The sequence below is a fragment of the Acanthochromis polyacanthus genome, chromosome 19 (assembly GCF_021347895.1).
Source record: "Acanthochromis polyacanthus isolate Apoly-LR-REF ecotype Palm Island chromosome 19, KAUST_Apoly_ChrSc, whole genome shotgun sequence".
Taxonomy (NCBI): Eukaryota; Metazoa; Chordata; class Actinopteri; family Pomacentridae; genus Acanthochromis; species Acanthochromis polyacanthus.
The window spans coordinates 14,575,310-14,719,488 of record NC_067131.1 but is presented as its reverse complement, the minus strand read 5'-3'; the positions used below and the strand labels follow the sequence as shown (position 1 = coordinate 14,719,488).

Below are 144,179 nucleotides of genomic sequence, written 5' to 3'. Positions count from 1 at the left end.
TTCATTTTACAGCTTATAACCTGGCAAAGGAACAGAGGCTGAATTTCGGAGATGACATCCCCAGCGCTTTGCGCATTGCCAAGAAAAAACGTTGGAACAGCATTGAGGAGAAGCGCATCAACCAGGAGAACGAGTTACATGCCTATCTGACCAAACTCATACTGGCTGAGAAGGAAAGGTGAGGCTGGGAAGCAGAATGCTTATTTATATGGTAATGATGGATTTCTGAAATTGTAAATCACTGAAATGAGAGTGGGTCCAATTTTTTTTATTTTGAATGAGGGAATGATTTATGATAACTTTGTGTTTTTTGCAGAGAACTTGAAGAATACAAAGAAAAACAGGATGACAATCAAAATGGAGGCGATGCTGCCAAGATTGCATCAAAACATGTAGGTTTTTACATTAATTTCTGATTTGCTACATTGAGCAAATGTGGAAATTATGTGTTTCTTAAATGCAATCTTAAATGCGTCTTTCAAAGGACAAGTATCTAATGGACATGGACGAGCTCTTCTCTCAAGTGGACGAGAAGAGAAAAGTGAGTATGAAAATTATTTGTTACTACTTGCTGATTGTGTAACGCTGTGAGCAGAATTATCCACGCACGCATTCGGAAACATCCTCAATAGGTCACAAGTCCATTATGGGCAGACGCACAGACAGACACACACATCTCACATTCACCTACGCTAATGCATCTTTGCTAACCGCGCACACCAACCTCACACTGTCTCCTTTAATCGTTGACATAGCAACAACAGAAATAGACTCGCACACAGACTTTCAAATTTGAGTTCAGACGTGGCATATAGATTTCTTTACCGTGAGTACATTCTGTCTGTTACTCAGCCTACATGCTGCCACTGATGCTTGTCTGTCCATCTGATAAAATTGCATTAAAGTCAAACAGCGACTTTTTTTTTTTTTTTTTGGTCCAAGCTGTTCCTATGGTAACTGTGGCTGTTTGTTGTTGCCATAGATAGTTGTTGACACGTCCATGGAGGTAATTGGCATGTAATTGTCTGTTAAAATGACACGACACTCTACCAGCAGGGTGTTTCTCTTCTGTGTGCATCAGTGGGTGTTCAGTTTAGAGCTGCGCGATCCTGATAAGAGTTCATACAAAAATTGTTTCGACAGTGTGTTGATTATATTCACTTTATGACATATTTATTATTAGCATTGGCGCTTTTATGCTTTATTTAAAACTAGGGAGGTTAATGGGATATCTGTGGGAAAAATCTGGATGTGGATTTTAATGCTAAGCTGCAGGTTGCCATTAAGCTGAATTAAGCCCGGTAAGAACTAGAAAGCAAGATTGTTTTGATGCAGCTAGAGCTTATCTATGTATTTCGCATTAGTACAGCAGACTGACTCTTGCTGGGGCTGCTTTTTTGTCCTGCCAGAAACGGGAAATCCCAGATTACCTTTGTGGGAAGATCAGTTTTGAGCTGATGAGGGAGCCCTGCATTACACCCAGCGGAATCACTTATGACCGCAAGGACATTGAAGAACACCTACAGGTAAATGCTGCATGCTGACTGTCTCAAAATTATCATTCATTTTGATTATGACTGCTGATTTAGCAGTTATTTAGCATGTAGCTGATGATTCCTGGCCACATGAACACACCAACCTCAGCACTTGATTACACCAATCAAATTAAGAAGCGTTGTCATGTTAAATAAATTAGCAGTAAGCCAAATATTCACAGCAAGGAACGATAACTGCTGCAATTTAGGCAGAAAATGCTGTTTTGAATGTTATTACTTTTAGCTTGCTTTGCATCTGATGAGCTAGTTTGAGTTTCTACCAATATTTAATGTTTTATTTTTGTTTTTTGTTGTGTTTTTCCGTCATCGAGCACATTTTAAGTGCTGCGTTTTGACTGTGTCTTAATATAGGTTCAACCATTAAACAAACATGACCACAAAGATTTGACTTTACATGCAACAACTGAACTGAAAACTAAATGTTAAAATTTAAATACCACTTCTTTTATGTGGCCAAGTTGGACAGTTTCAACAAATATTTTTGCTGCACATAATTTAGTAACTGTAATATAGTTTATTAAATGACCAAATTTCACAAATACAAGGTCGACTTCATAAGAAATGGTGCTGCAGCCACGTACAGTATGAGGAAAATCATGTTTTTTGAACAGTAAAATATGTAAACATCTTCTAGTAGACTCCAAAAATACAATGATGCACCTGTAAATGCATCTAGTATGGGCTCTTTAGTACAGTACAGATGTGGTTGTACCTAAATATGTCATTTTTTCTTGAACGTATTGTCTGTAAAATTCAAACACAGATGCTAACTCTATCATTGACTCTGCTCCCTGTGCAGCGAGTAGGTCATTTCGACCCGGTCACCAGGAGTCCCCTGACCCAGGACCAGCTGATCCCGAACCTGGCTATGAAGGAAGTGATCGATGCCTTTATCCAGGAGAACGGCTGGGTGGAGGACTACTGAAGAGACGCCTCCCATTTCTCCTTCATACCCTCAACACGAAGGACAATACGAGACTATCGAGAACAGATCACCCCTTGCCTGGATATGTACTTTACACAAGCGGGAAAAGCCACACTATGGACTGCCGAACGGGAGCCACGCATCTCGGTCTGCCTCCTCCCCACGTCTTATCTTCGCTGTAAAACCTCCCGCTCCAACTTTTACCGAGGCTCGGTGTTCATGGCCTGCTGCTCCCTTTAAAACTTTTCCCTCTGCCCTTTCTGGACCTCCTCTCTTTCTTCCTCTCTATCATGCTGTTTTCCGCTCTTTCAAACCTCGACTCCTTTCTGTACTCAAACAGGGGCCACGTTCTCAGGTCTCTCTTGCTCCCTCTCGCTTTATCCCTGTCTCTCTCTCTTTCTCTGAGTGCCACAGTTCTTGGAAAGCATCAGCATTGCACTCCAGTGTTTCACATTCACCACCAATATACAAAAAAAAAAAAAAAAAAAATCCACATTTTGGTGGCAGAGTCGATTAAGACATTGGCCTTTTGGTTGGCGTTTACTCCAGTATTTTGTAGTCACTTTTTCATTGAACGATAGAGCATTTGCCCACTTCTTAATGTACTTTTGTTGAAGTGGTAATTAAAATGCCAAAAACCTGTTCTGAACAAGGGTTGTTTGTATGCAAGTTTTACATGACGATAGCTGAAAAGGGAACCGACTCCCTTCTCTACCCTCTGGTGGCGCTTCATACATACCCACATGCGTCACCGTAAGATTTTAAGTAGATTGCTAGTTTTTCTCTTCATATCAATCACAACCCATTACAGACAATTGAGATAAGCTGAATGTATGCATTCTTTATAGGTGTAAAATCAACCTGCAGTAATTCAAGATGTTGTCTCACAGGACATTGTGAGGTGAAAAGCCTTGAACTGGAGACAGAAAATGAACGGCAATGGATGTTGCGTACGAAATAAGGTTTTCACATAGCTGGATGTGAATTCGAAATGTGTTGGATTTGAGATCTGAGAGACTGTTTTGGTTGTTGCTGCCCAGAAGAGCAATCGGTGTGGAAGCAACGATGCGCTCAGACGTTTTCTTTGGTTCGTGTTGTTGGAGTGAAACGGCCGTGGACTCTCGCATCAAAGCATGCCGTGAACTTTCTTCTCCTTAGCAAAAAAAAAAAAGCAAAAAGATGGTTGTAATTTTTTTTCTCTCACCGTTTTGCTGTTCATTTTTATGCACCTTCTCCTCACATTGTCGCCGTTATGAAGAAAAATGGTTGCAACAATCATCAGAGGAACTTTAGGTTGTTTCCCGTTACGAGGATTTTGAGGTTCGCTCACATCACTGCCCCGACCTCCTTCATAGAAATGCTGGAAGAGCTTACGACCATCTTATCTCATCCGTACCTCAGTCCCGAGTTTATTGCGTGCTGGTTCTCTGGCATTCTCTGTAAAACCCGTTCATTTCAGTGCTATTAGTTTACAGGTTTTTTCAGCTGAATGTGTCTGTGGTGAATTAGGCCTGTCGGTGGTTCGTGTTGCCGTGCAGGCAGTGTACATAATTTGCTGGTGTATGTCAGATTTTATTTCTTGACAAAATAGGGTTCTTTTTTCTTGAGAAATCCTAGTGCTTGAGAAACTGTATTAAATGTAGATATGTTGATAAAAATAAATGCCTGATTCAGTTTTCATTTGTCCCCATTAAACCATGAACTTTGAGGTTGTTTGTTGTGGTGTTTCTGACACTAGATGATCATTAAAGAGATACCAAGTGTGAACGCAACTCTGCTGCTTATTAGCAATGCTTTGATGGGAGTTAAATGGTTCCTCGCATGTATATAGTACTACTGATACCACAAATACGTGACATGAACTCGGCAATACATCCTAAGTTGGGAAAGAAAATTATTTGGTTCATTATAGTTTACATGCAAAATGTCCTGACGACTGTTTTGGTTCCACTGTGGTGCAGGTCTTCTTATGTCCACTCTTCCTTAATGTAAGGATCTTTTTTTTTTTAAATCTAGATTGCATGTTTTAGTCATATTTGCAGATCAGATAGCAACTGTCAAGCCTCTCAGTACGTCTTGAAATGCATATTCAGGAAAACATAACTGTCATATCTGCATTGCAGCAAATGCAATGTGTGTTTGCTGATATTAATTAGCGCAGATGTAGTGTTGCATATTTAGAGGATTTTCTCTCATACAGAGCTTTTCTAACACTTAAGTAAGTAGCACACGAACCGCTTCACTCATTCACACACACTCATACACTAGTGACAGTGGGGCTGCCACTTCAGGTTCATTGTCTTTCCCGAGGTACACTTGAGCATGTGGGAAGGTTTGGAGATCAAACTGTCACCTCTGCGATTAGAGGAAGAGCTGCTAAACCCCATGTGTCAAACTCAAGGCCCGCGGGCCATATCCGGGCCGCGACATCATTTTACATTGATTTATTGTTATTGTTATTAATGGCCCGACGATATTCTGATAACACACAAACTACAGATCCCATAATGCAGCGCAACAGCTGCCTTGCCGAATGATAGGTTAGCTGGGAACATTTCCGAGTCATTTAAGTCAAGCGTCTGTTATTGTCTGCAACCCTACTGTAATGTCAAAGCTAGCCCTTTAACAATGGCGAAAAGAAAAGTTGATTCTGAAAACGGAGCCTTTTAAAGCGATGGGAGGCTGAGTTTATGTATGTTGACATTGCCGGTAAAGCCGTGTGTCTTATTTGTGGAGCTAATGTGGCTGAAATTAAGGAATATCATATCATTGTTTAATTTTAAAGGAATATCAGCAATATTGATATTATTAAGTACAATATGTGATTGCACAGTCTAAAGCCTGTGTATCCTTTAAGGTAACATCAATTTTTTTCCTTTCAGTAGAATGGGTCTTTGAGGGGGCGACTATACACAACAATTCACCACTTTCTGCTTACATACAGTAAAGGCTGTGAGCCTGTGTCACCTTATTTGGTAGGAGACATTTTTCTCTTATTTCTGACCTTTCAGTGAACAAAAAGTGTAATATGTTTGAGTAAATTGAACCTCGGTCGACAAAACCAGTTTGAAAAAGATCTATTTATTCTTCATTCTTATCATTTAGCATTGATGATTTTCCTTTGGTACTGGCTAAATTCTCTTTCCCCCAGGCAGGAAAAAAACAGTTTTTTGTTTTTTTTTGCAGGCGTCTGTTACTTTATCCATTCTGTCATGTCACTGCTAGAAACTTATTGCCTGGAGAAATGAGGTTTGGTTAAAGCCTAATACGCTCACATAATTACAGGTACTTAGTCTTAACATGTCAGCAGGAGCTGTGTGTCTCTGCTGACCTTTAAAATAGGTTGGGCCTGAGTCTTATTTGGACCATTACTTCAGTAGAAAAATAATTTCAGAAAACTGTTCCCAGTGACTTTAGTCCTCAGTAACCAGGGTCATTATTTCTGGCGAGACCTTAGCTTTTTCAGAAGTTTTTTTTTTTGAGTAGCATTAAGTAATTAAATCTGAAATGGCACCCGTGTCAGCAACAAATAACCCTATACCCTAACATAAAACCCAAAAATATCTGCTTTGTTGCTTCCTATTACAGTTAAATGAGGGAATCTTTCACTTTTTTAATGTGGGTGAACTGACTCTTTAAGACTGAATTAACTTCTGTAGTCACTACAAGCAAATCCAAAGTAATATAATGGTTCAGGCAGTTATTGAGTATGATGTAAACACTGTATTTTACTCTGTAGTGATATTGTGGACACACAGGTGAAATGATGTGTGCTTCAGTCACATGGTGTCACGCAGCCCTCACACACCGAGCCCATTGTCGGAGCATCCATTACAGAGCTGACGTCATGGCCTGTGCTAGGAGGGAAGAGCACTGGGCACGGGTCAGCGGAGAGTGGAACTGAGTTAGCAACACAGAGGAATAACGAAACAACATCAACATGGTAAGAAAACCTGTTTCGCCCTTATTGTCGTATAATTCATCCTGTCATGCGTTGTAATTGTTATGGCTTTGGCATTGCTGTCAGATGATACCTGATCATGAATGTGTGGCGTGTTTGCAGAGAGTCAGCATGGAGAGGTTTGTTGTGGCTCTTCTTGGTGTCATCGGGTTGACTGTGGCTTTCTCCGCAGCCACACAAGGTATGGATTTCAATTTAAAATAAAAAAAAAGATCATATAGTGTGAGTTTGAGCAGAACCTTCTCCAAAAAGGTCTATTTAAACCTAGACATCAGTGTTTATTAACAATGACATCCCTTAGCCTTTGTGACCCCTAATAAATAATGAGCTTGTGGCGTCTTGTTTTTGTAGTTCAGCATGTTTCTCGTGTGAAAAAACTTCCAGATTACTAATACTGTTTGGTTTCGATAAGATAACAAAGAACTCATTAGTCCTGAAGGAAAGTCTTTGTCCAGATTGCTCGGGGGGAAAAAAATGGCATAACATGAGAATAAATACAGTGTTGAACAGAAAAACATTAAGATACAGGTATGAAGCATTACTAAATATAAAAATAAGTAAGCTTAAATAAAACCAGAATTTAAAAGTAAGAAGTCCTATTAACGATGATACTGACTTCGTAAAGTAATGCTGAAAGTTTCAGTAGGATTACAATCTGTGGAAGGAGATGGACACTTAGGGGCTTCCCAGGAATGATTCCTAAACCAAACTTTTATTAACTTGGATGTACATTTGGAACCAACTGGAAAGTCCAGTAATTTAATGCAATTCTTTAAAGGCCTAGTGTTTTAAAAAGATGCCAACAATACAGACTGTCCTCCAGCCTGGCTGTTGGGATGATGTTTCTCTGACCATACAGGCCTTGTCTGTCCTTGTGAGTGATTGGACCGCTGCCCATTCCTGCACTCCAATCAAGCTGCAGCGATCATCACATCTACTGATAAAAATGCAGCTAGCCTCTTATTCTTGGTGGTCGTGATTCTATGTCAGCAGCTCGCCTCTGTGTCTCTTGTTGTCCTTTTGCGTTCTTTGTAATTCTGTCGTCTCCCTGCGTCTGCTAGCTGATGGTTAGTAGCAACTCAAAGCTTTGATTTGTGTAATGAGGCACTTGTGTAACTGCTAGGAGACTGAGCCAGGCTTCACGTAGGTTTGAAGTGTTAGGAGTGTTTGCTGCATGAGGAGCAAGAGTGCTGCTTGTACTTCAGTTTGGGTAGGAAGTTTTTTCACAGTTTGGCTAGCAAGTTGGAACGCTGCTGTTCCCTTTGTGATTTCAGTTCTTTGTTCGACTTAACAACACCCACAGTTATGTATTTTTAGGATGCTGCAGTGATGATGATCTCTTGGCTTTTTGTCTAATACTTTAAGGATTTGTTTGTAGAGTGAGCACACCGGTTTGAGTGTAGTCGCACCTGCCTGTAACCAGGTTGTAATGCAGTAAGACAGATGGGGAAAAAAACCAAATGTGTACAAAGAGCTTTGCAGCAGATGGGGACAACTGTCGTCTGATGCTTTTAAAATTATTCACATCAAGTTTAACATTGCTGATGACCATGCTGACTTGTCTTTTGTTAGACAGGTTTGTGTCAGTTAAAATGTGTAACTTCGACCTTACATAAAATAGCATTTTTCTAACCAACTTACACCAATTCATATACATTTTAAAAAAAAAATCCACCACCAAACAAGTGAAACGGAGGACAATTGGAGAAACCACTGCAGTAACTGAACAGTGACTGCTGCTTTAACACGGAGTAGTGCAGATGACTTAAATATTCATAAATAACATTGCAGGCATCCAAGAGGAAAGGTGTTTCTCCTGGAGGATGTGCACTTAATTAATTCATCATCCAGATCTGGAGAGGTTTTTATGACAGTTGAAGTATGTTTTCAGACACTGACTTTGAAACTGATCTCTCTGACGTGAAAGATGTCACAGGGACAGTCAGTGCTGGTGTTTTTCAGTAGCTTAGTTACTGTCAGTATCACTTCTCTGATTAGACTGACTTCACTGGTCCAAAGTTTATTCTTTCTCCTTTGTTAATTATATTACACTCAACAAAAATATAAACGCAACACTTTTGTTTTTGCTCCCATTTTTTTATGAGATGAACTCAAAGATCTCAAACTTTTTCCACATACACAATATCACCATTTCTCTCAAATATTGTTGACAAATCTGTCTAAATCTGTGATAGTGAGCACTTCTCCTTTGCTGAGATAATCCATCCCACCTCACAGGTGTGCCATATCAAGATGCTGATTAGACACCGTGATTAGTGCACAGGTGTGCCTTAGACTGACCACAATAAAAGGCCACTCTGAAATGTGCAGTTTTATCACAGCACAATGCCACAGATGTGGCAAGATTTGAGGGAGCGTGCAACTGGCATGCTGACAGCAGGAATGTCAACCAGAGCTGTTGCTGGTGTATTGAATGTTCATTTCTCTACCATAAGCCATCTCCAAAGGCGTTTCAGGGAATTTGGCAGTACATCCAACCAGCCTCACAACCGCAGACCACGTGTAACCACACCAGCCCAGGACCTCCACATCCAGCATGTTCACCTCCAAGATGGTCTGAGACCAGCCACTCGAACAGCTGCTGAAACAATGGGTTAGCATAACCAAAGAATTTCTGCACAAACTGTCAGAAACCGTCTCAAGGAAGTTCATCTGCATGCTCGTCGTCCTCATCGGGGTCTCCACCTGACTCCAGTTCGTGGTCGTAACCGACTTGATTCGGCAAATGCTCACATTGGATGGCGTCTGGCATGTTGGAGAGATGTTCTCTTCACGGATGAATCCTGGTTTACACTGTTCAGGGCAGATCGCAGACAGCGTGTGTGGCGTCATGTGTGTGAGCGGTTTTCTGATGTCAATGTTGTGGATGGAGTGGCCCATGGTGGCGGTGGAGTTATGGTATGGGCAGGCATCTGTTATGGACGAAGAACACAGGTGCATTTTATTGACGGCATTTTGAATGCACAGAGATACCGTGACGAGATCCTGAGGGCCATTGTTGTGCCAAACATCCAAGAACATCACCTCATGTAGCAGCAGGATAATGCACGGCCCCATGTTGCAAGGATCTGTACATAATTCTTGGAAGCTGAAAACTTCCCAGTTCTTGCATGGCCAGCATACTCCCCGGACATGTCACCCATTGAGCATGTTTGGGATGCTCTGGATCGGCGTATACGACAGCGTGTACCAGTTCCCACCATTATCCAGCAACTTCGCACAGCCATTGAAGAGGAGTGGACCCACCCCTCAATAAAACAAAACTGCTCCTTTCAAAGTGGCCTTTTATTGTGGGCAGTCTAAGGCACACCTGTGCACTAATCATGGTGTCTAATCAGCATCTTGATGTGGCACACCTGTGAGGTGGGATGGATTATCTCAGCAAAGGAGAAGAGCTCACTATCACAGATTTAGACAGATTTGTCAACAATATTTGAGAGAAATGGTGATATTGTGTATGTGGAAAAAGTTTTAGATCTCATAAAAAATGGGAGCAAAAACAAAAATGTTGGGTTTATATTTTTGTTGAGTGTGTCTGTAGGCCAACCACAATTGAAATTCACTGTTGTTTTGAAGCTTAATTGTGTTTCATAGCCTTCAATACTAATAGGTGATTAAATACAGCAGTATTAGATAGGGGTTTGAATACTCTGACATGCGTAAACCATGACAAACTGAATTTTTGTAATTTTTCCTGACAATTTTTATGCTGTGGGCTGCACAGTGCCTCGGTGGTTAGTACTGTCGCCTTGCAGCAAGAAGATTCCCGGTTCCCTGTCTTCACTCTAAGTCAGCTGGGTGTATAGGTAATGGATGGATGGACTGTATGCTCTTCACACTGATTTGTTGTTGTTGTTTTTTTTTTTAATTCCAGTAGGTCTGGCTGACAAAGTCCTGGTGTTCCCTTATGAGACGGATTTCAGCTTCGTGGCCTTGACCCCACAGAAGGAGATGTCTCTGAAGGCCTTCACCCTCTGCATGCGTGTTGCCACTGAGCTGCCGGAGGAGCGACAGATCATCCTGTTCGCCTACCGCACGGCCGACTACGACGAGCTCAACGTGTGGCGTGAAAGGGATGGACGCGTCTCCTTCTACATGAGCGGTGACGGCGCCTTCTTCCACCTGCCTCCCATCACCACCTTCCGCACGAGCCTCTGCCTCACCTGGGAGTCTCGCACCGGCCTCGCTGCCTTCTGGGTGGAAGGGAAACGCAGCACCTACCAGGTCTACAAACCTGGTCACACCATCCGTCCAAAAGGCACCATCATCCTGGGGCAAGACCCGGACAAACACCTGGAGGGTTGGAGGCCGTGCAGAGCTTCGTAGGGGAGGTGACTGATCTGAATATGTGGACTTTGTGCTCTCCAGGAGCATGATTCAGGCCTGGCACTACGGACACAAGGTCCCCAAGGGAAATATCTTCGACTGGGGCACTATTGAGTATGCGCTGAACGGGAACGTGATGGTGGTGGATGATGACTGACTGGTTGAGACGTCCAGTGCAGAGAGGGATCAGGCTTTAGAGGTCCGTGTTGGACTGATATGTGTTTTTGTCTTTCTTAGATTCAGTGTTGTTTTTGTTATGACCCTCAACTCTTTTCTGTAAAGTTCACAAGTTTGTGTTTGTTATGCTGCATGAAGAAACTCTGGATTTGCCAGTATTAGTGGTAAAGAAGTATTGAAATTCTTTACTCAAGCGAAATTACCAGTACCAATTACTAATGCACGTAAAAGTGCAGCATAAAAAAATCCTACTTGAGTAAAAGTGTTTAGGTATTTGCACCAAAATGTAGTTGAAGTAGAGTACTGGATTGGTCCCTCTGTGACTTCAGATCATGCTATTAATAGTGAAGCATCAGTTTCTCAGCAAAATGTTACTGCTGAACTACTTTATATACTGTTTTACATACACCAAGAGCAGATAAATCTATAGGTGTTGTCACATAACTAACTATTCAGATACAAATTGTTTTCAACTTCTGGACTGTATCAGTTCAGTTGAGCATCTACTGAAATTAAACTAGTGAAATTTAGAGGGAAAAAAAATCACCATTTGGTGGAGCTGTCATCAATTAACAGATGTCTGAAACGTAAGCTGGACTGCACGATGCTTTCTGTAAGATGTCGGAAGCCAAAGTTTTGGAAGCCACTGGTTTAATCTTCAAAAATATGTTGTGTCTTAAAAGTTTTATTCATCACTTTGAAAAATCTGCATCTTGGAAGTAACGAAAGCTGTCAGATAAATATAGAAGAGTGGAAAGTACAATATTTCCTTCTGAAATGTAGTGGAATGGAATTAAAAATAGCATAAAAACACTGAAGTAAAGTGCAATTCTCTCGAATTTCCACTCAAGTAAATACCAGAGTAAATGTTATCTTCAATTCAGTGGCAACAAAAGCCAATGCATCACTTAAGCCTTTTGTTAAGTGATATCTCAGTGTTGTGTTTCATACTAATCCTCTTAGTATTTTCCTTTACTTGGTGTGAGAACTCACAGGTGAAAATCAAGCACAGAAGCTGTTGTGCCAGATGTATCCATGGGGTGGCGCTCTGCACTCGTCCATATCACACAGTCACTTACCTCAAACTATTACCATACATGTAGCCACTAATGTGATTTGGCACTAATTCAAATTTGAAGAAAATAATTAATTGCGGCAATTCAAACTAATTTAAATTTGTTCACCCTAAATGTATTTGCATATGGTGAGAATTAAGTAGATAAAAAAGCCAGATTACTTGGACATCAGCTTACAATACTGTGATGTCAGAATGCATTTAAGAGCACATTTCAACAGCCGTTAGTAATATAAAGCTTAAATTGAAAACTGCAAATGGGAAAGTTATTTACAAGTAAAAACTGATTTCAGTTTCTACATTTATTTGTCAAAATTAAACATACTGCAACAAAAACTTGCTATTATGCATGCAGTGAGTACACATTCTTTACAGAATTTTACTGATGGTTAAATTGTGAAGGAGATATAAACAGCATAAAATGAGCTTTTACAGACTTTATCTGCACTGAGAGACAAACAGCAATTATCATGTTTAAAATCCAGCGCCTTAATGTTGCCTTTGGTTAGTGAACTCACTCATGAATTTTCCATGTTGCAGCTGATGTAAGAGCGCTTTTGGGTCTGAAATAATATCTTGCCATGTGCATAACTAATAATGTTTGTAATTAAAGAGAGTATTTCGTCTTTGAACTCTTTTCATAATTGTATTCTTTTTCACAATTGTATATATGACTCCAAAAGGGGAGCTATGGCATTTACTTTGTTGCTTTTGTTCAGGAATTCACATTGTTTCACCTGTTTAGAAATACATTACAGTTCTATACAGGAAAGAAATATAGAGAAATGCTCTTCTTCTATGCAGGAATCAACACCAAGTTCTTCATTTCTCTGTGTTTCCCTGAAAAAGGATCTTTTCATTGTCGTTTCCTGTGCTCAAGTTGTAAAACAAGAATTTTAGACTCAAGAGACGCTTTAATTTAAAAGAAGCCCCCTGAGTAGAGTTTAAAAATGGACATTTTACCACCAGAGCAGAGGTTAACGGCGCTGACACTGTGCTTTGTCTTCATATTTAATCATGTTCTTAACAAACCAAGGCAAACAAACACATGTGATACGCATGACTTGCAGAAATCAAGTCATATGGAGAGGCTTCACTAACAAAGGCCCCTCAGAATAAGCTCAGGGTCAGATCTTCTCCATCCAAGTGTAACACAGTAACCCTGAGTTCCAGATCGTCTCTCTGTTCGTCTCATGGCTCCCTGCACTCGGCCTCCCCTCCTGCACCACCGTGACCTCCTTGCAGAACGAGGGAGAAGTTTCCGGCGAGCAGGCCCGGGCAGGCTTCCTTCAGGTGGGAAAGTGCTGCGTTCCGAGTGTGTGTTATTCTGACCAAATCACCCGTCGGCTCTCTCGCAGCAGCTAAATAAGGCGAAGGCTGGGCCAATGAGTTCTGACTGCGGGTCAGCAGCCAAATGTTCCACCTTCTTGGATGTTGCAATGCATCAATCGCGGTGCCCACTCACTGTGTGGTAACACCTTTGTGGACCATCTGCCCAAGCCTGGCTTCTCAGCCCTCTGGTACGCACACACACACACACACACACACACACACACACACACACACACACACACACACACACACACACACACACACACACACACACACACTCTCTGTCTCACATACACACACATATAGAGCCTGTTATTTCCTTCTTTTTGCATCTCTGCCCAAGAGGGGTACTAATCAACCCGCTGCTCCAAGGAACAGTACAGGAGGTCATTCCTCCCACTGCAATAAGACTTTTCAATGCGTCTGGCAGCTCACGCAAGGATGCAATCACTCTGCTTCCTGATTAAACCGCTTTACATACCGAACATTTCACATTCTAGACATCATTCATTATATCTGTAAACTTATCTGCACCTTCTTATGTCATTTGCACATCCAAGCACACTCTCATTTGCACATTTCTGTATCACTCTCGTATATTCTGTTGATTTTTTCTGTTATATTTTCTATATTTTTCGCTTCTTTTACGTCAATGTATTTTATTTTACCTTCACTTCCCATGTGTTGTCTCATTGCTTTTATTGAATATCCATGCTGCTGTAACAACTTAATTTCCCTCCACAGATGAATCAAATTATCTAAATCTATAATCTAAAGATGCAAAAAAAATAAATCCACCTTAGTTAGTCCTTATAGCTTTCAGATTTCAGTTAAAAAGACTAAAAACCTGCTTTATCTTCATTATAGTATATGACCCTACAACATTTTTGTCTCTGTGAATCGTGGAAAATATGTTTGTCTTTTAAAACAATCATGATATTTGACTTTTTTGGGCAGATGACAGAATTAGTACACATGGGGACATCTATTTTGGGCCCACACACTCCCATTTCTGCACCATAGAAGGCCTTTTAAATGCTTAACATAAGGACAAAATCAGTGGCCTCCTCTCAGAATGGATAATTATTCCCTGTGTCCCTGTGTTGCATGTATTATCCAACTGAGCAAACAGTTGCAGGGCTCCTTGTCCTGCTTGCGGACAAGACTGCCGGCGCCGGCCCATGAGATCTGCATATTGGCCCATGGTGGTGTAAGCTGTCTGAGGCGAGGCGCTTGCGCTGACTGTATGTCCATGCGTGTGGAGCTGGTGAAAATGTTTTCCACGCGAGAGGAGATAGACGGCAAGAGGAGCCCCGCGTGAGGCGGCGAGGGGAGACAGAAGGAGGGCCATTCTGGATTCCTTCGAGCAACTCCAAATAGATTTCCAGGCAAAACATATTTGCATACGCAAGACAGTGCTACGAGCTATCCGAGTGAGCTGTGGCATGTGTGCATTGAACAGATGGATAATTTTTTTTTAGAGCTTTCTTGCAGAAATTTCAGCCATTAAATTGAGATCCTGGGCATTATTCAGCCTGCTTTTATTCATAAGGCTCACAAAGGACGCATCAGGATCAAGTTGCTCTTGTTTATCAGATTTAGTTCATGATGGATGATTGAGGATGGATCAAAACGTTGGAGAAAATCTGCATATTTTGAGCATTCATTTGGAAATTTATGCATTAACAAAGCCACTGATTGTGTCAACAAAACAAAATCACTTTTGCAAATACTTACTGAGTGCAAAAAAGCAGAAATTCATTTTAAAAGTTGACCTGCCAAAAGACTGCAATATAACTTAACTTACTGAACAGCTCCAGCAGTCTTGATATTAGTTTTTGACTTTTAAAACGCCTTGTGGCACTAAAATAAACGCAGTTCCGTTAATCTTATTTTAGCAAATGATCACCAAGAGTCCTATGTGGTTGGTGAAGATATGACCTGAATGTCAGTCCCTCTTTCCCTCTTTCTCTCAGAGGTTGGTTTCTGCCAGTGAGGTTGCTCGTCCTCCCCCTCTGGGCTGTATGAAAAATTCACCAGGCCTCCCCATTAGAGTCAGTCTGAATCAGGGAGCAGGCGTTACAGTGGCCACTTGCATGACACTTTTATCACTCGACATTTAGCAACGCAAATGTTATGTTTACAAACACCAAAATCTCAGCAGAGGCCACCGTTTAAGTCGCTGGCTGAGTCGAGCGCGCTGTGTGCAGTGTGTAATCCGAGCAAACTGGATTGTTGCAAACAGATGTGCTCTTCAGTGCAGGATTTTCACACTGATGGTGTGAGACCTGACCTTTTCCGGTGCGAGTGTGAGAGCAGTTGGCTCTGTCCGGTGTGATACCTTCAGGCGGACGGCTAACAACGTGCTGTCTACCTCAGAGCGAGCTGCATGTCCTGTGTCAGAACATTAATGCTGAGGGGGAACAGGGACGGACGGAATAAGAAGAACACCCAAACAACAGCCCTGTGATAAATAAAACCATTAGAAAGGATGAAACGTTCAGGAGGGTTGATTTTACTCCTTTAATGTCATAACTTGTGGTTTTATTGCATCAAACAGTAAAAATTAAGGTTGCATGACACATAATGTACACATAAGTCAGTTTCTTCTAAGTTGGAGAGAATTCAGAATTCTGGAGGACCTTTGTCAAGTGTGGAAAGGAAAGTTAAAACATTCTGATTAATGTTTGCGCAAATCAGGCTCTTATGGCATTTAACTAAATTTAAAAGGTTAATCAACAGCTTTTCCAGATTCATCACAGCGTTTAACCCTCCATTTTTTTTCCTTTTGCCATCACTCAGACATTTAAAAAGCATTTTTCCACAGTTTTTTGTGAGTTGACTTTAAAGTTTGTGTTTACCAGGGAGTGAGAGCCTAATTTGAAAAAAAAAAAAAGTTTAATTGGATTATGGTAAATACAGAATCCAAGTGTTTGGAGGTTACTCAAGCAAGAGACTAAATATCTGAATATCTCAACATTTGCCACTTTATCTAAACCTTAAGGAAATGCAACATAAATTCACTGAAGTGTGTTTTTTGTTTTTGAGAACTAATGATTGTTTAATTTATTAATATGCAAGTCTTTTTTCTGATTTCGGTTGTAGAAATTGGGAATTTGCTTATTAATTTCATATTTCTGATATTTCTGTAATCATAAAACTTTTAAAATCTTGAGGATTTTGGGGCAGATTGGAAGAAAAAAAACAAGCAAATTAATGACTGCCATTCTAATTACAGTAAAAAAACAACAACAAAGCAACATATAAACTCTAATCATTAATGCAATTACAATTGGTCATGTTATTTGACCACTTCATCCATCTGGTTAAAGAAACATGAATAAAAAGTGATTTCAGCTTACTATTTTAAGAAGACAGCAGCGCTCAGAAGTGCACAATAACAGTGTAGGAGATGAATGCGTGATAAAACAAGTAAGCACTTTATTGAAAATGTAACATTTTTTTCCACTGTAGCAGTATAATAAACTGGCTATATTCCTAACTGTCCGCTACATCCCTCCAACACCAGCACATCCTCCTGCTTCCCGGCCTCCTCCAGTCCAAATGAACGCAGCAATCAGAGGCCAGAGGAGAGCGAGCGGCTCTGCGGTTGACTGCATTGTGGCTTTTAGCAGTGAATTCCCTCCGTCGCCTCTGGGCTGGCCTCTCTGTGAACATATGAGCCGTGCCACAGCGTGTGGTGCTGGGAGATGGTCCAGGGCCTCCTGATTAAATTATTACAGCCCTCTAAATGGATGGAGATTAGCCTCTGTGGAATGTTAGGGCTTAATTTACCCCCCGGCCAGATGTGTGTATGTGTGTGTCTGAGCGTGTGTGTGTGTGTGTGTGGATATGAAGGGAGGGGTCGGGGCTGATATACATGTGCGGCTGTGTAAATGGATTTCAGTAGTAGGTTGGTTTCATTCTGTCGAGGTTGAGAGGTGTGAGCAGGTCAGAGGATACATCCTCCCCCTTATACAAATAGAGTTTATCAGATGGAAGCTTTTCATTTTTATGTTCAATTTTGGTCTTTTACATTTTCCCATACACAGGATTTATGACTCTCTTGCGCAGTCGCAGGAATCAAATCAAGAGGCAAAGTTTAGATGCAAAGAGTAAAGAAGATTGGCATCCTTCCTCTCAAAAATCATGGACGGATTTTCACCAAATTTTTACAGGATGTTCGGAAGAGCAAGAGTAACAATCGATTAGATTTTGGAGGTGATCTCTCAATTGTCCTTCGACCTTCAAAAAAAAATCCTGGATCCAGACGGTGATCCGGATCACCTCAAAATCTAATCGATTGTTACTCTTGCTCTTCTGGACATCCTGTAAAAATTTGGTGAAAATTCGTCCATGACTTTTTGAGTTATGCTGTTAACAGACAGACAGACACACACACACACAGACACACACAGACACACACACACACACACACACACAGACGGACAGACAGACAAACAAACAGACACACGGCATGGCGGAGGTATGCGCTCTCCGAGTGCTTTTCTAGTTTTATTATCTGTTTGGTATTCTATTGCCTTATTTTATGTGGCTGAAACAAAAACACAGAAAGAAAAAACGCATTTAAAAAAAAAATCATTCTTCTATTTCACCTCATGATAAAGACTTTAGTTCCTCACACTGAAAAGCCTATTTTTGTATATTTCTGCAGTTAGTTTCAAAGACGTAATTCAAAGAAGCTTACTTGTTTGTGCTGATAACTTTAAAAATGTGGAGAAACTACAATGGCAACAAACTCCTGTAAAATATTTCATAAAGATATTTCCAGAAAAATGGATTGAAGATGAGAAACAGGACTGTACAACATACACTACAATGTTGAGCCATGCACTATTTATTGTGCAGACTTTTTCTGGTTTGCATAATAAATACAGTTGTTATTAAATATGCCATCCATGCACAAAATATACACACTAACACTTAATATACATACACAAGTAACAGTAATCAAAAAAAAAGAGAGATTTTTACCTTCATCTGACCAATCCTTGAATGAATCATGTGTGATTCAAGGTTCACTATCAGGAAAAATAAGCTTAAAAGTGGGTTAATTCAGCAAAATCACTTCATTCTACATGGAAAACAAACAAAACTGTGCTCCTCATAAACTAGAAATTTCGCACTGACTCAGTGTGACAAACAGTCTTCAGACTTTTTAGACGAACTGCAGGAGGAGATGAATGTAGAGATTGAGAAGAAAAATAAAGCATCCACCATTATCTGCACTCCGCTTTATCCTCTGTAGGTTTGTGGGGGGGGCTGGAGTCCATCTTAGGAGTGAAAAATGAGCCCACGGTGAGTAAAATGTCACAAGAGCTAAAAGCACCAAGACTTTACTTGACTTTAAAGGGTACTAAGAGGCGAAGCAAAAATCCACAGGTAAGTCTGTGCAGAATGGATGCTTACGTATACGAATAAAATTATGCCAATCACTTTCCTCATTTCTGGTAATTGCAACATAAATTGCAAACCTGAAGGGGAATCTCGCTGTAGATTTATTCTATTTAAAATCCTTTAGTGCATCTAATCCAGAGCTAAGGGGTCTGTCCAATGAAAAAAAAAAGGTCTCTTTTTTTAAAATATTTTTGTTTCTTTGCTCTGTATTGAGTGCATTGTTGGTCTGTGGGTTGATGACAAGATAAGCAGTCTGAAGTCATTTGAAACTCACTGAGTTAACTGTTTCTGATTCATTGTCTGCTCTATAATGATGCTTAATACACTACCAGTCAAAGTTTGGACACACCTTCTCATTTCAATGCTTTTTATTTACTTGTATTATTTTCTTCATTGTTGATTAATACTGAATATTAAAACTTTTCTGTTTACATTATAATTCCATATGTATTCTTTTATAGTTTTAATGTCTTTGGTATAAATCTACAATGTATAAAATAAATAAAGCCATTGTGTGCCCAAACGTTTGACTGGTAGTGTACATTACACTCATGGATGCAAAGGTAAGATCCACTCAGTTGTTGTTCCTGCCACCACAGAACCAGACTCACTCTGACAGTAATTATTGTTGCTCTACATTCATTGGTGTTGACTGTAGATGTTAGTCACACTTTAAGTATTTAATTCACACATACGGAATAAAAAACAGACTGTTTGCTGTGTTCTGTTATGCCATCTTGACGTTCCCTTTGAATTATTGATTGAGTTGGTTTTGTTAGATTCACCGCGTTTCAATGCTTTTAAGGACGTGAGCGCGTTGTTTTGAGGTCTTTGCATGAAAACCTTAAACTTTTATTATTTATAAACGCACGTAAGCTTTCAGGAAAACGCTGATCTATTTCACCATCCGCTCTGCCTTTTCACCTTTACTGAGCGTGCTCGCATGGGACAGAACCAGTGGCAGGCTGACTAATACATGTTTTTCTCCGTCTGCAGAAGTGTGCGTCAGATGTTAGCACTGCGAGGCCTTAATTCTCGTTAATTTCCCCTCATAATGGACAAACACATTCATCAGCACACACCACATATGTATACAGCATCCACAGACAATAACTATTCAACGGGAACGCACCACATGTACACACACACACACACGGAAACACCATGTCACACAGACACACACCACACACACTCACACACAAGCACTCTGCGCCACTGGGCAGGGACTAGCCTGAAAGATTGAAAGCAATTAAAACTATCATCTGCAGTGCTCTGGGCAGCCCGTGGCTGCGAGGGGGGAGCTGCCACTGTGCATCAGCCTCTCAGTCTCAGCAACGCACAGCGACATGAGAGGAAGAGTCGCAGCCCTCTCAGAAACACACCGCCACAGGCTCCTGCCGTCGCACATGTATGCTCGCGCAGGGCTTTGTCATACAACTGCCACAAACACTCGATCCAGCTGCTGATCTTTCACTGCTCCCGAGTCTCAGTTTTCCGGCGGTCTGAGGGCTACACACACGAATGGAGCTCACAGCTGAAGTTTTGTAGCTGTTTTGTAACACTCTTGGAAATATTAGTGCATTTAGGTACACTGGCTTCATAATGGCCTGGCCTGAAGCACGAGCAGCCAATGTGTCTCCAGAGGAGGACTTAAAAGTTTAAGTTACAGTTCAGTGATATAAAAAGACTTGTGCAAGATGCCTTCGGTGCACGGATAAATGCTTGTTTTTTCATGTGCTCGCTTGGAAACTCAGCAGGAGCCTTAGGTACAAGCGCTGGCCAACACAGGAAGTAATTATGGTTCCAGTAAATACTTTTGTGTTTTGGGATATTCATCGTTGCATACATACAAAACTTGCACACAGGCCTCATCAGTCTGATCTCATTAAGTGGAAGTGCTGTAACTCGGAGCTGTTTGGGCCTAAACTTGGAGGCAGTTACCTGCCGTTCAAATTGTGGGGAACGTTGTCTGTCTGGTTCTGTCTGGACGGCCCTAACAAGTCTCCTCAGGACAACCACACCACCATTATCAACTACTGCTACTGTTCCTCTCCCTCTCTCTCTGTCCTCTCCCTCCGATCAGCTCGCAACCTGTCACTCTCACTTAGCGTCGACATTAGCACCGGTGGTTTCCTCATCCTGGTTCTCTTCACCCCTCCCCGCCACCATCTCCCCTTGGTGCGTTTGAATACATCTCCGATATTCAGCCCCTACTTAATTTGAACAGGCCCCTGTTTTGTCAGTCTGACAGGCCCATAGGCAAGACACTAATAGGCCACAGAGACCACCAGCAAAGGCACCAGCCAGGGAGGCCCCTGCGGTGCCAGTCCCCATCACCCTCTACGTCTCTCGGGGCGATGCAGGCAGGAGGTGGGGGGGGGTCAGGGTGGTGGTGGTCAGGCAGGCAGTGCTGTCACACCAGGCCACAGCAGACTGGACCAGGCTTCAGTACTGACAACCCGTCACCGCTCCTCTGTAACCCCCCACCACTGCACCACTATCACTCATAACCCACACCACAAAAGAGGGTAAAAAGAGCAGCCAGTGGGGGTATCTGGTGAATCTAATGATTGCGCCTGCCACTCACAGCCATGGCTGCAGTCGTCATAGCGAAGGCTGCTGAGGGAGGGAATCAGCTCTGTTTGTTTGGTGATGGACCCACCGTGGAGCAGCTGCGACAGAGATGTTGTGCAGGGATATGCATGTGTGTGTTCCCCTTTAGGCCACCTGTCTGACTGATTCGTGACCTGCTAAACTCTGATCACAGTTAATTGGTGGCGGTGGTGGTGGTGAGAGGAGGCACCCAAAAATTGAGATGATGGCCATTGTTCTTCTTTTGTTTAACTTCCCAGACAGGTGAGGGAGAAGTTGGAGACATGATGCTGAAGTTCTGACATGACCCCATTTTTATTTTGCAAATATTCCTTCTACTTTCAGGCTCATACTAGGAACAGGATCACATTTATGTTTGAAATATACACACGTGGACAAAATTGTTGGTACCCCTCAGTTAAAGAAGGAAAAACCCACAATTCTCACTGAAATCACTTGAAACTCACAAAAGTAACAATAAATAAAAATTTATTGAAAATTAAATAATCAAAAACAGCCATTACTTTTGAATTGTTGATTAACATAATTATTTAAAAAAACAAACTAATGAAACAGGCCTGGACAAAAATGATGGTACCTCTATAAAAGATTGAAAACTATTTGACCAGAGTGACATGATTAACTCAGGTGTGTCAATTAATTGACATCACAGGTGTTTCCCAAACTCATAATCAGTCAGTCTGCCTATTTAAAGGGAGACAAGTAGTCACCCTGCTGTTGGTGAAAAGGTGTGTACCACACTGAACATGGACAAACAGAAAGCGAAGGAGAGAATTGTCCCAGGACATCCAAAAAAAATGATAGACAAACATCTTAAAGGTAAAGGCTATAAGACCATCTCTAAACAGCTTGAAGTTCCTGTGACAACAGTGGCTCATATTATTCAAAAGTTCAAGACCCACGGGACAGTAGCCAACCTCCCTGGACGTGGCCGCAAGAGGGAAAATTGATGACAAATTGAAGAGACGGATCGTTGGAATTGTATCCAAAGAGCCCAGAGCAACCTCCAAAGAAATTTAAAGGTGAACTCCAAGGCCAAGGTACATCAGTGTCAGATCGCACCATTCGTCGTTGTTTGAGCCAAAGTGGACTTCATGGGAGACGACCAAGGAGGACACCACTGCTGAAAAAAACTCATAAAAAGCCAGACTGGAATTTGCAAAAATGCATGTTGACAAGCCACAAAGCTTCTGGAGAATGTCCTTTGGACAGATGAGACCAAACTGGAGCTTTTTGGTAAGGCACATCAACTCTATGTTCATAGACTCAAAAAGCAAGCATACGAAGAAAAGAACACTGTCCCTACGGGTTGAAACATGGAGGAGGCTCAGTAATGTTTTGGGGCTGCTTTGCTGCATCTGGCACAGGGTGTCTTGAAAGTGTGCAAGGTACGATGAAATCTGAAGACTATCAAGGCATTCTGGAGAGAAATGTGCTGCCCTAGTGTCAGAAAGCTTGGTCTCAGTCGCAGGTCATGGGTCTTCCAACAGGACAACGATCCAAAACACACAGCCAAAAACACCCAAGAATGGCTGAGAGAAAAGCGTTGGACTATTCTAAAGTGGCCTTCTATGAGCCCAGATCTGAATCCCATTGAACATATGTGGAAGGAGCTGAAACATGCCATTTGGAGAAGACACCCATCAAACCTGAGACAGCTGGAGCTGTTTGCTCATGGAGGAGTGGGCCAAAATACCTGTTGACAGCTGCAGAACGCTCATTGACAAATACAGAAATCGTTTAATTGCAGTGATTGCCTCAAAAGGTTGTGCCAACAAAATATTAAGTTATGGGTACCATCATTTTTATCCAGCCCTATTTCATTAGTTTGTTTTTTTAAATAATTATGTTAATCAACAATTCAAAAGTGATGGCTGATTTTGATTATTTAATTTTCAATAAATTTTTGTTTATTGTTACTTTTGTGAGTTTCAAGTGATTTCAGTGAGAATTGTGGGTTTTTCCTTCTTTAACTGAGGGGTACCAACAATTTTGTCCACGTGTGTAGAAAAAGTTTCACTCTTACCATTTAAAGATCTCTGGACCCAAACGTAAACTGCTATGTAATGTGCACATGCATTTATGTTTCCTCATGGATGAAAAAAACTGAATTGTTGACCTTCTGACTTTTCTCCAGAGCCCTAAAAGGTTGTAGTGAAATTATTTTTAAAACTACTAGGTGGACTTAAATCTAATGGATACTAATGATCACTCATCGTTTCAAGTCTTAATACCTCAGAAATTAATAACATTTCCATCAGCTATTGCTGTAATTTCTGTGAAATCCCAGTTAGTAAACGTTTGCACTCTCAATCAATCAATTGTTCAGACTTCATTTGTATAACACTTTCATTTTTCTTTTACAGGAGACAAAAATTCACACTAGCACATTTGGAAAGTAATAGAAAAGTGACGTGTTATAAAACAGACTAAAATGTCTAAAATATCAAGGAAAGTGAAATCCATTAAAAGCCAGACTATGCTGACATAGTAAACTAAGGTGATCATAAGAAACACTACACTTGCTTAGCATTGCCATGTGAATGCCCTCATTGTCGGCATGTTAAGGCAATTAGCACATTTGGATCTGTCCCACATAGCAGCTAGAGTGGCTGTAATTAGGTGCCTAGTGTTTAGTCTTGTTTAATCTACAGATATGAAATAGAGGGCATGGTCCTTAAAGACTCAAGTTAAAGACTTAGCTGTGTTATTATTATGTCTGAAGGCTGCACAATGGGTCAGTGGCTACCATCATTGCCTTACAGCTAGAAGATCCCTGGTTAATGTCCCCACCTTCCTGGTATCTTTCTGCATGGAGTCTGCATGTTCTCCCTGTGCATGTGTGGTTTTTCCCCCCCAGGTACTCTGGCTTTTTCCCACAGTCCAAAAACATGCTGAGGTTAATTGATAATTCTTAACTGTCCATAGGTGTGAAAGTGAGTGTGATTGTTTGTCTCTATATGTAGCCCTGTGATGGATTGGTGACCTGTCCTTAATGAGGATTAAGCGGTTTATCAACAACGGATGGGTGGATGTCTGAAGACAGATTGAATTTTGACTGTTTGTTGAGCATATGACAATATTTAGACACAAATCTGTGGTGACGATTCTGCAGAAACACAAAACATTTCAAAATCCATACAAATCTTGGTCAAACCCAGATCATGTGATGTATCAAAAATTACAGATACTTATATGATTTATACCTCATCAAGACTACTTTAGGATTGCATTGATCCTTCTCATTTAAATATATAAAAATACCAGCAGGCCTGCACAATGTATCATATCAGCATCAACACCGATGATGTTTACATGTGGCAAACTAACACATCAGACTACAACTGCTTTTGCTACTTGTTGAAATAAGAAAACTCACAGGATTCTTATTGTCTATGACATCTACAAGAGAACTCTGTCTGAACATAATTACTCTGAAACACAGAGGCTTGTTGCTATGCAGCCTTCCACACGTGCACAGCAAAATCAGAGATGAAACGGAGAGAAACACTGACAAATTACAGTTTGGTTTTAAAAAAAACCTACAACATCCATTTACAGGTGTAACCCGCCTAAGGAAGGGTTAAATAACCATTTTTATTCATTTCTGATCATTAGTTATTTCCACCTTACATTTATAAGTGTTGTAGGTTTTAATTTTGAAAACCGGAACTTATTTTTGGATGATACAGGAAGTAAAGCGCTAAAACATTCGACGTAGCATAACATCGCTAACACTGCAGCTGTCAAGGTTGAAAACGAGAGAAAACGGTATGAAACCTGCTAGTCTTGTACAAAAAAAAAACAAGAAAATTACTAGTCGGTTATATGAACTGATTGAAATTCTATTTTTAGGTAGGAGGAATCGTCGAGACGCACTTTTAATTGTCCTGCCTTCTCCTAATGACAACCGCCTTCTTGGTAAGCTAGTTTCTGCTTGTTTTCTAATGAGTGTGTATGTGGAAATACCACGCGGTGACCAAGGTAGCTACGGTGCTACAGTGCATTGCACATTTTGTGTTGTTTTTGAAGAATGCCAATACTAAAAAGCATTTTATTTAATAAGTTTAACTTGAAAATTCATCAAATCCATTCTATATCACTAAAATAGGCACATTGTGAGACTTTTACATTATGAAGTGCCTCGTTACTGTCCCTGTGACTGAAGGTTAAACCATGCTCAGCAGAAAGGCAAAATGTCATTTTCAGTCCATTAAGATGGATAAAAGCAGCAAAGCTGCAATTTATGTGAAAATTGCTAATTCAAAACAATGTAGATGCTTTTATTTCATTAAAAATCACAATCATATGCTCATAAGGGTTAAAAGAGAGATAAATGCATGGAAGAATACAATTTATACACTTTACCTTAAAGGGTAATGTGTCCTTTGTAAATAAGTGAATTCATTGGTAAAATGTGATCATACCATTGCACTTTATTGTAGTTACAGTTGGTTAAAATGACATGTTTTGACACCATGAAACACTTCATTTTGGAAAATATGAATACGACACTTTGAGTAACTGTCATTGAATGATATTGCATTAGAACCTGGGCGATAGACCTGCTTTGTAAAGGACAGGTCAGAGTCTTATTTGATGTCTGAAAACATGTGAAGCCTCCAGCCCTTGCTGTCCAACGAGCCTGAACCAGAGGATACCAGTTTGATGGCGAGCCTCCCAGTCGGAACTGTGAGCCACTACCCACACCATTTCAGCGGAATCTGCCGGTAGAATTGTGTCATTCCCCACTGACCGAACACCAACGATGAATCCACTTGGATACTTTTTCCTTGACCTGACTTATTGACTTTGACTTTGATTGGATCCACAACGCAGCCAGTTCCACTGAACACTTTAAATGGACATTTTATGTTTTATTTTCTTATTATTGTTTTTGGACCCATAGGTATTGTATTAGTTATGATGTTGCTGTACTGTTAAATAATTTCTATAAACTCAAAGTTCAAGAAATAACAACATATAACCTGTTCCAGTGGGTATGCTGTTCCTCCCAGCTCCTACGAAACGTAGGTAGCCACGTGTACATACTCAAAGCGGTTTACATAGACATATTTCTGCACCAGAAAGGAATGATGTTAACCAAAAGCAGTGTGCAATTTGTTGACACATGAGGCACACAAAAGCCTCCAACATATACAGTAGTTAATTTTATATTGCAGTATAACAGTCAAGGCAAAAGCTTTACATACCACTTGTAAATACCAATAAGTAAGGCTCTCTTGAGGGTTCTAGTTTATTTGCTACCAACTCTGATTTTTCTCCGATAGAGTGATTGGAACAGATACTTCTTTGTCACAAAAAAACATTCATGAAGTTTGGTTCTTTTATGACTTTATTATGGGTTAACAGGAAAAAGTGACCAAATCTGCTGGGTCAAAAATATACATACAGCAATATGAATTAGCAATTTTGGTGACTTAGAAAGTTGTGTCAATGAAATGAGCTTCATAGCATTGCCTCTTAACTTCTTGTGAGTGATTATGAGTGACTACAGCTGGTTACTTCTCTGAGGGCATTTAAATAGGGCTCAGTGGATACAAATGCCCACAAACGCTACAACGGGAAAGTCAAAGGAGCTCAGCACGGATCTGAAAAAGCAAATCATTGACTTGAACAAGTCAAGAAAGTCACTTGGATTCATTTCAAAGCAGCTGCAGGTCCCAAGAGCAACAGTGCAAACAGTTGTTTCTAAGTATAAAGTGCATGGCACTGTTTTGTCACTGCCACGATCAGGAAGAAAATGCAAGCTATCACCTGCTGCTGAGAGAAAATTGGTGAGGAGGGTTAAGAGTAAATCGAGAACAGCCAAAAAGCAGATCTGCCAAGAATTAGAAGCTGCTGGAACACAGGTGTCAGTGTCCATGGTCAAGCATGTTTTGCATTGCCATGGACTGAGAGGCTGCCGTGCAAGAAGGAAGTCCTTGCTCCAAAAGCGACACCTTAAGGCTTAACTGAAGTTTGCTGCTGATCACATGGACAAAGAAAAGACTTTCTGGAGGAAAGTTCTGTGGTCAGACGAAACAAAAATCAAGCTGTTTGGAGGAGAAAAGGTGAGGCCTTTGACCCCAAGAACACCATGCCTACCGTCAAGCACGGTGGTGGTAGTATTATGCTGTGGAGATGTTTTGCTGCCCATGGAACTAGTGCTTTACAGAGAGTAAATGGGATAATGAAGAAGGAGGATTACCTTCAAATTCTTTAAGATAACCTAAAATGATCAGCCCAAAGGTTGGGTCTTGGCCACAGTTGGGTGTTCCAACAGGACAATGACCCGAAACACACATCAAAAGTGGTAATGGAATGGCTAAATCAGGCTAGAATTAAGGTTTTAGAATGGCCTTACCAAAGTCCTGACTTAAACCCCATTGAAAACATGTGGACAATGCCGGAGAAACGAGTCCATGTCAGAAAGCCAACAAATTTAACTGAACTGCACCGATTCTGTCAAGAGGAGCAGTCAAAGATTCAACCAGAAGCTTGCGGATGGCTACCAAAAGCGTCTAATTAAAGTGAAAATGGCCAAGGGACGTGTAACCAAATATTAGCATTGCTGTATGTATATTTTTGACCCAGCAGATTTGGTCACTTTTTCTGTTAACCCATAATAAAGTCATCAAAGAACCAAACTTCATGAATGTTTTTTGTGACAAAGAAGTATCTGTTCCAATCACTCTATCAGAGAAAAATCAGAGTTGTAGAAATAACTGGAAACTCAAGAGAGCCATGACATTATGTTCTTTACAAGTGTATGTAAACTTTTGACCTCGACTGTATATTGCAGCAAGCATAGTGCAGCCTTGCATACAAGAATAATGTGATCAATGTCAAGGTAATATTTTAGAGGTATTTTATCAATTGCAGCATGATTTGCTCATCTGGATTCCTCTGGTCCTTTATTTCATCTGTGAACAGTCGCTGAGACACAGAGAGAGAAAGATCCAGAAGACGTCAGGGCTGGGATGAGAGCCAGAGATAGGGGGTCGGTTGGGGACTCCCGGGGTCTTTCGTTTAGTGAATTATTAAGGTTTACTAATACTTCATAAATCCCCTCTTTGTCCTGTCCATTACCGGCCTGTCACATCCTCTCGCCGCCTCTAGACTGACTCACTTGCTTCATCTAAATGACAGAAGTTAAACTGTGTTCCAGAGGAGATGGGGAGTGGAGGGGGTGGGTGAGGGTGGTGGGGGAGGCGGGAAGACGGGAAGGGGGGGCAAGAGCACTCTGTGAGGAGGCCCTAGGGCTGGATGGCTTGGTGAGGGTGTGCGTCAGTTCAGATTGTGCTTTGTGTGACTCTCTGCTTCAGAATTGGGGTATAGATGTGCACTTGAACACTGGATCAATAGCGGAAGTCCGTGTATCATTCCTTCATGCTCCCAGCTCGCTCCCTGTCCTCCCCCTCCTCCATCGCTCCTCTTCCTCCTCCTCTTCCTCCCAAAACAGCAAAAGTGCCTGGCGGACTCTCTCCGCGGTCTCGACAGCCGAGCTGGTCGTTGCCCCAAGCGCTGAGGAGCTGTCGCCTCTTGTTAGTGTCGCTGTGGCGACCCAGAGTCCTGCCTGCCTGCTCCTTGATTAGAGAGTGAGGTGGATGGAGTGTGTGTGTTAGTGCGCGTCTGTGTTTAGTGCTACTCAACCCCCTTCCTACCCGCAGAGCTGCTTTTAAAGATCAGTGATTTGGTCAATTGGCCTGGCAACTCCTATCTCATGGAAGGTGACTCAATCAGTCAGTGAGGCAGGCTGTCATGTCACCATGCGTGTGTCCATGTTTGTGCGTCCATGTATGTATGTGTGTTTTCGGTGTTGCCAGATCCCCCCTGACAAAATCAACAATGACAAAATCTGCGAAGATGGGATCACAATGTCAAAAATTCCTCAGGCTTGGTCTAAGTCAAAATCACACTTTTTTTTTTTTTGTTGCAATGGATCATGAACTCATGGATAAACTTCAGCTGGAGGTATGACAGTGTAAAAGTATATGCACAGAGGAGGACCTACTGTGATGGATATCATAGTGTTTTCTACAGTTTTTGATTGCTTTGCTGGTTGTGGGGGTTGTGCTTTGTCACATTTTCTTTTTTCTGCTAGACAGTTTTGTTACCTTGTAAACTCCATTTGAATGACACGTAGCACAATACAGCGATGTTCAATTTGGAACTAACAACCTCTTTATAGATGCCTTCCCTCATTTTTCCCCTTATCTCTAACTATATTCAAGAAAATGCCCCAAAAAAGACCAATCATACTCAGTAAAAGAACTTGAACTCCAACAATCTGCATCATTCAGTTACTGAATTCTCAACATGGGAAGTGACAAATGAATAGTGCAGTTCTATCAAACAAAACATAAGTGACTTGTCTTGTAACCTACAACTGTGCAGCATGGTGGCTGACCTTGTGAAAAACTTTGGACAGCCGACTGTCTGCCTGTCTGCTGCTGGATGGCCAGGTCAGTGAGTCCCCAAACCCTGAGGGAGCCATAAATACTGTGTGTGATTTCACTTCCTATATGCCCTGCCCTGGGCACAGCTGATCTCTGGACGATTTTTCTGCCCAAAGGGAGGACCGACTGGCTCCATGGACCTTGTACACACGAGGCCCATCTGTTTGGGGCTGCCTTTCATTCAGCCCCTGGAAAACAGAATCAGACAACTTGGTTCATTTTGAATTATAAATGCGGACTGAGGCTGTGTTCACAGGCATGGCTATTATTTAGAACATTGTTTTTTTTTTTTTATGTGCCTAGGTCTTTCGTCTGCATGCAAAAGCAATTTTAGGTCACGGGAGACTGAACTTTTGGAAAAGTTCTTCAAGAGTGAAGATATTCTAAAATTCATTTTGCAGTGTTGCGACAGCTGAGTTTTTGACTTGCGTACATTACGTATGTAATAATTTTTTTCAATACTTAGACAAAACAAACAAAAAACAGTTTGTATAAAATTGTGAAAAAAAATTTGAATAAAATTTTGTCAAACAATGCAGTTAAGGGATTTTCATTCCACTCAAAAGTTCTTTTAATTGCTATGAACGCAAGTTTTAAAGTTGATTACTCATAAAAAAATTAGGTTCTTCCAACAATATTTCTTCATTATTTGAAAGGATATTTTTCTAGTGCTTTTTACTAAATTACCAGAATTGTGTGTGAATTGTGTTCGAAGTTGGAGTTATGTGACAGTTGGTGGACATTTGTCTGACAAACAGGTTTGGATAAAATTTCAAGAACCCAGTGGTTAGATTTTGGCAGTTATGTGGCTTATAGTCTGGATCTATAGATTTGTTAAGATTTCTGTATCATTACGAGATAGCGGTACGCGCGTATAACAATGAACACTACGTCAGCCTGCTGCAAATGATGATCCTACTACAAATTAACCACTGCAGACTTATCAGTACTTATCTGTCGGAAATCATACAAGGAACAATTGATTAAATTGTGGGGTGTTTCTGAGTCCCATCAATTCTGCTACATATTTAGGTCATGTGATTCAGTATCCGTACATAACGTAACGCTGTGCTTAACATAAGATAATTTTTCATTAAAGATTTCATCTGTGAAATGATACAACAACTGAGCAGCCTTTGTGGAGTACTGCACTCTCTGAGTGCTTTTCTTGTTTGAAAATGTGGTCACTCCAATGTTTAGTAGGTTAAGAGGGATCTCGAAATCCTGATTTCAATTTTCTTCTCAAGGTGAAAAAAACTGAGTTATCAACCAAGTTAATTATGTTACCTCACAATGAATTTAGTATTAAAAGACAGAGAAATTACTTTAAATTACATGTCATACTAAGTTCATCTAACTGCCAACGAGAGCCGGGCGATATATCGAATTAATTCGATTAATTTGATTTTATTTTTTTCAATCGATGTGTAAAAAATTAAATCTCAACATCGAGATTAATGTTAATGTCCCTCCGCTATTTTTACCCGATGCATGTAATACACACAGTCGCCATATCAGGAGGACTGGCTCTGTAGCACAGTCATTGAGCAATAGACGAAGACAACACGACAGGATACAGATGGGAGAAAGAGAAGAAAATGAGGACGATATTGTGCAAAAAAAGGGTACCGTGACTTCAGTAGTATGGACTTGGTTTGGATATGCGAGGTTGGACACGGAACAGAACTTGTGCAGAGTTTGTAAAAAGACGGTGAAAATGAAGGGAAGTAGCACAACAAATCTCTTTCAGCACCTCTGGCAGAGGCACCCTAAAGAATGGGAAGAGTGCTCACAGCTACGGAACTGGGGCATGGCCAGCACTAGCCATAGCAAACAGACCACAAAGAAACGACAAAAATCGATAAAAATCATAATCGTCCAAGATAACTAAAAAATCGAGATTTTATTTTTTGGCCTTATCGCCCAGCCCTACTGCCAACATCATCATGTCACTGATTATTATCTTGGCAAATATAAATTTAATGAAGTGGTGGGAAGTCGTCCAGTGTAGGTGGTGTCGAAAAAATGCCAGTACTAATCTTATTTTAAGACTGCTTACATTTTTGCACATAAATACAGTTACTCTTAATGAGGAACAGAAGTGTCAGAATCCAGTCCTGCAAATGATTCCTGTATTCTCTATTCACTATAGTGATGGAACCTAATGGTGAAATTCATTTTGACATGTTTACAGTTGTTACAAGGAATAAAAGTGCAAGCTCTTAAGATATGAAATTGTTTACTTTTGCCATTCCTCAAGGCCCTGTGTTTTATTTTCTGTCAATCCCAGGTGGCAGAGAGAGTCTTCTTCCTGAAAAGGGTTTGCATTTCTTCATTTGAAGCTAGAGACACGGTAGCAGCCCATTCAGAAGAGAGCTAAAGTCAGGGGTTAGATAATCACGGAAACGTGGACAGTTTTTGCAATATTTTGAGCTAAAGTTTTTTCTTCAAAATTCGTAAAATTGTTGCTCGAGGTGTTGTCTTTATGTTTTCGAAACGAGCAAATGCATTTAATGGAGAGACCATTTGTGAGTAACAGTGACAAAAGAATATTTAACCACCATGAATGATCAGCTATTTCTCTTTCTGTTATTGACTTCGCCTCAAGACAGCATGAGAAATGACCAATTCAAGCTGAGATGAAAGAATAATTACAAACTTGCCCAATTCAACAGAATTCCTAAGGACCTCGCTCCACTTTTCTGTTGTATACGGCAAAGGCGACTGGTCTTGTTGCTTCTTCTTCTTCTTCTTCTTCTTCTTCAAGGTCTTTTGGCAGTCGACAAACTACTGGATTCCAATTCAATGTCCGTACTTCTATAGTATACCACAAAAATAATTAGTGCATCCAGACACATAGTAAGGTAAATGTAATCCAAAAATACCCAGATGTCCTACATTTACTTGAATTTTACATAATGCAGGCCAGCATGCTTTTCTGACCACTCAGACCCACAATTCTTTGCACAGACATACGTTGTGGTGCCTTCCATGAGTAAATAAGCTTGAGCTGATGATAGTGCACAGAGAGATGACAGCTTATTATTTGCACTACAGAGTGTGACAGTCAAAGCTTAATATTGTGATGAAATAGATGCAGGACATAAAGTTTGTGCAGTAGCTGCTGTGTGAACTTAAAGTACAAAGGAAATGTAAGTGAATCTTGGTTTTGTTGCTTAGTTCGACATCTGTACTTCTACTCTGGTTATCTCAGCCATGCATAAACAGCATTATAGCGACACCTTCTGACAACGCCACACAGCCTAGTTTATTTGTTGTAGAGAAGTCAGTGAAACAAGGCAAATTCTCATGATCCTTTAAATTTATTGCAACATTTCAAGAGTTTGCTTCAATTTCGCTTGATATTTATAAGAAAACACAGCTACTGGTATGCACACCATTAGTTTTTGCCCCTCAAATATAAGGTACACTACTTCCTTTATTGGGATTTAAACTGTAAGGAACAGAATGTCCAGTGTGAAAATGATTCATTGTCCTAACTGTATTTATGCATAGATTTTCAAATCAAACTGTACAAGTCACTTGTGTTGGTTTCCAAGAATTTGGAGCCTTCTTAATCTTTTTAATCAAGCGTACAAAAATGCGTAGAGAAGGAGAGACTTGATACAAAAGGCTCTCACAAAAACTCAAAAAGACATCACACATTATCTATCACCAGTGTATCGCAGCTCCAAACTATGGGATGCGAGAGGAGAGAGTCTGCAAGCAGCAGAGAGAATACGCAAGAATGAAAGCCAGTGAGAGGGAAACAAGACTCCCCTCTAGCTATGGCTTCCTGACTTGTTTATTTGCTAACTGGGTGGGTGAGGGGGGGTGGGGGTGTTGGGGGGGGAGTAAGAGGGTGAACATATGGTTTGCTAAAACATGGACTTGTAGTTGGGGAGGCCAAGGCACCCTAAGGGATGGAGCTGACGGGCTTTGGTCCCTGTCTCCCTCGATTCCTCCGCTTGGACAGCCAGAGCTGAACAGCCGTCCTCCAGGAGTCGGAGGCACGGCACTGCCTCTCACTCTCACTCTTCCTGCTGCTGCTGCTGCCGCCCTCACCCCTACACCCATCCTAGAGATGGGAGGAGGTGAGGGGGGACACTGGCTTTGGGGCGTACATGGGAGGAAGAGGGGGAGAAATAAGGGGGCCTGGGCTGCAGCTGGGAAACTGCCTGACACCATCCTCTTGTCCCTGGTCCCCAGAGTGCGTTGCTGCTCTGAGCCCTGTTGCTGAGGGACTACGAGCACCGGTCCGGGCGAGAGGACATACTGGTACTAAGGTCCCAACACATATGGACATTTGCTGTGCATTAGTGTTCCGATTTTGGACACATTTGTCAAGTAACAGATCCTCCACGCTCTGGGAATTCAAAGGAAGGGAGCATATCGAGTGAGGTCAGGAGCTTTAGTTTTAGGAGGTTGTCAATGACCTACCAGCTACTGCAGCGATCTTCCACAGATCACTGCACTGATACAGACAGTTACACACACACTCATACGCACACCCTCAAGGTCTGTGTGTTTACGGACACACTCACTCGCCGGGATCAAGGCGTTAACACACACACATGGTCTCACACATCCCTGCATTGATGAACAAACATATGCACACATACACTCCCCGTGGGTCAGTGACTTAATATGCACATACTTGCACACACTCACTGATAGACTTGCACATGCACACGCGTGCACGCTTACACACCCTGAAGGTCAACGGCGTGATGGACAGCGGTCCTGATGTGCTCTGACAGAATCAGCTGCTTGCTTTCATTTCCACTTGCTTTTCCCCCATCAGGTGACACCCACAGGTGCCTTGGCGAGAGAGACCCAGCCTCCTGCGGGTGTGTTCGGAGCAGGGAGGGGTTCAGCTGGTGAAAACGGGATGATAGAGATGATGGGTGGAAAAAGCGAGAAGGAAAAGCACCAGCTGCTTCCTGTCAGTGACCCCCTCCTCCATCACATCATCAGTGTGAACTCCACCTCTCATCACGCTCACAGATATCTGAAAGATAAGCAGCGACTATCAGGCATCAGCTGCATCCCATTCCAAATGGATGCCTCTGATGCTGACAAGCCTCTCTCACCTACTGGTGCTGCAGCACCCATGAAGGGCATAGATATCTGCAGAGAAAAATCCAAGGAGTCATGGCTGACCCCTGACATCTGCACTTTTCAGATATCAGCCCAGCTCACATCGAAGGCTGCGTTTTTACTTTGGAACATTTCCAGTGTTCGTCCAGCCTTCATCTCTATAATTGTGTGTGCTCACTTAAGTGTGAAGCTGAAAATGTCTCATTGTGCGCTCCCAGCACTGTCCGCTGACATATTGTGGGGGCAGTTCACCCCTGAAAAGGACACTTGTCTGTCATCTTGTCAAGATTTTTGGATCTGGAATGTGCTTCTGAGAGATAAAAAGATATCCACAAACGGTAATGAACAGTTTAGGATTTAGGGAGGGTTGCAAATTTCCCAGGTTGCAGAAAATTAAAGTCCCACTCCTGTCTTTGATTAATCCTCTAAAAGCACATCTTTGTCTATCAAAGTCACATATTTCGATTTTTTTTCCATGTAATGCCTAAAAAACAGTTTACACGTAACTGCACTTTTGTTTCCTCTAGAATCTGTAGATCTGTGGAGTCCCAGCCTTTCTCCACTCAACCCTCTGCCATTCACTGCAGCTTGAGCACACCAGCTCACCTTCAACTCTACTCAAAAACTATAAAGCCTTAAAGCCTGAGACAGATTCTGAAGAATGATAACTGTGCAGGTTTATTATGTATAAAACTTGAATCTAGAAATCTAAATACACTCAACAAAAATATAAACGCAACACTTTTGTTTTTGCTCCCATTTTTTATGAGATGAACTCAAAGATCTAAAACTTTTTCCACATACACAATATCACCATTTCTCTCAAATATTGTTGACAAATCTGTCTAAATCTGTGACAGTGAGCACTTCTCCTTTGCTGAGATAATCCATCCCACCTCACAGGTGTGCCACATCAAGATGCTGATTAGACACCATGATTAGTGCACTGGTGTGCCTTAGACTGCCCACAATAAAAGGCCACTCTGAAAGGTGCAGTTTTATCACACAGCACAATGCCACAGATGTGGCAAGATTTGAGGGAGCGTGCAATTGGCATGCTGACAGCAGGAATGCCAACCAGAGCTGTTGCTCCTGTATTGAATGTTCATTTCTCTACCATAAGCCGTCTCCAAAGGTGTTTCAGAGAATTCATCCAACCAGCCTCACAACCGCAGACCACGTGAAACCACACCAGCCCAGGACCTCCACATCCAGCATGTTCACCTCCAAGATGGTCTGAGACCAGCCACTCAGACAGCTGCTGAAACAATGGGTTTGCATAACCAAAGAATTTCTGCACAAACTCTCAGAAACCCTCTCAGGGAAGCTCATCTGCATGCTCATCATCCTCATCGGGGTCTCGACCTGACTCTAGTTCGTTTTCGTAACTGACTTGAGTGGGCAAATGCTCACATTCGATGGAGTCTGGCACGTTGGAGAGATGTTCTCTTCACGGATGAATCCCGGTTTACACTGTTCAGGGCAGATGGCAGACAGAGTGTGTGACGTCATGTGGGTGAGCGGTTTTCTGATGTCAATGTTGTGGATGGAGTGGCCCATGGTGGCGGTGGGGTTATGGTATGAGCAGGCGTCTGTTATGGACGAAGGTGCATTTTATTGATGGCATTTTGAATGCACAGAGATACCGAGACGAGATCCTGAGGCCCATTGTTGTGCCATACATCCAAGAACATCACCTCATGTTGCAGCAGGATAATGCACGGCCCCATGTTGGAAGGATCTGTACACAATTTTTGGAAGCTGAAAACGTCCCAGTTGTTGCATGGCCAGCATACTCAGCGGACATGTCACCCCGGTCGCCGGAAATTTACAAGAAGAAGAAGAATGGTGTGCCACAAGGTGAGTCATTTGCGATCAGGAAAAGCAAGAAAGAGGTGGTTTTTGTTGCGTTTATGCTACAGTTGTGAGGTATGGTACATAATGAGGGTTGAAGAATTGGAAATAAGAGGAAAAAAAGGTAAATTGGACATGAAATTAATTTTTTTATGGGTCAAAAAGTTTTGATCATGAACATGTTTCAGGTACAGGTTTTTAAATGGCCAAATGCATATATACATGGGAATGTGTCTTCACCCCTGACTGTCTGTTTTTACAAAAAGAACATTAAATTTGGATCTGAAAGTTTAGCAAAATGATACAGACTCACACTTTGTGATGATATTTATATTCAGGACTTAGACTTAAACATTTCACGTTGTGTGTGTGTGTGTGTGTGTGTGTGTGTGTGTGTGTGTGTGTGTGTGTGTGTGTGTGTGTGTGTGTGTGTGTGTGTGTGTGTGTGTGTGAATGTCCCCCCCACCCCGTCCCGGACATTCACATATATGTTTTTAAATACTTTAATTGCAGCATGAAGCAAACCAGCCTGCAAGACTTCTTCAGGTCGTCTCCATGCAAGCGGGCTAGAAGTCCAGACAAGGAGGAGCCGTCCACCTCGACAGGCACGGGTACTGAGCTGTCAACTTCGACAACTGCAGAGCCGCCCATCGAGAGTGTCAATCCAACCAGTGAGACTGTCAAACCACCCTCGAAGAAGATCAAGCTATCAGAGCCAGAAGAAGACAAAGAAGCAAGCCCTGACTCAGAAAAAGCGTGAAAGCAAACGGCAGATAAAAGCAGACTGGTTCGATTCTCACTATTGGCTTTTGTATGATAAAGAAAAGGTAAATAGATATACATTCAAACTTTTTTCATTGTTAAATTTTAAAAAAATAATGAATAAATAAATAAATATATTCCTTTTTTACAGGTGAAAATGTCTAGCATTTATGATTAAGTAAAAATTACATCAAGATATTTTCATAACATAAAAATTGCACTGAAACAAAAAATGACGTTAGCAGCTGATGTAGGACTTCGCAAAAAATAAATAAGATTTAAATGTTATTTTTTCAGAATTTGTTCTTCTGTGCGGATTGTCTGGCTGCCAAAAAGGACAACATCTTTACCAAGGGGAAGAATGCGAGTGTGCCCAAGAAAAATGACTTGAGAAGACGTCAGAAGACAGAGGACCACCAGCTAGCAGCTAGTGCTAAGCAAGCCAGCCTTAGGATGCTAAAGGCCAGGACCTCCGCAGACAACAAAGCGAAAGAGAGCATGGTGGCTGCCATGAAAACCACCCTCTGGATGGCCCAAGAAGACGTCCCAAATGTCAAGTTTGGCAGCCTGGTGGACCTCCAGTTAGAAAATGTAGGTTTTTGTCACTGTTGAATATTATGTAAAGTATGACTCAACCAGGTACCGATATATTTCAGGGCGCCTACTTATATGACTATAATTTTACTCAGTACAATATTAAGTCCAGTATTGTTATTTTGATATATTTCAGGGTGCCAAGAGCCTTCGCATCCTGGAGAAAGAAGATGGGTCGTTCCATTACACCCATCACACTACTGTTGAGGACCTGAGAGCATGTATGGTAGCAGTTGTAGAGGAGGAGATGCTGATGGAGGTGCAAGAGGCAGAGCTGTATTCCCTTGAAGCAGACGAGGCTACTGACTGTGCAAACAAATCAGTCTTGATAGTTTACATAAGGTTTGTATATCAAATGGGTAAAATATGAATAAAAGTTTATTTTTGAAATATGTTTTGACCAGTGAATTTTAAAGTACATTTACAGCATTATTGAACCTTTCTTTACGTTTTTCGTTCCAGGTACCTGGGTCGTGATGGAACCCCCAAAGTACGCTTCCTGGGAGTGAGAGAGCTGGAGATGACAACATCTGATGCCATTGCCAAGACGCTCCACCAACTATTGGAGGCCAAAGGTCTAAACACATTGAAAATGGTTGGTTTGGCCACAAATGGTGCTTCAGTCATGACTGGGGTAAAGAAAGGCATCACCACACAGTTAGTATTTATAAATACATGTTAAAATACTTACAATTTAAGAGAATCTCTTTGAAATGTCCATCCATCCATTTTCCTCCGCTTATCCGGGGCCGGGTCGCGGGGGCAGCAGGCGAAGCAGGTCGTTCCAGACGTCCCTCCCTCCGGCGACGCTTTCCAGCTCTTCCTGGGGGATCCCGAGGTGTTCCCAGGCCAGACGAGATATATAATCTCTCCAGCGAGTTCTGAGTCTGCCCCGGGGTCTCCTCCCAGACGGACGTGCTCGGAAAACCTCCAGAGGAAGTCTCCCTGGAGGCATCCGAATCAGGTGGCCAAACCACCTCAACTGGCTCCTTTCGATGCGAAGGAGCAGCGGCTCTACTCCGAGCTCCCTCCGGATGTCTGAGCTCCTCACCCTATCTCTAAGGCTGAGCCCAGCCACCCTACGGAGGAAGCTCATTTCGGCCGCTTGTGTCCGCGATCTTGTTCTTTCGGTCACTACCCAAAGCTCATGACCATAGGTGAGGGTTGGAACGTAGATGGACTGGTAAATCGGTACAACGCCCGCATTACTGCTGACGCTGCACCAATCCGCCTGTCCATCTCTCGCTCCATTTTCCCATCACTCGTGAACAAGATCCCGAGATACTTAAACTCCTTCGCTTGGGGAAGCAACTCCCCCCCAACCCGGAGGAAGCACTCCACCGGTTTCCGGCAGAGAACCATGGCCTCGGACTTGGAGGTGCTGATCCGCATCCCTGCCGCTTCACACTCGGCTGCAAACCGCTCCAGTGCGTGCCGGAGGTCACGGTCTGAGGATGCCAACAAAACCACATCATCCGCAAAAAGCAGAGAAGCGATCCTGAGGCTCCCAAACCGAAAACCCTCCCCACCACGACTGCGCCTTGAAATCCTGTCCATGAAAACCACAAACAGGATTGGAGACAAGGGGCAGCCCTGGCGGAGTCCAACACCCACCGGAAACGTGTCTGACTTAATGCCGAGTATGCGGACACAGCTCTCACTTTGGTTGTACAGGGACCGAACGGCCCGTAACAACAAGCCTCGGACCCCATACTCCCGCAGTGCCCCCCACAAAGCCCCTCGGGGGACACGGTCGTACGCCTTCTCCAGATCTACAAAACACATGTAGACTGGCAGGTCATACTCCCATGACCCCCTCAGCAGCTCCGCAAGGGTAAAGAGCTGGTCCGCTGTTCCACGACCGGGACGGAATCCGCATTGCTCCTCCTGAATCCGAGGTTCGACTATCGGCCGAATCCTCCCTTCCAGCACCCTAGAGTAAACTTTCCCGGGGAGGCTGAGAAGTGTGATACCACGGTAGTTGGCACACACTCTCCGATCCCCCTTTTTAAAAATAGGGACCACCACCCCGGTCTGCCACTCCCCAGGTACTGTACCCGATGCCCACGTGACATTGTATAGACGTGTCAACCAAGACAGTCCAACAATGTCCAGAGCCTTCAGCATCTCAGGGCGAATCTCGTCCACACCTGGCGCCTTGCCACCGAGGAGCTTTTTAACTACCTCGGCGACCTCTGCCACGGATATGGACGCAGATACCCCCGAGTCTTCAGGCTCTGCCTCCTCCATAGAGGACGTGTTTACCGGGTTCAGGAGTTCCTCGAAGTGCTCTTTCCACCGCCCGACGATATCCCCAGTACGGGTCAGCAGTTCTCCACCCCGACCATACACAGCCTGAGCGAAGCCCTGCCTCCCCTTCCTGAGGCGTCGAATGGTTTGCCAGAACTTCCCCGAGGTCGACCGAAAGTCCTTCTCCATGGCCTCCCCGAACTCCTCCCACACCCGAGTTTTAGCTTCCACAACTGCCACAGCTGCCGCCCTTTTGGCCAGCCGGTACCTGTCAGCTGCTTCAGGAGACCCCCGAGCCAACCAGGCTCGAAAAGTCTCCTTTTTCAGCCTGACGGCCTCCCTCACCGCTGGTGTCCACCAGCGGGTCCTTGGATTGCCGCCGCGACAGGCACCAGTGACCTTCAGACCACAGCTCCTAACAGCTGCTTCTGCAATGGAGGCTTTGAACATGGACCACTCAGAATCCATGTCCCCAACCTCCCCCGGGATGCAGGAGAAACTCTTCCGGAGGTGGGAGTTGAAAACTCTACGGACAGGATCCTCCGCCAGACGTTCCCAGTTCACCCGCACTACACGTTTGGGTTTACCAGGTCTGTCCGGCAGTCTTCCCCGCCATCGGATCCAACTCACCACCAGGTGGTGATCAGTTGACAGCTCTGCACCTCTCTTCACCCGAGTGTCCAAGACATACGGCCGCAGGTCTGACGATACGACTATAAAGTCGATCATCGACCTTTGGCCTAAGGTGCTCTGGTACCAAGTACACTTATGAGCAACCTTATGCTCGAACATGGTGTTTGTTATGGCCAAACCATGACAAAAAATGTGTAAAATTAAATTGCACATTTGATTCCTCCTTGCGGCTGTTGGTATAAACTTCAGGCATTCATGACCAAGCCTACTTAATTGTATTATTTATGATGATCACAATTTTCATATTTTCATGCAGGTTCAAGAGGGAAGTGCCATTTCTCGTCACCAATCATTGTATGGCACATAGGCTGCAGCTGGCTGCCGAGAAGGCAGCAAACCAAGTGCCGCTCATTAGCAAGTACATCGGAATCCTGAACTGTTTCGCTAGAGCTGTCAAATTCTCTACCAAACTCACCAGGACCATTGAGCAAAGCCAGAAACTGCACACCGGACAGACAAAGAAAATCAAAGAGGCATTTTTTCACAAGGTAAGTATTCTTATTCAAAAACTAAAAACTATTAACCATATTAACAGTAGTAAAGATGTGCAAGATTTAGCACTTGAAACAAAAAACTTTTGTGTGAACCTGTAAGAAATAGCAACAGGAAGGCATTCTAAATACGGTGAAAATATTAAGGTGATGACTTTTCTAAGAACTTTGGTTGAAGGCTGCCACAACTGTTGCTATTTCTTGATGGGTGTTTCATATGTGGAAACCTGGCGGTGGAACATATCAAAATCAGAATCAGAATCACTTTATTCATCCCCGAAGGGAAATTCAGTATATAGAGTATATAGAGGTTACTTGGGAACCTGTATGTAACAGCATGTGACACACCAAAGTTTGTAGGTACATTATGGAAAATAAGAAAATATGTCCAGAATAATTAGGTCAAAAATTTGGGTAGATATATTTTAGACTACTAAAATAAATAACCTTAAAAACTATCTAACAATAGCAACACCTTTTGCATGAAAAATTCAGACAATTGAAATGACATTTGTTTCAGATGGCTCAGCCTGTGTGATGGCACCCAGGCAATGGCAGGCTGCATTCCTGCGGTGCTTAGTGCCCTCGAGGTGGCAGATGCCGAGAAGGCAACAACAGAGGGCAAGGCGCAGCTCAGGCGCCTGGCCAATGACATGAGATCCTACAAGTTCATCTACTTGACCCACTTCTTGGCAGATGCAGTTGGTCTTTTGGGGATCCTGTCAAAGCTGATACAAGTTGCCACACCGACTTACCAGGTTTGCCAAAATTTTACCCTTGGACATTGATTCTAAAATGAAAGTGTTGATAATTTATGTCTTTTCTGAAATGAAAAAGCAAAGTCATGTATAAATGGCTTTCAAATTATATTGCAACATTCTTACAACAAAAGAACATCACCAAATAATTATTCAACTAACTGCTATAAATGTCACTAGGCCGCATATTGATTTTTTTTCCCCCTACTTTTAATGATTTATTTTTCACACAATAGCACCTCAAAGATGGAGTGGACAATGTTGTCGTGTCGCTACTGGCCCTGAAGGAGGTTAAGGGAACCTGTGGCTTCCTGGAGAAGCTGGATGGGACGTTCCCAGCCACAGCCCCAAGCTCAGGCAAATCGGAGTGGGAGGACCATTTCGTAAAGGACACGGCCAAGCAACGTGAACAAGTTAAGGTAAAATAGTAAAGTAAAAAATTTGGCAAAAAGAAATGAAATTTTTTTTAAACCATGTAAAGGTATTGTTTGTTGCTGAATGTAAAGTTTCACAACACATGAAATGACAACATTGAATCCAGAACTATTTGAATGATCAATAAGTGTCATTTGTACTTTCAGGAAGCAGTGGATCTGTTTTTGGAGATGCTTGTGACCCATCTCCAAAGCACCTTCCCAGACCATGATGTGATGTCCAGTTTTCAGCCATCACTCAACCTGCCAAAGAAGGATGTCAAGGATAAGCTGGATACGCTGCTCTGGATGTATGGTCGGCAGAAGAAGAAGGGGCGTGTGACACATGAAAGACTTGTGGATCCTGGTAAGTCTCCACATTTGTCATTGTGATTTTTGATACCTGTTGATTAGTGTTGCTATTTCTTTCATTTTTTTTAGTAGCTGAATAAAAATTGATAGTCAATTTGAAGAAAGGAATTGTTGGATTTATGATGAAAGTTTTTGAGAATTAATTTAAACCTATCAATATTATTGAAAGCACTGTCTTATTTATTTGCAGATGCAGCTAAAACAGAGTGGAAGCTTCTGTCCCCTGTCATCCCAAAGTACAGCACCATGGAAGAGCTGTATACCAGCTATGTCCGTATGAACTCTGAGGCTTACCCAAACCTGTCCAAGTTACTGCAGATAGTCTTCACAGTGACAGTGACATCTGTCAACTGTGAAAGAGGAGTGAGTAGGTACACAGCCATAAAAACTTCTGCTAGGAACTGCCTCAAGGTGGAGTCCGTGGACGAGCTGTTTACCCTGTCCCTGGAAGCGCCACCTTACAAGGAGTTTCCTTATGACCTGTCATTCAGGATGTGGCGCCTCAACAGGAACAGGAGGGCCTACCACCAGATCCTCAGAGCAGCCGGAGAGGAGTGTAAAAACAATGAAAATAACAACATGCATACATATAAGTCCAAATAACTTGTAACTTGTGTCTGCTTTGTTTTATTGATTTTACTGTGTTTTTTATCCTCTGTAAAGTGACCTTGGGTGTTCTGAAAGGCACTGCCAAATAAAATGTATTATTATTATTATTATTATTATTAATAAATAAAATAGTTAAAATAGAACTGTTTGAACATTTTTTTTACCTCAAAATTCACCAGAATGCAGGAAAATGACTATTTTTTCCGCTATCACTGACACAGAAATTTGTGGCTTATTGTGGCTCATTGTTATTCTTATGAGTGAGCCACAGTGGCTCTTCATTTCAAATTCCTAGTACAAGCATAGCATTGTAAGTAGAAAACAGAAAGCATCAAATCATCTGTAGCCAATATTGCGGCTTTGTTTGCACAGGATACGTGACGGCTTAATAATTTATCACAGACCATAAGAAATGACATTAGAGCTTAGAAAACTGTATTGGCTGCTAAATGATTTTAATTTCTACCATAAGATAGATTGATCTTCATTTTACCAAAGTCTGTACTGGCTTGGGGAACAGGATTTTTAAGAGTGCTTACCCCTTTGCTTGGAATCACTGGCAAATTTGCTGAAATCCTAAAGAGCTGATCTTGTTCAGTACATTAAAAGCAACTTAATGCAACTTAGAGGCAGACACATTCAGATAAGTGTTATGACTGGCTAAATCTACATCAGTGACTTGTGACAAATATTTTTATGGTTTTACAATAGGTAGTGCACGTTTTATTCTTACACAAACCTTATTTAAAGTCAGTCTGTGTCTGCAACAGGACTGCACAGTGGAACAGTGGTTCACTGTTGCCTCGCACGTCCCGGCCTGGGCCTGGGATCTTTCTGCATGGAGTTTGCATGTTCTCCCTGTGCATGCATGGATTTTCTCCGGGTACTCCAGCTTCCTCCCGTGGTTCAAAAACATGTTCAGTTTAATCGATCATTCTAAATTGTCCGTAGGTGTGAATGCGAGTGTGATTGTTTGTCTCTATGTGTAGCCCTGTGATAGACTGGTGACCTGTCCAGGGTGTCCCTTGCCTTCACCCCTTGTCAGCTCCGATAGACTCCAGCCCACCGCAACCCTAATGAGGATTAAGCGGTGTTTAGATAATGGATGGATGGATGGATGGATAGTCTTCTTTTGATGTTTTTTTTTTGCTGCTACTACTGCACAGTGGTAGAAGTTGTACGCTCATTTCACTTTGGTTAGCTGTGTTTGCTGGTTTTGGTAGTTGCTCATAAATCTTCCCATGTTGGAGTGAAATTCAAATCTGGCTTTATTTGTAAGCTTACAAACTCTTATTACATGGCAGTGTGGTTGCACATAAACACTTATATGCTGTGAAAAAGTGTTTCATACCCAATTACACACAGAGCAGCTGCAGTGTATATAAAGTATATTGCTGTAACAGTGATGTAAGAGCATTATTATCATTTTAACGTCTACTGTTGAGATTATCACGATGATTTGAAGTGAGAACATTCAGGGTGGTAAAGAAAACCAAAGGAAGTCACCAAAGGCATGAGGTTGTTTTGTCACTGAGTGTTAGAGGAGCTGAGACTGGCTGCCAGAGTGTTTCTCCCTTGGAAACGAGGGGAAAGTGGGGAGGGGGCGGTGAATAATTGATAGTGGCTGAGAGCGATATGAGTTTAGTTAATGTGCCCAGCAGCGCAGGCTAAGAGAGGAGCTGTTAGCTATTCCACCTCAGGCCTAAAACTCAGGCAGTGGGGGAAAAACGCCAAAGCCTCATCCTGGGTTAGTGCTGGCCATTCAGTCATTCATCTCTGCTTCTGTATTTATTTCTTTTCACAGCATATAGTCCATCTTGTGGAGTTGTGGGTGCACGTGTGTTCTGAGGAGTTCTCTTAATTTGCATGGGTTTGGTTGTGTGTGTGTGTGTTTGGAGGCGTCTGCACAGCTGGATCTGGCTGCTAGCGGTGTTGTTGCGACCCTCAGGTTCCTTTCTCTGAGCGGTAATAGAGTGCTCCTGTCAGCCTCCCCAGATGCCGCTCCATAAGGACCCTCGACTCGCCAGGAGAGTTTTGTGTTCACACTGCAAGTCTCGGCTTCTGCACATTTCTGTTTCTCTCTCTGGAGCTAAACGCTGCAGTTTACAGTCAGACGAAGAGAAACTTTCTGGGGGACTGAATGCCAAATTTTCTATCGGTTTAAGAGCAATGTGCAGAAATTGGTGAAGCAAAAGAAACAAAGACAAAAAGCTTGGACAAGGCAAAAATTTGATTTGAAAGACTGCAGTTCAGTAGCCTACTTGTTTTGATCCCGAAATAGATTTTTAAAAAATGTAATAGATTGCTATATGGACGTTTCTGAGCTAATTTGCAGAGAGCAGCTGGAAGCTACTGCCGATAGATTTTAAAACGGACTCAATCTGTAGCTCAATATGCTCCAAACATAACACAATAATTTCTCACTGGAAATCACATACACGGAAATAACAGCAGAATGCGCCAGTGATATTCACATGTTCCAGTCGATCGTTGTTTGATATCTATTTTTCTAAAGTGAGCACATTTTGCTGAATGATACATTACATCACAATATGTGGGGCCTCGTCGGGCTTATTTGCAGCATCCTCTTTCAAACTAACTGCTGTCCCTGTGTCTAAGGGAGGCGAGAGTGATTAGCAATAAAAGAAAGCTGAACAAAATGTGCAATGTGATGAATGTATAAGTGTAAAATTTCAAAAACTGGCATCTGAGTGATTAAACTGGTAACAAACCTATAGTGCTTCACTACTAACAGATTGTTGTTTTTGTTCTGGATCATGCAAACTGATGATTTCACCAAATGCAGAGCATATATATGAATGACAAAAATCTATCTGGGGACCCTTTGATGGATAGGTCTTCTGACTTAACCACCTATGTCTCAGGAAGCCTGTTGAGTCATCCAGTTGATGGCTCTGTAGCTTTATTGTAAGCAATTCAATACTATTATTTACAGGAATTTTTTGATTGAGAAGGGAAAAAAAAAACATTTTACTTAGTTATTCTTATATAACTCCAAAACCCCCAATGACTACTCCAGAAAGATATTTTCCCCACTGTACTTGTCTGTTTCACAAAGTATATCACATTACAGCAAACAATATTTAAAGCTCATCCTAATGATTACAAATCCCAGAGCTGTATGTTTTGTCATATCACAGGTTTTCATGACTTTGTCGATCGTATTCTTCCTGTTCATGTCATTGTTTTCAGTTGCTATCGAGTGTAATAGATGGAAGAATTTATTGAGTTCATGTTTGCAATGGGTCTGAATTTAAAGTGTCACACACTATCAGTGTAGGGCACAGAGAGACAGAGATGCTCTGGTGCTGGCTGTTTAAAGGCGAGAAATCCACGATATAATTTCATGATAAAATGTTTTATGACTGTCCAGCGCAAAGGTTTCTGTTCTGTTAGACAAGATACGACTAAAATAGTGTGTCAGGGCAGATCGGGATGTGGTGTCTGTGTGGGAAAAAGCACCAAGGAGAAGGAGGAGTTTGCTCCATTTCTCTGAGCTCCAAGATGTTTTTTTAATAAATCTCGAATATTTCTCTGTAATATAGTTTTGAATCATCAGCTGAAAGTCAGTGTTAAACAAAACAATGACAAGCAGATTAAAAATGGTCAGATTTGATGTTGCTGAAACAAGGAATTATACAAAACTCAGAAATCAAAACAACGCAAAATCTCCAATAAATAAACCATATAATTTTCCTTAAAATGACTAAACATGAGAAGATAGCACAATCACAAATAATAAAGAAGCTTTCAAGCACTGATGTGTATTGCACTTTTAGATAAAAGCTGCAATTTGTATCAATTTACAGAAGATGAAAATTAACTGTAACTTTCCTAAAATCATAGTAATCTTTTTCCCGATTACATAATTTTTTTGAGAACAGATAATTTCATATTTAGCTATTATAGTTGTAGTTTAGTCTTCTGAATACCGGGGACACAAGTCGGTTGTCTTTGCATGTGAAATATGTTGGAATGTTAAAGGTTTAATTTAAACACGGTTTTTGTAACTGTGTCCTTTTATTACAAAAATCACTTCTTTTTATTCATTTTTTTAACACATTTCTGACATTTATTTTTCTAGAATTTTACGCGGCATATTTATTGTCTTTGGAAACATTTATATTGTTACGAGAGCATGAGAGAAATTTGCATGAACACATCATTGCAGGAGACAGCGTTGGATCCTGTCAAGGTTTTTGACGTTAAGAAGGCTAAAACCTTTGACACTAATATCTACAATCTCTCTCATCCAACCACTGCAGAACTGAGGATCTGACAACAAAGAGGCTGAAGGAAGCGGCAGTCCTCACTTAACACACTTACACTTAACAGGAGAAACTGACACTTTCTCCCAAGTGTCTCTGTAGTTGGAGCGAAACGTTTTCTTACTCTGTGGAAGGAAAAAAAAAAGTCTTGACATCTCCTCCCATGTGCCTGCGCTTTTAAGAATTGGAGGATCTTTCTCTGTTTCCCCAGCTTCTCTTCCTTCTCTGCTTCCTCCTCATGTCATAGTGCACTCCTGTCGTTCCTCCTGATTTACCAGACATCCTCTTTCCCCTGCTGTCACATTTGGTACAGATGGTTAGGCTCTATGGAGTGGCCTGTCAGTCTCCATTTGGCCGCCTCTGTGTGACAGCAGGCCCGATGGCTCGTGAAGGGCCCCCGACTTTCCCAGCACACGGACACTGACATTTCTCAAAGGGGCTCGCATGCACGCTTCCCACCCAGCCAGAGGAGAGAAATGAAGAACCTGGAGTTGACCCAAAGCCCGCCACAGGCTAAGAGAGGAGAGGAAAGGAGGGAGGGAGACCGGAGGAGAGTTTGGGGTTAGATTTAGAAGAAGAGGACAAATAAAGAGGACAGGTGAAGTGGATGAGAATAGAGGAGTACATGTCAGTCATTGTGGAAGTGATCTTACAAGCTGAGCTAATCACTTCTTTCTGAGGAAGGCAGTTACTGTACAAATGCCAACCCCCCACCTACAACCCCTGATGCTTCACTGCATGAATGCTGTTGCAGGTGAAGTGAGGTGAAGCGGGGGGGGGGGGGGGGGAACGGAGCTACCCTAAAACACGCTTTTATCTCCACTGGCTGCCTGGAACGGACATACTTAGTGTTGCACAGCCAAGAAAATGCAATACATGGATATAGATGGTGAAGGTATATCTGTACATTTCCATATTTAAATTCATCATGCCTTGTACATTGTCTTTATTAGGTCTTTATCATATCTTTGTTTTAGTCGTTTTGTACTTTATCTTATGCTTGTCCTGCTTCTTTCATGCCTTATCTGTATTTAGGGGCTGTAACGTGTACATTTCCCCACTAAAGAATTGATAAAATTCATCTCATCTCTTTTCAACTTATCTTAACTCATCTCATCTTAACTTATCTTTGCTTATCTTATCCTATCTTAACTTAAGGTAGAGGACAATACACTGAATTAAAATGTTTAAATGCATTTTTCATAGCAGCAGAGGAAACAACTGGAGTCATTTTTGTTGCATTTTATTTCCTCATTCATCAAAATTGAATGCCTTTAGAATAAATTAATTACTGGACAAAGGGAAAAGAATCTGAAAAGATATATTTGGAAAGAGAAAAAAAATGTTTAAGAGTTAAAGATCAGGATTTTTTTGCGTTTCAGACAATAACACTGAAGTGTGTTTATTCTCTGCTGCAAAGGATGGGCTTTCTCTCCAAAATCCCAGAATTCTCATCATTTTGAGCGTAAAATGAACAATTTAATACAAGACTGGTCAGAGTTGGTTTTTTTTGTTTGTTTTGCAAGAAGCCTTTAAACTCTTTCACCTTTCGGTTTAAAAACTCAAGCAGACAAGGAGCTTTGAAATTACCTCACATTGGAGGATTTAACCCAGACAAACATCACTTCCATCCTCCCTCTCAACAAGAAGACACCACTAACCTAACCTTTTGCCAAAATTGTGTAAATTGTTATATTGCATCCTGACTGCAAGGTAGAGACCACATTTGACAATCCAGAGGGGGGCTGTAAGGAGAGAGGTGGGAGGGGGGGAGCTGCTGTATTGTAGCGCCTCAGGGCAATGCTCCCAGTCAATATATATCTCCACACTCGCTCCTGCGCTCCCATTTGAGCGGGATGCGCTGCCCTGCCGCTGCAAAGGAGTGACAGCCAGCCACACCGGGACGCTCTCTAGGTACGGATGAATACATTTCCTTTTTACTTTTTAAGTGGCTCATTGCATGCACAAAGATTAGTTGGTGGAAATTAGGTGATATTTTAAAAAATACAATTAAAAGGAGGCCTTTCACATGGGGCTTTTGGTTGCAAAATCACAATGTTTTGATGCTGTTTTATTTTGAAGCTGCATGTTTTTGAGCTTTAATTCAGTGCAGTTATTTAAATTATGTGACTGAATTTGGTTCTGAAAAGATCATATACATTTATGTAATGTTTCATAGTGATAGTTTTACTTAATTTGATTATTTTAATACTATATCTGTAGAGTAATTACATAGATAGAATTGTATATAATTATTTATGCATATTGCATTTACTCACTTATGGGCTAGTCACAGTTTTTAATAATTTATCAGCATCATCTACTGGTTTACTGATAAATTTAAATGAAAGTTAACTTTTCATATATACAAATATTTTATAGCTTTTCTCCAGTCGGTTTCTACAAAATGTTGATCAATTTGTTTAGGAAGGTATTTATTTCCACATTATTATAAAGAAAAAAAACATGGAATAACAATGATCAAATCTTTAATCCTCTTTCTTTTTTCCCCAGGACTTTTCTCTTCCCAAAAAGAACCAAACAACAAATCATCCTGAACATCATCTTAGGTAAAGTGTTTCACTTAAAGTATGAATTTAGAAAACATAAGAACTTTAAATCAATTTATCTTGTCGGTCTTGTCTGCATGTGCTTGCCTTTCAAAAAGCCAGTCCTATGGGCGGTCAACAGTGAGTGCGGTTGCTGTAGCTTGTCAAAGCTTTTAGTGTGGTGAACCTCCTTAATTGCAACAATAGATGTTCAAGCGGTTAGGCGTGTTTGATCATCATCCCTAAAAGCTTAAAACAAGACCGCAGGGTTTGGATACGGGACGGTGGGGGGCCAAAGTGCACAGTCAGTGGAGAGGGGAGCAGATAGCAGTGGCCAGAAGAGGGAAGAAATCTACTGTAAAAATGATTTTTATTGATTGGCTCGTAGCAGCAGCTGTTAGACTCCATTATGAGCTCAAAGCTCAGGTCAGAGCCTCAGGGCGGACAAGTGAGCCAATCAATGGTCAGCCACTAACGGGCCAGTTCTGAGGGTCCAGTTGGGAGAGCAGTCGGCAACAGCCTGCCATCCTGTGTTAGACTCACACTGTCTTTCATCTTCACCCTCCGTGCTGTGCGTTCATAGATGAGGTTGTCACTCAGTATAACTGGTCATTCGTCACCTGTGTTTGCTTCACTGGATTTTATTTTGAAACTGTGTTACATGCAGTCTGTACAGGACAGAAAAAAACAAGTTGGTGAAGTTTATTTTTACCTCTGCTTGGACCTTGAACTTCACTCAAGCTTTCATCTTTGAATGACCTGAGGAAAAAAGCAAAATAAAAGCCCCCACAGCAGAGTGTTTTAAATTGAGGACCGCACTCCTCCTCACATCTTCTTTCACTGCAGGCTTCAGCCAACGGCTTAGCTCACAGTATAAAAAGATCACAAAGTTTCTGGTATTTAAAAGATGAGAAAAAAACTATTTGAATTTATTTTAGGGAGGGGATTAGAATGCAGGGATTTTAATTAAACTAATGTATGCAATTGTTAGAAAAATGAGGAGGAGTTGAGAGAGAAATGAGAGAGAAAATGTTATTAGATGTAAATACAAAGAGTAAACTGTAGATTACAATAAACCTTGTGTGAGTGGGTAAAAATATAAAATGAAAGTGCCTTTTATTTAAATTAAAAATTAGAACAAATGTATATCAGAGACTAAAATATCAAAAAATAAGCTGTAAATGTGCTTAAGGTTTAAAAGGTCTGGCATCTTTTGTGAGACATGCTAAATTAAAAATAAATTAGTTTTTGTAAAGTCAGCTGCAATACCTTTTAAATACAAAACACCCTATTCAACTCTTAAAACCAGTAAAAACAAATTCTACCTGTCGTAATCTGTGCTGCTATTGCCCAAGTATGACCGGACGCTAAATGCACAGATATGTACAGGAGAGCAGTTGAACTTATGCGCCATGTCTTGACCCAGATCCCAGTCCTGGCACTAATGACGCCCTTCAGGCATGACGCCAGGCTCTCATTAGGAGTCGGGCCTCAAACCCCCAACTTCTCTCCCTTCCCTACCAGCCGTGTGCCATCCTGAGCATGGTTGCGTTGTGGCCTGTAGCTGGCCTCCGAGGGTCCGGGGCCCCTAAACTCAGTGAGGCCTGTTAGTGTTGCGAGGCCCACTGCACAGGTGCAGAGTCCCCTGTGACGGCCCTGTTTGCCCCCCAGCCCTGGGCCCTGCCAGCGCCTGGTGCTGCACTGGAACTAATGAGTAGTGGCAGGTACAGTGAGAACAGAGTGGTGTGGGCCTCCCTGCAGTTAGGTTAGTGGCAACCCTCAGCTTAGGCAGACAACAAATGTGCTCTCATAATACACATATGTGCATAATGATATACAGCACCCTTCAGTGCACACACAACTTAATCTCTCATATTAAGGTTTCGTATGGAAATGCGTCACTCTTTCAGAAGTGCAAAGAACAAAATGTAACAAAGGCAAAACTTAAAAGCACCCAAATCCTTCAATCTGTTCATTTATACATTCATTAACAAACTATTGTCTTGTTTGTTTCACAGATTCCACTTTTACCAAAAAGATGCAACAAAACTGAGGAAAACCTACATCAAATGACATGTACTCTGACCCAAAAGACAGAAAAACATAAAAGTCTAGCTTGAGCCATCACAATCTCAATCACACAATCTTTAGAAATATCAAGACTCAATCATGTCCAAGGATGACACTTGCAAAGTCACATCCGCCAGCAAGCACAAGGAGCGCAAGCCTAAGAAGCCCCACTACATCCCACGACCGTGGGGCAAACCCTACAACTACAAGTGCTTCCAGTGCCCCTTCACCTGTATGGAGAAGTCCCACCTGTACAATCACATGAAGTACAGCCTGTGCAAGAACTCCTTGTCTCTGCTCATAGAGTCAGACTGGCCTTATAAAAAGGGCAACATCCTGCACCCAGACCAGCTCAGACCCTTTCAGCAGGCGCACGGTCTACATGCTAACGGGAAAGACGAGCTAGAGCAGGTAATGCGCGCTGAGGAAAGGCAACAGGGGCAGCGGAGGTCGGTGGAGGATGAAGGCGAAGGCAGGGAAAGCCAGGGACCAGAAGATGAAGAAGAAGGAGGACGAGGAGAGCCAGTAGAAATCACTAAAGAAAGCTCCGGTAGCAACAGCAGAGTAGATGCTGTCGAGTGTGCCACCAAGAAAACCAAACAGCCAGAGTCAGAGCTTCTCATGGCCGACATGCTCTCCCTTGAAGATCAGCTTTTACGAGCACGCTCTGTGGAGGTGGAGGCTCAGCTGAGACACTACAAGTTGTCAAAGACATGTCTAACGGCTCCTGGGCTTCTGTCGGAGCAGTGGCGACTGCTGGCGTCCAGCCACACGAAGGCCAAAGCAGAAGGTGCTCAGCCCCGAGTGAGTAGCTCAATCCCCTGTTACCCTCCTCCACCTAACCTGGTAGACTACCAGGATCCCACTGGACTCAACCTGTCTGTGCTCGGTGTAGGTTATCCAATCAGCCCCAGCCTTTTCTCCTACATGAACTCAGCTATTCCTGCTGCAGCCTCCAGTGTCTCCGCACAGACTCATGCACAGCTCGCCCAGCTTCCCTTCCTGGCATCGGCAGCTCAGCTCATACACCCGGCCTCCAGTGCACACACAGACAGAGCTCTCATACCCCCTCGTCTCTACTATCCCTTCCTATGTGAGCATACGTTTGGATCAGCTTCTAGTCAGAGCGATGCCAGCAAATCTCTCAAGACATCGGCAAACAGTCTAGAAGCAAGTCCATTGTCCGGCTTCCAGCCTAAAGTGAGTCTGTGGAAAGTGCCTGCTTTACGTCCAGGAACTGCTGTTTCCCCTGCTGGCTGGGTGTCACCCCAAAGAGACTCCCCCGACCAGGGATACAGACTGGGAGATAAACTGCAGGCTACAGCTAAGGAAGGGAAAGCAAGCTGGGGTCTCAAAAGGACGGGAACAGCCCTGAGAAACCCTGATGCTCCTGTGGAGAAGAAGCCGAACATGGGCTTCACTTTGGACCTTCTGAAAAATATTCAAAATGCATCGAGTCTCAATATGACGGCAGACAAGCTGCGCCTCCACAACAGGTAAAGAAAATATTACTTTCTATTTTTATGGAAATTATTCTAAGCAGTTGAAGCATCACCTTCACTTTTATTACATCTATATCTAAATTCTGCAAGTTAGATTACAACTGTTAGAAGTATTTAATTTTGTTTTAGTCTCAAATTTTGCAGATTTCCAGTTTTAACAATAATGTCTTCCCCTTCTTAGTTTACAGGATGCTCAGCTTCAGACTCGGCCCACTGAACTATGGTACAATGATCCTCTCACCAGCCCCAACAGTGAAACCTCCTCTCTTTCAACCTGCGGAGGATCCAACAATCAAGACCAGACAGCTCCCAGGACAGTTGGGGAGGGGGCTTCCGAGTCAGTAGCTGCTCTCCTCAGTGACCTCTCCAAGGCACTGCAGGAGTACCAGGAGGCTGAGCGCAAGATGTCCCACCTAGAAAAAGAAGACCTTCCCGCCCAGCGACACCTCTGGGAACACCTGAACAAAATCCGCAGCGAGCTCTCCCACATTCACCAGGCACTAGAGCGAACGGCTCGGCAAAGCGACGGACCTCTGGACCTGTCAGTAAAGAGGGACTCGACGGAATCAGTCGGCGAGCAGAGCATTAGAGAGGACGGCAGCGTCAGAGACAACACAACGGAGACGGAGGAGGAGGATGAGGAATTGGATGAGAAAAGGGAGGAAGAAGAGGATGAGAGCGAGAGGAAGGTGATGAAGGCTTCACTGGAGAGTCGAAAGCAGTCGCTGGACATGTTGATCAAGATGAGTCAGGCGTCGGTGGTGAACACAGAGGTTCTGTCCCCCGGTGGTCTCGGCCTGAGGCCTAGTCCAGCTGAGGCCTTGTGGCCGAGTAGAACCACTAAGTGTGAGGCCGACTCCAGCGTCCTGCTCTGCCCTGATGGCCGATCAGTCGTGTTTGCTGACATCCCCTCCTCCGCCAAACCCCCAAAGAGACCCCCGTCCATACAGCGACTGGAGGCTCAGTGTCCTCCGAGCCCTTTGACAGCTGCTGACAACTAAACTTCTGTTCTGACTGTAAAATAACTGATGCATACTGCTGCTTAAATGCAGTTGTTTTTATTATTACTGGCATGCCTTTGAGTTTCATCGGCTGGAAGAAGACTGTCACTCTTATTCTAAGTTTACCTTTACAAAAACAAAACTTTTGCACCTTATGAGACAAACTGAGAATGAATGAAAATGTGTAAGAAGGTTTTTCTAATGCACTATAGGGACATTGATTGTTACAATAAGGCCCTCCTTAAAATACAACAATTGAACAATTAAGTCCATTGAAAACATGCTGAGAGACAGTCCTTTGAATGGATTTGTAAATACTGTAATGACAATAAATGTAATTAATGTAAAATGTTTTAAAGGGTAATGTTTTTATATGGATGATGTGATGTTGGGCTGCATCATTTTACTTGATGAAAATAAAATGTATTATACACACTGTTTCTTTGAGTAAATGAGTAAAAATAAAGGGTTTAATTGTTTTTTATGAAAGTTGGACAATAAAAGCCACGTCACTGTTATTTAAAAGGCAAATTGAAAACAACTAACCCACAGTGCTTCCCAAATGAGATATAAGATTATGATATCAAGTCTATGAGACAAATTCAATTTTAGGGTGAAGACCTAAGGAAGAAATGAACAGAATGAGGAAAACATGAAATAACAAGAAAACCATTCAGAGAACGCAGTACTCTGCCAAGGCTGCTCAGTCATTGTATCATTGCCGACAGCAAAAATCTTTTAAAAATAGGTGGATTCAGACTATAAGCTGCATCACTGACAAAATCTAATCAATTGGTCCTTGTGTCATTTCTGACCTTCCCTGAAAATTTTATCTAAATCTGTTCATCTGTTTTTGAATAATGTTGCTGACAGACAGACAGAGACAGACAGAGACAGACAGACAAACCAAACCTCTGTGGCGGAGTAATGAAACATCAAGAGAATTGAGGTGACTTGAAGGAGAAAAGATGTTATTGTAATCCCTTTGCACAGTTGGAAATCTTAAATCTACACCCCGTCACTGCAATTTTTATTCACTGGAAACACAAAAAGACACAAACAGATCTAAAGTAGCAGCAGTGCCTGATTTTCCTCTGTCCCTGTGCTAAAGGTGAAGCAGCTCCTGAAGCCAAATCACCATCAGTGGGGTTACCTGTGCCTCCGCTCCTGCATCCAGAAGGGCCCCTCTGCAAAGGTCAGGGCCCCGAGGCCGAGTCCACATAGGCAAAAAACTGAAGACTACCTGTCTGCCTCGAGGTCGAGCACCGAGTGTAGGGCTGCCCCACGTCCTCCAGCCCTTTTACCACCATCACACTCAGGAAAGGTCAACTGCCACAACCAGAAGAGCCACGAGCGTATTTAAGCCTGAAGAGGTCAAAATGACTGTCTGATCATTTTTCCCCTCAATTTATATTCGATATTGTCTGAATACGTTAACTGAGTCGATTGGAAAATCAAACAGAAATTGTGCAACTAAGAACAACCACATATTAAAACAATAATCAGCAAATCATTTAAATTAGGAAATATTTTTGAAGAATATTAAAGTATACATTTCTTTAATAGCAATACCTCCAGTACAGATGATATAAAAGACAAATACAAATCTTTGGTTTCTGTATTTTCTTACTGAAGCAGTGCAGTAAAGTTTTTCTTAGCACACATCCTGCAGCACCTATTAAGAAAACATCTAATTAAAAATTGTCTGTCTCTCTAAAAACGTCAAATGATAATAACGATCTTCCAATTTAATAATCTAAATGCTTAATAACAAAATCACCCTGCTTGGTTTTGGGGACTCTCCTGCATATGAACTTAAGTGTCAAAAACATCCGAACCCAAGCTGACAGCTCCCTCATGTGGACAAACGAATGTTTGTTGCAGACAGAAAAAGGAACCATAGAAGCTCACTGAGCGGTTTTGAACAACATTTTCTCCGTAGTCTAAGATAAAATCACAGTGACTTTAAATGTCATGTCTGCAGACAACTGGCTTAAAGCAGAACTATGTTCAGTAAATAGACTGAGTGTACGCAGAGGTGTAGGCAACATCCTTCCTCAAAAAGTATTCAGACAAATGTGCCGATATAGAGACGCTGTAAATTAGGAAGTGCAGTTGTGTGTTTAAGCTGCATAAGAGGAGCATAGAAGGGTAAGTTGTAGTACTTTATAATCGATAGGGTTTGAAGATGCTAAATATACAAAATGTAGTTAAAAATGTAAGACAGATAGATAGATAGAAGAACTTGTAATTACAAGACCAACGATTTTTCAAAACAAAAAACTATTATTGAATGCTTCTACTTATATATCTAATTGTTAATGAAGAGAATTATTATATTTTAAACAGTATAATTTAATACCCCTTTAATTCAAACATTAAAGCGGTATTAAATATTTTTATAACAGTCTTTATATATATATATTATATAGAGTTTTTCTATATTCTTTTATAATAACAAAGTTAAATTTCATCCTATTTTACCTCCGTGTGTTGCTGTTTTTATGTTCTATTTTGCTCATTTTACCTATTAATACTTTGTAATGTTTGTTCAACTTGTTTGTTGCGTGTCTACTTCCTTTTTTATATATATCTAATGTTTTTACTTAGCTATGTTGTACATGAGGCCTCCAAATATCAGATACTCCAATACTCTAGGTTTAAAAAAAGTTTTGAATGAACAAATTGAACAGAGAATTATTGTCTAGATCTGCAGCTCCACTCGTCTTATGTGTTAACAACTTGTTTGTCCTCAAGAGAGCTAAAAAAAATGTATTTTTAGATTTCCTGGCCTGACCTCTGCGCAGTCTGTGCAAATAGAGCTGGATGTGACGTAAAGATGGTGCGAACTGTTCTGTTCCTACTTCTTCTTCACACCTCGGCCTGCTGGGGTTTTGGCTTTAAAGGCTGCTCTCAGAACTTCCCCAAGACAGACACCATGTGGTGCTTCAACCAGAACATAGTGAACCTATCAGATGTTGTCAGCATGATCCCAGATAATGTAACTTCAATCAACCTGTTCAAGAACAAGATCAGAGTCATCCCAGTTGGATCATTCAGCCGGCTGACCGGTCTCAGACACTTAGATCTGAGCCAGAATGAGCTCGTCTCTCTGAAAGGCGACATGTTCAGAGGCCTGGACTCCCTGGATTGTCTCAACCTCACTTGCAACAACATCTCACAAATTAACCCCACTGCATTTGAAGGACTAACCAGTCTGCAAACACTCCTTCTGACCCACAACACACTTCTATTATTCCACCCAGCTGTCTTTGATTTCCTCCTTGCGATTCAGCGAGTTGATCTTTCTCTTAACAAGCTCAAGACTTTCAGCTGTGGACAGTCTGGAGGCTCCTCCACTCTCAAGCACCTTGATCTTTTTGCCAACAACATCCAGAAGTTAAATGTGAGCTGTTTCCCTGCCCTTGAGTACATCAGACTGTCCAACAACACAGAAATGCAGCTACCAGCTGATGTTTTTGCCTCCAACCCAAAGCTGAAGACTCTGCTCCTGCAGGGAGTTAAAGCAGAACTGCTGGTGGGACTCTCTATGCAGACAAAGAGGAATCTGTCTTGGTTGTCTGTTTCTCTGTTTCTGGATAAATCTCCCTGGACTATCTGTGAACTTCTGAGAGGAATGGACCAACTTGAGAAAATAGAAGTAGGTATAGTCCATATATTGTAGCATATCTTTGTTTCTGTGACATCTATTGCTTTAATTTGTATTGTTTTCAACTGATTTTCAAAGATATTATGTTACAGGTAGATTTGCAAGGTTCCAAGTTACCTCAGCATGACTCCAGCCTGTTGGACTGCAACCTTCCACAGGTGATTGCCATCTTGGATGCAAATTTTGGGAACGTGGCCCAGTTGTCGCTGGGTAAGGGGAACACAAGCAGACTTGATCTCATCAACTGTGGGCTGAGGCAGATATCTAACGCTACATTTGAGGGTTTCAGAAGACTTGAAACACTGCAGCTGAATCAAAATAACATCATCCTTCAGCAGGACACTTTCAAAGGCCTGACTCACCTCACTTTTTTAAGCTTTGACAGGAACAAAATCCATGAACTTGACCCTGACTGGTTTATCCCTCTGAAGAGACTCACCCGTCTGTCTCTACTGAAAAATCAAATCACTGAGTTGACACCTAATGTGTTCAGTGCCCTCACCCAACTTGAGCAGCTCTACCTACAGTTCAACCTGCTAAAATACATCACCAAGAAGCCTTTCAGGAAACTGCGCAAGTTAATGAAGCTCAACCTCAGTCTCAACATCATTGACTTTATTGAAGAAGGCTCCTTTCAGGACTTGACAAACCTAAGGTATTCAGTATTGTCTGTTTTTCTAATAATCTTTGTTCTCTGTTCATTTAATTAATACAACCTTCAATCCATTAGATACCTGGACTTAAGTGGGAACCGCATCAAGAGGCTGACACCACCAATTCTATCTGGGCTTGTAAATTTGAGAAAATTTGTTCTGTATAACAATCGCCTTCATTTTCGGTCCTATGAAACTCCTTTTATCAACCTTCCTTCTCTGGAGGTAAGTGCATTTCTACCAGGCAGTTCTACTCTTTCTGAACAGTAGAAGAGCACTGATGCACTATTCAGGCTTATCTTTGTCTGCCTTTCATGAAGTATCTGGAGATGAATTACCAGGGGCCTGGAGGTCAAGGTATTGGCAATATTGGGCCAAATTTCTTCCAAGGCCAACATCGGCTCAACCACATTGCCATCGGTCACAGCATCATGATGAACATACATCCCGATGCATTCGTTCCTCTCGTCAATTTGACACAGTTGTATATAGCCGGAGTGGTTATGAAAACAACCAACCTGACTGCAGTGTTGTCGCCTCTGAAGAGGCTAAAGAAGCTGACTCTGTACAGGGCAGACCTTGATGTTCTGCCTACAAACCTGCTGCCTCCAGATAATACACTGGAGGTCCTTAAAGTCCAAGCAAACCACATCCGCACTGTGGACAAAGACCTGCTAGATGCTCTGCCAAGGTAAGATTTACTGAAACGTCTAGTGAACTGTTCTGTTTTAAAAGGAGCAGTCGTCAGCTTATTTGCTTTCCTGCTATGAGATAGATTTGACTGAAGGAAAACTTAGGGTAAATAGAAAATTGCATTTGTTGTCAATACTCACTAAATGCAAACGCAACCAAGTTCAAACCACTTTTTTCGGTGATTTATAGTTGAAGGATTTCTCAGCTCAGGTAACTCAGCTGATATCAGGGTGATTTCATTTTTGCAGATTCTTTCAAAAACTGGGTAAAGCCTGGACAGCCTTAATGATTTTAGACCAAATGAAAGATCCAGATGATGATCTTAAGACCACAAAAGCCCACAAGGACTTAAAAGAAGATGGAAGTAACTAAGAGTGCTGCTTACATATATTCTTGTTTTTGAGGTTTAACCGACTAAGTACAGGTGTACAGAGAGCATAGTGAAATACAGCTAAAAACCGAGATTAACTGAAAATGTTGCTGAGACCAAAAATAAGCAAATACTGGATAATTTCTCATACTATATGAGAAATAACCCAGTTTTGTAAATATTTGAGTTAAAGAAAGTAAAATTCTTGACTTATTCACTGATTTTTTCACATTGTACTTGTTAAATAACACTTTCCATAAAACAGCCATTCAGATTTAGATTTCATTGTTTCTGTGTCCACATCACCTGAACACAGATATCTGTAATGAATGTGAATCTATTTAACTTTAACCATGGAGTATGGTTGTGTGTTTCCAGATTGCGAGTTTTGGATGTTACAGAAAATCCTCTGAGCTGTGTCTGTGATAACTCCTGGTTCAAGACCTGGGCCATAAACAATGATCATACACAGGTAATTCATATTTTTTGATGGAATTTTACTTCCCAAGATATGTGATGGGATTAGGAAACAGTCTGATGAACATTTTACAGCATCTGAAATTTAAGAAGGAATTTAAACAATGCAAGAAGAGAAATCTCCTGTGACAAATAGCAGTGTTTAATCGTGAAAATTGTACTCCTGTTACAAAGAATGAATTATTCAAAGCAAATGCTCTGTCTCCAACCCTAAATGAATCTACACTGTTATGTATCACAAAGACCCATTAGAAGCCTCATCATACAACCCAATCTCTGTAATGAATGTGGATTTTAATCTATCTGGCTGGATGCTTGGGAAAACTGCTATTAACAATAATATCGAAAGATCAAACTGGACTGAACTGGACTTTTTTTTAAAAAAAAATACACACACACTGTTCTAAATCTTAAGATTCCGTCCTCTTCTCAATTTGTGATTATTTTATCCCTTGATACCAAAAAAGCCTTTGACCAGGTAGAGTTGACCATTAGAACACACTATATATCACAGATTAAATGATTATATTTTAATCTATTTATTCTCCCCTTCACTGCAGTACAAGTCATGGCTTCCTCCCATCTCCTCCTTTTTCTTAGTAGCTATTGAGCCCCTTGTAATTTGACAAGCCATAAAGTAAAACAAAATGTCCTGATATGCAGTCCTCTGGAATTCGTACAATATGTTTTCAGTGTACTTGATTTTTTAAAAGAAATTTTAGGTATGTAAGGATTCATTTTCCTCAGCTGCATAAATCTATGACTTTAACTTTACTACCATCACCTATCACAGATGGAGGATCATCCTGAAGCCTCATTTTGTAATATCTTGTGTCTTTTCCTGCTAATTCCCTGTAGGTGTCCTACCTGTACAATCTGCAATGTGACAACGACAGGAGGTCTTCCTACCTGTGGCAGTTTGATGATAAGGCCTGCTCCTATGAACAGGTTTCCTTCACTCTCTTCATCACCTGCTCTGTGATCGATGTGTTGTTGGTATGTGTGTGTCTGACCTGGCAAATACAGGGTCCTGCTCTACGCTACTTCCTGCTCATTGTCAGAGCAAAACTTAGAGGACGTAGAGGGGCGGAAGGGGCCAAATATCAGTACGATGCGTTCGTCTCCTACAGCTCCAAGGATGAGGCCTGGGTGATGGGACAACTGCTGCCTAATCTAGAGAATCCAGCAGCTGGTGCAAAGAGACTCAGACTGTGTCTCCACCACAGAGACTTCCGGCCCGGCACTGCTGTTCTGGAGAACATCGAGGCAGCCATCTACAGCTCCCGACACACCATCTGTGTGGTAACACGCCACTTCCTGCAGAGTGAGTGGTGCTCTGTGGAGTTTCAGCTGGCCAGTCTGAGGCTGCTGTGTGATGGCAGAGACGTCCTGCTGCTGGTGTTCCTGGAGGAGATCCCTGAACACTGCCTGTCTCCATATACCCGCCTTCGCAAGATTGTCCGCAGAAAGACCTACCTGCTGTGGCCTGAGGAACCGCAGGAGCAGGACGCTTTCTGGGTCAGACTGATAGATGCTTTGAAAGGCAATGAGGAGGAGGAGGAGGAGGAGGAGGGAGGAGGAGAAGAGGAGTTGGTTCGGCTCATTGGATAACAACTCCATTGTTCCTGTTAATGGTGTTAATAATGAGGACACAACAAACAGCAGAGACCCTCTTTGTTCGGCTTGTGCATTAAGTGTCTGCGAGGCTAATGGATGTTACATTTATTATAGCTTTTAACTCCCTCTCTGCAGTGCAGTCACTGGAGAAACAATGGAAGGTTATTTAACATTTTCAGTCAGGAAACTAATCTGACACAGCCCCAGAAAATATTTTTATTTAATAAATGTGGACAAAAGATCAGTTGAGAAATTAAAAGAAGCTTTATATCATACACAACTTCAAACTAAGATGGTGAGACTTTCTCTGTTTATTTGTTCAGCTCCTTTCATTTCACTGCACTCTTGATAAAGTAACAAAATCTGGGTATTTATGGGTAATAATCAACTGATATGAGTGTTGTCTTCAGATAAACTTTGTCCATACACCATTGGTTAATGATTTACTATGTACAAAAAGTCACAATATAAATTTCACCACATGTGAGTAAATATTTTAAAAAGTCTATATTAGGCGCATTAACAGTCCATTGTATTCTAGGGGTCTGCTACAATGTGTTTCCATGCTTTAATGTTCACAAAATATGAGTTTCCATTATTTAAACATCAATATGATGGATAAATGCCGATGGACTTCATATATTTCACTATGCAGACATTTTTATTGATATCCAGTATATTTTATAGACATAAACATATTTGATAGAAATATTAGAAATGGATTTCTGTTTCCTTATAATTATTGAGTTAATGCCATTAAATGTTCATCAATGTGAAACTTTTACTTATACCAATATTTTTAAAAAATGTTGCTCATTTTAAGGCAAGATATTAAAGAATGGTTTTCTGAGGGAAATGAATTTAAGGTTGACTTAAATCTTTCAGTCAATGTTGTTTCTTTCAATTTGAAATATCTCGATTTAATTAATACAGCTCAGTCAGTTACATTTTATATTATTAAGAATTCTTATTCAGTTTAAAACTAGATGGCGCATCAGTTCACTGAGTATTTCAGAGACAGTTTTTTTTCTTTTCTTTTTTCTGTATTTAAAGTGAGACAAAAACGTCATAGTTTAGTGTGTCGTCCAAAAAATGACAAAAACGTCATAGTTTAGTATGTCGTCCAAAAAATGACAAAAATGTCATGGTTTAGTATGTCGTCCAAAATGTGATTAAAAACGTCGTAGTTTAGTATGTCGTCCAAAATGTGATAAAAACGTCATAGTTTAGTATGTTGTCCAAAATGAGAGAAAAAACGTCATAGTTCAGGATGTCATCCAAAAACGTCATAGTTTAGTATGTCGTCCAGAATGTGACAAAAACGTCATAGTTTAGTATCCATCCATTTCCTATACACCACTTTATCCTCATTAGGGTTGCGGGGGGTGCTGGAGCTTATCTCAGCTGACTTGGACGAAGGCAGGGGACACCCTGCACAGGTTGCCAGTCTGTCACAGGGCTACATATGCAGACAGACAATCACACTCGCATTCACACCTACGGGCGATTTAGTCATTAGCATATTTTTTGGACAGTGGGAGTGCCAGGAGAAAACCTGCGCATGCACAGGGAGAACACGCAGACTCCATGCAGAAAGATCCCAGGCTCAGGCTGGGACTCGAACCAGGGATCTTCTTGCTGCAAGGCTAAAGTGCTAACCACTACTCCACTGTGCAGCCATAGTTTAGTATGTCCTCCAAAAAATGACAAAAACGTCATAGTTTAGTATGTCGTCCAAAATGTGGAAAAAACGTCATAGTTTAGTATGTCGTCCAAAAAAATGACAAAAACGTCACAATTTAGTATGTCGTACAAACACTGACAAAAACGTCATAGTTTAGTATGTCATCCAAAAAATGACAAAAACGTCATAGTTTAGTATGTCGTCCAAAATGTGACTAAAACTTCGTCCAAAAACTGACAAAAACGTCATAGTTTAGGATGTCGTCCAAAAAATGACTAAAACGTCATAGTTTAGTATGTCGTACAAAATGTGACAAAAACGTCATAGTTTAGTATGTCGTCCAAAATGTGACAAAAACATCATAGTTTAGTATGTCGTCCAAACACTGACAAAAACGTCATAGTTTAGTATGTCATCCAAAATGTGACTAAAACGTCATAGTTTAGTATGTCGTCCAAAATGTGACAAAAACATCATAGTTTAATATGTCGTCCAAAAACTGACAAAAACGTCATAGTTTAGTATGTCGTCCAAAATGTGACAAAAACGTCATAGTTTAGTATGTCGTCCAAAATGTGACTAAAACGTCATAGTTTAGTATGTCGTCCAAAAATGACGAAAACATCATAGTTTAGTATGTCGTACAAAAACTGACAAAAACGTCATAGTTTAGTATGTCGTCCAAAAAATGACAAAAACGTCATGGTTTAGTATGTCATCCAAAATGTGACAAAAACGTCATAGTTTAGTATGTCATCCAAAATGTGACTAAAACGTCATAGTTTAGTATGTCGTCCAAAATGTGACAAAAACATCATAGTTTAATATGTCGTCCAAAAACTGACAAAAACGTCATAGTTTAGTATGTCGTCCAAAATGTGACAAAAACGTCATAGTTTAGTATGTCGTCCAAAATGTGACTAAAACGTCATAGTTTAGTATGTCGTCCAAAAAATGACGAAAACATCATAGTTTAGTATGTCGTACAAAAACTGACAAAAACGTCATAGTTTAGTATGTCGTCCAAAAAATGACAAAAACGTCATGGTTTAGTATGTCATCCAAAATGTGACAAAAACGTCATAGTTTAGTATGTCGTCCAAAAAATGACAAAAACGTCATAGTTTAGTATGTAGTCCAAAAACTGACAAAAACGTCATAGTTTAGTATGTCGTCCAAAAAATGACAAAAACGTCATGGTTTAGTATGTCGTCCAAAATGTGACTAAAACATCATATGTCGTCCAAAATGTGACAAAAACGTCATAGTTTAGTATGTCGTCCAAAATGTGGAAAAAACGTCATAGTTTAGTATGTCGTCCAAAAAAATGACAAAAACGTCATAGTTTAGTATGTCGTACAAACACTGACAAAAACGTCATAGTTTAGTATGTCATCCAAAAAATGACAAAAACGTCATAGTTTAGTATGTCGTCCAAAATGTGACTAAAACTTCGTCCAAAAACTGACAAAAACGTCATAGTTTAGTATGTCATCCAAAAAATGACAAAAACGTCATGGTTTAGTATGTCGTCCAAAATGTGACTAAAACGTCAAAGTTTAATATGTCGTCCAAAAACTGACAAAAACGTCATAGTTTAGTATGTCGTCCAAAAAATGACAAAAACGTCATAGTTTAGTATGTCGTCCAAAAAATGACTAAAACGTCATAGTTTAGTATGTCGTACAAACACTGACAAAAACGTCATAGTTTAGTATGTCATCCAAAAAATGACAAAAACGTCATAGTTGAGTATGTTGTCCAAAATGTGACTAAAACTTCGTCCAAAAACTGACAAAAACGTCATAGTTTAGTATGTCGTCCAAAAAATGACTAAAACGTCATAGTTTTGTATGTCGTACAAAAACTGACAAAAACGTCATAGTTTAGTATGTCGTCCAAAATGTGACAAAAACATCATAGTTTAGTATGTCGTCCAAACACTGACAAAAACGTCATAGTTTAGTGTGTCATCCAAAATGTGACTAAAACGTCATAGTTTAGTATGTCGTCCAAAATGTGACAAAAACATCATAGTTTAGTATGTCGTCCAAAAACTGACAAAAACGTCATAGTTTAGTATGTCGTCCAAAAAATGACAAAAACGTCATGGTTTAGTATGTCATCCAAAATGTGACAAAAACGTCATAGTTTAGTATGTCGTCCAAAAAATGACAAAAACGTCATAGTTTAGTATGTCGTCCAAAATGTGACTAAAACATCATAGTTTAATATGTCGTCCAAAATGTGACAAAAACGTCATAGTTTAGTATGTCGTCCAAAATGTGGAAAAAAACGTCATAGTTTAGTATGTCGTCCAAAAAAATGACAAAAACGTCATAGTTTAGTATGTCGTACAAACACTGACAAAAACGTCATAGTTTAGTATGTCATCCAAAAAATGACAAAAACATCATAGTTTAGTATGTCGTCCAAAATGTGACTAAAACTTCGTCCAAAAACTGACAAAAACGTCATAGTTTAGTATGTCATCCAAAAAAATGACAAAAACGTCATAGTTTAGTATGTCGTCCAAAATGTGACTAAAACGTCATAGTTTAATATGTCGTCCAAAAACTGACAAAAACGTCATAGTTTAGTATGTCGTCCAAAAAATGACAAAAACGTCATAGTTTAGTATGTCGTCCAAAAAATGACTAAAACGTCATAGTTTTGTATGTCGTACAAAATGTGACAAAAACGTCATAGTTTAGTATGTCGTCCAAAATGTGACAAAAACATCATAGTTTAGTATGTCGTCCAAACACTGACAAAAACGTCATAGTTTAGTATGTTGTCCAAAAACTGACAAAAACGTCATAGTTTAGTATGTCGTCCAAAATGTGACAAAAACGTCATAGTTTAGTATGTCGTCCAAAATGTGACTAAAACGTCATAGTTTAGTATGTCGTCCAAAAAATGACAAAAACGTCATAGTTTAGTATGTCGTCCAAAATGTGACTAAAACGTCATAGTTTAATATGTCGTCCAAAAACTGACAAAAACGTCATAGTTTAGTATGCCGTCCAAAATGTGACTAAAACTTCGTCCAAAAACTGACAAAAACGTCATAGTTTAGTATGTCATCCAAAAAATGACAAAAATGTCATAGTTTAGTATGTCGTCCAAAAAATGACAAAAACATCATAGTTTAGTATGTTATCCAAAATGAGGGAAAAAACGTCATAGTTTAGTATGTTGTCCAAAAAATGACAAAAACGTCATGGTTTAGTATGTCATCCAAAATGTGACAAAAACGTCATAGTTTAGTATGTCGTCCAAAAAATGACTAAAACGTCATAGTTTAGTATGTGGTCCAAAATGTGACTAAAACGTCATAGTTTAGTATGTTGTCCAAAAAATGACAAAAACGTCATGGTTTAGTATGTCATCCAAAATGTGACAAAAACGTCATAGTTTAGTATGTCGTCCAAAAATGACAAAAACGTCATAGTTTAGTATGTCGTCCAAAAAATGACAAAAACGTCATAGTTTAGTATGTCGTCCAAAATGTGACTAAAACATCATAGTTTAATATGTCGTCCAAAATGTGACAAGAACGTCATAGTTTAGTATGTCGTCCAAAATGTGGAAAAAACGTCATAGTTTAGTATGTCGTCCAAAAAAATGACAAAAACGTCATAGTTTAGTATGTCGTCCAAACACTGACAAAAACGTCATAGTTTAGTATGTCGTCCAAAATGTCACAAAAACATCATAGTTTAGTATGTCGTCCAAAAACTGACAAAAACGTCATAGTTTAGTATGTCGTCCAAAATGTGGAAAAAACGTCATAGTTTAGTATGTCGTCCAAAAACTGACAAAAACATCATAGTTTGGTATGTTGTCCAAAATGAGGGACAAAACGTCATAGTTTAGTATGTTGTCCAAAAAATGACAAAAACGTCATGGTTTAGTATGTCATCCAAAATGTGACAAAAACGTCATAGTTTAGTATGTGGTCCAAAAAATGACAAAAACGTCATAGTTTAGTATGTCGTCCAAAATGTGACTAAAACGTCATAGTTTAATATGTCGTCCAAAAACTGACAAAAACGTCATAGTTTAGTATGTCGTCCAAAAAATGACAAAAACGTCATAGTTTCGTATGTCGTCCAAAAAATGACAAAAACGTCATGGTTTAGTATGTCATCCAAAATGTGACAAAAACGTCATAGTTTAGTATGTCGTCCAAAATGTGGAAAAAACGTCATAGTTTAGTATGTCGTCCAAAAAATTGACAAAAACGTCATAGTTTAGTATGTCGTCCAAAATGTGACTAAAACTTCGTCCAAAAACTGACAAAAACGTCATAGTTTTAATATGTCGTCCAAAAAATGACAAAAATGTCATAGATTAGTATGTCGTCCAAAAAATGACAAAAACATCATAGTTTAGTATGTTGTCCAAAATGAGGGAAAAAACGTCATAGTTTAGTATGTTGTCCAAAAAATGACAAAAACGTCATGGTTTAGTATGTCATCCAAAATGTGACAAAAACGTCATAGTTTAGTATGTCGTCCAAAAAATGACAAAAACGTCATAGTTTAGTATGTCGTCCAAAAAATGACAAAAACGTCATGGTTTAGTATGTCGTCCAAAATGTGACAAAAACGTCATAGTTTAGTATGTCGTCCAAAATGTGGAAAAAACGTCATAGTTTAGTATGTCGTCCAAAAAATTGACAAAAACGTCATAGTTTAGTATGTCGTACAAACACTGACAAAAACGTCATAGTTTAGTATGTCGTCCAAAATGTGACTAAAACGTCATAGTTTAATATGTCATCCAAAAACTGACAAAAACGTCATAGTTTAGTATGTCGTCCAAAATGTGACAAAAACGTCATAGTTTAGTATGTCGTCCAAAAAATGACAAAAACGTCATAGTTTAGTATGTCGTCCAAAAAATGACAAAAACGTCATAGTTTAGTATGTCGTCCAAAATGTGACTAAAACATCATAGTTTAATATGTCGTCCAAAATGTGACAAGAACGTCATAGTTTAGTATGTCGTCCAAAATGTGGAAAAAACGTCATAGTTTAGTATGTCGTCCAAAAAAATGACAAAAACGTCATAGTTTAGTATGTCGTACAAAATGTGACAAAAACGTCATAGTTTAGTATGTCGTCCAAAATGTGACTAAAACTTCGTCCAAAAACTGACAAAAACGTCATAGTTTAGTATGTCATCCAAAAAATGACAAAAACGTCATAGTTTAGTATGTCGTCCAAAATGTGACAAAAACGTCATAGTTTAGTATGTCGTCCAAACACTGACAAAAACGTCATAGTTTAGTATGTCGTCCAAAATGTGACTAAAACTTCGTCCAAAAACTGACAAAAACGTCATAGTTTAGTATGTCATCCATAAAATGACAAAAACGTCATAGTTTAGTATGTCGTACAAAATGTGACAAAAATGTCATAGTTTAGTATGTCGTCCAAAATGTGACAAAAACGTCATAGTTTAGTATGTCGTCCAAAATGTGACAAAAATGTCATAGATTAGTATGTCGTCCAAAATGTGACAAAAACGTCATAGTTTAGTATGTCGTCCAAAATGTGACTAAAACTTTGTCCAAAAACTGACAAAAACGTCATAGTTTAGTATGTCATCCAAAAAATGACAAAAACGTCATAGTTTAGTATGTCGTCCAAAATGTGACTAAAACGTCATTGTTTAATATGTCGTCCAATAACTGACAAAAACGTCATAGTTTAGTATGTCGTCCAAAAAATGACAAAAACGTCATAGTTTAGTATGTCGTACAAACACTGACAAAAACGTCATAGTTTAGTATGTCATCCAAAAAATGACAAAAACGTCATAGTTGAGTATGTTGTCCAAAATGTGACTAAAACTTCGTCCAAAAACTGACAAAAACGTCATAGTTTAGTATGTCATCCAAAATGTGACTAAAACGTCATAGTTTAGTATGTCGTCCAAAATGTGACAAAAACATCATAGTTTAGTATGTCGTCCAAAAACTGACAAAAACGTCATAGTTTAGTATGTCGTCCAAAATGAGGGAAAAAACGTCATAGTTTAGTATGTTGTCCAAAAAATGAGACAAAAACGTCATAGTTTAGTATGTCGTCCAAAATGTGACTGAAACATCATAGTTTAATATGTCGTCCAAAATGTGACAAAAACGTCATAGTTTAGTATGTCGTCCAAAAAATGACTAAAACGTCATAGTTTAGTATGTGGTACAAAAAGTGACAAAAACGTCATAGTTTAGTATGTCGTCCAAAATGTGACAAAAACATCATAGTTTAGTATGTCGTCCAAAAACTGACAAAAACGTCATAGTTTAGTATGTCGTCCAAAATGTGACAAAAACGTCATAGTTTAGTATGTCGTCCAAAATGTGACTAAAACGTCATAGTTTAGTATGTCGTCCAAAAAATGACAAAAACATCATAGTTTAGTATGTCATCCAAAATGTGACAAAAACGTCATAGTTTAATATGTCGTCCAAAAACTGACAAAAACGTCATAGTTTAGTATGTCGTCCAAAAAATGACAAAAACGTCATAGTTTAGTATGTCGTCCAAAAAATGACAAAAACGTCATAGTTTAGTATGTCGTCCAAAATGTGACTAAAACGTCATAGTTTAGTATGTCGTCCAAAAAATGACAAAAACATCACAGTTTAGTATGTTGTCCAAAGTGAGGGAAAAAACGTCAAAGTTTAGTATGTTGTCCAAAAAATGACAAAAACGTCATGGTTTAGTTTGTCATCCGAAATGTGACAAAAACGTCATAGTTTAGTATGTCATCCAAAAAATTACAAAAACGTCATAGTTTAGTATGTCGTCCAAAATGTGACTAAAACATCATAGTTTAATATGTCGTCCAAAATGTGACAAAAACGTCATAGTTTAGTATGTCGTCCAAAAAATGACTAAAACGTCATAGTTTAGTATGTGGTACAAAAAGTGACAAAAACGTCATAGTTTAGTATGTCGTCCAAAATGTGACAAAACATCATAGTTTAGTATGTCGTCCAAAAACTGACAAAAACGTCATAGTTTAGTATGTCGTCCAAAATGTGAGAAAAACGTCATAGTTTAGTATGTCGTCCAAAATGTGACTAAAACGTCATAGTTTAGTATGTCGTCCAAAAAATGACAAAAACATCATAGTTTAGTATGTCATCCAAAATGTGACAAAAACGTCATAGTTTAATATGTCGTCCAAAAACTGACAAAAACGTCATAGTTTAGTATGTCGTCCAAAAACTGACAAAAACGTCATAGTTTAGTATGTCGTCCAAAAAATGACAAAAACGTCATAGTTTAGTATGTCGTCCAAAATGTGACTAAAACGTCATAGTTTAGTATGTCGTCCAAAAAATGACAAAAACATCACAGTTTAGTATGTTGTCCAAAATGAGGGAAAAAACGTCAAAGTTTAGTATGTTGTCCAAAAAATGACAAAAACGTCATGGTTTAGTTTGTCATCCGAAATGTGACAAAAACGTCATAGTTTAGTATGTCATCCAAAAAATTACAAAAACGTCATAGTTTAGTATGTCGTCGAAAATGTGACTAAAACATCATAGTTTAATATGTCGTCCAAAATGTGACAAAAACGTCATAGTTTAGTATGTCGTCCAAAAAATGACTAAAACGTCATAGTTTAGTATGTGGTACAAAAAGTGACAAAAACGTCATAGTTTAGTATGTCGTCCAAACACTGACAAAAACGTCATAGTTTAGTATGTCGTCCAAAATGTGACTAAAACTTCGTCCAAAAACTGACAAAAACGTCATAGTTTAATATGTCGTCCAAAAAATGACAAAAATGTCATAGATTAGTATGTCGTCCAAAAAATGACAAAAACATCATAGTTTAGTATGTTGTCCAAAATGAGGGAAAAAACGTCATAGTTTAGTATGTTGTCCAAAAAATGACAAAAACGTCATGGTTTAGTATGTCATCCAAAATGTGACAAAAACGTCATAGTTTAGTATGTCGTCCAAAAAATGACAAAAACGTCATAGTTTAGTATGTCGTCCAAAAAATGACAAAAACGTCATGGTTTAGTATGTCGTCCAAAATGTGACAAAAACGTCATAGTTTAGTATGTCGTCCAAAATGTGGAAAAAACGTCATAGTTTAGTATGTCGTCCAAAAAATTGACAAAAACGTCATAGTTTAGTATGTCGTACAAACACTGACAAAAACGTCATAGTTTAGTATGTCGTCCAAAATGTGACTAAAACGTCATAGTTTAATATGTCGTCCAAAAACTGACAAAAACGTCATAGTTTAGTATGTCGTCCAAAATGTGACAAAAACGTCATAGTTTAGTATGTCGTCCAAAAAATGACAAAAACGTCATAGTTTAGTATGTCGTCCAAAAAATGACAAAAACGTCATAGTTTAGTATGTCGTCCAAAATGTGACTAAAACATCATAGTTTAATATGTCGTCCAAAATGTGACAAGAACGTCATAGTTTAGTATGTCGTCCAAAATGTGGAAAAAACGTCATAGTTTAGTATGTCGTCCAAAAAAATGACAAAAACGTCATAGTTTAGTATGTCGTACAAACACTGACAAAAACGTCATAGTTTAGTATGTCGTACAAACACTGACAAAAACGTCATAGTTTAGTATGTCGTACAAAATGTGACAAAAACGTCATAGTTTAGTATGTCGTCCAAAATGTGACTAAAACTTCGTCCAAAAACTGACAAAAACGTCATAGTTTAGTATGTCATCCAAAAAATGACAAAAACGTCATAGTTTAGTATGTCGTCCAAAATGTGACAAAAACGTCATAGTTTAGTATGTCGTCCAAACACTGACAAAAACGTCATAGTTTAGTATGTCGTCCAAAATGTGACTAAAACTTCGTCCAAAAACTGACAAAAACGTCATAGTTTAGTATGTCATCCATAAAATGACAAAAACGTCATAGTTTAGTATGTCGTACAAAATGTGACAAAAATGTCATAGTTTAGTATGTCGTCCAAAATGTGACAAAAACGTCATAGTTTAGTATGTCGTCCAAAATGTGACAAAAATGTCATAGATTAGTATGTCGTCCAAAATGTGACAAAAACGTCATAGTTTAGTATGTCGTCCAAAATGTGACTAAAACTTTGTCCAAAAACTGACAAAAACGTCATAGTTTAGTATGTCATCCAAAAAATGACAAAAACGTCATAGTTTAGTATGTCGTCCAAAATGTGACTAAAACGTCATTGTTTAATATGTCGTCCAATAACTGACAAAAACGTCATAGTTTAGTATGTCGTCCAAAAAATGACAAAAACGTCATAGTTTAGTATGTCGTCCAAAAAATGACAAAAACGTCATAGTTTAGTATGTCGTACAAAATGTGACAAAAACGTCATAGTTTAGTATGTCGTCCAAAATGTGACAAAAACATCATAGTTTAGTATGTCGTCCAAACACTGACAAAAACGTCATAGTTTAGTATGTCATCCAAAATGTGACTAAAACGTCATAGTTTAGTATGTCGTCCAAAATGTGACAAAAACATCATAGTTTAGTATGTCGTCCAAAAACTGACAAAAACGTCATAGTTTAGTATGTCGTCCAAAATGAGGGAAAAAACGTCATAGTTTAGTATGTTGTCCAAAAAATGACAAAAACGTCATAGTTTAGTATGTCGTCCAAAATGTGACTAAAACATCATAGTTTAATATGTCGTCCAAAATGTGACAAAAACGTCATAGTTTAGTATGTCGTCCAAAAAATGACTAAAACGTCATAGTTTAGTATGTGGTACAAAAAGTGACAAAAACGTCATAGTTTAGTATGTCGTCCAAAATGTGACAAAAACATCATAGTTTAATATGTCGTCCAAAAACTGACAAAAACGTCATAGTTTAGTATGTCGTCCAAAAATGACAAAAACGTCATAGTTTAGTATGTCGTCCAAAAAATGACAAAAACGTCATAGTTTAGTATGTCGTCCAAAATGTGACTAAAACGTCATAGTTTAGTATGTCGTCCAAAAAATGACAAAAACATCACAGTTTAGTATGTTGTCCAAAGTGAGGGAAAAAACGTCAAAGTTTAGTATGTTGTCCAAAAAATGACAAAAACGTCATGGTTTAGTTTGTCATCCGAAATGTGACAAAAACGTCATAGTTTAGTATGTCATCCAAAAAATTACAAAAACGTCATAGTTTAGTATGTCGTCCAAAATGTGACTAAAACATCATAGTTTAATATGTCGTCCAAAATGTGACAAAAACGTCATAGTTTAGTATGTCGTCCAAAAAATGACTAAAACGTCATAGTTTAGTATGTGGTACAAAAAGTGACAAAAACGTCATAGTTTAGTATGTCATCCAAAATGTGACAAAAACATCATAGTTTAGTATGTCGTCCAAAAACTGACAAAAACGTCATAGTTTAGTATGTCGTCCAAAATGTGACAAAAACGTCATAGTTTAGCATGTCGTCCAAGATGTGACTAAAACGTCATAGTTTAGTATGTCGTCCAAAAAATGACAAAAACATCATAGTTTAGTATGTCATCCAAAATGTGACAAAACGTCATAGTTTAATATGTCGTCCAAAAACTGACAAAAACGTCATAGTTTAGTATGTCGTCCAAAAACTGACAAAAACGTCATAGTTTAGTATGTCGTCCAAAAAATGACAAAAACGTCATAGTTTAGTATGTCGTCCAAAATGTGACTAAAACGTCATAGTTTAGTATGTCGTCCAAAAAATGACAAAAACATCACAGTTTAGTATGTTGTCCAAAATGAGGGAAAAAACGTCAAAGTTTAGTATGTTGTCCAAAAAATGACAAAAACGTCATGGTTTAGTTTGTCATCCGAAATGTGACAAAAACGTCATAGTTTAGTATGTCATCCAAAAAATTACAAAAACGTCATAGTTTAGTATGTCGTCGAAAATGTGACTAAAACATCATAGTTTAATATGTCGTCCAAAATGTGACAAAAAGGTCATAGTTTAGTATGTCGTCCAAAAAATGACAAAAACGTCATAGTTTAGTATGTCGTCCAAAATGTGACTAAAACATCATAGTTTAGTATGTCGTCCAAACACTGACAAAAACGTCATAGTTTAGTATGTCGTCCAAAATGTGACTAAAACTTCGTCCAAAAACTGACAAAAACGTCATAGTTTAATATGTCGTCCAAAAAATGACAAAAATGTCATAGATTAGTATGTCGTCCAAAAAATGACAAAAACATCATAGTTTAGTATGTTGTCCAAAATGAGGGAAAAAACGTCATAGTTTAGTATGTTGTCCAAAAAATGACAAAAACGTCATGGTTTAGTATGTCATCCAAAATGTGACAAAAACGTCATAGTTTAGTATGTCGTCCAAAAAATGACAAAAACGTCATAGTTTAGTATGTCGTCCAAAAAATGACAAAAACGTCATGGTTTAGTATGTCGTCCAAAATGTGACAAAAACGTCATAGTTTAGTATGTCGTCCAAAATGTGGAAAAAACGTCATAGTTTAGTATGTCGTCCAAAAAATTGACAAAAACGTCATAGTTTAGTATGTCGTACAAACACTGACAAAAACGTCATAGTTTAGTATGTCGTCCAAAATGTGACTAAAACGTCATAGTTTAATATGTCATCCAAAAACTGACAAAAACGTCATAGTTTAGTATGTCGTCCAAAATGTGACTAAAACGTCATAGTTTAGTATGTCGTCCAAAAAATGACAAAAACATCACAGTTTAGTATGTTGTCCAAAATGAGGGAAAAAACGTAAAAGTTTAGTATGTTGTCCAAAAAATGACAAAAACGTCATGGTTTAGTTTGTCATCCGAAATGTGACAAAAACGTCATAGTTTAGTATGTCATCCAAAAAATTACAAAAACGTCATAGTTTAGTATGTCGTCCAAAATGTGACAAAAACGTCATAGTTTAGTATGTCGTCCAAACACTGACAAAAACGTCATAGTTTAGTATGTCGTCCAAAAAATGACAAAAACGTCATAGTTTAGTATGTCGTCCAAAATGTGACTAAAACATCATAGTTTAATATGTCGTCCAAAATGTGACAAGAACGTCATAGTTTAGTATGTCGTCCAAAATGTGGAAAAAACGTCATAGTTTAGTATGTTGTCCAAAAAAATGACAAAAACGTCATAGTTTAGTATGTCGTACAAACACTGACAAAAACGTCATAGTTTAGTATGTCGTACAAAATGTGACAAAAACGTCATAGTTTAGTATGTTGTCCAAAATGTGACTAAAACTTCGTCCAAAAACTGACAAAAACGTCATAGTTTAGTATGTCATCCAAAAAATGACAAAAACGTCATAGTTTAGTATGTCGTCCAAAATGTGACAAAAACGTCATAGTTTAGTATGTCGTCCAAACACTGACAAAAACGTCATAGTTTAGTATGTCGTCCAAAATGTGACTAAAACTTTGTCCAAAAACTGACAAAAACGTCATAGTTTAGTATGTCATCCATAAAATGACAAAAACGTCATAGTTTAGTATGTCGTACAAAATGTGACAAAATGTCATAGTTTAGTATGTCGTCCAAAATGTGACAAAAACGTCATAGTTTAGTATGTCGTCCAAAATGTGACAAAAATGTCATAGTTTAGTATGTCGTCCAAAATGTGACAAAACGTCATAGTTTAGTATGTCGTCCAAAATGTGACTAAAACTTCGTCCAAAAACTGACAAAAACGTCATAGTTTAGTATGTCATCCAAAAAATGACAAAAACGTCATAGTTTAGTATGTCGTCCAAAATGTGACTAAAACGTCATTGTTTAATATGTCGTCCAATAACTGACAAAAACGTCATAGTTTAGTATGTCGTCCAAAAAATGACAAAAACGTCATAGTTTATTATGTCGTCCAAAAAATGACTAAAACGTCATAGTTTAGTATGTCGTACAAAATGTGACAAAAACGTCATAGTTTAGTATGTCGTCCAAAATGTGACAAAAACATCATAGTTTAGTATGTCGTCCAAACACTGACAAAAACGTCATAGTTTAGTATGTCATCCAAAATGTGACTAAAACGTCATAGTTTAGTATGTCGTCCAAAATGTGACAAAAACATCATAGTTTAGTATGTCGTCCAAAAACTGACAAAAACGTCATAGTTTAGTATGTCGTCCAAAATGTGACAAAAACGTCATAGTTTAGTATGTCGTCCAAAATATGACTAAAACGTCATAGTTTAATATGTCATCCAAAAACTCACAAAAACGTCATAGTTTAGTGTCGTTCAAAAACTGACAAAAACGTCATAGTTTAGTATGTCGTCCACAATGTGACAAAAATGTCATAGTTTAGTATGTCGTCCAAAATGTGACTAAAACGTCATAGTTTAGTATGTCGTCCAAAATGTGACTAAAAGTCATAGTTTAGTACGTCGTCCAAACACTGACAAAAACGTCATAGTTTAGTATGTCGTCCAAAATGTGACTAAAACGTCATAGTTTAGTATGTCGTCCAAAATGTGACTAAAAGTCATAGTTTAGTATGTCGTCCACAATGTGACAAAAATGTCATAGTTTAGTATGTCGTCCAAAATGTGACTAAAACGTCATAGTTTAGTATGTCGTCCAAAAAATGACAAAAACATCACAGTTTAGTATGTTGTCCAAAATGAGGGAAAAAACGTCAAAGTTTAGTATGTTGTCCAAAAAATGACAAAAACGTCATGGTTTAGTTTGTCATCCGAAATGTGACAAAAACGTCATAGTTTAGTATGTCATCCAAAAAATTACAAAAACGTCATAGTTTAGTATGTCGTCCAAAATATGACTAAAACGTCATAGTTTAATATGTCATCCAAAAACTCACAAAAACGTCATAGTTTAGTGTCGTTCAAAAACTGACAAAAACGTCATAGTTTAGTATGTCGTCCACAATGTGACAAAAATGTCATAGTTTAGTATGTCGTCCAAAATGTGACTCAAACGTCATAGTTTAGTATGTCGTCCAAAATGTGACTAAAAGTCATAGTTTAGTATGTCGTCCAAAATGTGACTACAACGTCATAGTTTAGTATGTCGTCCAAACACTGACAAAAACGTCATAGTTTAGTATGTCGTCCAAAATGTGACTAAAAGTCATAGTTTAGTATGTCGTCCACAATGTGACAAAAATGTCATAGTTTAGTATGTCGTCCAAAATGTGACTAAAACGTCATAGTTTAGTATGTCGTCCAAAAAATGACAAAAACGTCATAGTTTAGTATGTTGTACAAAATGTGACAAAAATGTCATAGTTTAGTATGTCGTCCAAAATGTGACAAAAACGTCATAGTTTAGTATGTGGTCCAAAAAATGACAAAAACGTCATAGTTTAGTATGTCGCCAAAATGTGACTAAAACGTCATATGCTTGATTCCAGGTCATGGCCCTTTACATCAGGTCTTTCCTGCTTTCCCGTCTTCCTCTCCACTTACCTGTTGAATAAAACTAATAAAAGGGCCCACAACACAACTTTGACAAAAACTTCATAGCATGTCGTACTAAATGTGGAAAAAATGTTTTAGTTTAGTATGTTGTCAAAAATATCACTAAACCGTCATAGTTTAGTATGTCCTCCAAAATATCGGTAAAATGTCATAGTTTAGTATGTTGTCCAAAATGTATAAAAAATTCATAGTTTAGTTTGTCTAAACTATGAATTTTTAGTGAACTGAGCAACCTTGGTGGAGTACTGCACTCTGAGTGCTTTTCTAGTTTTAGGTGTGACAATTGTCAGTCAACAGTCTAAGAAGTGGAAATTGACAGGGTTGTATATCGTGCTGTTGCACAATATTTGTCACTCAGTTGCCCTCAGAATACTGTCATTGAGCTTACTAGTTTTACATAAGAGGCAGATACTGCAGCTAATGATGTTGTAATTCACATAAACAAGAAAACAAGTCCATCATAATTTGAATGTTAACAGTCCAAAATGAAAAGTTCATATACAGCTTTCTTATTGGGTTAAAGAGCCAAAAACAAACAAACATTGAAAATACTTTGTCAAAGCAAGAGGTCGGTTGCAGATTTCATTTTTTCGTACAACTTTTCGGTGACCCCCCCAACTAAAATGAATCTGGATCGGCCCCTGTTTACAGGACACTACAGGTAGATTCAATTGGACTGGACAAAAACACAACAGAAAGATTTCCAAACACTTCATTTATTTGACGTTATACATTCAAATGAAAATAAAAAATATTCATATATATTTCATATAGAGCTAGTGAGCAAGGTACACGTTTAAAACAAAACACAGAAGTCTTCCGTGTGGCATATATATATATACAAGGCGTGGTTTGAATACTATACAGTGTGTATCCATAGCTGCACAGGTTTCATGGATGTTTATATTCTTCACTCAGTTGAGGCACGACTAGATTTCAGTGAGAGGTCAGGGACTGGGCCAAGTGCTTCAAGACTGCTGCTTACAGTAAAACATTTCAATCTCAATATCTAAACAGTAGGACTTGCAAAGCAAAGCTTATTAGTGTTAAGAGTTCCACACTAAAGCATAAAGTAGGAAAATGAGGCAACATGATCATTCTGCAGTTCAAATTATACTGTACAGTCATGCAAAAAATCCGAAATAGTATTTTTTATGAGATGATATTCTCACACCAAAGTCAAAACTGAACAAACACAAAGTCAGGTTTTAAGAAATCTTTAAAAATCCAGTATCACTAACAAGTTGTTCACTAAATATGACATTGAGTCAGGATGTTTGGTTGCACTGCAATAATTGACTTGGAGTCACTACACCGATTTCAGACAAATAAAAACAAGCTTCCTCAAGTAGTCAAGTGATAAGTGCAATCTCACCCCAACCCTTCCCCCCTTCACACACAGACACTCCATTTTTTTTATAAAACTCTCATACATAAGCAAGTTAAGCATCACATTGTTTTCCACTATCAATCAAACCATAGTTATAGTACAGCAGATGCCCCAACAATCAATAGCAAACCATATTCTACACATATCCAGTAGTTATGTACAACAGAACTGGTGCAACATTAAAAATTATTAGATATACACTGTAACAATAATAAAATACAGCAGATACTTAATTCATATTGGGAAATATATATTATTCATACTGTGTATTGCTGTCTGTTTTGGCATTTTTGGAGGATCAATATAAATGCTGTCCTGTATTCCTCTCACAGCTTATTTGACACAACTCCAACTTGGCCAGATTATACATCTATGTAATTATATGTAATTATAAAGAAACCGTACACAGGATTGATTCTGTAAATCTGTTTTCATTACTTAGAAAAAAGAAAATCAAACTAAAATATGACAACCTATCAGAGGCATGGAAGTAGTAGGTCCAGGTCGAGAACTGACCTCAATAGATACTTATTCTCCATTTCCTATGAGAGTCTTAAGCTGATGCTGGCAAGGCCGTGGCAATCAGACCATTCAAACCAAGGCCAGGTAACAGAAAAGAAACTTCAGTTAAATCTTCCTGGAATCTTTTGCCTCGAAAAGCTTCATGCGCTCCTGCACGGTTAATCCCTCTTTCAGGCTCTGTTAAAGAGAAGGAAGACAAAGCACATTATTAAGAGAGGGAAATGCATATCTAGGCAGAGAAGAGCATTAAAACAGCAAAACAACAACACTGCAAAGCTCTTCTGCTAGGCCACCCATGTCTCACAAAAATGATGGATCTGTACAGCTTAACTTGATTCAGATTTACGTTTTATTACTGACATCATAGAAGAAGCTTCCTCTCACCGTTTTGTCAAAAAAAAAAAAAGATTGGGGAGTCTCATTTATCAGAGCTGTTAGTCTTTGTTTTTGTCACAGCAACATTGTATTTTTATAATTTGTAATAGAGGTGAAATTGTGGAGAAAAGTGACTGAGAAAGGCGTGCTGTGATTTCGACAAAAATCATTTCACATAACTCCAAGTACTGTCGCTCGTGCCTATCTGTTAATGTGATGGCATGCAGCTCAGATTAATGTGCTGCGCTGAAAGTGAAATGTTAGAAGGTTAGGAAATAGGGTACTGCCTTAGTTATCCAATTCAGTAGGTGGCGCTGTTGCAAAAAATAATGATTGTAGAAATCTGGTCCAACAAGTGCAGCCTCCTACATTGAAGACATGTGCTATTCTGAGACCTATGTGGTTCAATTTGGCAGAAAAAAATACATTTTTTTCCACAACACATTTAAGCCTAATTTATTTAACATGTGCAGCATGTTAACAATCAGTAATTCATTGATTAATAACACCTGATGTCCTGTGTTGTCCCAATTTGATTAAACGTGTGCATTTGCTAGAGATCATTAAGCCTTTACAGAAAACTTTGTCATGGTGCCTCTTTACTACCAAACCCCCTGCAATGCTCTCCGCTTGCCAAAATAGCTTATAAATGCAAAGAGGCAGCATTTTGAGGCCCCAGTAGGAGGCTCCACCTGGTGGCGCAACCAGGAACTACAGTTATTCTAGAGTAGTTGTAGTGTGTATTTTCAAAGAGAATGGTAATGGATATCATCTAGAATTAAGTATCAAATGACTCAGATTGGATCAAGAAAAATTTTATCAGGATTTCTTAATGTGAATCCATTTTTGGGGGGGGACAGGGTTTGCAAGGCAGCTGGTAATCTGAGATATTTTTGTTTCCTTTAAAGATAATTCAGGTTAAAATATAAAAGATACAGAAAAAATCTTGAAATATTGTCATGCCACACAAGAGGATCATTACAAACCACAAATAAATTCCAGCACAGAGGATTTAAAGACTCAGAAAACTTCAACAAAATGTGGTTTTATAAAGAAATAAAAGAGTGCAGGGACATATGAAAAAAGTCAGTTGAGACTCCGTAATAAAAGGATCTGGCACCTGTGAAAAAGAACAATTTTCTTTCTGTATATTTTTTTTTCTATTAACCGACCTCTGCTGTTGCACTAGGAGTGGAATGCAACCTAAACAGCTTTTACTGCATTACATTGTTTTAAAACAACAAGCCACTGCTAATTCTCACGCCTGTGATGTGAACACTACACTCAGCTGTAAGTGGTGGGGCAAAAAACAAGGGTTTGGGTGGGAGAGGAGGGCAGATCATGCGAGGAGGGTTAGGGCATGCTTTGGGCGTCGTCATGCTATACCTACAGCACATGTCGGGGTGGGGGCTGAGGGGGGAGATCACCCCACAATAGGAGTGTCAGCTATCCCATGAGACCTGTTCAGTGACAGACTGATGGACAGAACAAGACAGATGACACACTTACAGCAAAAAGAGACTCACAGCAAAAACACCCTGACCGACGAGCTACTGAACACGCTTTTACTGTGTACGGTGGCAACAATTAACAGTGACAAAAGCTGGAAACATTAACAAACTGGACTGGTAGTTTTGGAGTTTCCGCAGATGTTCCTGGTTTCCCATGAGCAGTTATGATGGACCAGTGAGGGGGGGTGAAATAATTTGCTGGCGAATGAGTCACAGTGCAGTATACTTAGACAGTATACATTCCAAATTAAACATTTGTCCACATATATAAAAAAAGTCTGTGCTATTTACCGTACGTTTATATACACAGCATATACACTATAATTACATTATAGTATTTATGTGTTGCTTGTTTTTATAATTGCATAGATGGTTGCATCCTTGGACTTTTGTATTTGCGTATAAAAATAAATAATCTTCAAATCTCATCTTCACAATTTGCTTTTATTGTTGTGTTTAAACTACTTTATTTTATTTTTAGAGCTCAAGTAATTTTTGACTTTTGGGGCAGACGGCAATTTTTATTGAGTAAAAAAAATCCTTTATTGATATGTGGGATGATATCATTCATAAATATGAAAACATATGCACATACTATATATGTATCAAGTATTACTGACAGGGAAAATTTATAGCAATTAATTATTAACTATCCAGCAATGCATTTTACAAACTAGTTAGCAGCTTACTATGAAGACACCACTTGACTCCGCACCACCTTCTGCTCAACTGTGATTATGGACTCTGCTACATGTGCTACACGTATGGCAGAGAATGGAGCTGTTGGAGAAACTCTAATGACAGTTTTTAAATTACCTCGAGCATTTTTTCTGCATCATCTTCTGTGCAAAAAAAAACATAACTTTACATCTTGAACAACATGTGTATGCACTACTAATTTGTCTTTGACAGGCCGAGCTGTTACTTGAAGAAAACTTTTCAAACTTTGGCAAAAATTTTAAGTGAAGCTGTTCAGCTGTCTTTCTTAAGCTGCAGTTCTTTCACTGCACATGGAGTTAAGGACAGCAGCACTCTGCTGCCATCTAGTGTTATCAACACTTAACCCACCACCCTTTCACCGCTGCTAGCAGTCCATCGATTTAAACCAGTAACATCTGTACAATACAGAAAAAAATGACACTAACTAGAGAAAGACAAACATTTTCATTAAATCTGACACTCACCTTTGACCTTAGACCTCTTGATTGCTTGGAACTTGATGATTGTTCTTTTTTCATGAAATCTGGATTACTCTTTGATTTCATGATATCTAAAAACAAAATGCAGTCAAAATTATTATCATCAACCTCAAGCATCACAATTTTGTTTAATTTTTCAGCTGGAGAAATTACAAAATTGCAAACTACATCGGATACACTTCTTGACTAAAGCTCAGTTGCAACATCAAAGTTAAATAAAAATCTATACAACAGAAACAGTAGCAGTACAACAAACTGTTTTTGTGTACCATTTTCCAGAGAATTATATGTAAAAAATAAAATAACAGTTCTCATTATATGCCTTATTAACCCTCTGAACCCCAAACAGTTTCTTCATTCAGTTAAGGTTTTGTAAAAGAACAAGAAGTCGCACATTATTAGTTCAAGGGCCGTTGAGAAATTGAACTCTTTCCATTTGCAGTTTCTGCTTATGTGTCACAATTTTTTAAAAATGATAAAACTTCTTTTAAAAAGCAACAACAGTTTTCAGAAGGGCCTCAGAGGGTTACATAACATGGAGAAAATGAATTCAGTGTTTTCTACTTACCATATCCAGATGTGACTGTTCCGTCCACAGTCCTCTCACCTAAAGCTTCGGTGGCGATGAGCAGCTTCTCCTTCAGTTTGCTGATGTCGCAGTCAGCCTTTGCTTTCACAATGCTCAGTTCTGTGTAGATGTCCTTATATTTGTCTGTGGCATATTTCTTGTCCTAGTAAAATGATAGGTGGTTAACATGCAGCCTCAGTTTTTAAAATGCTATTAGAAGACATGAAGAAGTGCAGTCTTCATCAAGCTGTTTGCACTAAGACAAAGAATTTGCTCACCCTTAAAGCAGACTGTAGCTCATCTTTCAAAGAGTGGATTTCCTGTTTAAGATACTGGATCTCTGACTCCTTTATTCGCAGCAAAACCTACAACATGGAGAGAAACGTTTAGATTGAAGGGCAAATTCCGTGTGTCTGTCTGTCTGTGTGTACGTGTGTGTTTTAACATACCTCCAGTTCATACACATCTTTGCCCTTGGTAAGTGGTGACAGAGCTGTTTCACCGCTGAAACAGGAGCGCATCCGAGTGATCTCTGCAGTCAATCGGTTATTTAATTCCTGTTGGAAACAAAAAGTTGCATTTTAACCTTTGGATAAATAAAGTCTTTGTGTGTACAGTACATGCACAGGTTCTGTATGTGGATTCTGACCTGGTTGTGAGCGTTTAGCTCCTGGTTCTCTCTCTGACACTGCCTGAGGGCCTGCCTCTCGGCCTCCAGCGCCTGAGCCAGGTGAGCGTTCTCCAGACATTTCTGAGAGTACTGCTCTGACAGCACCTCCAGCTCCCTCTGGATGGACTGCAGCTCCTCCCTGCACAGAAACATCACCACAACATCAACTTGAATTCTCATTTGATGTTTCCTCAACACGGGTGTCCTAAGCTCGAACAAGGCCATTTTTGATCCAATCAGTGTCAGCAAGAAACTAAGCCCAAACATTTAAGCCCGCCGCTGTCACACATGCATCGTACATTTGAGTGTTGAACTTAGGAGGTACAGCAATGTCAATCAGGAAGTGTTTGGGTCTTCACATAGATTCAGTTCACTTTCACTGGATCATGTGCTGACAATGCTCACAAAACCACACAAGATTAAGGCCATGAAAGCAGCTACTGTATGTGTCATCGAGACAAAAGAACGTGTTTTGCATTAATACACGTTTTTGGCCAGAAGTAGTTAAAGGGGAAGTTCGTTTTTTTTTCAACCTGGGGTCTGTTTTCATATGTCATTTCATACATGTGAGTGATGGAGAAATGAATTTTCAACATAGCTCCAGTATTTAGCCAGGCAGGCAGCTTAGCAGCTCAGCTAGCAAAAAGTATGGGGCAAGAGGCCCCCCCGCGTCAAAGTCCGCCCTAACGTGCTTTTTTCCCCACACTGACTGGCTCGGATAGTCTCAACGAGTGTCCCACAACATACTAGAGATGAGAAGTGAACGAAAACCTCCACATTACCTGGCGATCGCTCTTTGTTGTGGTCTGTATACAAAGCTCAGGACGCTAGAAAGCAAATCTCGTTCCGACGAGCTGACTGCCTGGCTAAATACTGGAGCTATGTTGAAAATTCATTTCTCCATCACTCACATGTATGAAATGGCATATGAAAACAGACCCCAGGTTGAAAAAAAACGAACTTCCCCTTTAAGGCTCTCTGCTTACTATCAAGTACCTGCCCCCTCTGGCTGCTTCAGTTAAAACAGTAAGAGGATCCACAGGTGGCCCAACTACATAGTACAGTCAATGTAGAATACTTGATGTGTGTTTTATCTCAGACATGGTATTGGGTATTGGCTGATACTAACTATTAAGTGATTCAGATCAGGGCAAAAAAAAAAAAAAGCTTGATGCGGACATCCCTATTCCTAAATGTGTTCAAGGTTTTCTCAACAAAAAAATGATCCTTTGATCTCATGACGATGGTGATTTCCCCAAAAATCATTTCATTTTTGAAGAAAGCTCTTAAAACCAAGCACATACAGTTGACCTCACTGCTACACACGGTTAATACACAGGTTTTTTGCCCCTCCGCTAGGGTGTTTTTAAGGTCTGACTTTCATTGCTGCAGGCATTAATCTTTTGTATTTTTAAAATTGGGACTAAAAGTCAAACTAACATGAGTTTTTTTTTTCCACATATATAAGGTTTTTATGTTCTTATTGTAAAACATACTCATATTGCAAGCGAAGTTCATCAATGTCTGAGTTCAGTCCACTCAGTTGGGAGCGCTGGGTCTTTTCCAGTTCCTCTTTGTGTGCATTCTTCATAGCTTCAATAGCTACAATAAAGATAGAACACAAATACTGAATTGCTGTATGTCGGTCTTGTTAAAAGCATAACACTTATGGGTGCTAAGGCAGTGTCTTACCAGCAATTGTGGCAGCGGTCTCCTCGGCCAATAGTCTCTCCCGCTCTTCCATGAGTTTGGAAATCTCCCTCTGATGCTGCCTCTGGAGGTCTTCAATCACCTTCTGGTGTGTTTCCTCCATTGCGGCGAAGCCACGTTCGCATGTGGCCTAGAGGGAAGAAAGGGCCAATAATCTGTCAACATGAAAATACCTTCGCATTTACCACCTATGTGACTATAGTTTCAGTGTAAGATCTGGTAGTAGTTCACTAGCCTACATGCAAATCAGTGATAGAAGCCATGCAAGATTTTTGTGCTCTGAATCCCAGCTATGTTAGTAACAGAGCAAGTTAAAGCTGTAAAGTTCTAGCCCAGCAAAGGTTTATTTTTGACTGACAGACTATTTTATTCTGTAACGGAAAGTGGGAAATGGTGTGTTTATTTGAGTAAAACTTTAAAAGTGAGAAAACGGTCAGATATTTTTTAGGCATTACTAAAGTGGATGTCCCAAGCTGCTCCACAAAATCAGTGTTTATACACACACCGTACCATCTATAGAAAAACCTTACACTTCTTAAACACAAACATCTTCTACTCAGTGTGCACAGCAACATGCAGTTTCAGCAAATGATTTGTCCTGTCAATAAGAGCTGCAATTATTTACCAAAACAAAAAATCTTTATTTTTACTATAGTTCAGTACTATTTCTTAATTGCATTACGCTTCTAATATGCTGCCGCTAAGATCAATATAAGATTTCCACGTTCACATGACTCCATGGGGCTGCAGCAGTAATGCAGGAAGCATTAGGGGATCAACAAATAAGTGTGAGACATCTTTCAGTTTGCAAAAAAAACTGTTTTAAAATTTCAAGTAATCTCAAATCACATCATTTCCCAATTCCAAATCATCAGTTAATATTAGTAGAATGAAGAGCCAACGTGAAAAGGTTACTTAACTACGTCACTATTTATCTATTACTCTGTTCTTTAAATAGAAGTCTCTAAATTCACTAAGGGTAAAATGAAAGAGCAAAAAACCTTAAGACTTTCAAAGTCTCTCTGGTATTTCTCTCTCAGGCTGGCCACATCTCCTTCAAGGTGCTTGTTCTCCAGTTCGTCCCTCATGCTATTCATCTGAGTCTCCAGCTCCTGGATTCGGTCCTTCAGAAGCACCATGGAGTCCACCTCTGACATCTTCTGTGCTTCCTCCCCCTTCCCCTGCTCCTCCTCCTCCATTGGTGTCGCAGCCTCGTCACAAGCAGGTGAAGGTGAGCCCTTGAAGGCTTTTTTGTCCCATTCTTTGAGACACTCAACATTTTCCACATACTGGGAATGCAACTTTTCAATCTCCTCTCTGTGGATATGCTGCAGCTCATAGATCTTCTGTTCAAACTGCTCCTCCAGCTTCCTCACGTCACTCTCATGCTGCTCCTCCATAGAGTCCATGTCTCCCAGGAGAACCTCCAGCTTCTTTTGACTGTCTACTGCCGTCTCCATGAGGGCCAGTTCCGTCGAGGCCCGGCCTTGCTCCGCTTGGCTCAGCTCTTTTTTATGCCTCTGCTTCATTTCTTCTGCCTCCTTCTGAAAACGCTGCTCCAGGAGTGTCGCTTGCTCCTGCTGCTGGGAGAGCTGGTTCACACGTTTGCTGATCTCACTCTTCAGCGTTTGATTCTCCTTTTGGAGGGTGGCCACCATTTGCGTGAAGTTCAGGCGCTCCTCTTGCAAAGATGCTTCGTATTTCTCTTGGATTGCCGTGACGTTGCGGGCGTGCTGCTGCACAAGAGCATCCATGTTCTGACTGGTTTGTTTACACCAGCCCATTTCTTGTTCATACATCGCCCTCAGCCTGCACGCCACATACGCCACCTGAGCCTGGATAAGAGCTTCACGCATACAAAGAGAGGTACTGGTGAGGTTTTGAGAAGTTTGGTGCCCTAACAGAGCGTGGATCATTTTCGACAATCCAGGATGGTTTCCGCCACTTTCTATCTCTTGAGCGTACTGATGGAGGATTGCTGCTTGTCTCTGAAGCTCATTGGCCAGATTCTCATGAGCATTCTGCAGCGACTGAACAGAGTCAACACCACAAGATGGCATTTCTGCAGCCAACTGTCTGTCTACGATCTCCTCAGCCAAGTTTCTAGCTTCTTCCGTTTCGATCTGCTCCATGTAGGGGGCAAGTTCAGGGGGACGGATGTCAGCCAGCTTTTGTTTACTGAACCCAAAGTTATTTTTCACTTCTTTTATTACAGCTTTTAGATCAGGGCTTTTGGAAGCTTCAATGATTGCTTTCAGAGCCACTTCCCTTTGATGCAGGTTACTGTGCGCTTCAGTCAACTCCCTTTTCAGTATTTTGAATTTCTCTTCATAGCAAACTTTAAGATTTTGAATCGAGTAGACTAGTTCAGCTTTAATGACGGTGTTAAAAACAAGCGAGGCATCGACATCTACATCAGCTACTACACTTCCCTCTTTGGATTTAGCAACATCTGTCTCAGCTTTCTCCAGTTCTTTCCAGAACGCACTTTCTAATATCAACTTTCTGGTCAAGACATCGGCGTAAACTATAGCCAAACAATCTTTGTCGCTCCTTTTGATATGCTCTATGCCTTCCCATATCTCTGCAAGAGCTTGTAGGAGGTCAGACTTTGAGGTTTGTATCAACAAAGCCATCTTGTTCAACACTACCGCCTCAAAAGACAAGGTTTTGGCAAAGAGATGCGTTGCATCTTTATCTGTGGTCTCTGGGGTTTGATTCTGTTGGACAGCTGTTGATTGCTCCTCCAATGTCTTTTGCCCTTGACGAATGTGCAGCGATGCGTTGAACAAATCATTCTCTATCTCTGACAACGAGTGCAGCTGTGAATCAGTGGTCTCATGAGAGCCACTGAGAATAGTCCTTACTTTCTCTCGACTATTTTCCACACATACCAGGGCCTCTGTATAATGCTTAATGGCAGAACTACTCTGTATCCCACTTCCATCACTACTCTCTGTCTTATCTGTCATTTTCAGATCAATCTCAGAGATATCCTCTGCTTGGTTGGATCTTTGCACCTCTAGATTCTGTGTGAGGTTTCTTAGCTTATCCTCAGTAGCTAGCAGTTTAGTCTCTAGGGCGTGTATGATGGAGATAAACTTCTCTGGGTCACTAGAGTGTGTGAATGACATATCTGAGGGGGGGTTTCCTTCAATGTCCTCATTTGTGTCCTGCTTATCTTTCTGCCCTGCATCCACAAAGCTACTGCTCACCTGGCTAGAGTCCAGGCCCTCGAGACTGATGTATTTTTGGCACTGAATGTTGGAGAAACGGATCCTTGGTCTCTTAGCTTGAGACTCCTTATCATCTGGGGAGCTCTCTGTCTTGGCTGTATTGTCAATAGAAAGGGATTGCTTTGTGGTTGATGACAGGGAGAATGATGTTTTAACTCTTCCCTTCTTGGTTTGTTCTGGAATTTGCTGCCTTTCCATGCGCAGATCAGCATATCCCAGCTGCAGGGCGTTGAGGTGCTGTTCTAACTCTGCAATGCGGTCTTCTGCAACCACCAGTTTGGCTTTCAGCTCCTTCTCAGCAGTACAAGGCTCAACCTTATCTAAGAGGCTTTGACTCATTTGACAAAGAAGGTCCTCCTTAGCTTGCAGCTTCTGCTCCGTTTCCTCTAAGCTGTTGCCAAGTGCAGTCATTTTTATAAGTGCCTCCTTTAGATCCTCTTCCTTGCGTTCCACCAGCCTCTCATACATCTCCTTTGTCTGCCGGATCTCTTCTTCTTTTTCTCTGAGGAACTGGCTCATCTTCTGAAACTCCTGAGTAGCCCTCTCATAAGAGTGCTCCAGGGTGCTGTAATCAGCTTCTTCTGTTTCCAGGCGATTGCGGAGCTTGTTCACCTCACGGTCGGCTTCTGCGATCTGGTTGAGAAGCTCCTGACAGCGGCATGTGAGATGGCCTTTTTCTTCCTCCAGCCTGCGCACACTTTCCCTCAGCGACTCAACCAAGTTGGTCTTTTGGGCCAGCTGCTCTTGCAACTTCAGCATTTCCTCTCTGCATTCTTTACCTCCTGAAGCTCGCCTTCCTCTTAACAAGGCCTCCACCTGCTGCTCAGCCTCCAACAGCCTGTCCTCTGTTTCCTTCTGTGCAGTTTCAGTCTCAGCTAATCTTCGACACAGATTCTGTCTCTCCCTCTCATAACTTTCTTGCATGCTGCTCTGTTCCTTCCTCAGGCGCTCCTCCTTCAGTGCCTGACCCTCTTCTGTAGCATTTAGTCGAGCAGTCACCTCTTGCAGCTTCTCCTGCAACCTCTGTATCTCCCTCATGTGGTCTCTTTGCAGGGCCTGCTGCTGCTCTAAGTGCCGAAGGGCCTGGTTTCTCTCTAGGAGGTTGGCCTCGACTTCACGGAGTCTATCTTCGCTGTCCTTCAGCTGGCTTCGTAAGGTGGCCTCACCATGGCTGTATTCCACTTCCTGTTCTTTTGAGCGCTCCTGCTCTAGCTTGAGCTCATTCCGCATTCGGGCCACAGCCTGTTCACTAGCTAAGATTTCAGCCATTGCAGATGCAAGTTTAGCCTGCAGTGCCTGAATATCATTCTCATGCCGGTCTACAGCATCCTGGGCTTCAGTGTAACTTCTCTTTAATGACCGGATCTGCTGTTGAGCGATGTCTTGCTTCCGCTTTTGGGACTCCAGTTCGCCCTGTAAGTCTTGATTAAGCTCGTGCAAGTGTTGCCATGGCACTTTGCGCGGTGAGGAGGAAGGGGGTGTTGCACTCTTGAAAAAGATTGATGAGACGGTTTCATTAATGACATGACTTTACCTCCCTTACCAAACACGGAGAACCACATCTCGGAGGCTACCGGGAAAATAAGTTTTCTCCTTTCTTGTTATCAATTTTTTTTCCCGCAAGCTTCCACTGTGCTTTTTCAGAGGACACTAGGAGACTGAAAGATGAATTCATCCCCACCCCCAGACACAAAATAACAACCAAAAAAACAATGGGTCACTACAATAGTGATTCAGAAACTAAAAAACAGAACCAATGTATTGGAATTTTAATGTATGGCTTTAAAGTGGACAACGTAAATAAAGCAATTAGTTAAAGCATGCAGTTCAGAAACACAAAGCATGCGGAAATCAAGCGGGGAAAGAACACACACATGAACAGAGAGAAAAAGCACAGCGCAAGGCTTCTTGATCAAGTGTCTTACCTTGAGCATATCTGATCAAATCACTTATTTTCCCAGGAGATGTGAAACTCCGTCAAAAAAGTTAGTGAAAACTCATGCTAAGAACACCACAACCATGCATATCAGTTTCAGAGAATAAGCACCCACACCTGTTAGTAGATTTTTTTACATGTTACAGTAGCTGTAAATACATCTGATCTGTCATGAACCAGTAGACTGCATATGGAAAATGTTCATAGTACTGTGGTAAAGGTTTGTAGAATGTACGTCTTTGAACAATACACATATACAACTGTATCCTGCAAACCTTAACAACATTCTGTCTTTGTCAAAATTCACATTGCGATGCTATTTGTACATGGTGTCTGGTCATGGTGAGTGTGGTACCTGCAGTACATAACCCTCTCTGGCACTTTGTTCTCTCCCGAGCGCATCTTCCAGTTGCTCCTTTAAAAGGTTGTTCTGCTTCTGTAGTCGGTCCAGCTCCTTCTGCTTCTGTCCCAACTGAAGAGAACAAAAAATTAGTGAATGGCACATGATGTTCTGACACCATAAATACAAGCGGGCCAGATGGCATTTCGACATTAATACATTTTCTGGCCTTCATATACCTTTGAACACATAGTTGCTCAATTACAAAGGTTCAAACGTAATACGATACATTCTGTATCTATATGCTACACCATCTGCAACTGGAGCAGCATATGTCAGCATCAATAAACACAATACTAGATTTCTTTATGACTCTAGTTCAGTTGTTTGTCCTTTAACCCTTGCTGGATAATTTTACAAACTGTATAAAAAAGACATGAATGTAGATGCATATGGGGGTGCTCTGCGTACTCGACACTAAAATAACCCTAAAAATACAGGCACAGTAACTGAGGAGCTTCTCCAAGTGGAGTATACTGGACAACTGAGGCAATCACCTGTTTTCAATCTGACTGAACAGCATTCCACTTTCTACAGACCAGACTAAATGCAGAAAGACGTGAAAACAAGATGCTTCTGCATCACCAAGGAAGCTATAGAAGCATCTTCTAGTATCTACGGATCCACAACTACAAGAGGTCATTGACTGCAAAAGGATTTAAAAACTGTTAATTTAGTCTGACTTTGTGTACATCTGTCTATTAACTTTTGAGTTCATAAACTTTGTGTAGCATCTCCACCAGAATTTTTTGTAAATTGATTGAAATTAAAGCCATGACTCAACACTTAAATGCTTCATCAATTACGTAATTTTCAACAGAAAAAACTGACCATGGAGCCTAAAGAGCAAAAACTGTCCAGCTACTTATGTTCTGGACTGTGTAAGATCAGAGTGAATGAACATACCTCTTTGTCTAGCAGCGCAGCGAGCTCATGAGCAGGCAATCTGTCCGAGTTACTCGAGTTTCCTAAAGCTGTGGTGATGGGTACTTGCTTCTCTTCTCTTAACGGTGTCGTTTCCACCTGATGCCATCGCTGTTCAATCTCTACTTGAACATCTGGGGATCTGTTGCCCTTCTTGTCTTCTCTCTCTGAAGACATGGCAGCAGGATGGTCTACTTCCATCTTTCCTTGTTCTGGGCTTTCAGGCGTTGATGGCTGCACCGATGGTGTCGCATTTAGCGTTGAAATGACAGTAACAGTAACAGTATTTGGCATGTGAGTCGCACTGGTGGCGCTGTGAGGGGGGACACCCCTCCTGACATTCTCCTTTTCCGCCTCTTCTGTTGCGGACGGTGGGTGAGCACCTGATACAGAGGAGGTTTGGATGGAGGAGGTAGAGACAGGAGAGGACGCTAAGGAAGAAGGCGAAGAAGAGGGAGAGCAGTAGGAGGAGGTTGTGGAGAAGGACGAGCTGAGGTCAATGGTGCCCGCTCGCTCTTTTACAGGCTTTTCTGTCTGTTCCATTTTGAACTCAGACCAGTCGTAAGTCTTTGAGCGTCCCTCTCGTCTGCGCTCACGAACTCGGCTTTTCCGGGGCTCGGAGGCAGGAGCAGAGCCCGGCTGTCTGTGGACGTCAGACTTGTTGACCTCAGGGCCAGCGTTTGGCTCAGGGGCGGGCTGCAGACACGGCTCCAGCATCACGTGAGATTTGATCTTCTCATCGGGGATGGATCTGATCAAACGAAAACACAACAAATAAAGAAAATAATAGTATATAGGTGATTTTAAACAGAACATGGCGACATCAGCTCAAGCTACTACGTGAAGCTTTGCTGGACAAAACAGAAACACAGCAACATTTCTGCTAGTGCAGCTTCGATAAACGGTGCATTTCCAGGGTTTCTGCAGGGTCAACCAGGTTAAATATAACATCTTTAAAGACTTTTTAATGCAGCCTAGATGCAATTTAAATACATGATTGACCATCATACCAGAAAAAAATCTAAAAGTATGATGAAAAAGCAGAAGACAAATTTAAATCAAAAATCAAAAAAGTATAAAAATTCAACAAAGAGGAAGTGTCTAATCTCCTCAGATCATTTTGTGATTCTTTTCCCCCAGTGAAGCCTAAGAAACGGCCTACTCCAGTTTTAAGTCTGCTAAATTTGACACTTGGCCAATGTGAAGCCTTGAGCTCCCTTTTCACTTTAAAAACCAATAGCAACTGTGCGTGTTGTAAGTCTGATGGTGCTAACTCCAAGGCCACACAAAGACAATCCTCTATTGCACCCACCCCACTTTATCTTTGTAAACACTGCCTGCAGTTCAGCCAAAAAGTCCCTGAATTTTTGTCATGTGACTGTTGGTCACAGCTGAGTCGCTAATGACGTCTTATTTAAGATGAGGAGCGCAAAAGTGTTTGTAATTTACAGAATTTGGCTTGTTCAAAAATTTACCTTTAATAAATATTTCAATACGACATGTAGAATAAAGCAATTTTGATTAAATATCACGATTTGAAGCTTAGATCTGGCTGGAGTTTTCTGACAGAATCCAAAATCGCACATGAGTAGTTCAAGGACCATTGGAAAGTTAAACTTCTTTCTTTGTTTTTGGTTTTTTAGCTTTGATAAGAAGTGATATTTCGGCAATTTTTAAAAGACGACAAACCCTCTAAACCTGCAGATGGGTTTTGAGGTTTGAGAATTAACATCTCCCAAACATGATCAGACACAAAAACTATTTATAGCTGACTTTTTTCCTCCCACTTTTTAAGACCGGCAGATACCCTGACACAGAAACACGATAAACATCAGTGGCACGGATCCAAGTGAAAGCATAGCATTGACAGTGAAACATTTATAAGGCAGACAGTGGGGCTGAAAGCAGCTTTGGCGTTCATGATCTGAGGTAAGCCTGATGGCAGATGGCTGCCTTTAGCTCGCTATGCTAATGCAATTTATGAAGTCGCCTAATGTGCAGAATGTGTTTGCAGTAAACTGCTCACTGATGTGCCCTCAAAGTGTTAAAGGGCAGAGTGACCTGACAGAATAATCCTTTTTTTAACCATGTGTGGAAGTGTGAAGAGGGGGAAAGGGAAAATGAGAAGGCAACAGAGCTCAAGAATGAGAGAGATGTCAGCGAGGCGCAGAAATACCTAAAATACCACACCTCACCTTGGAGAGGAAAGTGTTGAGTCAGTAAATCCGTGTCAGAGTATGAATATAGTATTGCGTGAGCTTTGTTTTATAAAATTAAAACAACATTTTTAGATAAAACATCCTAAGGCAAATTTGGAGTTTGGAAGAGTCAAACGATCTTCAAACCGCAGCTCTTCTATCTAACTTTTGTCTCCTTCTGTGTTTGAGTTGTGATTCGTTTCTAAAAGCAACTGAGCGGACAGTCACAGTGCAAAGATGATTAACATCCGTCTGTGGTGTTGGGCAGATTATTCTAGTATCCTGATGCGACTGCAGTGTGTGTGTGTGCCTCCACAGTGGCATAACTGGCAGGGAAACATTACTCAATAATCACATGACACACGGTAGGACGACAAACACGCCGGGGCTGACATTGCTGAGCAATTACATCACTGTTGGAGGAGGAAAGGGGTGGGGGGTATTCAACACACAAGCACTCCAACCTGGGCTTCAGAACGGATAGTTTCAGAGAGATGTTTTTCCTGGAAGTGGGTTGAAAATACCGGTTGAAGGGGAACAGAGAGAGAAAGAAAGAAAGAGCGGGTGAGGAGGAGGCAGGAGCTTAAATAATAAAGTGAGGAAAAAGCAGTTGTTGTTGTTGTTGCTGGTGGCTGGTGTTAATCCTCGCTGGGTATTACCGGGTGACATCGGGGGCGATAGTGGGTCGCACATTCTTCATAATGGCCTGAATCCAGTTGCGACGGATTCCAGAGGTCATGGCTGACAGCGTGCACACTCCCTCTTTACACTGAAAACACAACAGGCATTTCATTTAAGAGACATGTCGATTAAAATAACTCCTGGACAATGTAAAATATTCCTGACAGTTTACATCCAAGGCTCAAGGAATCAACTTCATATATACAGCAAGCGTCAGTTCAGAGATGAATCCCTCTTCTTTCACCTGTTGTAACCATTAGAAATGACAAATATTCAGTGAATTACATATCATTGAGCTGCATCCTCACTACATTTAGACTTGCAGAGTTTCTTCACTAATTTATTGCACGTTTCCTTCATTTTTATATCGACCGTTTCAAAAAAGACGGACTTTTGTGACAGAAAAAACATCCACAGCTTCACTATTTTGCTGCAGTTCGAGCTGTTGAACTACACGGAGCTTGAATGAAGTTTGAATGAATGACAAGAAAGCATCAAAATGACGCACTGTGGAGGAGAAGTGTCTGTATTTTGAGGTTGTCTTAACACCCACAGTTTTAACACCATCTGCACAAAACAGAGGATGTTTGTGTGCGATGTGCGATATAATCATCCCTCCATCCATTATATATACACCGCTTAATCCTTATTAGGGTTGCGGGGGAGCTGGAGTCTATCCAAGCTGACTTAGGGTGAAGGTAGGGAAGTCTATCAGAGGGCTACACATAGAGCCAAACAAGCACACTCACATTCTCACCGACGGACAATTTAGAGTTATCAATTAACCTGAACATGTTTTTGGACTGTGGAAGGAAGCCGGAAAACCAAGCATGCACAGGGAAACTCCACGCAGAAAGATCCCAGGAAGGCCGGGACACAAACTGGGAATCTTTTAGCTGCAAGGCAACAGTGCTAACCACTGTACCACTGTGCAGCCCGACACAATATATTCAGCACACTGACTATTCAAATCTGTACACTAAAGATAAGTCCACTACTTCCAAAAAATTCTATCAACGTTTGTTGTTGAGGTTCTCTACAGGGTTCAGGTCTGCTGCTTTGTTACAAATTTGAGTAGCTTGACTGTGTTTACAAAGTGTGAAATTGGCAGAGTTCCATGAAGCAGCAGATGAACAGGACATTGTATGACAAATGTTACGTTTTAATCAACAAAAGGCAAAATAGAAACTAGTTTTGATTTAACATTTAATCTCTTACATAAACCACAATTATTTTAAATAATCTGTGTGCTACTTTTAATAAAAAAAATTTCATAAATACAGTTTAATGAGCAGCAGGTTTGGGTGGAGGAGGATTTTGAGGAAAAAAATTGCACTCTTTATTTTTACTGCAATATAAAGTCACACACATCTATGGAAAAACAGCACAATGATGGTTCGATGTAGTGAGACTTCAAAAAGATTTTCCTGCATTATAACAAAGTTATAATGACATAAATTGTAAGAAAAGAAAAAAATGAAAGTTGAATTTCTCAAATTATTCATTTTACAATAATTGGGGAAAAAATACACTCAACATGCAAATATCACTACATTATTATAAACATGTTTCCATGATGTTACCAATACCATGAATGAAAGGTGACTCTACTTACATGAGATATTTTACAACTTTCTTTTAAAATTTCTTTCTACATTTATCTCCTCTGTGTCCTGAAGTTCAGCCGAACAGTCACTGAATTTTTGTCACATGCGTGTTGGTTGAATCACTAATATGTTCATGGTTGCAAAAAGAAATGCAGAATTCTTTGTCTTTTACAGAATCTGCTTAAAGGAAACACCTTATTTTTGGAATGTTTTCAAATGAAACACACAAAATAAAGTTATTTCAACAAAACATAAAAATTTTAAGCTTCAGGGTGTCCCCTGCCTTCGCCTGAGTCAGCTGAAATAAGCTCCAGCACCCCCCCGCAACCCTAATGAGGATAAAGCGGTGTATAGAGAATGGATGGATGGATGGAAGTTATCGATGAGTAGTTCAAGGACGGTAGGAAAGTTGCAAATTTCACAATTCTTTTTGTTTTTACAGTTTTAAGCTCTAATAAACTGTGTAACTTTGGCAATTTTTGAAGATAAAATGCCTTTCAAATTTGCAGGTGGGGTGTTAAAACCAAGTTGAGACAGATCGAACACTTTAACGCGTACAATTGCACTATATTGCATTTTTTGGAGACATGCCATCAGACATCCAGCAGTAGAAATATTCTCTGAAAAAGCAATATTTTACACTCAAAAACTCTGCTTTATTGTGTGTGCAATGTATGCAACATAAGCCTCACATATGGAGACCTCTAGTGGCATTAACAAGGACTTCTACAAGACCATTAGCCTAGCTGCGCTAGACCCATGTTCTGAAGGCACAAGGGTCTAGGCACACTCGACAGGGAGGGAGGCGGGCTAAAAGGTTGTCTATCAAATCACTCTGCAGCAATTGGGTAGGTATACAACCAATCAGCGCAACGAATAGGCTCCTAGAGCGCCGGAAATCAGAGAATGCGGTAGTTCGGTGAAGCCTTATTTATTCAGTCAATGGGTGAAGCTCAAGTATATTACAGACATGTTAACAGAAAGATTATTCAGAGTCAGTGCTAATGGAGCTCAACGACTGTTGTCGTTTTTGTTGTCAACCCTGGCAGAGAATTAAATTTGCCTCTGTCGTCACTTAGTTACGCCCACCTTCTGACTCTACACTTCATGGTGATTGGTCCGGCCAGTTTTAGGAGAATCCAGCCTCGAGCCTTATGGAGGGTAACTAGACCCACCCTGGCAGAGAATTAAATTCGTTGCCGTGGGTTGTCTAGCGCGGCTAGGCTACAAGACCATAGTAATGGAGTTTAAGGAACCGGGTGCTTCAGTACAGGTATGAGGATTTAAAATGGTGTTAACTCTCCACAGAGGCGAAGCTAATGACAACAGCTCCATCCAGTCTGACGGTGGTGCACAGAGTAGATATAAATACTGGAGTTATTAATTTCTCGACACCAAACCCGTGTTGTTCTCAGCCAAAGAGACAACGATCCCCTCGACTACTCTATTTCTGACTTCCTCCAGAAAATAGCTGTGGATGCCACTTGAACGTAAACAAAAGATCTGACCTTGTAGCTCCTGTTCTTGTAGGATTAATTTGGCAGGTTTAAATCTATATGTAGCAGGAACAAAAGCCCCACTAACATCAAATTGCACTGCAAGCATCTATATAAGTCTGCTAAGTATTTTGCCAGCAACGGGTGCTAAAAATGTTTAACGGGCAAAGGATAATATGAATAAAGCGCTGTCTTGTTCACAGCAACACCCGTGCAATGTCAGTGATTTATGGAAACTCTTTTTTTGCCTCCTCTGTGGGTGTTATTGAGAAATAAATCTGCAGGTTAGGTAAACATATTGAGCAGGATGAAGGCCGCATAGGCTGGAGAAGATTTAGAGCGCAATGATGTCAGTCCTTCAGAGAGATGCCAAGTCAAGTGACATCCTTCGTGACAGACAAAGGAGCGTTTCAGGAAGAGAAATGGCAAAACCTGATACCTAAAGTTGCACCACATGGCGACTAAGGCTGTTTATAGATATGAGGCAGGAGACGGCGGGGCCGAACTGTGCAGACAATGAGTTTCGTCTTCACTCGTGACGGATGCCACGGGACAATCGATGACATGAAGAATCAACACTCACCAGGATTTGGAAGCCGTAATTCCTCTGGACAGGGAACTCTTTGACATCATAGCATGTGGAAAGGTCAATCTCACCATCCATTTCTGACGCCTGAGGGGAAAAACAACAACGAGTCACATCAAATTATTTCTAAATTGCACTGATCGTTCAATTTAAACATTCAAACAAACCACTTGTATAACAAGTCTCACCTCCTCCGCAATTGAGTCCTTATAGTACCTCAAACTCTGGTCTGTCAAGACAAACCAGTGTTTCTTCCACTGAGGAAAGAAAAAAAGAAAAAAGCATTAATTGAATTTCAATTATTCTCTTACTAATTTATTCATTCAACAAGGGAGAGAAGCAGAAATTCCCGCTACTGAAAACAAATTACCATTCCATCATCATACAGCTTCGTCATCCATCCTTTTTTGAAGTTCAGCAGATCCGGCTGCAAATAAAACAGATCACAGAGATGCTGTATTACTAAAAAATACATGTCTTAACATCAGGCACATTAATGGAAAAAAAATAACTGAATTTCATTTTTCTCAACTAATTCATCCCCATATTAGAAGTGGTCTTTAAGCGCATTTTTATCCCTGATGTAATCTGAATATAACTGAAGTCTTGCTCTTGCATTTATGTGCATTTGTTTACATTTAGATAACCACCTCAGCTGAGGGATTAGAAGCACCGATACGTGGCTCTAGTGACACAGACTGACTGGCGGGAGCCGGACTTTCCCTGTGAAACACAAACTGCTGCACATCGAAACCAAGCTCAGGTCTGTTTATAGACTCCAAAGCAAACCGCTGGTCCACAACCCTGGCCTCTGTTCCCTCTGCAGTACCTTGTTTTTGTTGAGCTTCATCAGGTGAGGAGTCACCGTCTGGCAGAGAGTCATTCTGATGGCTAACTGCCTTCACTTCTTATGTTGACAATCTGCTTCTGTCCGTCTGTCTCGGGGACGTACACACGACTCGCGGCTGCTTCTGTGCCTGCTATTTATAATCATCAGTAGCGGTGGTGGCGCTGGTGTGTACATGTGTGTGTTTGAGTGGGTGGGAGGGGGTTTTGGCAGCTGCAGCTCAGAGAGCAACCACACGCTGACCGGATCAGTCCCTGAACAGACCACAGATCAGACTGGTAGGAGTCAGAGCTCAGGAAGATCCCAGTGCAACCTTAATCAACACCAAGGCAGCTTTCACTTTAATTGTGCAAATTAAGAAAACTAGTTTACCTAGATGTAGTCATGCATGCAGCTCAACTGGAACGTGTCTGTTGTCTGACCAGAACACACTCTCTTTCTCCTAAGCAGGGCGGCTCACACTAATGCCTACACAATTCATCTGATCATGTGTATATCATTTAGCAGTCTGGATGATTATTAAGATTAGAGAGCATCAGTATGTTCATCCGTATGCTTTCATGCCATTCCCGTTCACTTTTACAGTTATTTCTTAGTTGTTGTTTATTAATTTCTCTAAACGTGTGCACTTCTTTGCATTTATGAAAAAAATAACAACTGTATTATCTTGCAATATCTATTTATTATTTACAGAGCTGCAATCATTAATCAGTTACAAACCTTCTGAATACTGAAACCTGCCAGAAAGTTTGAAAAGTTATTAATTTTCAAACGGCAACATTTACAATGTTTTTATCAGAGACAGAAACTAAAACAACAACAACAAAAATAACTGGGGTTTTAATTCATCTATGAGCTAACGTGCTGCTTTGTCAGAGCATTTAACCAAATATAACTTAAAATCATTATATTTCACATGGTTAGATTGTTTTCTTTATTCAACATGCGTCATTTAAAAATTAACCATTTGCATGGCCCAGATTCTGTGAATAACAAAAACTTCTGAATTAATCGGCACAGCGGCGAAGCCATTACTGACTCAGTTATAAAAATTCTGGTACTTTTCGGCTGAACTGCAGGCAGTGTTTAAGCAGAACAAATAGGAGAAAAGTAAGGAAACAAATTAAAAAATCTAAGTAGAAAAAAATCTATAGTATTCACATTTACCAGTTTATTCTAGAATTGATAACATCTGTGAGCACTTGGAAAAATGCTGTACATGTTGATTCCAGTTTTTTTCAATTTTTGCAAAACAAAGAATCTAACTAATTCAACTTTTTCTTATTCAGTTGGGTTTTTTTTTTTGGTTTGCTTCTTTTTTGCAATGTATGACATTATAACTTATTGTACTGCACAGGTGTAGGGCTTTTTGTCGCAGTGAAAAATAAGCCCACAGTGAGTACAAAAGTGACAGAAGCAAAAAAAAAAAAAAAAAAAGGATAGAAACTTTGTGGTTCAGAAGGCTTATTTAATCATGAACTATTCTGATAATTCATCAGCTTGAGTGATTAGGTAAATAACTAGAAAAGAAGTCAAAGTTCTCTGATTCTCGCCCTTTAAATTTGAATATTTTCTGGTTTATCCTCTATGACTATGAACTGAGTATCTTTAAGTTCTGGAAAAGGATGTCATCTTGATCTTTGGATAATACTGATGGACATTTTTTTTTTTAAATTTTCTGGCATTTAATAGACCAAACAACTAATTATTAGGGAGAATAAATGACAGATTAATCCATCCATTATCTATATGGAGTCACAGGAGTGCCAAATCAAAATATAAATAAATGTGGAAATATAAGGACAAATAAATACATAAATAAATAAATGTGGAAATATAAAGAGAAATAAATAAATAAATAAAAGGAAAAACAGAAAAAGTAAAAGACAAAATTTTCCTTTTATTTATTTCTCTTTATATTTCCACATTTATTTATTTATTTGTCTTTACATTTCAACATTTATTCATTTATTTATTTATCTTTATATTTCCACACTTATTTTTTAAATTATTTCTCTTTATATTTCCACATTTATTTATTTATTTATTTATTTATTTATATTTTGATTTGGCACTCTGTGACTCCATATATCTATACACCGCTTAATCCTTATTAGGGTCACAAGGTGGCTAGAGTCCATCCCAGGTGACTTGGGGTGAAAGCAGGACACACCCTGGACAGGTCACCAGTCAGGGCTACATATAGAGACAAACAATCTCTCTGTCACACCTACGTACAATTTAGAATCACCAATTGACTTCAGCATGTTTTTGCACTGTGGGAGGAAGCCGGAGTACCAGGAGAAAATCCACGCATGCACAGGGAGAACATGCAAACCCCATGCAGAAAGATCCCAGGCCGGGACGCGAACCGGGAATCTTCTAGCTGCAAGGTGAAAGTGCTAACCACTGAGCCACTATGCTGCCCCAATGAATATAACTGCTAACTGCAGCCCTAATTATTTATAACTTATTTTCTGTGACAGGCCAAATTGATAAAAAAGAAATGTATTTTTGCACTCTCTATGTCAAAAAACTAACCTTTGGGGACTTTAGGCGGTCTACAGGAAAAGGTAAAAACCTGTCTGGGTCACCGGCGCAGAAAATTGGGGTTGAATCTGTTGCAGCGCTTCTGGTTTAGCCTGATGCTCTACTGAACACAGGTGGCAGCTTTCTCATGTGGGAAGGCATATTATGTCCTCTGCGCTACTTTAGTGAGACCTTGAAATGATTTTTCTAGCCCACTATGTCCCTTTACTCTTCAGAAGTGCAGTCTGCACTCACAGTCATGGAGGACTCGGTGACTCTGCGGTCCAGTGACTTGGCTCTTCTCAAGTTGGCAAAGCTGGAGCTGGACACATCGGGGGCTGAACGGTCTTTTGCTGAATCCAGAGACATCTCCTGCAAATAGCAAACTAGTGTTAGCAATCAGAATCAGTAAATTCTAAGATCGACTGTATTATCTGGTTGAATTTATTCAGGATTAATCGAGAGGGCAGCATACATGTTTGCTTGTCAGATAGCGCCTCTCGCTGCGGCCTTGTCTCTGGGTTAACACTGTGTTCACTGAGGGCTCATTGGAGCTGCTTGTGTCCATACGTTCAACATGTTGACCCTCCTCGAACCGGCCGATGATTTGAGTTCGCCTTGGAGACACATGAGGACCATTCTTTTCAATATACACCGTATTTTTTTTACAGAAAATGAGTCTGCAAATGAACAAAACATCTTCAAAAGGCACTTTTCAGCATTCCAAAAACATAGTAAATTATATTGCTGGATCTTAAACACCATCATGATGCAGCACATTATCCTCAAACGGGAACAGAATTCGCTAGCATAATAACCAAAACAAAGCATGACATGAAAGAAAATCTGAGAATAAACCATTTTTTAAGAAGCAGTTTAAGTTTACTCTGTGCAGAATTAAGGCTTTGGACAACAGTCACAACTTATTTCATAGCAAATATGCAATTAATATCCCCACAGAGCCATCCAGAGAAACACCAAAGAATCAAGAGTGATGTTACATGATTAGAGATAAATCTTAGAAGAAAAGGAAAATGACTAGGATGGTGGATTAAACGCACTGAGGAAGTAGCAGCAATGGCAACACAGTCGGCGTTACCTTAAGGCACTGCACCGGTTAATGTCTGCGAAAGAAGGAACCCCTAAGTCCATGTACACCCAAAGTATCTACGGTCAATCAAGTATTTTAATAAAACAGTGCATGTGTGCGCTCCCAGGCAGTGCAGAGATGAAATGATAGAAAGCAGGAATCAGCGGTGACCAGCAGGGAACAGCATTGGGACAGGGGTGGAAGGGTTGGTTGAGCATGAGCTCTGAGAAGCTCTGTTCAGAAGACCCTGGAAAAGATTGAAACAACAAAAACTAGCAAAGGTAGCAAGAGCAAACAAAGGTAGAGACCAGTAGAAAACAAAGTAACACGTGCACTTCAATCCCCCAGAATCATTAATGGCAAACCACTGGTAGGCTAGGGTAGGCAGCAGCAGCAAAAGATGCTCAGGAGATGTAGAGGTGCCTTAAGGACAGCAGCCACAGGGTGGTGCTAAGAAACTAGGATGTTTTAAGCAATGCATGAACTTCATATAATTACTTTGCATGCTATGTTTAGGTTTTAAGGTGATGCCGAGAGCTAACAACCAGTGGCTCATTAATGATTATTATTCATGTTGTCAAAAGTATCACAAGCACTTAAAATATCTCTGTGGTGTCTTTTCTTGCAGAGCGTGACACCTATTCTCACCTGCGCTCCTCCCCAAACAGCCGAGCCACCTCCTCCCTCCCAGGACTTCTCGTTCGTGCCCTCAGGTCTTGACGCTTTTTCTCTGAGCGGAAAGCTTCTCTGTAGGTCAGCCTGCGGGCCCGAGGCACGTCTGACAGCGCTGCGTACTCCCTGCCAGAGCGGCCGATCCTGCCTCCCCCTCCTCCGCCGATGCTACCGGAGCCTCCTCCACCACCGCCGTGTCCCTCCCAGGCGGGTGCAGCTCCGCTGGGATCAGAGTCCAGCGAGCTCTGGGAGGAGCTGATGGTGGAGTAGCTTGGGGAAACAAGCGCACCTGGAGAGGGGAGAGGGTCCTGCAAGGGTTGGTGAGGGGAAGTCTGGGGTTCGGATTCAGAGTTGTACCTGGAACTGGGAGCTCCGAAAGAGGAGGATGACGTTGAAGTGGACAAGGGAAGGTGCTGGGGTGGCTGAGGGTGGTGTGCAGACTGTGGAGCAGGCTCCGACTTGGTCTTCTCCAGGGAAAAGTAGCCGCTCTCCACTCGTACCTTTCGTCCGGTGCTCACAGTGCTGGCATCTGAAATAAAGACACAGCGTCACAACATACATGTGTTACATATGTGTTGTATACTGCCGCTGTTTGTCACAATAGTTTAAGAAGTCACTCTTTCTTAAATGTTTAAACCCAAAAACTTGCTGGTGGGATTTAAAGGCATGTTGTTTTAAAAAAATAAATCATGAAAACCATACAGTTTTTCAGTCAGAAACTGTAAAAATAGAGAGAATCACCATATATTATATATAAAGATTGCCCTCACGTGTGACGTGCTATTCAGTGGGAAAACTTAAGCAAATCTGGAAAGCTTGAATCACATTTTATCCATTTATTTTATTCTGTGTCAATTAAAAAAAAAAAAAATCACTAAAAAATAAAGTGTTTACTCTAACTCTAAAAGTCTGAACTCCTTGGCACAACCAAGAAGCCATTGGAGATTCACTTGACAAAAGGGATTTTTTGGATGAATCTGGATGAAGTATAGTATAGTATAGTATAGTATAGTATAGTATAGTATAGTATAGTGTATAGTATAGTATAGTATAGTATAGTATAGTATAGTATAGTATAGTATAGTATAGTATAGTATAGTATAGTATAATGGAAAAATGTTGATGATCAATGATTCATTTTAAAATGATTTATGGCATAACTGTGCTACACTGCACCAAAGACATTTTTGAGTTCTCTCTCCTTCTAGCCGTGGTTGCACAGCTTCCATAAAGGTACAGGACCTTAGCCTAGCCGCGCTAGACCCATGCTCTGAAGACGCAAGGGTCTAGGCACGCTCCACAGGGAGGGAGGCGGGCTAAATGGTTGTCTATCAAATCACTCTGCAGCAATTGGGTAAGTATACAACCAATCAGCGGAACAAATAGGCTCCTAGAGCGCCGGAAATCAGAGGATGCGGTAGTTCGGTGAAGCCTTATTTATACAGTCAATGGGTGAAGCTCAAGTATATTACAGACATGTTAACAGAAAGATTATTCAGAGTCAGTGCTAATGGAGCTCAACGACTGTTGTCGTTTTTGTTGTCGACCCTGGCAGAGAATTAAATTCGTTGCCGTGGGTTGTCTAGCGCGGCTAGGCTAGTTGTTTCCGGTTGTTTCTGTCAGAATCGTCGCGCCTCTGTCATCACTTAGTTACGCCCGCCTTCTGACTCTACACTTCATGGTGATTTGTTCGGCCACTTTTAGGAGCATCCAACCTCGAGCCTTATGGAGGGTAACTAGACCCACCCTGGCAGAGAATTAAATTCGTTGCCGTGGTTTGTCTAGCACGGCTAGGCTAGCAGGACCTTAGATTGCAGTGAAAAATGAGCCCACAGTGAGTAAAAATTTGACAGGAGCAAATAACACCTAGCAACTGCTTGGGCTTCAGAGGGTTAATACTGATGGTCAAGTACCTCAAAAAGCTCATGCTTGAGCCCAGGTCGTTGGAGATTTTATTATAGAGTTCATCAAAACTGAGACATACCATGTGAATATGACTTTATGTAAGCTTTATGTTCCCCAAAATTGCCCTGATTTCGTTACCCAACAGTGAACTACAGATACATGATGTTGAGGATCAGGCCTCACCATCCTGTGTAGTGTTACTGGAGTCTGGCTGGCTCTGGCTCAGCTGGCTGATGCAGGAGGCACTGCGGCTGCAGGGGATGGTGGCTCTGCTCCAGCGGCTCTCCTCCTGCCACAGACTGGATCGGCTCATCGGGACGCGCTCGGCGCTGGCGATGCTGCTGGGCAGGCAGGGGATGCTGCCTCCAGTGCTGCTGCTGGTCACCGTCACCTTAGCGGGGCCAGGCTCCTGGGTGACGGTTCGGGTGGGAAGGAGTGGATGGGAAGAGGAGAGGACATAAAGGGAGGCAAGGTCACAGAGAGACTACAAAAAGGAGCGTGAGGAGGAAAGAGATTGAAGAACAATTAAATGCTAAACTGTAAATGTGACAACTTCAGTTTTGGAGGTTTGATGCTTGTGAAGCTAATAATCAGGCTTTTAGTTCTCTGTGGCATGAGTTCACATTGCTGGCCTGTTTTGGAATATCCCATTTATGTGTCAGTTGAATTCAATATCAAAGTGACAAAACAAAACTTTTATCATTGGTGAAATGATAAATTATGAAACGAGAGATCCACAACTCGACAAAGAACAAATAGTCCATTCATAGCACCTGTAATACTGAAAGACACAGAGGACAAAAAAACACAAAGACATTCAGCAGAGGTGGAACAGAATTTCATCTTCATCTGATTAATGGATGCAAAGTACAAACACAATTACAGCTGTTCAAAGCTGTGATGTCACCAGTAAAAATCCCTTCAGCAATCAGTAGATGCACAAAATCATTGAGGTAACAGGAGAGAGCAAGATTTCCAAAGCAAAGCGACCCTCACACAACAACTTTTCCTCCAACCACCACAAACATGCCGCTGTGCCAAGAATCATTCTTTCAGTATTGGGACAGATGGAAAAGCATGTCCTTATTATTCACCCTTCACCTTCACTGATTGGGATTATAATACATGGAATTTAAAAGGGATGAAGTATCAAAGGCTGGGATTTTTAAAAGTTGAAGCAGGATAATAAAAAAAAAAAAAAGTTTGGCCGAGCTGAACTCACTGGATGTCCATTCATGTCTTCAATGGAAAAACACTGGCTTGGAGTTACTCCACCCTGCCAATCACAAAAAGCCTTTGATGTTAATGCTCGGTATTTACTGCTGATTACAATCAATACAGAGAAAGAAATCTCAGAATAATTCACCATCACGAGGAGTTTCATTATTTCCTCGAACTTTTGTGTTTCATTTCTTCGCTAATTCAAATTTATGGAAAACTATGAAATAAAGCACAAATAAAAGATCTTTTATTGCTAAAGTAAAGCGTTCTTCTTTCAGTTGCAATTTGAGAACATCTCATTTTTTGCACTCGGGGTCAGGTGTCGAGATCACGGGGCACTACCCACAAGGCAAACATGCTCCTGTGCCCAGGTATTTACAAGCATATGTCTCCAGTAAAGCGTGTCAGAGTGGGAGGAGAGCTCCCAGGTGGAAATGCGGTGCTGACACAGTGGGGTGTGGAAAATGTGAGGCTTGTGTGTCCGTGGCAGCATACTGTATGTCACATTGTCATCCCTAAACAACTGAATAAACTCAAGGACAATGATGGTGACTGACAGTAGAGAGGCAGTGAAAGCACCATCACCCACACGCATTACAGACCCTCATTATATGGCTTGTCCTTGACCACGACAATGTTATTTCAAGTGATGCTCATTTCTCTCACTCACACAATTCAATCATGGCTTGTACAAATAATATTGTTGAAAGCTGTTTTTAAAGGACTCTTGAAAAAAAATCACCAAAATTACACTGTTAATCTGAAATATAAAATAAAAAAAAAAGAATCATCCGATTATCAACTTTCCAACTGTCTTTGAACTACCCATCTGTAACATGCTGTTCTGTCCGATAAAACTAAAATAACGAAATTTAATCTAAATTTCTTCATTCTGAGTGTCTTGTTTAAAACTTTTGCAAAAATAAATTCTTTACTCCAACAAAATTCTGTAAAAAACGAGCCAAAAAAATTCTACAGTCCCCTGAGCAACTGTAACATCTCAATAACATCGCAAAAAATTCTGCAACTTTCTGGCTAAACTGGATTGAACTGCAGGCTGTGTTTACACACAACTGAGAGGAGGCAAGTTTATATTATAACTTTATTATACTGCACTATGAGCATTTATGAGTTCTGGCTATTTCTAACCATGATCATGTTTTCATAGAGATGCAGGGCTTCATATTGCAGTGACAAATGAGCCCACAGTCAGTAAAAATGTGACAGGAGCAAATAAAAAAAGCTTAAAATCGAGAGGATACAAATGACTTAGTGAGACAAAATACAGTTATAATTTTACACCATCTAAGGGTGTTAGCAGGCCTCTAAGCTTATATTTATTTTATATGACAAAATTGGTGCACAATGAGGGGACAAAAGGAAACAGTACGAGTGCATTTCTTTTCTAAAGCCATTAAGTATGTACAATATAAGACAGCGAATATAAGATTCACGTGGAACCTCAAAAGACGGACATGCACTGTGCTTGATTAGCGCATCCCGTTTCCGACAGCATGGACTGACCCGCTGCTTTTTGTTGTAAGCAGCTACAGCGACGACCAGCGCCAGCTAAAAGTGTGAAGCTGTGATCCGACCGCAGACCGAGCTTCGCTAATCAGACTCATTCGCGCTGGTGTGCCCAAATAATTTGTCACATTCTCACACTTTAAATGCCATTCGCACACGCAAGTGAAATGTTCACACTGTAGAGCCCTGGTTGGACATTAGGAAGAGCACATTTACAGAGCGGCGGCTGAGCCTTCCTCTCTAAACCGTCTGTGGGTAGGAGCCGAACACTAAATGACTGTAATTAGGTGTGGAGTTTCGCCAGTGAGATGGGGAAAAAAAAAAAGCTGAAAACGGTCACAGAAACAATGGCAATCCAACAATAACCTCAATAGGGATGACTAATGCAGCAGAATGGGAAGAGCGTAAGCAGGTACATTTATCCACAGAGGAAAGTATTCTGCACAAAAAGAAAAGGGACGCAAATGATGGGAGACACGGACAAGGTCATCGCCGTGTCACCGCTGTTTCCCTGCAAATGGGCCTGTTTGTGTTTTCGCCCAGTGAGGTCACAGTCTGATTCAGGGCGCCGTCATTAGAGGAAGCAGACAATGAAGTTCAGAGAGAGTTTGGTGCGCACTCACCACAAATTTGGCCCGGTGTCAACCAAAGAGGTAGGGGAAAACCTGCATCCCACTGTGGGTGGTCTCGTACAATATTATTACATGATATGCCCATATTTCAACTTGCCATTGACACCATTATTATGGTAATAGAGTCTTATAAAGCGCTGTTATTTTACTTCTACCTACCAGGGAGAAATCTGACAGCAGCACATGTAAGCCTGCACAGACATGAAAACTGCCTTTTATTCCCCCCCTGTGGGCTTTGTGTGTCTGAAGGATGTTACATGAATGGCTGGATACACTCTGCTCACCTCTGCTGAATGCGGCCGTGTTTTGGTTTCTGGTTGCTCATCTTTGTGTAGGCACCCTTAATATCATCTGATCCACTGCCCTCATGTTTCTCTATTCATTCCGGACACTTTATTGCTCTCCAAAGGGAAATTCTCGCTCCTTACAAAGCAGTAAATGAGCAAGGTCGGCTAACAAGCAGCAGCCGCGCTGTGATCACAGCGGCCAAGTCTGAAAGTTTATGGGCTTAAATGCGCGTCTTTTTAAGATCGCGAGGGCTCAGAGCTGCGATATGTCGAATCAGAAAATGTTTGTGGGGACATTTCAACGCCTCTGACTAAACAAAACGCAGCTCTAATCAGGGCGAATAAGGTTAATAACTAAACACATAGGAAAAGCTTGGGAGGTGGATACTGCAGCTGCTGGGCACGACAATAAAGCGGAGACGGATCATGGCCACATTGCTGAAAGTTGTTGCTGAACGTCGCAGCTGTCATCGTCATCCTTGTTTGCACAGGAATATTTTGATAGCTCGCTAATGTTTGCTGCCAGCTAACCAAGTGATACTGTTCTGCATCTCTAAAACCAGATGCGCATTGTTGGAGGCGAGTTTTGCTTGTGGAAAAATAGCAACTTGTAATTCTCAACGGCCGCGATCCCATCCAGCCGGCCAGTAAACCGCTGTCCACTGCTGCATATCAATGACTACCGCGGTTAAGTTAGGCAAGCGTGAGGCGTGCAGTCTATCGAGACCGACACATCATGTGACCCCAAGAACGCAAATATAGACAGTATAAACTGTTGGGCCTGTTGCTGGCAGAAGAACAATACATCTGTCTCCCTCCTTCTCTGAGGAGGGAAGAAAAGCTGGTGTAGTTTGAAAGGAATGAGAAGCCTCCATGCTGCATATTTTCATAGCAGAGGTCATCCTTAAATATATTCTTTCTTTGTTGTTGAGGAGCGATGGCACAGCTTTGAATTTGAATCAGCGCCGATTTGAAGTCAAATCCACCTTTTGAGTGTCGGAATCATACTTCAATCACGCATCAAAACTGTTGCTCCACTCAGTACTGACACACAACAGTTAATATCTACACCCACGAGTCCCTAAATTGAAGTTTTCTCGGAGCACGCAGCATCCAAGAGCCTGTCGATGCACATCAGAAAAAAGAAAACAGCAAAAACATCACGCTTCATGACAAAAAACATGACCTTTATGCGAACGTGGCTGCTCATTACTTGTACCCTGTACAGTGCGAAGCGCATAAAAGCACTTCACCGTGGAAAGTGTGAGTAAGAGCAATACCTGCTGAGTGGGTGGATCAACCTTGCGCTTTTTCTTCTGGTTCTGCTTGTTGGTCCTGGGATACACAGTCAGAGCCTCCTGCCACCTACGGACAGTCAGAGCGTTATTGGAACATGCAAAGCAGACTGCACAGACTCTGCACCTGTGGGGGGGGGTCGATATGGGACAAAGTTCTATGTTGCAAACAATAAACCCTAATGCCTGCCTGGACAAACACACAATGTAAACAAAATGATGCATCGATAGTACAGCGAATTAAAAGGCCTCAGCTCTCTGAAGAGTGAGCTAATGCAGCAGAAAGAAAACCACATCTAATCCCTTAAGTGCCAAACAAAACATCTCAAAGCCTCGTGCAGCCCCTTTTAATTATCCATCCTAATTCATGTTTTCTTTTGATCTTTGTGAAATTTATGGGCATACTTATCTAATTAGCAGCTGTAATTCGTTGCGTTTACTTTGGCATTGTGCTTAAAAAACAAAAATATTCCATTTACTACACAGCACAGACAATACACACTTTTGTAAAAGAAACAAAAAGGTATTATAAGCACATCCTCAGTCAACATTATTTTCAGGATTTACGACTTTGAACCAATTTGCTGAAGTTTCTCGGTCTGATCTAAAAGTAAACTAAAACGCTCACATGGTTTTCCTCGACAAATCCACATTTGACAAATGAGTTTTGTTCAGCTTTTGGGGTTTTCGTCGACTGAGACAAGATTTGCCACTTCCAAAAAGCAACACAGCTGTCACTCTGCTTCTCACTTTTCCCACACACATCTGAATTACACTGAATACTTTATGTAATATCAACCACTGATTCTGTGACTTTAAGCCATACAAGCCAGTGACTATGTTACAGGTCACTGTGCAGCGTCTTGGTGTTTCTCTAACCCACCCACTTTGTAAAGAGTGCGAGCCTTTGGCGTGCAGTGTCACAATATAAACTGTCACAGCTGCAAACATGTGACGCACTTCGAAATGATTGACATGCGGCCCTGTTTTCACACTAATAATGAGTCAAATGGCATTTGAAAAGAGCTTAGTATAATCAGAAAAAACATACAAAATAATGCCTTTTTTCACTGTCAATTATTGACAACCTTGCAGGGGCTAATAGGGCTGTGTGGTGGCCTAGAACCGACACATGGAAGCCAGATGATTGGAGCGTGGGAGGTGTACAGTGACAGAGCAGGTAGCATAACGAGGAGTGGGTGTTGTGAGTCACAGCTCCCTAAGAATAGCTGTAATATGAATGCTGGGAGAGAGAGTGCAGTGCAGGAACAGGCTCCGAATGTGCAGCAGCGAAGGAGAGGCACAAGAGACGAGTGAATTATGAAGATTAAAGTTCGCTTATTGTGATCTGTGTCCGGGCTTATGGCGGCGTCTGAACACAAGGAGAGAGGCTGGGGGAGGAAACAGTTCAAGAATGTGCACTGTCACTGCAGCGTGAATTACAACTCCCTGAAAAAGCACAGCCCGAAGGAGACAGCAGGGGGCAGAGCAGTTTTGGCTGCCACAGCAGCTGTGCACAACTATTCCCCTTCCATCTCTGTCATCCCCTCAACCCAAAAGACGGAGCAACACAAACCCTAATACCCACCTAAAGCTGAGGTTATTCTATCCTTTAATGACACATCATTATGCCTTACCCGTTGATGATTTCTTTGCACTCTGCCCGTATGAAGTGCTCTTTCTCAGGGGTCAAGATGCACAGCGAGTTCTTCTGACCAGTCCTGGACTCGCCGTCGATGACATCAGAGCACTGGTTCATATTGATCGTACCCTGGGGTAGAGTGCTGGGCTGCAGGATCACAGCAGAGACACACACAGAGAAAGTGTTAAGTGGGGGAAGTGAACAGACGTGCCCACAAGTCCCACCACATGGTCTGTCTTTCTCACACAATCCACCCCAGCATCAATTTTCATGCCAGGCTTGGCGCGGCACACACTGATATAACAGCCTGTGCAAAGGCAAATGTTCTTGTTAGGGCTCACTTTGATATTTTCCTGACTTCAGATATGCGTCGTAGCAGTTAAAGTGCAGTAATTACATAATTGCTTTACACGTGCAGCTTTTTTTTGCTTCAACAGCTCCACTAGAAATAAAGTACTGCGCGAGCGATGGCAGTTTTGGACGAGGAAATTACACAGTCGTTCGCAGCTATGTTGGACTCGGCATGAATCAATCCAGGCCATAATCAGCACAGTGGTAACAATGCACTTTTAGAAGCTGCACACTATTTTTTGAACGAGTTAATGAAAGAGTGCCAAGAAGAAAATGCATCCAAAAAGTCATGAAATCAAACTAAATTCCTCATTAGGAAATGAATTACTTTAAGGTTAGTCAGACTGCACGCTTTCTAAAGGGAGTGTAGCATCGCAATCTTGGTTGTTCAAGTCCAATCTACACACCTATGCTATATATTGCACCACTTGAAAGAACATGAAAGGACCTTTGACAGGACTGTCTGTTCCATTTATAAACAGTCCAAGTTCAAGGGTTCACTACGCGGTTTTTAGTTTAATCTGTCTGATGCCTGGCCGTGAGGTGCAAACTCAGCTATGCACCCTGACATGGATGCCATCTGTCAGCCATAAATAGCATAACCACAGGACTCCCACAATAATACCACCTTGTGTACATTAACTTAAGGCTTCAAATGCAGGTTTATCTAAGCACACAATGGCTTTGAATGCAACCACGGCTCATTTATGATGAATGGAGGCATTCTAACTCAACTTGTAACGGATAAGATAATCTTGTTAGAGTCCGTTGCGCTGCATTGCTCCACGTGAACCGGGTGCACTTGTCATATAGTCGTTTCTGCTCTTTGAAGCTTAACACTCATGCAGATGCATTCTTAGAAAGACAACACCCAAAGAAAGCAAATAACTGCACACTTGTCACACATGTTCAGAAAACGGACTTTTACGTCATCTGACCTCCACATGACTCGCTCAAGCCTCGGGAGAAGTCTTGATAATCTCATGTTGACTGAGGGATTTATATTTGTTCAATGAAGTAAATGAGCGCTGCGTAACTAAGCACACTGAGAACGGGAAGCTGTTTGAACAGCTTTTGGGTTCTACCTTCACTGCACTAAACATGCGGACAGAATGACAGACACCAAAATACCATAGCAGCGCTCAGCTTCAAGTACCAGGCCACAGATGATAAATTACAGCCCTCAGCGAATCAGAGTACATTAGGAGATAGAGCTGGACACAAATTAAAAGGTTAGCTAGTGACCAAAGAAATGTGACTGAAGGACTCAGCCGGTGCAGTGTAACCATAGCCTGTCAGCAGCAGAGCAGTGTGGGCGTATGGACGGCCTCTAATGTGGACAGAGAAGTCAATAGTTAACAGCTTGTGGTAATCCCACCCTGAGGGCAGAGGAGAGGTCGTGTTTACTGCTTCATGTTTAAACGTCACTTTCCTTCACATCTCCTTTAGCAGTGTCTATATCAGGGATGCAAAGCTGGATCATTTTCTTAACAGATAATCAGTAGTGTGATCAATCCATAATCAATGAATTGTCAGCTAAATGAATTACAATGTCCCATACACTACATTAAACCAAGCACGTGACATTTGCTGCGTGAACCGGTGGCAAATTACTTATTGAGACATAATCCCAAAGTGGTTCACCTCATCTTTACTATGTGAGCTCTGGGCAGAAGTCATTAATCACCACAGAAGTCTCTGTCATGGTTCCCGTTGCTAGCTAAATCCACACAATGTTCTTTGCTTGCTAACATGAAATAGCTCATATGCCGAGTGCCCACCTACTTGAGACGCTATGGTATCAAACACAGCAAACAAGCCGCAGTCATCCATCTCCTTTAACGGGAAGAGGCTCCACCTGGTGGAACAACCAGGAACTACAGCTAATCTGCAATATATTTTCAGACACGCATGTCCTTCATCTTCTGTCTTATCAATTAGATTTTTCGTCTGTTATTAATCAGCCAACAATCACCACTGTCTATACTGTAACAGATAGAGTCAAATTTGGCTAAGATTATGGGAAAAATCTAATCTCGACAGCATGGCATGACAGGTACTATGGCTCTCAACCAAACTAGAGTGCCACAGAGCCAGTGACCATTGTTTTGGCTTAACTTCTTATGTTCATGGCTTGAAAATGGCCCGTCACCGAAGGGCTCTTGACATAAGGTGAGAGGCCACAACAACAGCCGGGCTTGACACACAGACAGACAAATAGACGTTGGGACAGCTGGGCGAGGACCTAGGCCTGCTTCAGACTGGGCAGAGAGACTGGCGTCAGCTTGACCTGAGAGCCCTGTCACTCTCAGACATGGACAGATAACGACAATTTGAAGACAGAGAATGAACAGTAGAGGGTGAGAGAAGAGCGATTAAAAGTCTTGAGCTGGTGGTCAAGGAGGACAGCACGGGAAAAAAAACTGTTCTGTGAACTGTGACTTTGGACTGCTCGGCCATCTGTCTGTGTAAACAAATCTACAGTACACCACACATGTGGACTTGCCCTTGAGCTGGAGTCAGAAGAGGATAAACGGCAAAATATTTCAGATTCTGGGAACAGTTGTACAAGCAGCTTAAGCCCTACAGTTTTATAATCACTGCATCGGATTCTGCAGGAAATAAATCGGAGACTGACAACACTTGTGATTAAAAATCTATTTTCATAATGCCGCTCACCTCTGGCAGAGATTTGAGTGAATGCATGTAGTAGGTGGTGGCAGAGTGGGAGTACAGTATCGCTTTTGCACTTGAGCTGTGTGACAAGCAGCAGCAGCACGGGACTCCTATCACACGTGTGCAGCCTCCCAGCTCCAGCTCTGTGTCAGCTGAGCACCCATGCACGCCCCTACTTTGGTCCAGCCACTGTAGCTCAAGCCCCCAGCCCCAGGCCCCCCGAACCCACACCTCTCTGTCACCTAACCTAGACTCAGTCCGCTCTCCCCGGGCCACCGCTCTCCACAATGGTTCCTTTGTGAATCAGCGCCAGTTCACACAATGTGGGATTGTCAGTCGCCACAGTCCACAGAGCCACTCCTCCCGTTAACCCTCGACAAGGAAATAACTGAGAGACAAGAGGCCCAAACAAGTGTCCTTTTGTGGCCAGAGCATGGAAATTATGAAGCCAGCATAAACTTATTCTTGTCTCTGAAGTTGTTCAGACAATAGTGCGAATGCAGTCTTGATAGAAGTCATTGAGCAAAGTCTCAGAGGGAGACGGGGACAAATCAGAGTCAGATTTGGTTTCTCTAGTCCAGTCTGCAGAAACTGAATGAGCAATCGCATGTGGCGTTTTAGCTGCCATAATAATGGTGCAGGAATGTTGTACCACTGTGACAAATATCAGATTGGAAATTGTTGCATTTGATTCAGTTTAATTACATTTATATAGCACCAAATCACAACAAATGTCACCTCAAGGTACTTCACATGGGAAGGTGAAGTCCTTGCAAAGTATGCAGAGTAACTTAAATAAAAATTTTCCTTTGGATTGACTTTGAGCGAGCGCTTTGCAACAGTGGGGAGAAACATTATACATTACTGGAAAGGAAAAAACTTGGCAGAACCAGGCTCAGGGAGTGCAGCCATCGGCCTTGACCAGTTGGGGTGAAGGTACAGTGCTAGCATCAAGTCTATATTAGACTCGTGAACTAATCGAGCCCTAATCGATCTCTACACGGTGGGTTTTATTTTGTAAAAACATGTCATGAGCAAAATAAGCAGTCAACCCCACTGCTGACCATTTCTACCTTGAAATTAATGTGTGTTGATGACACTGATTCACACTTCCAGGGTTTCATACACAACAAACCTAAGAAACCAATCTTGTCAATTTGAGAGTTGACATTCTGTAGAATTTGCTTCTGCTTCGAACATGTATGGCTAAACTACTAAAATGTTCACAACTCGCCATTGCGTAGATCAGTTTTATAGTGTTTGAATAGAGTCAAAGGTGAGCTGGTGTGCTCGAGTTGCAGAAAAGAATGAAGCTTTCTCACATTTTCAAAGAACCGGTGGTGTAGAGTTAGATCCAGGGCATTAAACGGGTTATTGTCGTGAAAAAAAAAAACAACACAGAGATTTGTGTTTAGTGGTTTAATGAATGACCAGAGAAGGACTTTACTTTGTAAGGATTCATTAACTGAACACTGATGTCCCACTTTTACTCTGTTGTTTTTCCAACAGGTACTACAAGTTCTGGACAACTATAAGACATTCAAAAACAATGAAAACAACAGCTTTAATAGTTCTAATAAAATGCTCGAGCCATGCAAAAGCAGCGAACAGAGACACTGTTCCCACTTTACACATTCAGGGAGAACAGGAGGTGCAACCGATTGAAACCACGGACCAAATCACAGCCAGGATGCTATTTAAGCAAAGATTCTCTGCAAGTCCGCTGCATATTTTAGACCTATCTCTGCTCTCTTTAATCTACACCATTTATGTGTCTGTCCAGATGTCGTGTAGCATTACAGCGGTGTTCATTAGGAACCAACGTTCTGTTTAGAAAGTGGTAATTAGTGAGCTTCAGACGTGCATGCATGTCTCTGTGCCCTTGGCTTCCTTCAGTCTTGGCCATTCCACAGCTTAACAAAACATCCCATTCTCCCTTATGACACAGTGAGAGAAATATTTGCTTCTTTTGGCAGCTGCCTGATGGTCTACTTTCATTTTTGGTTGTGAAGCAAATTCTCTTCCTCTGCCATCAACATTTTTGGGTTTGACAGACTCATTTCTAGTCATGGAAAGCAAGAGTTCAGCTAAACTGAGTCACTTCAGAGCGCCAGGGAATGAAACTGCATTTATCTATGTGATTATGTGAGCCACAAGTTGCAAAATATTCTTCACCGCATTCGGTTGTCTTATCATTGTGAGTACGCCGAAAATATTGCTCAAAGGCCAAGATGGTTATGAACACCTGTGTGTTGATGAGAAACATCTGTTATCTGGTATTAGGTGCCAGCTTGTCTGCCAACCTGTGCGGTGACAAACGCTATGACTTCACTCGCTAAGTTACTCTTCTGTCGACATGTAACAGCAAGATTGCGCAGCGCTGTTTCCAAGTTCTTCCTTCTGCATCCAAAGCCTTTTGACTTTGATCACTAAAGACGCTGGAGCCAAAAGGAAAGCTGATGAACTGGCACCGCTTCATCCTGACTCATGAACGCAGCCTAGAATCAGGTCTGTTCGAGGTCCATCCTCTGCTCATTACCAACAACAACAATTATGTAGTAAATCTTTCCATGGCAACAAAGGATAACAGGGGTAAACACACATTTTTGATACCGGTGAGCATGCCAACAGCCAGCTGTGGGGAAACATCCTCAGGTGCCAGATGGATGGAGTCACCTTTAGGCTTGCTGCAAGGACGATCAAACCCCTCTGCAAGTCCACAATAATCATACAAACACAGATATACACAGCAATCAGGCCAGGAACTAGAGCTGACAGATTGGTCATGGACAAGATTATAATCATCACTGTCCCAGAGTCCTCACCGTCCTGTAATTTTACCCTAATATCGAGACAACTTTAAGCCAGTGCAATAACACAGAGTCAGCTGCAATGCCATTCTCAACCCCTCTCTGTACTTTAGATAAACATATAGCGCTATAGAAATCAGACCGAGCCATATGGTGGATATCTGACATCTCCGCTGCAGGGCCAAGTACAGTCCTCCAGGCATTCTCAGATACACCTCACCTCGCTGGTATGCGTTCACGATTTTCAGATGGTTACAAAGCAACGGCGCCACAGTGAGGGCTAGAACACAGTGAGAAAAAAAAGACTGAAAAACCCCAGCCCCACACATTTCACACATATTTGTACCAGGTATTTCAGAGCGGCTTGTGGGTGGTAGCAGTGCTTGCCTTCTTATGGAGAACGGTGAGGGGATGTGGGTGGTTTAATGCAGCGTTAGGACAGCAGCCGCCAAATGCAGAGGAGGAGGAAGAAGCGGAGGAGGAGGAGGGCGAGCTGGGTGATGAAGATTATTTTCTCTGCGAGTACAGCAGGATTCTTTTCAGACGCAGGCTCGGTTTGTGCTTGGTCAGTCAGATGCAACTGTACCAGAGCCGTGCGAAGCAGATCTTTGGCTGCCGAATGCTCTGGCAGTCCCACAACAGGGTAGACTAATCACATATACACTGTGGCGTGGGTACTAGATTTAACCATTTATCTGTGGTTTATGACGTCATTCGGCAGCAGTGGAAATGTAATGTCTGTAACAATAATGACTGCGTAATGAAATACGAGAAATGGCAGACAGAGTGTGAGAAATCCGTCAGTCGGTGTCTAGGCGGTGACAGAGTAGATGGGCTGGATGCAGAAACAGGTGCTAAAGTCGAGTTGGGTCTTGTTGCCTTGGCTGTTCAGACAAAGGCCGTCTAAGGAAGAGTTACTGTCAGCGGCTGTGTGTGGTTTCCCAGACAGGTAACTTTTTCCCTTTCTCCGCAATCCAGCTCCCTCTAATATCAGTCAAAGCTGCCTCTTTCCTCACAGCCACATATTACAGACGCATTCAGTTCCACTAATGTGTTTAAATTCATTATCTTCCGGCTGCTCTTTATTTTCTTCACTCCTTCCCATCTGTGATGAATAAAACCACTGTTGTGTCTACTTGCGCTGCGTATCAGTTTATACCCTCCACACTAGATTATACAGTCAGTGATAACTAATTACAGCATGTGGTTTCGGCTATGTAACTACTATATGGCTGTCAGAATTATTTAATCGTGAGCAGACCGTGATCATTTTGCATAATCATGAAAATAGTTTCCATTCACTTATATAAATACTGTTGCAAGCAACTAGCAGGAATGACGTATATCACTGACTATTTCCACATCGTTTTCCACCATCTGCACAACCTTCTTCTGCTATGATTTATTAACACCAACTGTTTATCTCGAGGCGCTTCATGTCCAATACTTGATTGACGGCATTTCGGCGAGGATGTATTGGCATTAACATCATGGATTTAGTTGCGAAGTGCCACAGTGACACTCTGGGCACATTTTTTTAAAGCCAAATCAAAAAGAAGAGTCCAATAACTTGGAGGAGGCCATTTCTTGGCTTTGCAGCAAATAGATAGCAGTCAAAGTTGCTAATACCACTCATATAAAACTAATACAGGCATGAAATTAACAGAAAAAGAAAATTATGTTGTTAATGGCAATTCTTTGTACAAAAACTAATAATCAGGTGAAATTTCATGATCATGACGGCCATATGGGACGTGAAATACCTGAGTATTTCAGGGAAAAAATGGCTCATTTAAGTTGGTATTTACTAACAAGAAAAGCACTCTTAGAGCACAGTACTCTGCCAAGGCTGCTCAGTCGTATCATTTCCAATGGCTGAAATCTTGAAAAACAATCATGGCAGAAATTACAGCACCATAGAAAGTGACCATTTTATATAGATGTACCCACAAACAAAATGGCTTTGCAGTGAGCAGTGAGTGAAACTGATGGGACTCGGAAACACCCTCACAATTTAATCAACAGTTCCTTGCATAATTTTCAGACGAATAAGTCCCGATAAGACCGCAACTTTCAATTTGTAGTAAGATCACAATCACGTGATCGTTAGGAGGCAGCTGACATAGTGTTGACTTGTTGTCATAGTTACAGTGACACCGTGACGCATTCTCACAATGATACAGAAATCTTTAACAAATCCGTGGATCCAGACTATAAGCTGCATCGCTGCCAAAATCTAATTAGGTGGTCCTTGTGTCATTTCAGATCTTCCCTGAAAGTTTCATCCAAATCAGTCCGTTTTTGAGTAACGTTGCTAACAAACGGACAGACAAACTAAGGGCGATCAACACATAAAGCTCCACCTCCTTGGCAGAGAAATAACTGATAATTCATTTCTACATCATCTATTTTTAATAATGACCTGCGGAAAAAAGTTGCATGTTGAATTCAGTTTCCTTATTTTGAATTTAACTCCGTTACCCTGGTTATTTTGGCCAACATGAAATAACCAGTGTTGCTTTACAATGAAAAACACATACAAAAATATAGACACACTTGAATAAATAAGTATAAAGGAATGATCAAACTACAATACCTATTAAATAGAAGAAAGTAAGTATAAACCGGAGTTGCACAGAGGGCGATTAGGTTGAAAGCGCTGCATCATTTCGAGGTTAAGATTCTGCTGAAGTGTTGAGGGACACAGTCGTGTGTGTTTTTTAATGGCAAAGCAAATCTCAAAAAGGCAGCCACCAGTCCCCACCCACAGACGGGGATGACGAGACTCCTAGGTGGAATCAGACTAGCAAACCTAGGAAAACCTGAATGGCAGCTACACGGAGAGCAATGGAAGGCAAAAGAGCATCATTTTAAAGGTAGGAGAAGCTGTCAATGAGTCAGAGATGAAAGTGTTGGAAGTCTGTTCATGCACGAACTTTGCGTTTTCTTTCTGTGCTTTCATAGTGGTTTGCATCTGATGAATTTAGGTGAACCTACTGAACATTCTATTTAAGATTTTTGTCATCACTATTGACGACGTCTGTATTAGCAGCATGCATCCCCCTTGTTTTATCACCCAGGCCAGCTGCACATAAGATTAACTAAAAAAAAAAAAAATCAGTAAAAACAGTAACATACAAATATGAGCTGGTGGAAGGGGGCGACAAATAAATGCCTTGTCTTTTTGGATTTATCTCAGTGTCAGAGCAGTGCATCATGGAAAGCAGAAATCAAACTTACCTATAATGGAATTGACTGAATACACAAATGCATGTACCATCCATGCCACAGTTAAATCCTACATAAAATAAGTTTACAAGAAGCACCAGCACGAGCTCACTGCAACTGCTTTCCTTCCAAGTCTAATAACGATTGCTGGAAGCTCTCCGTATTAGACTGGTTTTAATTTGCAACACCACTATTAACAATTGTTGGTCTTCAAGTATGTTAATGTTCTCACTCCCTGACTTCTAGAGCAGTAAACCCTAAAGCTGCAGCTCCGTGATCAGCTTTTTGGCTTCACTGCAAGAAAAAGGGGGGAAAAAAGTTGTTAGAAGATCACAAGGTGCGTCAAAACAGCAGTGTCTGAGCTGCTGCAAATCCCATATGGTGCTCTGACACAGCACTTTGGAAAGTAGGCCAAGGTGAATAGGTACCCACTCTGTGCTTTGTCCCAAAGAGTCCAAATAAAAACTATTTTAATCAGAAAAGAGGCACATAAATATCATTCTTGCCAGAAACATAGTTAATAAAGAGGTACTTTCTGCACCTCAGTGTACACTAGGAAGAAATTACATAAGACCTACAGGGAGGCTTCAAATAACTCTTTGATAATGACTGCAAATCTGCCAAAGCTCCAGCAAGTCAACGCAAATTAGCCCATCAGGCCGAAGGGAAGGGAAAATGGAGTAGGTATAGGAAAATGTTCCTGTGGGAATTCAGATTGAGTTTTTCCACAGGGCTGAAGATCAGGTCCACTGGTTAACACTTAACCTGTTACTCAAAGCAGTGCTGACAGCAGAAAACCAAGATTCATCAGGTAACAGAAGTTCTGAGGCCAAATGAATCCCATATTTCCTGATGTGTTTTAGGGCTGCTCAGCATGGCAAAATGGCAAAATTAGTAGCATTCTAATACCCTAATACCCCCCAAAATATTTTTATATGTCTCTGTGTGTACAAATGTGTTTTCTAACACTACAAACAGCCAAAAAGCTTTGATAAATATGAACATTTATGAAGTACTCAATTGATAAAATAATGGGATGAAACACTAAAGAATTAACCATTTGGACAGCAAGCAGTCTCTGTGTGTTTTTTCCTCACATTTTTCCCTCACTGTGAGCTCAGTTTTGACTATAATATAAAGTCCTGCACCTCTACTGAAACAACACAACCACTGGTAGATGAAAAAAGACTTTTAGTCACGTGACTGTTGGTCACAGCTGAGTCACTAATAAATTCACAGTGACATTTTTTTTTTTTTTAACAGAATCTTGTTAGAGCAATTGATGTATTTTTGGCAAATATTTACACCAGACATGGAATAATCTGACTTTGCTGAAGTATGGTTTTAAGCTTAGATTAGGTTATTTTCCACCAAAAGTAGCACATGATCAGGTTGAAAATCTGACTTTTTTTTTTTTTTTACTGCTTTTTCCCCATTCTGATGAATGTGGTCATTTTTGCAGTTTTGAAAAAATACATTCCTTTTAAATTAGTGAATTTTAGAGTTCAGAGGGTTAATGATCATTTATTAATGTTGAAGATTTTTTTTTCTTAAACATTAAATTAATCAGAAATACAGTCTAGACATTGTTAATGTGGTAAATGACTATTCTAGCTGGAAACGGATGATTTTCAATGGAATAGGGGTACAGAGGAACATTTCCAGCAACCATCACTCCTGTGTTCTAATGCTACATTGTGTTAGCTAGTGGTGTTGAAAGGCTAACTGATGATTAGAAAACCCTTGTGCTATTATATTAGCACATGAATAAAAGTGTGACTTTTCATGGAAAACATGAGATTGCCTGGGCGACCACAAACATTTGAACAATAGTGTAAGTAAGTCAATAATTTATTGCAGCATTTTTCTTTTTATTAAATTATATATCAATCTGTTATCATTTTTTTCAGCCCTCTCTTTCTATCATCACTGGACAACATAGTGGATGAACTCACAGCCCCAGTGAGCAATCAAGAGGACCTCCTGTGACAGTAGATTTGTGTTTCAGAGGGATATACTGTGGATTGCATCTTTACCCCTGCTGGCTTTTCAGACGGTTCAGGACTAAATCCAAGAGCGGCAAAGAAAGAGGTGGATAGTTTGTTGCTTTTGCTGCCACCCTGATCACATTACCGAGAAGCAGCCAGATACTGAGCTGCTGTCAGTGGACCTACATCCATACCCAGGGAGTTTTCACATGCCATCTTGGTTGTTGTTTGCATCCCTCCCTTCACTAACCCAGCAACCGCACGTTACATCATCCACTCTGTTGCTGCGAGACTCCAGACTATACACCCCAGTGCATTCTTCTTTTGCATTACATTTCCAGTATTCTTGTGCACCTCTCACGACTTCTTCAATTTTGAGAAACCATTTTCCTGCAAGGACGATTGGAGTTTCACCGATTCAGATTTTCGGTAGAATTATTTTGTTGCTTTCTCTTTAAAGCGGAGAGAAAGCACAGAGGAGAGAAGACTAAGCTGATTAGGGTGCTGTGGCTGGAGGTGGGCCAGTCCATGGCTGCTGAAAAAGGGAATTTTGGGCCAGGTCCTGAGGAGGCTGGAGTGGGTTATTAAAGAGAGAGCGACTCACCCAACAACAATTAGCAAGAAGCCAAAACACTTCAGCTGCAGGTAATGTCGAGTTTACAAGCATGGCCTGCTCGTGAAATGAAGCCCAGAAATGTTAGGGAAGGAGATATTTTCACCTGTGCATCGGATATTTCAAGTTGAAACCGCCCACCGCTCCACATGCACCATCGCATATACATATGTCTTCCCCTCACTGTTGTATTTGTGTGAGCTGTCGCCACGCCCACCACCATGGCTGCACTTTCTGTCTAAAGATATCTTGGCTGCGGAGTCCTGACCTGAACAGGTGTTCGGATTGGCGGGTCACCAAGCTGAGGTGAAAAGTCAGAGGTCATCCAATGCAACTGCACCTGTTGCAGCTCTGAAAGACATTCAGCTGCAGCTGTGGCCACTACAGGCTCTCACAAGGCAGCAGCTTGGTTAGACGCTCAATCTCAGGCCAGGTTACAACTGGACTGCACCCAACTGTGATGTAACTAATCAACCCTGCCATCCATCCCTACAACCTTGGAAACTCCACAGCTTAAAACAGGATTCTTGTGTAGTTAAGCTGCAGTGTGTTTTCGTGACTGTATCCAGAATGCGCCCAGATCGTGTACTGTAAATACACTGAGTGGCTACAGTGGTGCACAAATGTGTCACAATAGCATAATAGTGTATTTTCACTTTCAAAAATGCCCCTACACTCCCACTATTGCACATGCAGACATCTTCCCACCTTCCCCACTGTTTTATTAGTGCCTGTCTCGGAGCTGGCTCACCCCTCACCCTGATACTTTAAATGAAACCTTTTGTCAGTGTCCTGGCCTAGTGTTTAGAACAAACTGAGCGAGCAGTCCATCAGGCCCCGTTTGGCTTTATAGACAAGGGAGGGTTTGGGGGGGAAGAAAAAAGAATTTACACAATACTGGTGGGCTTTTTCTCTCCAGCGCAAACACTTTATTGGACAGACAGGACCGGAGCGGAGGATGGAGGTACGAGAGAGTGGCAGAATAAGTGAGAGGCAAAAGGATGGGAAAGTGAATCGGAAAGTAAAAATGAGGAGCTCGCAAGTGAGAGTGAACGCCGGTTTAGCCAAAGCCTCCTGGAGCAGGCCTTTCTCTGGTTAATGAATGGCTGGAAATCATTAAAAAGAACAAGAAGCATGGTAAAAAAGAGAAGGACGGTAGAAAGACATTGTGGAAAAAGAGGTCTTTTAAGGACTTCTCACCACTGCGGCAGCAATGGACCGCCGTCAAGAATTTAGCTCGGTCATATTCAACAGGAGAAATTTGAAAGAGAGCGCAAGTTCACCAACAACTGGAATCCCACATGAACAGGAAACTGATACCTTATAAGAAACCATTAGTCCTTTGCTATGAGCAATATAGTTCTATTTTACCCAAGGTGCTGATAGAGCTAATGCCCTGTGTTAAATGCTCCTGTCCTCAGGCTCATGCAGCAGTGAACACCAATTTAATACTAGAAGCTGAGGTTGAATAGAATAGAGGTTGTTGCTAGAGGTACGGACCCGTACCCGTAGCCTGTGGACTACGGATACGGCACTTGCCATTTGCCAATCAGATACGCGAGATCTGGTCACGTGACTCCCGGTAGACGCTGGAGGTACGGACCCGTAGCATCGGTATTACAGGTACGGACCCTAAACCTGACCCTAACACTAACCCCAACCTTAACCTTTGCTTACCTTTCAACAGTTTGCAGCGGTTAGCAGCTTCTTGACTCGCGAGACTCGGGTACGGGTCCGTATCTGTAGACACTACCGAGAATAGAAGGGCAGCCTCCTCTTGCTTACTGTCTACATTAGCTGAAGCTCAAAGTTTAACCCTCCGAATACTTAAACCCACCGGTGGGTTTGAAAGGCATGTTGTTAAAACTCACCAAATTCCATCATTAAGCAGAGTCAGAAACTGTACAAACAGTGAGAATCATCAGATTTTGAATTTTCTGACAGTCATACCCTACGAGGCTAAATTCAGTCGGGAAATTAAACAAATCCAAACTTAAACTTGCACTTTTTCATTATAATCACTGCACTCTACGAGCCTAATTTTAAAAATAAACATCTTGTTTGAATCACATCTGATGAAAAAAACAACTAAAAAGTAGTCATTCCATGGCAACCAAATATTTTTTCAGGGACTTCTCGGCTGAACTGCAGGCCATGGAAGAGTAAATAGTAAAATTTCTGGAGCATTTTTGCCAATGCTTGTATCATTTGGGAAAATGTTGTACATGTTAATTCCAGGATTTTTATTTATTTTTTGGTTGTTGTCAAATAAGAAAAAATTAAAGACATTTCCTTTTCATTTTTTGTTTCTGTTTTTATAATTTATGGCAGAATAAGTTTGTCATACTCCACAAATGACACTTTTGAATTCTTTCTACAAGTAGCCATGCTTGTTCTGTTTCAGTAAAGGAGCAAGACTTCATAATGCAGAGGAAAAAGACGGCAAAGCGAGTCAAAATGTGACAGGAGCAAAAAGAAACTGCTTGGGCTCCAGAGGGTTAAATAAAACCTTACAACTAGAGGGTGTAAAGAGTGAAAAAGTTACAATTTCTGCGTCCGACCTGCAGTAGTTTCACAATTCACATCTAGATCAACATAATGTAATAAATTCTGTCCCATTTTTAAAATGCCCCCTCTGTGTTTCATCCCTCTAACTACCCTACAGAGAAAACCTTCCTGCTCATCCAGTCAAAGAGAGCGATCATCGTTAATTTTTCTGAGTGTTTGTGTGTGCATGGTGGAGAACAATGCTGTTTTATTGACTGTAATTTGAATCTAATAAGAGTAATTTGAAGGCCATTATCTTTAGACTTATTAAGCCTTTGGGCTACGGAACACACACGAACAATAGATGGGGGATTGGCGGTGGGGAAGGGGAGGGAGAGGCCAGAGAGAAAGTATGAAAATGTATCCCCCTTGGCCATATTTTATCTTTGAGAGTTTAGAACAATAAGAAAACCGCAAACAATTTTCGTTTCACATCAGCAGGGATTGTAGTGGTTCTCCATGTGTATCTGCACACAAATGAAAGTAACAGTTTTGAGTTACCCTTTTAAAGATAAACACAATAAAAGTGACAAACGGTGGTGCCCGGCGGACAAGTGGCTCATACCCAAGCTAACCTCAGGAGTTTAATGTTTGGAGAGCAGACTTGGTCCCGATCCAGGCAGTTACTGCACTTCTGACTAAATAAATGGAAATTTCCAAACAGTGAACAAGACGAGGAGATAAGATTTTTATCTTAGTCACATCCGGGATGATGTGGTCAGTAAAGCAGGGGCAAAAACTAAAGAGGAAGGACAAGAAGACACTCGAAAGTCGGGCCAAAAGCGAGACGCAGAGGCAGATTGATAATTTGTCAAGTGAAAACACAGCCTAGCTCATCATTCATGAGCCCGTTCACTGTGTTCTGTTCAGTCAGTTTACTCTGCTGGTAATAGCAAACTTGTGTCCATGCCAGCAGTCAGATGGAAACTGGACACATGTATTAGGTCACTGGTGGACAGCGAGGACTCTGGTTAGCGATCAATGTGAGCTACAGGTTATAGCTAATGTTGTGGTCGTGCTGTCAGATCAATCATCTGCCATGGTTATAAACTGAAACTCTTCAGCTTTGATCTGACAGGGAGAGGCTGAAATGTGCTTGGTTAGGGAAGATAAGGCCTATGACACATAAAAAGAACAACTAAATATAGTTACTAGGCTACAAAAGATAAACCTCTGTTTTCTGATGACGTTTGATGATACTTTCATATCACAGGGTGTATTTTCCTGACAAATCCTCAGCTTTAACAGGAAAGCAACGGGTGTGGTGTGTTATTTTTGAAACCTCTGCTCCCGTGAAATGTCCTCCTCACACAGGATCGATCCTGTGGTGATGAGTTGTTGTCAGTGGACAGAAGCTCAGCTCAGAGAACTGTCAAAAAAGTAACACCAGTCGGGACTTTTGGAGTATCTTCTTCACAGACTACACAGTCACAGATCCTCAGGCAGGACCTAACTGACTGCTCCCACCTCTCCTATAAAGAGTAAAAGGGACTAAGCTGTTAGAGCCTGAGGAACTCTGGCTTGCCCCACACAGTTTCTTGGTGATTTTGCTTCTGTCACATTTTCAGTCACTGTGAATTAATTTTTACTGCAATATAAAGTCCAGAATTATAGAGAACTTAAAAATGTATTTGGTGCAATAGGGTTGACAAAGCTACAATGCCACAAATCAGCTATAGATATTTTACTATTCAATACTATTTTTTGAAATTTTTTTTGGCTATAGTGCACAGTGGAGAGAGAGAGACAGGAAACATGGGGAGAAGAGGGCAAAGACATGCAGTAAATGGCCATGTGTCATACTCAAGTGACTCCCTCATGGGTCACCTGCTCAACCTGCCAAGCTACAGGGGCACCTCCGACTATTCAACAACTTTAATTTGTTTCCATACTTGTCTCCTATCTGATCTGTGTAAACACTGCCTGCAGTTCAACCCAGTTGAGCTGAAATGTCCAAGAATTTTTGTGATGGTTTTGTTTAGTTAAACCAGAGTCACCTAAGGCTTCACAGTTTAGTCAAGAAATACAGAATTTAAATGAATTGAAACCAATTCAAAGTCCTCTCTGTTGCAGAAGGCTTTACTATTTCATTTCTTTGAATTGTCTTTTCATTTGTAGCTTTATATTAGTCTTTGACTGTTGAGCTACACTGTATTTGACGTTGCATTTGAGTCTTGCACTATTCTATTTCAAGCTTTATTTCACCCATTGTTTTGATGTTTCATCTTTGGCTTTTAATTTTGTCTCTGCTGTTTTGTCTCCTCTGGGTTGATTGTGATATCAGGAGAGTGTAGGACAAAGACAGTGTGACACAGCCAGGCTGGATTGCGGTTTTACGTGTGTTGGCTTGAAAAACAAAACATAAAAGCCCAATCAGAGATAATGGAAATCACAACGGTGGTTTTCAGCTTTCTTTGTTAACTCAGGTTTTCTTCACCGGGATCTACTCCTAAAAAGGGGGTGTTTAACACATCATTTCAATCTTCTTCTGCACAAAATGAACCAATTTTGTTCAGTCTGCTTCAGTCAAGAATGCACATTCAAGTGCAGAGCCATGAGGAATACGAAAAGCTGACTGAATATTAATTTTCTATCCTGTGCTATAAAGGCTACAATACCAGCAGGACCAAACGTGAAAACATGCTTATGCACTTTTGGCATCAACAACTGAATGCATGTAGGTTCCCATGGCAACGCAATGCAAAGAGTTGACCAACTGCAACGGCACAGCTTCGTTCAGTGGTATTACCAACGTACAGCTCAACAGACCTGCAGATACAATGTTTTCCCACAGCCGGGAATCTGTATCATTGAGACAGAATATCATCAGTAAAGGCTTGTTCACTCTGAGCTAAAATGCATTCACTGACCAGCATGAGAACACAGTCTTTTCCCATAAAGGCCTCCAAATATAAGCAAAGATTTATTGCACACACTTTCACCTGTAATAAAAGATGATTAACTCTCTGAACCCCTAAACCCACCAGCAGGTTTGAAAGGCATGTCGTATTTTTAACATCTGGCAAGAACACCCTGATTTTCAGAGGCAAATCGGGACCAAACGTAAAAACATATTTATGCATTTTCTGTATCACCAGCTGAATGCCTGCAGGTTCCCATGCAAAGACTTGACCTACTGTAACTGCACAGCGTTGTTCAATGGTATCACTGACGTACAGTTCAAAAGATCTGCAGATATAATGCATTCCCTCAGCTGGGAATGTGTTTCACTCAAAGTATATAGAGTATATCATCTTTGCGTTTTACAGCTGATTTAAATCCCAAACTCTTAAAATAACGTCCCCCAGAGCAGGTTAGCAGTGCAGCATACGTTGCCGTGGTCTAGCCAAGTCAGAAGACAGCTACTTCAGTGACATTAAAAACTCTGGCTTTTGGCTCCACATACCTCTCTAACCCATTAATCTGGCTTTGTAGTACAACCCTCTGCACAGTAGTTGCTCAAAGCCGGAGAGAACTGAAGATCATTGTGGTGAGCCTCCCTCAGCCGACAGAACAATGACAATGCCTTTAGAACTGGGAATTTCTGAGATAAAACAGTGACAACGGTTCATAAAAAAAATCCCCATTTCTCTGTATAAAAACAAAAACAAGGGAGTGTTCTTTATAAATATACTATGATGGATGGCAGCTTTGGGATGTGGGATTTCCATTAAGTTGAATGGCTGTTAGAGCACTGTAGACCCTGATTATTACAAGCTGCATGAATGGCTGTTCCCATGGCTTTGTGGCTTTGTGCAACGGGTACAGTGACCCCACTGTAATCCATGACTGTTTACATTCCAGCAGATCAGTTCCTACTGGAACCACGGGGAAGGAAGGGCAGGGGTTAAAGAAGACTCTCACGCACCATATCTCTACAAAACCAACACACGCCAAACCCGAGACCCACACTTAGTAAACAATCCGCAATGATCCAATGTAGAAGGCTTATACTGTCTTATCCACAAGAGCTGTGACCAACATTTATTTTCTACCCTTTCAATTATCTGCCTTTCAATCGTAAACCGACTGTACTTCCATCTTGTACGACAACTCGCAGGCAGCTATTTGCCTCCTTCTCCACTCCCATGGCTTTGCTGTGAGTGGAAGAGTGGAGCACCCCTGGAAGTGTTTCTAATTCGATGGGGTGGGGTGGTCAGCCTCCACTTCTTCCCCTGCACAGAGTGCCTGGAGGCAACAACCCAGCTCAGAGGCCCTGCCCACTCATCTATCCCCTAGAAAGCTCTCCTCATTCCCAAACCAAAGCAAGACAAAAGCACTTCCAAACGGGTTAAAAATAGCCCTCAATTTCATGTTTCAAAGGGGTAGAAGAGGCGAGAGCGTTTACGCGTGTTTCAGCATGTCAAAAGGTCTCACAAGTCTGAGGGGCAAACACAGGCTGACGTTGTATATGCTCATGTCTGAGAGATTCAGGAGAAGAGGTAGCAGCACTGTGTGTCTCAAGTTGAAAGAATGCACAAATGTGTGGGAAATGGAAGGAAGTTTGTCAAAACTCGCCCAGTTTTTGGAAAGTGCTATGGGGCAGAAGTCCACTATTTGAATTCCAGTAAACACAGGAAATTAATTGAGCTAAGATGAAATGAGAATGACTTCAGCAGCTGAAACGTCATGAGAACATCATGTTCTCGCTGGAATAACAAGGGATACGGCTGTGAGACAGACAGTCGACTGCAGTCAATGCAATCTAAAGGCAAATGCAATCCAACCGTCTCTGAATGGGCCTTTTATGTCCTGCAGCTCAATAGGTAGCCTCACTTTATTTGCAGGTATAGTGGGCTTGTTCACCCGGGGCTAAAATACATTAACTGACCAGCATGAGAGCACAGTCTTTTCCCAAAAAGGCTTCCAAATAAAGGGAGGACATATTCAACACACCTTCAACAGTAATAAAAGATTCTTAACCCTCTGAACCCCAAAACTCACCGTCCGGTTCGAAAGGTATGTTATTATTTTTTAATTTGCTAAAATTACTCCATTTATCAGATGTGGAAACTGCAAAAACAGAAGAAAAAAAAAGTTGCAACCCTTGAACTTATCATGTTACGTTTGCGCCAAATCTAAATTAAAAATTGCGACATTTCATAAAAAATCTAATTATTCCACATTCGTCCTTTAAAAATTGGCCAAAAACACATCGTTTGCTCTAACCAGATTCGGCAAAAAACTCAAATTTATTTGCTCCTTGGCACAACCATGAACCTTTCAGTGACTCCGCTGTAACCCACAGTCACGTGACAAAAATTCTGGGTTTGATCAGCTGAACTGCAGGCAGTGTATACATAAAACAGAGAGCAGACAAGTAAGGAAACAAATCACACATTTAAGTAGAAAAGCATGTATCGTATGTAGAGTCACCATATTTTTTCCAGTCTTGGTAACACCTGTTGGCACAATATGATACACAAGTTGATTGATTTTTTTTTTTTCCAATTCTTGTCACATCAAGAAAAAAAAACTGATTTTTATTTCAAGTTTAAGTCATTTTAACTGTGTCATACTGCACAAAAGACATTTGAAATTCTCATTACTTCTAGCCATGGTGGTGCTGTTTCCACAGAGGCGCAGGGTTTAATATTGCAGTGAAAAATGAGACCACAGTGAGTAAAGATGCGACATGTGACTGGAGCAAATAAAACGGCCAGAAACAGCTCGGGGTTCAGAGGGTTAACGCAAAAGCCTTGTGATTCAGTGTGAGCTCAGACACCACAACACAGACTGAGACGTCGCAAAGAAGAACACTGAGATGACGAGATGGGGAATGTGAGTGACACTGTGTGATGCAGTATGAATTAGGACATTGAAATGAGTTTTCTGACAGATATTCTGATTTGATTTGCAATAACAGTCCGATAATCATTTCGGATACGTGATGGAGCATCACCACATAAGATGTCACCAAATGTGTGACTGTCACACAAGGAGGATGGCATGAAGCATTCAGCATGAACCCTGAGCCAGACACACTGCATAACGTTGATCCTAAATTGCAGTCCTTGCGATTTTCCAATTGCAATGTTTCCAGTTGTGATTTGAAATCGATTGATTGTGCAGCCCTGTAAGAATAGATGCCATTAGGTCAAAGCTCGGTCAGAGGGAGGTGGGTGTTGTGTGTGGTATTTAAGACTGTACAGTGAAGCAGTTATTAGAGTGTGAGTGTTGATCTTTTTGTCACCAAAGTGGCTTTCTGGAGAGTTCTTCTCACCCACATACCTGCCCTCACCCCGAGGTGATAATGATTTTGTGTGTGTGTGGCAAATCACCAACTAACAGCTGTGTCATTAGTCACTGTCCTTTTTCGTCTTCTTAATTCTTATTCGCACTAGGACCATGAAGAGCAGTTTGAGGTTTCTCAAATCTTGCAGCACCTGTTCCTGACATGGCCTCTGCAGTCAAGCACCCTCGGTCCAGGTGCATTCACTCACTCACACGCTTACTCACACAGAAACACATCATGCAACTCAGCATAAACTGCAACTCTGTCCAATCCTGCCTTGCACAATTGCTTTGATGCAGCGTCTGATGTTTTTCGTCTCCGGCTACTGTAGAGAGGCTTGCTCACCGTATGACTGAGCCTAGAGACGACCGCAGCCCACACATTTGTGCTTTTGCTTCCAGAGCGTTCTGTCCTGTATCTATGTAGTGAGGACAGAGGCAGCTAGAGCGCTCCACAAAACGGAGAATCTGCCCCATGTTCACACATACCATGGTCAACTGTTGCTGGACAAAGGAACAAAACATGTTGCCTCGGCAACGCTGCCCTGACATAACTGTGTTAGGGTGCTCTTGGAAAAAAATTAGCTTGTACATTTGGCAAAGACTGAGCTGAGAATGGACTTTGGGAGTAATTTTGTCTTATCTCCATATTTACTAATAATAAATGACACAATGATTAGTCAGAGAACAAACTTAGACACAACATCGTTCCACTCCCTCCTTCTGAGGCCAAGAAGAGTCCACTAAAGCTGTGCTAACACATTAGCTTTGCATGGCAGCACATGTTCTATGCAGGCCAACATTTTCAGCTATTCACCATCCTTCTCCATCCTTCCAATCAGCGGCAGAACACGTTTTCTCTTCATCTTGCTCTGACTGCAGCTGCATTTTCTGCTTTTTGCCACTTGTCTTATGCACATAGCAGCTCATCAAAGGCGCCGCCGCTCTTAGCATAAAATGACGGCGGTGGTGTCTCATGTTGGGTGTTCACTGTAGGTGGGCAACCCCAAAATCAATGACTCCCGAGTGCTGTGATCTCCACTAGGTTTTTGCTAACCCATTCCTTTCCCCCAGAGCCGCGCCACATCCTGCAGGTTGGAACCACAGCCCATCTGGGTTTGGTTAACACAAGACAGAAGAGCCATAAAACTAAGCCTAAGAGGGAAACAGAGGGGCACCTCCTCATCTACAGCCCTAACTAGTGCTCTTAGATGGGGGTTCTGATGTGGTCTGGATGAATGTTACGCTGGCGAAAGCTGGCAACCTTTAAATTTGACCCAATGTCACTCGCAATACGGCTTTAAACAGATCATATACGTTGATTTTGGCTGCTTTGAGTGTTCTGCGACCGTAACATGAACACTAATGGATGGGAAACACTACTAATGCCAGATATTTATGCCAATTAGTTGCGTTTGTGTAGCTGTTTTTTCAACACGATTATTCTAATGCACCTTGTGTGACAAGTCAGGCTCTATACTTAGTGTCACTTGATATTTCTATCTCCAGACCCTCACCACCCCCCTCTCCCCGTTTGATCCTCCATTCAGAAAGGAGATGAAAAGATGAAGAGTGACATCCAGAAAGAACAATGAATGGGAGGAGGACATCCGCCTCTTTCTTTTGTCTTCTGTAAACACATCATCCATCTTTCTTCCGTGATCATCCTGCACCAACATCTCACAAATATAATTTGTTAGCTCCAGTGTGAAGAAGATCGGCATGTTATTTCTTGCACTAGTAAAACACAAAAATCTCCCCCGCTCCTGTATAAACTATGTAAATGCAAGCAAAGCATTTAACTTAGCAGACTTGTACAGTGAGGAAGCAGCGACTGTGAAAGGTACAGACAAGGAAATCAGATTTCACTCCCAGCTCCTGCTGCTTCTATTACATAAAACCTCGCTGGATCTCTCTACCCTACCGGAGAATACCACATGCAGTGTGAAAAGGTCAAAAGCAATAAAGCAAGTGCTGTTTCAACTGCTTCTGCTTTCACATCATTTCAAAGCACATCCCACGTTCAGAAAAAAGCAGCCGAGCACCGCTTTGGGTCAATCAATATTCAGCGTGCCCACATTCTGCAGCAAACATAAAACCGACAACCTATATAGTACTGAAACAAGTGGCCTACTAAGACATCAACTCAACAGTCAGTCTTCACCTTCATTTTATTATTAACATCAATGTCTGATACCGACTTTAAAGGTATCGGTCGCCTCGAAACTGAGCAGTTCTTCCAGTTTTTCTCTTGGAAGTCGCCACAGGGCTCTTGCACAATAAGTGTGCAGTGTGTAAGCCACTTGAACAAACACACACAGCTCGGCACATGACTTTTAGTATCAACACCATGCGGTGTCACTTCATTCCTTTTGACACTACTGCGCTAGTTCGCTTAGTGTTCCACACGTTCACTAAATACTGTGTTGTATGAAAGAAAAGCCCCGGTGTTAACAGTGAGGTGACTGCTGGTCAGCTGGCAGCGAGTCTGTTCTACTCTGCACATTTGCCTCAGGCCAAAATGCTATTTTAACTGCATTTACAGCTATTTGTTGTGTTTTTTTCCCCATCAGTAAAATTTTTTTTCCTTGTTTTTATGCAACATCCAACTTCTTTGTATACAAAAAGGTATAAAATCAATAATTCTGCTGTTGTTAAAATGACCTAACCATCAGGATATTGTTATTATGGATTATGACTACATTATTAAATAGTACAATACTACAGTAAGTATAGCTACAGTACATGACCAAATAGGAATCAGGCCCTTGCATTAACCTAACTGGAAAAATGCCAACCTTATATTTGAGGTAGGTCATCAAAAAGCAAAACAAACAAAAAACAACACTTTCCTGTTATATGATGTGTTCCTCTTCATGTGTTAGCGTTGGTAATGCAAACTCAACACTTCTAAGTATAAAAAGGGGAAAAATCACTTCTCTTTCAATGATATACTGTACAGAGAAATTGGAGCATAAGTTTATTGGGTTAAAACTATCAAAACACGAATTCTGTAAAAAGAGAAGTGTGAAAGGGAAGCATTATATGAAAACATCATACTAATGCACTGACTAATGCTTGATTTACACTAGCTGAATCTATACAGAGCCCACGCCATAGACATACGCTATTGTGAGCATTTGTACTTGTGCACTGGTGTGTCTGTGGCACTGTGTTAATTTCTTTCTATGCTTCAAGTAATGGCGACTAAAATTAAATGAATCGCGCTGGAGTTGGAACTGTTAGATGTTGAACAAAAACCTTTGCTAAAATGAATGCAATGCAGGAAAGAGAGAAGATTTTGGAACCAAATGAAAACAAGAAAACCACATTTCACTACAATGGCACAATTGTACTGCATCATGATCATATCAGATACAATTCTAGCTTATTAGATACTAAATTTTGTTTCGAAGAAGGATTAGGATTAGCTCCGATGTATAGCTACACATGAGGTTATGGTGTAGATTCAATACAATGGTTGCAAATTTCCAATGCAATCCATTAAAATACAGGTATACAGTAAGATTTTATATTTGTTTGAATAGATCATGCCACCAGATAATAACCAATAGAAGCCATCTTTCCAATATTAGCCATAAGCTAAAAGAAAGCGAGCTTGAACTCACCATCTCGTCCAGAGCGTAACGCAGTAGGCCGTGCTCGTAGAGGATGAAGAACCTTCTCTGCCATTTCTGTAAAAGAATAAAACGAGCAGTTCTTGGATTACAGACAAGGACACACAATAGATATCAGTATCAATCTACGCAGAAACACACATCATACTTTTATAAGCAACATGAGAAAATGTGCAAATGTTTATCACGTGTTTGACAGCAGCTAGTTTTTATGCATTAGCCAGCTTTAGTCACGCAGTTTTCATGAATACCGTTTGATGTATGAGAGATTTTACATTTGTAAAGCCAGAGAGTTTTAACTAGATTCGTAAATGTTCCAATTAAAATCTCGAAATTGACACGCACTTCGGGTTATGAAGACTGGGCCAAAGCGCTACAAGCATACAAAATACACGAGAGCGAGCGTTTGGCAAACAGTTGCCGTGAATCGGCAACTGAGTTCATCGGAAAACTATCTGCGTAACCACATCAAAAGGCTCTCGAGTTATAAGACAAGCCGGACAACATTTTATCAGCATGCATCAACGGCATGAGGTCTGTGTGAGGAATGAATGCCTACATACAAAGCACTGATAAGAAATCTCAGCTTGAATGCGGGTGTAATCGCAAAAAAACTATAAACACTTTCACAGGGCCACACAAGATTACACCTCTGACAACAACAACTGAGACTGCACCTCTCTTGCAGGATGGACATGATAAAAATACACAACTGCACTGACAGTATCAACTCAGAACATCGTATTTCGTTAAAGAACACTTCAAACTGAACACACATGGGGTCACATTTTAATGGTAATTCTGTCGACTTTTGTGCAAATGATATGCTAACAGTTTCCATTGATCTCCGTCCTTGTTGGCTCCATCTGCACTCCACTGCCCAACCTTCTTATCTGAATGCACCGTTTTGTCTCAGTGTTAAATTTCCAACTGAGCACAATCCATGAAATATTAAGAGCTGCTCTGTAACCTAAAAGGGGCACCGGAAGGGCTCAGAGAAGAGACACTGCAGTCTTATGTGCAGACACTGACAAAAAAATGAGACATGTGTGACTTTCAGAAGATCAATTATAGCGTCCTAACCTCAGTATCACAAGAACAGAACAGAGCCACAGGCGCGCAACTTGTTCAACTAAAGTGGTCCTTACAGCATGACTCACCCAACACATCAGCACTTTTCCTCCGCTATTTGTTTGTCGGTCGGTCAAAACCTGAACAATCTGCTCACCTCAGCACTACATACAACCCCCCAATTATACCTCCACGGCCGGAAAGCTGACGGTAAGAATAGGCACAACATATCAGTGATGATGTCAAAGCTGCAGCAGACTGTTGATAGTAGATCCAGAGGTGCTTTTTTTTTTTTTTAACCAAAAACCCATATGGAAGCCATCAGCGTGGCTGTGAGAACCGGGACCTTCCCTCTCCTCCCCCACATTCTCCCCCAGAATGTCCTCTTTTGGGATGCAACACCACAGCATAATCTGGGAGCTGATAAAGACAGGCTCCCATTACGTGATGCTAGGGCGCTATGGGTCGTGGAATAAAGTCAATATTAGGCTCATTATTGCCTGACGATGAGGCTTCGTCTGATAGAAGACTCAGCCTCCCACAGGAATCTGCTGATTGTACGGAGTAGCTACTGGAGCCACAACGAGACCTCTTGTTTTGCCAAATGTCAAATGAATGGCGGTATGCGTAGAAAAATTAAAAACAGGGAAAGTCGTGGCAGCTTTTTCTATTTACCTGACAGAATATATGCAGAAAACCACCTCATACTCAAAGCTGGTTCGCACAAAACTGCCTTTATTAACTCTTGAGGCTAAAAACAAAGGGTCAAAAACTGGTTTCTTTGAATAATGGCATTTATTATCTGGAATTTCATGACAGAAGACAACAAGAGGTGAAGAAACAATGCTATACTCTGTTCTAAACATAATCAAGCTCAGTCCTGCAAAGGTAAACACTTATGCAACCACTTACCCGAGATCTGTGTAAGGGATTGTCAAAATTTGTTCCCTCGGGTGCCAGCAACAACCATCCTCCATATATAGGCTTTGCCTGGTGGGAGGAAAACAAACATATTAACCGTTCAGTCATGCACATTGTAACTCGCTGCAGATATGACTGCAAGCTACGAGTTTTGGAGGACACAATTTCAGATGGCGTTGCACACATTCAGATTTTATTTAAACTGCAGGAAGGTGTGCATTAGCCACTAGCTGCCTGAAGTTGACTGTAGACTGCATTCTCCAGTTGGCTTTAATCCAAAGCGCCATGCTGCCCTGGAAAAAGAAAAAAAAAAAGGGAGGAAAGGCTAACACACATGATTTTCCCTCTGATCCTCTAAGTGCGTGGACTGGTGGATGGAAGGGGGAAGCAGGAGGCAGAATTTAGCATGAAAAACAGTGGATGAGAAGCAGAAGAGAGGAGCAGCGAACGCACATCTTGGGAGCTTTTGCTCCTCCAGATTTGCAATTCAAACTGAGAAATGCAAGTTGGCCTGGCAGTCTTTCTTAAATTGTTCTGGTACATACTTGAACTGCAGCCACTCTAGTAGTCAGCACTTGTTAGCCGAGCCAAAATAAAGTCCCGGCATAACCGCCGCATGCTTATTATGTGTACAGGAGGACAGATTTCACTTGGTGTTTACACTCAAACCTTACCTACACTTAAAGAGCTTAACAAATCAAGTGCCTTACGTAATTCGACTGCGCTCCAGAGCAGCAGCCTGCGAATCAAGTCAAAGAAGCTGTGGCATTTACAGTCACCTGGCACCTCCGTGTCTCTCTATCAGGGGGTTTGATTACAGTCATAACTTCATCCTATGTAAGGCCGAGAATAATCCACCATAAAATCCTCTCTGACTGCATGAGGCGCAGCATATTTCCCAGCTGAGTGACTCAGTAAACAAAATGACATAATAGGAACGTTCAAAAGTCCCAACCATAACCTTGGACTGTCAAGGGTTTGAACGGACTTGCAAGAGAAGCAACCAGATATTTAGAGATGAGGCGAGTTGATAATGTGACTGAAAGGAAAGGGGCAGCGAGGGTGGAGAAAGACGAGAGATTTGCTGTTGAAAAGAAACACTGAGACTCAAGACAGTTTAGAAAAAGGTCCCACCTCTCCTCACATGACCTGACCGCAGCCTGGATGGCAAGCTCTCCCCTGAGACGAAGGAATACGCGAGATGAATCTAGGTCATTTTTTACCCTTCACCGGTTCAGTGGCTAAACTGGAGTCATTTGAGTGTGTTCATTTCGCAATGCACCCCCCAACCCCTTACTGCCTCCCATCATAAAAGAACTACACTGCAGAGACAAGCGTGGGCCTTTAAGGCGAGGCGAAAAGGAATGACAGAATGAGTTCTGGCTGAAAATATGCACAGAATGAGAATCACAGGCTTCTGTATCTACTTGTAGAAGAACTTTTTTAACAATGAGCAACATCTTAAACCTGACTGTAAATGACACCCGAGTCATGAGAGGATAACAGTGGGGGCCAGGGGGTCAGACAGACTGATGAGGTGAAAGAAAAAGTTAAGACAATTTGCATCCTGACAGCATTTGGTCACCGTGGAGACCGTAGATCTTCAGCCATCCTAGTCATGCGAATCCTAAGAGCTTCAGTAGAAGACAACCATGCAGTTTAAAGTGACTGATGCGGAGTTGCAGGTGTTTATTCTCACCCCCTAAACCACACGGCTAATGGTCCCATTAGCAATCCAAGTCTCACGAGCTTCGAGGTGTAAATGGGTGTAAAACTGCCAAGTGAGGGATAACTCACAGTGATAATGGAGGTGAAACTGTCTAGGAAGGAACCTCAAGACTGCACTATAAGTATCTGATAAGTGATGTCATGGACTTCCTCCCTTTATCTATGTTAACCTGAGGCCGTTGAGACATATTCAGTCATCTTCTCCTAAAGCTCTTAGGACAAATACAACATTAGAAGTCTTGTTGGTCACAAAATTATCATTGGTAGAAACTTGCAACCTGGATGCAGGTGATTCCTAACCTGTTCTATTAAACAGCTTAGCAGTAGGGAATGGCCCCAATATAGGTCAGCAGAGTTCAGTATGACCCCACGATACCACTCTTAAGCTGCACTCCCTGCTGGACAGTGTGTACACAGTGGAATATATCCACCGACACACAACATGAGGGGGTGAACTTCACTCTTAGGTCACTTGTGCATTAGTGAAACAGCACTCTTGTAATGAAAAACAGAAAATCCCACATGGAGGCATTAGTAGTGGTGAAAAAAAATGTAAATACTACTGTGCTGCAAGGCAAGGAGCTGGAAGTGGGCCTGTATCTGCATGAATTAAGGTCAATATGAGCCCTTTGGCTGCAAACTAATTACGTCCAATTAAGCCAACCTTTGCACTTCACGGTTTATTGACACATGACACAAACGCTCTGACAGCTGGGTTTCCCTTTTCATTTGTGTGGGTGTAAACACAAGACCACAGCAAAGAAATACAGTACAGTCATGGTTTAAAAAGACATCGGTTCACCTGATTTAAGTCCTCGTCGTTCAGCAAATGTGATTCTCTCGGCTTAAAGCAGTTCTGGCATTTACTTTTGTTGAAAATGTTGGCTTGAAATTTCCGACAGGCATTGTCTTTGAATGACATGGTTGTTGGAATGAAGAGGCGACACTTGATGACAGAGAAATTAAAAAACAAAAAAGTAAAAAAAAAAAAAAAATCAGCCAGTCAACTTGCTGATGTGTGTTGTTCTTATTTCTGGATCATGAAACCAGAAAGTCCGTGAAGCTGCGCAGTTCACCTGTCCGGAGTTCACCTGAGGCGCTGCTGGACCTCTACCTAGGTGATATCTCTGATGGTCATCTCCCCTCCTGCTGCTAACGATCACCTGCTAACTTTCACTTCGCAGCCTTTTCGAGAAGTTGTCGGATCAAGTCGCGGGCAGATGTGCGCGTCGTTTCCCCCCCTTTAACCTCGTCCTCCGGCGGGGACTTTCGCAGGTGACATTCGGGGCCTGGAGCTCTCTGCAAAGGTCCCGTCAGCCTCCATGGGGCGGATCGGATCTACCGAGGGAGGGAGTCCACTTTGGCCCCTCTCTGTGTCTCTATCTAACAAGTGATACCGCAGTCATCGCCGTTAAATCTGACTCTATCTAAGGCCGAGCACCGTTATCCAACTTTACGAGCGCCATCGACGAGGCTGTCACGCCGCTGGATCCATCGGTTCCGTCCGTCGCGGCTCCGTGCCCCCTCCCCGGTTGGCTCCGGTACGCAGTCTGCGGTTGATGTTTTCGTCAAAATCCTCGTTCGGGCCGGACATCCAGACTGTGGAGAGGCAGGGCGGGGCTCAGGAGAGAGCGCAGCCGTGACTGACAGCCGCTCGGACCAATCAGGCGCCACGACACGCCCACATCAGAGGCAGTGGCTTTAAGCGACCAATGGGAAGCCTCTCAGGATTCCAGTGTTTTCCCTCAAGCTAGGTGGGCTTTAAAGAGCCCCTCATGACCAAAACTAACTTCCAGGCACAACTCTGATGTTGTGAGAATGTGCCTTAGCTGTTTTTCTTTCCAAGCTGAAAAGATAGAAGCTTTTGTATGGTCTTAGCTTTGATGTGTAAATTGTTCAGGTAAATGTCTACAGTTTTTTTTATTGCAGGGTCAAAACCTTAATCACCAATTTGCAGTGATTAAGGTTTGTGTAAAAAGTAAAAATAATGAAACCATAGCAAAAGCAATTAAACTGATGAGTAGTAGTTTCAACATGTGTGAAATACGTAATATTGAATATTCTAGTAAATGGAAACAAAGTAGCAAATTGATATGTATTAGAATTTGCCAAAATTGATGTTTTTTTTATCCCAAGTTGCAAAGATAGAAGCTTTTCTATGGTCTTTACTATAATATAAACTAATGCTATATTGTTTTTTATTATATTACTTTAAAATTTTTACATTGTATATATTGTATATAGTGTGATATTTTTTACATATATTTTTAATTATTTTTAACCAGTCCGATGACAAGCAAAAGCACCGAAAATTAAAATTAAAATGTGCACCAACTGGTGTGAATGACAATAAATTGACTATTCTATTCTATTCTATTCTATTTTGTGAAGTATTCAAGTAAATTTCTACAGTATTTTATTGTAGAGTCTTAACCTCAATAATCAATTTGTTGTATATGTGTTAGAATGAGATGCTTTTCATTTCAAGCTGCAAAGACAGAAGCCTTTTTATTGTCAGAACCATAATATTTAAATTATTCAGTTAAATTTCTGTATTTTTTTATTATAGAGTCTTAACTTTAATAACACATTTGTAGTATATGTGATATTGTAGAGATTTAATCTTAATATTTACGTTACTCAGGCACTTTAGTGGAGTGTTTAATACTATATGTTCTTAATTTTAGTATTGATTTTAGTTAGCTGAACTTGTGGGTTTTATTTTTTGCATTTTGTGTTTTTGTAATTGTTGGATCTTAAACTCATTATTTGGTACATTTCTGCCATGTAAGTTATTGCTGGGTGTAACCTTAATAAAAGATTATTTTATATTTTATATGATATTGTCAGGTCTTCACTGTAATATTTTTGTCGTTCAAGTAAATTTTCAAAGTAAATAACAGTCAAGAGTCTTAATGTTTATTAGCACATTTCTATG

At 40.9% G+C, this 144,179-nt stretch overlaps 5 protein-coding genes across 16 annotated transcripts in view; 4 read left to right on the top strand and 1 right to left on the bottom strand.

Moving 5' to 3' along the window:
* The window catches only part of stub1 (STIP1 homology and U-Box containing protein 1), a 6,254-nt gene extending 2,065 nt beyond the window's left edge, over window positions 1-4,189 (top strand). For both annotated transcript variants that reach the window (XM_022190839.2, XM_051939403.1), the window contains exons 4-8: window positions 13-178; window positions 317-392; window positions 485-541; window positions 1,410-1,526; window positions 2,356-4,189. In XM_022190839.2, the coding sequence (XP_022046531.1) occupies window positions 13-178; window positions 317-392; window positions 485-541; window positions 1,410-1,526; window positions 2,356-2,481 (542 nt within the window). In that variant the 3' untranslated portion in view covers window positions 2,482-4,189. The remainder of the gene's footprint in view (window positions 1-12; window positions 179-316; window positions 393-484; window positions 542-1,409; window positions 1,527-2,355) is intronic.
* Window positions 4,190-6,274: 2,085 nt separating this feature from the next.
* Window positions 6,275-11,135, top strand: crp1 (C-reactive protein 1). Its single transcript, XM_022190840.2, is given in 5 exon segments — window positions 6,275-6,424; window positions 6,545-6,623; window positions 10,338-10,751; window positions 10,754-10,813; window positions 10,816-11,135. Coding segments are annotated over 5 exon segments (687 nt in total). The 5' UTR covers window positions 6,275-6,421; the 3' UTR covers window positions 10,947-11,135.
* A 38,743-nt stretch (window positions 11,136-49,878) lies between these two features.
* prr35 (proline rich 35) lies at window positions 49,879-55,662 on the top strand. Its single transcript, XM_022190825.2, has 4 exons — window positions 49,879-49,965; window positions 50,566-50,621; window positions 52,619-54,166; window positions 54,354-55,662. Exons 3-4 carry the CDS (start codon window positions 52,770-52,772, stop codon window positions 55,171-55,173), a joined length of 2,217 nt encoding a protein of 738 aa, XP_022046517.1. The 5' UTR covers window positions 49,879-49,965; window positions 50,566-50,621; window positions 52,619-52,769; the 3' UTR covers window positions 55,174-55,662.
* A 1,528-nt stretch (window positions 55,663-57,190) lies between these two features.
* Window positions 57,191-63,496, top strand: LOC110949021 (toll-like receptor 13). The gene is made up of 7 exons (XM_051939904.1): window positions 57,191-57,324; window positions 57,956-58,838; window positions 58,940-59,498; window positions 59,574-59,721; window positions 59,817-60,187; window positions 60,938-61,031; window positions 61,895-63,496. Exons 2-7 carry the CDS (start codon window positions 58,013-58,015, stop codon window positions 62,645-62,647), a joined length of 2,751 nt encoding a protein of 916 aa, XP_051795864.1. The 5' UTR covers window positions 57,191-57,324; window positions 57,956-58,012; the 3' UTR covers window positions 62,648-63,496.
* Window positions 63,497-79,480: 15,984 nt separating this feature from the next.
* On the bottom strand, window positions 79,481-142,850 carry si:ch73-103b11.2 (myosin phosphatase Rho-interacting protein). 11 transcript variants are annotated; one of them, XM_051939723.1, is made up of 27 exons: window positions 142,044-142,849; window positions 139,505-139,582; window positions 137,513-137,578; window positions 113,432-113,583; window positions 111,780-111,864; window positions 108,055-108,108; window positions 107,016-107,241; window positions 104,904-105,456; window positions 103,641-103,782; window positions 103,421-103,537; window positions 100,160-100,216; window positions 99,978-100,046; window positions 99,787-99,876; window positions 96,079-96,188; window positions 95,884-95,922; window positions 93,204-93,972; window positions 92,253-92,369; window positions 87,727-91,449; window positions 86,708-86,855; window positions 86,512-86,617; window positions 84,995-85,154; window positions 84,795-84,902; window positions 84,624-84,710; window positions 84,346-84,508; window positions 83,763-83,848; window positions 82,458-82,542; window positions 79,481-80,869 (listed from the first exon to the last, which is right to left on the bottom strand). In XM_051939723.1, the coding sequence occupies exons 1-26, from the start codon at window positions 142,161-142,163 to the stop codon at window positions 82,510-82,512; spliced, it is 7,458 nt and encodes a 2,485-aa protein (XP_051795683.1). In that variant the 5' UTR covers window positions 142,164-142,849; the 3' UTR covers window positions 79,481-80,869; window positions 82,458-82,509. The 11 variants fall into 11 exon arrangements, with proteins under 11 accessions (XP_051795683.1, XP_051795687.1, XP_022076095.1 ...); XM_051939727.1 differs by lacking the exon at window positions 87,727-91,449 and having other exon boundaries at window positions 142,044-142,850; XM_022220403.2 differs by lacking the exon at window positions 82,458-82,542 and having other exon boundaries at window positions 142,044-142,848.
* Window positions 142,851-144,179: the final 1,329 nt, after the last annotated feature.

Coding starts and splice junctions, on each gene's coding strand:
- LOC110949021 (XM_051939904.1), top strand. CDS start 58,013: ATGGTGCGAACTGTTCTGTTCCTACTTCTTCTTCACACCTCGGCCTGC. Junction 59,499..59,573: donor CAGGACTTGACAAACCTAAG/GTATTCAGTATT, acceptor TCAATCCATTAG/ATACCTGGACTTAAGTGGGA. Junction 59,722..59,816: donor TCAACCTTCCTTCTCTGGAG/GTAAGTGCATTT, acceptor CCTTTCATGAAG/TATCTGGAGATGAATTACCA.
- si:ch73-103b11.2 (XM_022220403.2), bottom strand. CDS start 142,163: ATGTCATTCAAAGACAATGCCTGTCGGAAATTTCAAGCCAACATTTTC. Junction 107,242..108,054: donor AAGACATGAATGGACATCCA/GTGAGTTCAGCT, acceptor ACCGTCACCCAG/GAGCCTGGCCCCGCTAAGGT. Junction 93,973..95,883: donor CTATCCGTTCTGAAGCCCAG/GTTGGAGTGCTT, acceptor TCGTTTGATCAG/ATCCATCCCCGATGAGAAGA.
- prr35 (XM_022190825.2), top strand. CDS start 52,770: ATGTCCAAGGATGACACTTGCAAAGTCACATCCGCCAGCAAGCACAAG. Junction 54,167..54,353: donor AAGCTGCGCCTCCACAACAG/GTAAAGAAAATA, acceptor TCCCCTTCTTAG/TTTACAGGATGCTCAGCTTC.